Here is a 144179-nt window from a genome sequence, read left to right as displayed (position 1 = left end):
TTTTGTCACTTTTATAGATGATGCATCTAGGAGGGTTTGGGTTTATGCTTTGAAATCCAAGGATGAGGTCTTTGGTGTGCTTAAATTGTTTCATGCTATGGTCGAGAGAGAGACAGGTAGATCATTGAAGTGCATCCGTACTGACAATGGTGGTGAATACATTGACGACTTTCATGAGTATTATAAGTACCTGGGTATACGACATGAATAGACGGTTCCCAAGACCCCCCAGCATAATAGTGTGGCTGAGCGAATGAATCGCACGATTGTAGAGAGAATCAGATGCATGTTGTCCCATGTGAAATTGCCTCAGACGTTATAGGGAGAAGTAATGCACACGACGGTGTATCTGATAAATAGGTCTCCATCAGCCCCGTTGAATGGAGAAGTACCTGAGAAGGTGTGGACTGGACAGGATCCATCGTATAGTCATCTCAGGGAGTTTGGATGCAGGGCATCCGTTCGTGTACCAAAGGACGAGAGGTCCAAGCTTGATATGAAGATCAGACAGTATGTGTTCTTGGGTTACGGTGATGAAAAGTTCGGTTACAGATTGTGGGATCTGACCGAGATGAAGCTCGTTAGGAGCAGAGATGTGGTTTTCTTTGAAGATCAGTGTATAAAAGACATTGGTAAGCCAGAGAAGAACCAACCTAGTTCAGGTGAGCTAGAGGACATGGATCCGATTATTCCTCCCGTGGTGCCTGATGACGGGGGAGTACATCAAGGTGCAGAGGACGAGAGAGTTCCTTCAGAAGATGGACCAGGGGAGTAGCCCCCACTTATCTATCTATTGAGTCACAGGTGAGGAGGTCATTTAGGGACAAACAGCCATCCAAGAGGTACTCGCCGTATGAGTACATTATGCTTATTGATGGGGGAGAGCCAGAAGATTATTCTGAGGCCCTAGCCGACGAGCATAAGGATGAGTGGTTGAAAGCTATGCAAGAGGAGATGGAATCTTTGCATAAGACCCACACTTATGATATGATGAAATTGCATAAGGGCAAGAAAGCTTTGAGTAACAAGTGGGTGTTCAGAAAGAAGGTTGAGCAGAAGAATTCACAGACAAGGTTCAAGGCCAGACTTTTGGTGAAAGGGTTTGGTTAGAGGAAAGGCATAGACTTCAAGGAGATATTCTCACCAGTGGTGAAGATGGCATCCATACGGGTGTTGCTTGGGTTGACGGTAGTATGGATCTGGAGATAGAGCAGCTAGATGTTAAAACTGCTTTCCTCCATGGTGACCTGGAAGAAGAGATCTACATGTACAAACCAGAAGGGTTCGAAGTAAAAGGCAAAGAGCATATGGTGTATAGGCTGAGGAAGAGCTTGTATAGACTGAAACATGCTCCACGACAATGGTATAAGAAGTTCTACTCGTTTATGTTGAAGCATGGGTATGACAGAATGGAGTCGGACCACTGTGTGTTCATGCGCAAGTTTTCGGATGATGATTTCTTAGTTCTGCTGTCATACGTTGATGATATGCTCATCATGGAAAAAGACATCAAGAAGATCGACAGGCTGAAACAGGAGTTGGGCAAGTCATTTGCGATGAAAGACTTGAGCTCAGCTAAACAGATCCTATGAATGGAGATAACCCGTGATAGAAGCAGCAGGAGGCTTTGGCTGTCACAAGAGCGGTATATTGAGAAAGTCCTAGAGCGATTCAATATGAATGCAGTGAAGCCGGTCAGTACTCCACTGGATGATCACTTCAGATTGAGCGATAGACAGTGTCCCAAGATGAAGGCAGAGGTGGATGAGATACAGAAGATACCTTATGCGTTAGCTGTAGGAAGTGTATGCTATGATGTGTACATGCCCAGACATAGCATATGCGGTTGGTGTTGTCAGCCGGTATCTTGCCAATCCTGTCAAAGAGTATTGGACAACGGTGAAATGGATACTGCAGTATCTAAGAGGCTCATCCGCATTGAGCCTATACTATGGTGACGAAAAACCTGTGTTAGAGGGCTACACAGATGCAGATATGACAGGTGATATAGACTCCAGAAAGTCTACATCGGAGTTTATGTTCACGTTTGTAGGGGGAGCGGTCTTTTAGTAGAGCAAGCTACAGAAGGTCGTAGCATGGGCTGAGTACATTGCAGTCACAGAGGCATGTAAAGAGATGCTTTGGATGAAGAGGTTCCTACAAGAACTTATCCTAAAGAAGGAGCAACACGTGGTCTATTGCGATAGTCAAAGTACTATACACTTGAGTAAGAATCCAAGTCAGCACTCCAAGTCGAAGCACATAGAGATTCGGTATCACTGGATCGGGGATACTTTGGAACATAAGGTGTTATAGCCTGAGAAGGTCCACACGGACAATAATGGGTCAGACATGATGACTAAGGCTTTGCTCAAGGGCAAGTTTGAGGTTTGTAGAAATCAGGTTAGCTTGAAGAAGGTAAATTCCTCCTGAGTTGGAAAGGGGGAGATTTGATGGAATTTTTCTCCTCAGGTTAGATGAGATGTGGGGCGGTCCGGATGCCACAAACAGTGGAATCACCGCACTACTTGACCAGTCGAGAGCACTGCTTGACCAGTTGAGTGAACAGTGCTCGACCAGTCAAGGGTCACTCGACTCAAAGTCCAGTGAGCTCAGTGAACAGTGCTCAACCAGTCAAGGGCCGGCTCGATCAGTCGAGCTTACGTAGATTTGAGTTCGGATCTTGTGCAGACTGTGAAAATTGGAGGCGGTTTCGTAAGAGGTACAAAAGGGGGTTTCCAAATCAATAAATATGGGTGCCTAGGGCCTTTCTAGGCAATGCAAGAGGGTTTCTTAAAGCTTTGCAAGGGTTTGCTAAAGGGTGAGAGAGAGAGAAAGAGAGAGAGGAAGCTTGTAGAAGGGAGGTTATGCTCGTGGAAGTGATTTACTGTACAATTAACATCTTAGCGCTTCTACGTCCTCGTAATCGGTGAGATCTCTCTATTTTTCTTTTATTCTCTTATTGATTATCCACTCCTGCGTGAGTGAAGAAGGTTGTAACGTTCTACTTCATAGTGGATTGTTGATCTGGACAAGGTCCCTTGGTTTTTACCTCTTTAAGGGTTTTTCACGTAAAAATCTCTTGTGTGGTGTGGTTTATGCTTTGATTTATTTCATTGCTTTATTATCCCATAATTCTAGTTTGATTTGGGAGGCTAGATCCTAAGGTTTTGTGCAAGGCCCCCAACAGTAACTTGTAAGTTATAACTTCAAACTTAAAAGTTCAAAGTTTCATTATGAAAAAAATTTCTATTTCAAAAATTCTTCATGATTAACTAGCTTATAAATTGTATTTGTACATTAAATAACTTGTTAATTGTTTTGTTAAATAGATTATTGATGTACTTCATTGACTGTTTAGTTAATTTTATTTCTCTTAAACGAATTTGAAATATATAAAATATGTTATCTAATTACTTACAGAAGTTTTTCGTAACTTCTTATATATATATATTTTTACATTTTAAAAAAATGATCTATATATATATAAATATAAATTTTCAATAAATAAATAAATAATAAAAGTATATGCAGTCGCATATGCGATTGCACGATTGCATATGTGCATATGCATATGCAATCGAACACAATCACATATGCGATTTGATAACATTGTGTGATACAAATTTTAGTGGTAGACATGGTTGTGATAATCGACAGTGCACTCATTGTAGTCCCAATAACCACAAAATGGACACAGAGTAGACAAGGGATGAAGTTGGATTCCAAATTTAGGAAGTGCATATTTATTGGGTATGCAAAAGGTATGAAAGGTTACAAGCTTTGAAATACATACTCTCAAAAAGTGGTCATTAGTAAAGATGTCATCCTTGATGAGACATTAATATCGAAGGCCAACAAGGATGTTGTAGACATGTCAAAAAAACATGGTGAGATCGAGAACTTGTTGGTGTGGGTGGAGCTAGTTGAGCCAGTTACTGAAAGTGAAATTTAGCAGGAGCAAGAAACTGATCGAAATAATCAGTAGGATACTCGAGAAAGTATAGTTAGGAACATAGTGAAAAGAACCATTAGAGCCCCTGTTTGGTATGGGTTCAAGGACAAGGTTTCTTTTACATTGTTTACAAGGAGTGGAGATTCCTCAACCTTTTAAGAGTAAATCTGAAAAGGATGTGGCAAGTGGATGTCTGTTATGGTGGAAGAGATGAAATATCTACATAGGAATTAGACATGAGAGTTGGTGGAACTTCCAAAATGTCAGATGGTTATAGGGTGCAAGTGGGTATTCAGGAAGAAAGAAACATTAACAAAAAATGAGGGTGAAAAGTACAAAGCATGACTCGTAGCAAAGGGGTACTCGCAGAGGGAAGGAGTAGATTACAATGAAGTTTTCTTTCCAGTCATGAAACACACATTAATTAGGGTGCTACTGATGATGCTAACAAAATCCAATTTGAAATTGGAGCAACTCAATGTGAAGACGACATTCCTTTATGGGAATTTGAGGAAGTCATTTACATGAGGCAACCTAAAGGATTCGAGGAGCTTGATAAGGAAGGCCACATATGTAGGCTGAAGAAATCATTACATGGGCTGAAGCAGTCTTCGAGATAGTGGTACAAGTGGATCAATTCCTACATGGTGGAGATTGAGTTTATCAGATGTGAGTACGATTGTTGTGTATATTACAGGGTGCTTAAGGATGGGTCGTACATTCTTCTGATGCTTTATGTCAATAATATGTTGATTGCTACAAAGGACAAGAAGGGGAGATACTCTTGCTTAAGTCTCTATTAAGTAAGGAATTTGACATAAAGGATCTGGGTGCTGCGAAGAAGATCTTAGGCATATAGATACACAGAGACAGAGTCTGGGAAGCTGTGGATTTTTCAAAAGGGTTATGTGAAAAAGGTGCTAGAGAGGTTTCACATGGAAGATGCTAAGTCGGTTAGCACATTTCTAGCAGGTCACTTTAAGTTATCAACTAGGTCATGTCCAAATATAGAAGAGAATATTTTAGACATGTCATGAGTACCATATGCGAGTGTAGTGGAGTCTCATGTATGTAATGGTTTGCGTAAGATCTGATATCTCATAGGCAGTTAGTGTAGTTAGCAGATATATGACGAATTTAGGAAAGGAGTATTAGGATGTTGTTAAGTAGATTCTCAGGTATCTTAGGGACACAATCGACACTGAGATTATATTCAGGGGACATGGAGCTTTAGGTGGAGTTGTAGATTATGTGAATTTGAATTATGCAGGTGATCTGGACAATAGGAGGTCCACTGCGAGATATGTTTTCACATTAGTAGGTGGACCGGTATGTTGGAGATCTACATTATAGTCGACAATAATATTGTCTACAACCGAGGTGGAATATATGGCTGTGATGGAGGTGTCAAAGGAGGCATTACAGTTGAAAGGTCTAATAGGAAAGTTCGGGGTGAAGCAAGAGGCGAATTAGTTGCATTGTGATAGTCAGAGTATTATCCATCTAGTAATGAATCAGGTATATCATGTGAGAACTAATCATATCTATGTGAGGTTTCATAAAATATGAGAACTCATTGCTTCAGGAGAGTTCTGTTTCAGAAGATTCATATAGACAAGAATGCCTTAGACATGTTGACAAAGCTAGTGACCACAGAAAAGTTCAAGTACTACTTGGGCTTAATCAATCTCAGTAGAAATCGATGAGATTTGGGTATCCTTGAACATGGGTGTAGATGGAGCTGCATTCCAAGTGAAGAATGTAAGGAGTGGTCTACGCTCAAGGTGAAGGTTGCACGGAAGGTTTTCAGGGTGACTTGGCAGAATGCAAGTCAAGGTGGAGATTGTTGTGCATGACGCCTTGGATTCTACCAATCTGCTGTGTAGAGAAGCGTTGTCTTGGTTCAATCGGATTCATTTTTGGTTCCAACAAAAATTGAATGGATTCTCAAGTTGCACGCTGTGAAGATTTGCATGTTTTCAGTTCGATCGAAAAGTGTAGTCAGGTTGGTTCGGTCTGGCCGAATGTTACATCTGGTCCGATTGGACATGTTATGCAGATTAGCGCAAATCGGGGTATTTAAGTCCGATTACGATTAGGGCTTATTAATACGAGTGTTTTCTCTTTAAGGGCAATTTGTGAGGTGAGAAGGTTTTAAACGCCTGTAGGGGCTTTAGAAGGGATTTTCTTAGGGGTCCTAGGTGCGCATTGAAAGGAGAGATTCGAGTTTCGTCTGTAATCGAAGAAGATGAGTGGTGTAATATTTAAGGCTTTGATTATGGTGACTTTCTATCGCCTTGTGCTGTGATTTTTTTTTTTTTTTTTTATAGGAGTTTTCCACATAAATATCTGATGTTCTGTGCTTGCTTGCTTTATTATTTGGTTATTTGTCTTTATTTAATTGTTCTATCTTCATTGAACGTCCTTCCGCAAAGAGCATAGATTAACGGTGATATTAGATTCAAATTTCTAATACCTATGGTTGAACTGGGTTTGATAAGGGCTTAAAATTTCAAAACTCCACCTAATTAGAAAATACCAACTCATTATGATGGAGAGACGAGGGAGAGATTGCATGGAGAGCCCTTAAATAAGGGGATCACGTCCCTGCGCATGGAGACGCGAAAACCCCCAAGCGTGAGGAGAATAAGGAGAGAGAGTAGGCGTTTTAAGGATCCACTCCATCCATTACGTGGGGCCCGATCTCCTCGACCTATTTCAGCCTTTAATCAACCTCCAAGTAAGTGCAAATCACCATTTCTTTTGATTTTGTAGAAATAGTTAGAAAAGAAACTATAACCTTTAATTTTCTCTTTTACCACAATTGATCTACAGGCCGAACTATGAAAAATCATACACGTGATTATCTAAAGCATGATCCACACCATTGAAAGTGATCACGCTGAACTATGATAATCTAAAGCATGATCCAAACCATTGAAAGTGATTAGATGGTATTAGCCCAAGAAAATCAATTGCTCAAAATCACACCATAGGATTGAGTGATCGATTGAGGGCTGAAGTGGGACCCATCATCTTTGCAAGAAAGGTCAGGGACCACGGTCCTAAAGAGGACCGTGAGTGGGCTCCAGCGTGTGGAGGTCCCACACGGTTCCACTTTAGGACCGGTTTGGGTCTCAGTGCTGTGGGCGTCAAAAGGCCTTTGTGATCATAGTATTTAATGGGTGTGGGGCCCACTAAAGACCCCTTGTAATAATCAAATCAGTGGTCTATTTCTCTCTATATAAAATTCCTTATTTATGGCTATGATCTTGTATAAATCTCAAAATTGCTATCTTTGTGAAAAATCGAGTTTATGGGTATTTTTAGGATTAAGATGGAACCCACTTGCATAATGAAGATCGAGATTAGATCAGCCAACCGGGTCATAAAACTGTGATTTTGATAATGAGGGTGAAATTCTATTCAACATCACCTATGTATATAAATCAATGGATTCAGCCCAAGTACTATAAAAGTGATATTTGGGTCTAATCAAAAGAATCGTTGCATAAACCTAAATTGGGCCTATTAATAGTCGTAAAAAGCCTCATAGATTCAAATTTTGGACTAAGGAATTAATATTATCGTTTTGGGCCTATTGGAAAATTAGCCCATAAAATGATTAACTCAAGAAATTTATTTATTTTTCATTGTAATTGTTGTGATTGTGGGACACTAGAGTGGGCCCCATTGTGAGCTACACATCTGGTAATAAGTGAATCAATATATACATCAGCAAATGAAAGCCATGCCGATGCAAAAAATGGGCCTAGGTTAAGCCCACTATCTTATAAAGGCACATTTTGGGCTACTTTGGGCCTATTCTTGAAAATGGGCCTAATAGATTCTATGGGCCGGGATGGGACCCACTAGTATCTTAATAATCATAAGCATAAATTTTTGGTACACGTATGTGTACGATTTAGAGAAAATCCTTTATTTTGCCATACTTGGACAATTTAGTGTGGCCTAAAGATGTGATAATGAGAAATCCTCCGTTTGGAACATGTGAGCTGCCCACTTGAAGATTGATGTAGAGCGGGTTGCAGACAGTTTCACGGCCAAGATGGATTAGAAAAGGCCCGATCGACGATAGAAGTGATCTAGACCGTTAGACCTTAAATCCGGCATATCTCGCAATCAAGAATGAGTTATCGGACATAAACTATATGATTTTGGGGTAGGACAAGCTACTTTAGCCACCCAACCCGCTGTGCCGGGTTGTGCAAGCCGGATTTTCGAAATACCATCAAATCGACGACTGTTTCCCTATTTTAATTCCATTTTTACTATAAATAGTAAGTTTTAGTTTGATTATAACTCTTCATCCGTTGGGCTTTAGGAGTTGCGCCCGATGTGAAAAGTACTTAGAATATTTAGGAGAACAACATGGTGAAGCCAAATAGGACACTTATTATTTTTGGTTGAAAACCTTGTGCACTAGTGGAAATCACAACCATATTTATATATAAATAGTAAGTATACTATTTATAGTAAGTTGTGAATTCTAAGAGTTTTAGCTATAATTTGATTCTAAAATCTCTCTCATTGCTTAGTATCCCTATTTAAAGGGTTGTCAACTCGTTTATTTAATTCTTCAATCAATTTCAAATTTTGTAGAATTTATTTTCTATTTTCTTGTTCTTTTACTCGTGGATTTGAGGAGTCTCTGTGAGGAGTCCAGAGAAGTTCCGTGGATTCGGAACAATTATCCTCATGAGAAAGAACAGTTAGATCAACTCTATTGTGGTTTGGGGCCGACTGTTAGTGAAAGCTCACTAATGGCCCAATGCATCAACCGAGGACCAAGTGTGTAACTTATAACTATCTTGAAGGGATGGACCACTTATGTTAAAGTAATATGATGGACTTAGACCCTCATAGGCTATTGTTTGGACCCAATTGTCAATGACTTGGGTGAACTTAATGTAAGAGCGGTCCGTATGTGTAGTTTAACTAAATAAAAACCAATTTAAGGTAAGACCACTTTTAAGGTCACATTAATGGACTTTTTAGTACATTTAAGTGAGTCTAGCCTAGGTTAGACGATTATTGTGTGAACCAGAGAACATTTTTCCTCGTGAGGATAATTTATGAAAGAAATCCCAATTAGGAAAGTTTATTTATTGTAAGTTTCTTGAATTAGAATGAAAGGTCAAGATCGTTCCAAAGAGAACCCTAAGTCGATCGATAAGAAAAAAAAGGATAATAAAAAGAAAACCAAACAGAAAGTGTATTTAAAGGACCTCGATGGACATACATTGCATGTATGTAGAAACATTTTGGTAAGTGGTTCTAAATCCAAAATACTTGTGCTTTCTAAATGTGCATTTCTTGACAAATCTCTATATTTGGAAAGTTTTATTCATATGAAAGTTATTTTTGAAAAGTTCTATTTATGAAAAATTCTATATTTAAAGGGTTATTTATGAAAAGTTCTATTTTTGAAAAGTTATGCACTCATACATGTTTACAACACCAAAGAGAGTTACTTATATGAGTGTTGGTGAGTTTATTACATGAGTGACCGTGAGGCTATCTCAAGAGTGATGGTGACGTTGTTTCATGACTGACTGTGCGGCTATTTCATGAGTGATGGTGGGGTTATTTTCAAAAGTGAATTACTTGAGTGATGGTGAGGTGGAAACTCATGCATATTGATTTCATTTTCCAAATATTATTCTTTAAATGCTATTTTTGGAAATTCTTGATATTTGTTGTATTCAGAACTATTCACTAGGTATTTTGGCTCAAACCATTCATCGGTAAAAAAAAAAACTGCAAAGTATGGAGCAGGTTGAAATACTTCGGAGTTGGCCAGAAACTTACAGCATTGAGATTTGTTTTAGTTGAATTTAGACAAGTTGATAGTTGAACAATTTTCGTTTATTTGAGTTAGTGATGAATGATTTATATTTCAATTGTTAAGTTTGAATAAAGTTCCTTAGCTTTCTTCTTATTTGTGTGGATGAATGTGGAATGTGTGGTGAATGTCTTAAATTGATCTCTTAACCCAAGTCACATCTCTTAACCTGAGTCTAGGGTTAGCCTTAACCATGGTTTCAGATTTAGGAGCATGACATGTTCCTCTTGTGTATGCTTTGTGCATAAGCTTATCATGTTCATGATAAGTTTGAATCAAGAGCTATGAAGTTTAATTTCCTTTGGTATTCCTGTACCCAACGGTGATACAAATATTATAACCGTCTTTTGGAGAAGTTATGTGTTAAAGATGTCACATTCTTTGAACAAACTTCATATTTTTATGGGAAAGCAAAGTCTTTACAGTTTGAAAAGAGCTCCATAATTACTCTTCCCATTGTACCAAATATCACCGCTAGAGTTGGGGGATATCTATGTAACATGCAAATAGGCATTTGCAGGTTTACTCTAGAAGTTCCAAACGTAGAGATGGAGTACATATTATCATGACTTTTACCAATCCTCATGATCTGTTAGAAGATCATAATTCTTTTAAGCCCTTGCCTCCATCATCAGATGAAAGTAATTTACTCATTGTTCTTCGTATGGGTATTCGTTCATGTATGCAACATCTTATTTCCAACTTTATTTCGTTTAGTGTTTTATCTCCACCATTTCGACTATTTGCTTTGTCATTGTCATTTATTATGTCCATTTGTCACTCTTTTCAGAAGGCTTTGAGTTGTGATAAGTGAAAACAACTTATGTAAGAAGAATGATTATAATTGAATGTTATCTAAATTACCACCTGGAGAGCGATCAGTTGGGTGCGGATGGGTCTATATGGTAAAATACAACCTCGACGTTGTAAATGAATGTTTAAAAATCTTGGCTAGTTGCCAAATTAATGCAGGACAACTGACCACTTGCTCTAAAAGCTCGAACTGATAGAGTGTGGTGAATCAATCCCTTTATCTCATAGCCCAGGTTAGGCCCTCGGCCAAACCCCTCTTATTGGCCCCACTTCACATGAGTCCTGCCTCACACGAGCCACCACCCGAGTGTGTCCTTGTATTAATCATCCCTGGTGAGGAGACTCAAACATGAGACATCCCGCTTTGATATCACTTTTGACGCAAGACAACTAACTAGTTGCTTTAAACACTCGAACTGATAGAGTGTGGTGAATCAATCCCTTTATCTCAGAGTTTAGGTCAGGCCCTTGGCCAAACCCCCCTCACGGGCCACACTTCACATGGGTCCAGCCTCACACGAGTTGCCCATCCCGAATGTGCCCCTGCTTCATAGACCCTTGGAGTTGACTACTCAGAGACCTTCTCACATGTGGCAAAGCTTCAATCAATGTGAGTAGTTATTTTTATTGCTACAAATTTGGATTGACCATTATATCAGCTTAATGTGAAGACTGCTTTATTGCTACATGGGGCAATCACTTGGGTTTATTGCTCAGAGGGAGTCAAATAAGATATGTTGTTTCAAGAAATCAATTTATGAGTTTAAACAGTCTCCAAGAGCTTGGTTTTAAAAGTTCAGAAAAATAGTGTTTGAGTTTGGGATGAAACATAGCCAAGCCAATCATGCTGGTGCTTGGCTAAGTGAGACATGCAGTGTTATGTTGGTTGTATATGTAAATGACATCATTGTCATAGACAATAACAGTATATGTGAGTTGACAAGTTAAAGAAATTCCTACAATAACATTTCTATACGAAGGATTTGGCCCCTATTTGGTGTCTTGGGATTGAGGTGGTCAGGTCCAAGGCAAGCATCAACTTGTCACAACGAAAATATGTGATGGATTTACTAGATGAGATAGGACTTTTAGGAGCTAAGTCTGCTGAAACTCTCATGAATACATTCAAAAACTTGGAGTGGATTGGGGTGAATTAATTGATAATTCAAGGAGATATCATCAACTTAATGAGAAAATTAATTTATTTAACAATTATTTGACCTGATATTACATATCCTGTTAATGTGGTTAGTCAATCTTTGAGCGAAAGGATATTTTGATGTACATTTGGACTGGCTCTCCACCTAATAGGTGATCTACATCTAGCTATTATACTTTTGTAGATGGTAATATTGTTACATAGAAACAATGGCAATAAAAGAAGCCTCCATGGCTCGAGATAAACTTCCCAATGAGAAAAATTCTAGAAGATAATCAACTACGTCCTTTTCGATCACATCCCAGAAGATTTGGAAGGAAGTTCACAAAAACCCATCTAGACCAAGGGACTTATCTCTATCGGGGGAGAAGATGGCTTCTTTAATTTCTTCATAAGAGAGAGGAGCTTCGAGGGAAGTAGCATCCTCAACAACAAAGATATAAGAAAAGTCCAAATTGTCCAACCTAGGCTTCAACCAATCTTCAACAAAAAGAAAATTAAGAGTAGAAGGAAACCATGTGGTTGCATACATGTTGCTTGTCCTCTATTTTAGAACCATTAATTGAGAAGCTACTTGTTACATTGAGATCTCTCACTTGCAATGGCATGAAAGCAGCAAGTGTTCTCATCTCCAACTTTAAACCAAAGGCTCCACGACCTCTGCCTCCGCTTGATCTCTTCTTACCGAACTATACTTGCATAATCAGAACAGAAAGTCTCTCAAGGATATGTCCTCAACAGACAAGGGGCCCTATTCTTCCTATACATCCAAAATTTGAACAGTCGAAAGAAAGTTAGCAATAACAATCTCGAGATCATCTTGAGTCTCCCCTCTCCAATTAATCATATCACCCTGAAAGATTTTTGGCCTATTATTAGCCTTCTGGGTGAACCCTACAAAAATTTGGGAAGGTTTTGGCTACCAGACTTTGGATGCTCGTTTAACCTCAGTATTCACATCGTTCCTTATTTACCTAGGTGCATTGCATTTTTAAAAGCTTCCTATCAAACTGGCTCTTATTTCAATGCCGATTCTCTCAAATGTGATCTCTGAAGCTCAAAGGGCATTTTTGGCTAACAGGCAAATCTTTGACCTATGCTTGTTAGCCCATGAAAGCATAGACTCTCGTCACAAAGAAAGGATGATAAGGGCATTCGAGCACCTACATGAGTTTATCAGAGGAGGAGGAGAGCTGAGGCTCCAGCCCCAACTTCATTATGGTTGGATGATCATTACATGGGGCCCAATGGAACCAATTCGAGTTCTTAGCCACATTAAAGACTCCACATGCATGGTTGAACATCTTTGAAGACCCCACATTGGGAAGATGCATGTGAACTACTTATGTGAAACTAATTAATACATCTTTGGACTGTTTGGATGTTACCTAGCTTGACCTAGACCTCATCTGGACTTATAAATGTTAGCCCATGCAGTTGGATATCTTGGACATATCAGTTTGGTGATCTGGACCGTTCGATATATTTGGAGACTCAAATTTAGGTACATGGACACTCTAGTCTGCACATCAGAGCCATGGACACGTTGGACCACATTCACCAAGGCTGTTGATCATGTGCGGACGTACCTGTTGCACATTGGAGATTAGCCTTGCGTCGTGTGGCAAATCTTCATTTCTGCTTTATTTTTAGTTCCTTTTAGATTATTAGAGATTTATGTTTTGATCTTGACCGTTAATAGATTCAGAAGATCAAGAATGGTTCTAAAATTAGGGTTTCCTTAGGTTTTCTTATATATACTTGTTTGAGACTTGAGACTTGAGACTATTAATATTGAATAAAACTTCCCTACATTGCTTTTTTTGAGCAAGAAAACTTCCTGTGAATAGAATTTGATATGAAGCCATTAGTGTGATTCTAAGTTATCTTTCTTATCAAGGTATTTCTTTCTTCTCTCTTCTTTCTCAAACCCTCTTTTTTCCATTGAATATTTCTCTCTTCTTTCTCAAACCCCAACTCCACCATCATCAACCCAACTCATCATCGACCAAACCGACCCAACCGACCCAACCCCACTGCACCATCCCTACGACTGTACGAACGTGCCTGTATACTGTACAGACTCGTCCGTACAACCGAACTACCTCCCCCTCATTAATCTTTTCTTTTCTTCTCTATTTTATAAAACCCTAACTCTACCCTTTTATAAAACCCTAAATTCTTAATTTCTAAACCTAAACCCTAATACATTCAAATCCTAGCAAAAGCGCAAATGAATCCTTAAATCTAGAACGAATCCTATGCTAGATGGAAGTTCTACCTTCCATTAGCCCATATCTAATCAATAGCATTAAGGATCTATTTTATGGGATTGTGATGTGGTTTAGAACTTGGGCTTAATTGAATATTTGATTTCTCTAAAATTGTGGTAGATTGACTTTATTTTATGCTTTGATTTACTCTGTAATATTTTAATTAGTTAATTTGCATCATTCTAGTTTAGGCCATTTCGTCCTGCGTCATGGGATGAGTGGTTTGGTTTGTAAGCTCGATCACATGGATTGAGATTACTTGGATTATATTTTGGGTCATTTAGGCTTTTGTTTGAGATGGTGCAGTTGGATTTGGTCTTGTATTTCCTTCGTCTCCTTTGTGCCCGTCAACGATTCTCCTAAAGATTTTTTCCCTCCTCCAGGAGTCTTAGGCAGGGAGACCCGCTCTCCTACTTCCTCTTTGATCTTGATTTTAAAGGTCTTGGTAGGATGATGAGGAAAAGGGAATCGATTAGTCTTTTTAGTGGCTTTAAAGTGACTCATTCTAGCCCTTTTATCACCCATACCCAATTCGTTGACGACCGCTTCTCTTCTGTGAAGCCTCTCAGTTTGTTGTTGACAATTTGAGATAAGTTCTTTGTTGTTTTGAGGCCATCTCAGGCTTTAAGATTAATCTCTTCAAAAGCAAAATGCTTGGCATCAATCTCTCCTCTAATCGTCTCCCTTAGTTAGTTGAGGTGTTCAGTTATAGGGCTGGATCCTTTTAATCTATGTATCTTGGGCTCCCCCTTTGCATTGGCAAGCCTAAGAGAGTTAAGAGGAAGTTATCCCCTTGAAAAGTTGCTATTTGTCCCTTGGGGGACGATTGACCCTAATTAAAGTAGTTTTGTCTAATCTTCCCTCATACTTCCTCTCCTCGTATCGTTGCTCGAAGTCCATCTTACACAGTCATAAGTTTCATCTTCTCAATTGGTCTGAGGTTTGCAAGCCCTATTTATAAGTGGATGTCAGTATCTAAGTTTTGGCCGATATTAACTCTAATGGGTTTGGCGCTTTGATTTAAAGGAAAGTAAATTGGGTGGGGGGTGATTTTATCTTGCAAATGTGGCACTAAAGAGGAATGGTGGTTCACAAAGTCCCTCTCTGATGCAGGACAATTAATCACTTGCTCTAAAAGCTCAAACTGTTAGAGCATAACGAATTAATCCCTTTATCTCATAGAGCAGGCCCCACATCTCATGGGTTAGGACGTCGGCTGAACTCCCCTAGTGGGCCCTAAATCACACGCGCCGCCCACCTCAAGTGTGTCCCCACATCCCATGGGCTACCCCACTTGAGCCTGGTGTGAAATGCGCATTAATCACCCTCGGTGAGGAGTCTCGAACACGAGACCTCCACCGTGAGCCTCAAATCACATGGGTCACCTACCCCGAATGTGTCCCTGCATCCCATAGGCGACCCCACTCGAGCCCGGTGTGAAAATGCCCCTGCATTAATTACCCCCGGTGAGGAGTCTCGAACACGAGACCTCCTGCTCTGATACCAATTTGATGCAGGACAATTAGCCACTTGCTCTAAAAGCTCGAACTGTTAGAGTATGACGAATTAATCCCTTTATCTCATAGCCCAGGCTCCACATCTCATGGGTTAGGACCTCAGCTGAACCTCCCTCGTGGGCCCCAAATCACATGTGCCACCCACCTCGAGTGTGTCCTCGCATCTCATGGGCCACCCTACTTGAGCCTGGTGTGAAATGCACATTAATCACCTCCGGTGAGGAGTCTTAAACACGAGACCTACCTTGCGAGCCCCAAATCACATGGGTCACCCACCCGGAGTGTGTCCCTGCATCCCACAGGCGACCCCACTCGAGCCCGGTGTGAAAATGCCCCTGCATTACTCTCCCTCTATAGAGCTACGACGATGTGTAAAGCAATAGCTACCCTTAAGTCTCTCATGAAGGAAGGTTTTTCTTTTGCTCTTGGAGATGGGAGTCGAATCCGATTCTACCCGGACCTGTGAATTTCAAATAGGCCTCTTCATTCTCTTTTTCCCAATCTATCCAGGACGGTCTCCAATCTATCCTCGTCTATTATAGATTATTTTTCTAATGAAGGTTTTGGGGTTTGGTGCTTGCCTTGCAAGAGGCCTCTATCAGAGGTTAAGCTGGACGACTTTATGGATTTATTGAAGCTCTTTAAAGGAACTAGACCCTCCCAGAGGCGAAAAACTCCTTAGCCTGTTCTATTTCTCCTTCAGGTTGCTTTTCCTCTTAACTCACTCCTTTAGCTCATCAAAGGATCTGTCCCAACTCAGTATTCGGTCTTCCCGTCCTTCATTTGGTTGTATGGTGGTCTGTTGAAGGTCAACACTTTTGTTTGACTTCTTATGAGGGGGCAAAATCCTTATGATGGATAATCATATCATCATAACATGGTTCTTCCTAATGTTCGTCTCCTTTGTTTGGGCAATGCAGAATCGGCCACCTCTTTCTTTGACACCCCTTCGTGTGTGAAGTGTGGCTTCAATCTTGGGTAATGCCCAGTTCGGTCTCTAGCTTGCTATTTGCTTGGGTGGAGGTAGAGTTGGAAAAGACTTTCAAGTCTTTATAGTGTCTTGCAATGTTAATGACTCTCTGGGAATTTGGAGAAAAAGGAACAGTCAGTGTTTCCGGGATCATTCCTCTGTCTTCCAAGGTGTTAGATTTAATTCTTCAGGACATAGAAGAGTGGCTGATTTGTCTCAATCTTTTGAATCATTATCTCGTATCTTCCCTTCTTGGCTTGTAATCTTTTGACTTTCTATGTCAGTCAAGAGTGTCTTTTCTGTCCCGAAGTGTATAGTTGATTAGGTTTTGTGTATTATGTTTCTTTTGTTTTGCTTTGAGATGTATAGTTTGCTTTGTTTTGTTTTATTTTTGTATTGGCTTTGGCCCTATTTTTCTTTTTTGTTGGGTTGCCTTTGGCTCCTTTTATAATAAAGTTCAATCTTTAAAAAAAAAAAAATAATCTTGTTACATGGATGAGTAAGAAGCAAAGTATTGTGACCTGTTCAAAGTGCTGAGGCGGAATACAGAGCAGTGGCCCATGAAACATGCGAGCTTATTTGGCTAAAAACATTAATAAGTGAACTTAGGTTTATAGTGGAGATTCCCAAGAAGTAGTACTATGATAATCAAATAGCCTTTCATATTTCCAACAACCTTATTTTTCATGACGACCAGGCACATCAAAGTTGATTACTACTTCATCCGGGAGAGTTGCAGCTAAGGAAATTTGCATGCCACTTGTCAAGTCCCAAGGTCAACTGACAAATGTATTTACGAAAACTCTTATCTCATATGCTCAATTGGGTCATCTCTTTATCATGTTGGGCGTTCATGATATATTTGCTCCAACTTGAGGGGAAGTATTATCGAATGTGAATGTGGGTTGTTATATGGCCCATTCTTCGGTCCATATAGGTTTAGGGCGTATGTATATTTCTACTTTTGTTATTAATGACATTCTTGTCAATATTAAATACTATGTTAATAGAATTGAGAGAGGTGGGGATGAGGGAACCTTAATCCCCATTCTCTTTCTTTCATTCTTCCTCTCTTGCCTTTTTTCTTCTCTTTTGTCCTTTCTTAATTTGTCCACAAGATCCACTCCCCTTTGCCACAATTGATCAAGAAAGTCTAGCAATTCTTGTTTTCCTATTTGTTTCGTTGATCTTGGACCTAACACCTCATATTTCCCCATTTTAATGAGCTGATGTTTGAACCATTTCCTCTAGTTTTTATCCCCCCACATACCTTCCTCCTCTCCCAGGTCATCTCCATCATTGATGGTGTGCCAATCCCATGCTTGAAATCTTTTATCGTTTATGGTTCAACAAACCATCTAATTCACCTATCTTCCGTAACAGTTAGAATAGGGATCCACCCGCGAACTGCTCCCACTTGCAATTGTGCTAATCTCACTGGAAGAAATCTTAACAATATTATCAACACCTAATACAATGACTTAAGAGGATTACTTAGTGTCGACACCTAAACAATGTCACTTTGAAGATGATTTTGGCCTTCCGTATGTAAGGGAATTCCTAAAGACAATATTATCAACACCTAATACAATGACTTAAGAGGATTACTTAGTGTCAACACCTAAACAATGTCACTTTGAAGATGATTTTGGCCTTCCGTATGTAAGGGAATTCCTAAAGACATCCCATCACTCTCAATAATTCCATGCATTATAACCAACACCTTCTTCCTCACATTCTTCACATGCTAACTTATTCTATGGCAATCATTCCCCTTCAGATGTATGCAGAGATGGTTGACTTACAATGCATCAAATGGTTATCGGCTTGAAAATCAATTTTACACACCCTCTTTCCTAAGCACAAGATTTTCAAAGTCTTCGTTGCATGATGACATGACTAAACTCGCCATTGTTAGTGTCTCTTAAGTCTGCCCTACACCATCTGGTCATGTGTTAACGGCTCCCACGACTACCGTCCACTCCACTTTTTTTTTTTTTCCTTTTTTTTGAGAGAGTGATAACAACCACTTTATTAGAAAGCTTGCAAAAGAGAGAAGAAAAATACAACCAAACCAAAAGCTAAGACTGAAAAAGAAGGCCAACCGAAGCAGCTTTTACAAAAACAACCTACCTTGCAATAGGGCCTTCAACTTTTCTGCTAACATCCTCAACACCCATAGAAACATTCTTGAAGCAACGACCATTCCTAACCCCCCAACCATTGTTCGAAGTATCCCCAATATTATCTATATCTCCAGCTCGACGATACCGTTAACACTAGTAGTATCATGAACTTTAGGTATTGGCGATGTATTAGTAAGTATCACCAATATTTTCGATTATGTACGTTCCAGGTGTCGGTTGTATCGCCAGCGTATCGACGACATTTCAATAATATCACCAATGTATCGATATCACTAAAAATCTGTTTGTTAAAAAAATCCATTAAGAATTTTTTTATGGGCGCATGGTTTATGTAGTGTTCAAATTGTCGACGATAATATCGATGATATCACGATATTATCATTATCGCAACACGGGGTATTTTGAGAACACAATCTTCCATTTTCTTTCAAGTTATTGATGATTTCTTGGCAAAGTATCATGTGTTGTCGATATTCTGAAATATCGATAAATGTTTGGGTAGATGGTTGCATGGATAGATGGGATGGTTGAAGTACTGATTTCTTACAACAACACATGCTTTTAGGACCTCTATTAAATGGAAACTTATTATGAATGCATTATTTTTTTCAAAATTTTTATTCATAAATATGCAAATATGTATATTTTAACATCTCCTAAAGTTTCACTAAAAATTCATTTTTTCTCTATGGTTCCCCAACTTTCACTAAAAATTCATTGTTTTCCCTATGGTTCCCCACATTTCCAGTTATTAGTGATATTGATATTGTTTTTGTATCCTCAGCTAGTAAAACTTGTAGCGATACTGATACTTCGAACGCTGCCCCCAAATGACCTATAAAACAACCATGATGGTCAATCTCCAAAAGCTTTTCCTGATTTTCCTACACCTCCATGCCAAGCCCAAAGAATATACTCCATTGACTTCGGCATCACCTAATCGATATTGATACAGATAAGGGTGTACACGAACCGAGCTAGCTCGGTTAGCTCACTTGACTCGACTCGAAAAAGCTCGATTTGACTCGGTTCGAAGCTGAGTTCGAGCCGAGTCGAGCTGATTTTTTAAGCTCAAAAATGAGTTTGAGCTGGCCCCTGCTCGACTCGACTCGGATCGAACCAGTTCGGTAGCTCGGTTACTTTGATATTAATGTTGCTCACGAAGTGTTTGATGAAATGACTCAAAGAAGCGTGTCTGGTGGTGTTGATGTAAAAACTGGTTCACCCTCACCGAGCTCCGAGCACTCACTCCGATCCCTATAAGCTTGCACAAGAGAAGGATAAAGGAGACCCTGGCTAGAGTAGGGGACCCTCCGATGCCAAAGTCAGGCTAGGAATCTGGGTCTAAGTAGTGTGGGTAGGTTTCGGGTAAGAGATATTGCGTCCCTTCCAATGTAAATGGGACTTTTATTTATAGTGAAGATAGGACTGTGGTCCGTAATTTCAGGCACAGTTTCAGCCATTACACGAGATGTCAAGGAGTGATGGATGCCGGCAGTTATGCAAGAATCACGTCGTGGGCGGTTACTCCTGTTGTGTGTTACTGAGAGAGAATCTCGTACTTAATTGATCTGGCCGAGCTGACTTGCCGAGGTCGAGCTAACATGCTGAGGCCGAGCTAACCTGTCAAGGCTGAGCGGGCTTGTTGAGACCGAGTTGTTATGCCGAGGCCGAGCTAACCTGTCAAGGGCTGAGCGGGCCTGTTGAGGCCAAGCTGAGCTGATTGAGGTCGAACTGACCCGTTGAGGTCAAGCTGCTCTACTGAGGCTGAGCTGACCTGACATGTCAAGGTCGAACTAACATGTCGAGGCTGAGCTAACCTGTTAAGACTGAGCGGGCCTGTTGAAGCCAAGCTGAACTATCGAGGTCGAACTGACATGCCGAGGCCGAGCTAATCTGTCAAGGCTGAGTGTGCCTGTTGAGGCTGAGCTGAGTTGACTGAGGTCGAACTAACCTATTAAGACTGAGTGGGCTTGTTGAGGCCATGCTGAACTATCTAGGCCGAGCTGACCTGCTAAGGTCGAGCTAACATGTCGAGGCCGAGCTAACCTGTCAAGGTCGAGCGAGCCTGTTAAGGCAAACTAACCTGTCGAGGTCGAGCTGCTCTGTTGAAGCCGAGCTATCATGCCGAGGCTGCACTGACATGCCGAGGCCGAGCTAACCTGTCAAGGCTGAGCGGGCCTGCTGAGGCCGAGCTGAGCTGACCTGTTAAGACTGGGCGGGCCTGTTGAGGCCAAGCTGAACTGTCGAGGCCGAGCTGACCTGCTGAGGCCAAGCTGTCATGCCGAGGAATAACTCTGACTTGGCCGCAACAAATGCTTCAGAAAGAGCTCTGACGTAGCCGCAACAAATGTTTCAGGAAAAACTCTTGATTAGTTGGACCTTGTAGCGCAAAAAGAATGTTGATGTCAAAATCTGGACCACCCTCCACTCGATGTTGCAAACCTGTAATGAACCCTCGTCCTACACAAAAGGGTAAGCAAAGGAGACCCTGGCTTAGCCGGGAGACCCTCCGATGCCTAAGTCAGGGTAGGGAATCTGGGTCTAAGTCAGAGTTCCTTGGTATTTATACCTGTTGATCGGACGATCCATGTCCATTAATCTTGACAGGATTCGCTCAGTCAGTGAGATATTGTAATCGTGAGGATATTATCCGCAATTCATGGATTCGTATTGCGTATCGTTCCTTAAGGGCACGTATCCTTGGGTGAGATCTTCGGTCATGTCCGCATTTGGATAGTTCCCTAGTTCGGCACTCGGAGTAATCACATCTGGCCTCACCCTCGGCCTCATTTAAGCCAATGTTGAGTGTTAGCAATTTGGGCTGGTCGCTTAGCTTTTGCTTCGGGTCATGGCCTCACACTAAGATGGCCTCGGCAACATGTCTTGGACTAAGACTGGAATGTAGATTGATCATTGATCTGAAATGACGGTTGCTCATTACTCAGAGTCGGGATGGACTAAGAGAGGGCTCGGCCTTGCTTCTCATTAATACATTCCCAAGGTCTCCCCTCTGAGCTCCGAGGCTCGTGGTTGGCTTGACTTGTCAAGTTGGATTTCTCCACAATAGAAGCCCCCTACTCTTTTAGTCTGAGCCCGAACTTAGAGAGTAAACGCCTGAGGAAATGAAACGATGTCCCCATGCCTCTACTCATGATGACAATTGGTATGATCGGGGCATAATTAATGCGATTCGTATGCCTTAGTTCATGCGTACTATATAGCAGCTGCAACCATTCGGCTCCTATCCCATTGGCAAAGGACGCGACGTATAACACTCTTCCACGTGTCCCTTGGTGCCACCACTGAGTCGCCTCGGCTTCAGGAACGGCCGTTTGCAATGATGACACCGAGTGATGAGGTAATTATAAAAACCCCTCCCGCTCCCACCCTTCACACTTCTTGCGCACACACTCTTCATTTTCTCTATTCTTTCCTTCCGAATCGCCTTTTGCTGGAAATCGCCTTCTACTAGAAAAAGGGTTTTCATTGTCGGATAACGGGTTTCCGACCATCGGAGAAGAGATTCAGCTCAGCAGAAGTCGTCGGAGTTAGGAAAATATCTGTCGGAGGAGATCGCCTGCAACGCAGTGAGTCTTCCAACACTTTAACACCTTTTCCCTTCATGTCGAGCAATTCTGAAGAAATGGAAGAGGCTCGAGGAGGTAGTTCAGAGTCTGAACCAGAGACTACTACCTCGGGACCTGAAGAGTCTGAAGGCCCTTTTGAAGTCGTACCCCTTAGTGCTTCGACCCCAGCCCAAAGAACTACAAGTCAAAGGGCCAAAAGTTGAGATAAGAGGCCAAAGAGGACTCTTAGAGATCTCGTGGGGCAATCAAAGGCAGGTCCCTTGGGAGAAAGGTCAAAACCCTTAGTTCCTGGGGGCTCGATCCTTGTCGGTCTCAGATGGCTCCGCTCCGTGAAGCTTATCAAATCCCTGACTCGGTTCACATCTGAGCCCCTACCCCCACAAACCAAGCGGGCTCTCCGGCTGAGGGGGAGATCATCATCTTTATTTACGCCCTCTAGTGCGGGTTCTAATTTTCCATCCATCCATTCTTGCGTGAGCTGACAGTGCAGCTGAGAATCGCGCCGGGGGCAGCTGGTTCCGAACTCCTGGAGGATCCTCGTCTCCACTTTTGTCCTCTGGCATCGGGCGAGGAACCAGAGGCTGACGCCGGAAGAGTTCCTGTTTTTGTACCGGGTAAGTTCGATAGTTCGGACAAGGCCTGGTGGTACTTCTCGGCTAGGCCTCCATGCATCCCGGGTTTGGTAACCAAACTTCCTTCTTCCAAAAAGGACTGGAAGGGGAAGTGATTCTGGGCCTCGGGGGAATGGGAGGCCCCTGCCTCTGAATTGGGCAGACTGCGGGTTCGAGTCCCCACCAAGTTCGTCAACCCAAGTCGGGCACTTCTTGTAGTTGCACTGCATCCTTGATACATCCTTCTATGTTTTAACTCATACTTTGCTTCTGTTTGCAGCTCAGCCGAAGGGATCCCCCAACCTCTTTGCCTTTCACAAGCAGCAGGTTGACTGAGTCCGAATGTTCCCTATGGACCAGCGTGCCTGGTTTAACCTTATCAGCCAGGAGAATCTAGTGTCGTCTAGCTTTTACAGAATCTGGCCCACTCTCTTTGCCCTGGGTAAGCAGAGTTAGGGCCTTCGGAGATCGGTATGCCGACCTTCAATCATTCAGTCGATCTGACTTGGCTGATTTTCCCTTTTTTGAGCAGGAATGGATGCAGGCGGCTCAAAGAGGAGAAGGCCACCACGTCCTCCGATGGACATCGTCCTTTCCTCTGAACCGAGGACGAAGGTGATGCCGAAGAAAAGGAGGATTTCTGAGGTCGAAGCTCCCGAAGCTGTTCTATCTGCAGCCATGATCTCAGCCGAAGCCGCTCCCGTTGTGGCCCCAGCCGAAGCCATTCCCATCGCTGACTTAGCCCTTGCTCCCGAAGCATGAGCCCTCGAGGCCCCTATCGGAGTTGAGCCTATCACCATCTCAACGCCATCTGTAGAGGAACTGGCCCCTGAGGTTCCACCTTCAACGGTCATAGGACCTTTAGAGGCAGGGAGGGAGGTGATCAGGGAGACTCCTGGTCCTGCCATCCCAGCACGATCCGCAGCTCGCCAACCCGCCACTGAGGCCGAACTCTTAGCCGGCCGAACAGATGCCCTTGTTGTATATTCCACTACGCTCGATGCTGTTGTCCAAGCTTCCACGGCCAGTGAGGTTGAAGGAACTTTCGAGCCCAGCCCAGAGAGTCTGCCTCGCAGTTATCACATGACTTTGCGGAACCCATCGGTAGCCAAGCATGTACCAGAAGCGAAGATAGTCGACACGCTCTCCCGACGCCACGTCAACTTCATGAATGACTATGCAGCGGTCTGTTATCAGTCGCTGCCAATGATGGTGGAGGTGAAGGAGAAGTTGATGGAGATGGAACGGCTTGAAGCAGAGCGGGCCAAGTTTGTGGTCGAGAAGGCAGAACAAGGAGTAGAGCGGGCCAAGTTTGTAGTGGAGAAGGTAGAGCAAGAGGCGCGGAGGGCTGAGCTCGAGAAAATGTTGGAGGCTTCAGGTGCGGAGCGAGATGAACTAAGAAAGGCTGCTACAGAGAGTCGAGCAAGGGAGCTTGCACTCCAGGACGAGGTTAACCAACTCCAAGCTCGCTTAGATGTAGGTGAACCCGAAGTCATACGTCTACGGGAGGCTGTCAGGCTTTTAGAGGTCTCTGTCGAGGACGCAGAGGGTGACGCTTTACGACTGGAAAAAGACCTCGATTTGGTGAGGCATCAAGCTACCGAGGGGTTGGTTCAGCAGCGGGCTGTTCTTGAGGCCGTGGCTACTGTTGACTAAGAAAAGCTGTGAAGTGAGCTCGAGGCCCGAGTGGCTTCACAGGTCGTTACAGCAGTGGCAGCATGTAAGGAGTCGGCTGAGAGGGCCAAAGAGCTGGACAAACTGTATTACTTCGGTTATGATATCGGCTTCGATGCTTGCTCGGTTGAGGTCCGAAAGCTTCATCCAACCCTCGACCTTGACACTCTTGCAATAGACAATGCCGAGAATGTTGAACCGGTCGCAGCGGACGAGCTCGAGAATGTCCTCCTGTTGCTGAAGCCACCCCTGACGCTCAATCCCCTAGTTCAGTTGCTGGTCCCTCCACTCGGAGGGAATGAGACATTGTTGTTGTTGTTGTTTTTTTTTTTTTAATGTATAATTTTTTATGACAACTTTTTGATGAATGATGTTCATTGGGAGATGGCATGTTCGTATGTGTTGATTGTCGTAATGGTTCTTTAAAGTTAGTATTTAAGGATCGACCCCTTCAGAGGCCAACCCTCTTCCCCCCCCCCATCAAATGGCGCGTTCCTTAGTCGTTTTCATAGATTTGTCACTGTGTAACGAGCCGACCCTTTTTTTTGAAAATCGGATCATCTTTAGGCTTTTCCCTTGCGTACAAGGGGATCCCTTTATAGATTTTCATTGGTTTAATGTTCCGACCCCTTTTTTAATGGATCGGTCCGTTAAGTTAACCTCTGCTTCGAGGGGTAGCTTTTTCCATTTGTAGATTGCACAAGTAGACAATGTAGAAAAGGAGGAACTTTTATTAGAGGCCTTTAACGGGCTAGTAGCTTTGAGCAATACATTTATTTAGGGCCTTCAGTGGCTAGTAGATCCTCATGGATAGTAGATCTTTAAGTGCTTGGCATTCTAGGGGTGGGGGAGCTAGTGCCCTTCGAGGTCCTCCAAGTGGTAGGAGCCGGGCTGGGTCGATCTGACCACACGGCAAGGCCCCTCTCTGTTGGGCCCGAGTGTCCCAGCCCCCGGTTCTGCCGTATTTTGGAAGACGCGGTGGAGAACCAAGTCCCTTGGCCGAAACCGCCTTGTCTTGACCCTTGAGTTGTAGAATCATGCCACTTGATGATTCCTAGCAGCGACTCAGAGTCTGGCGATATCCCAACCTCCTCGAGTAAGTCGAGGCTTGTGATGATTTGCTTTGCGTTATGATCTTCCTGGTAATTTCTGGCCCGAGCCATTGGGAGACCGATCTCTACTGGGATGATCGCCTCTGAGCCATAGGATAACAAAAAGGGGGTCTCCCTAGTAGACGATTAGGCCGTGGTCCGGTAGGCCTAGAGGACAAATGGGAGCTCCTCAGCCCAGTTACCTTTTGCTTTCTCCAACTTCGTCTTAAGATGGTGCTTGATGACTTTGTTTACGGCTTCCACCTGCCTGTTGGACTGCAGATGCCGAGGTGAGGAATAAGCGTTCGAGATGCTGAGCCCCCTGCACATGCTTCGGAACTTGTCATTGTCGAACTGCTTGTCGTTGTCAGAAATGATGGTGCGCGGGATTCCAAACCGATAGATGACATTCTTTTAGACGAAGTCGATCACCTTCTGTTTGGTGATCTTAGCCACAGGCTCGGCCTCGACCCAGTTAGTGAAGTAATCGACTGCGACAATAGCAAACTTCACTTGTCCTTTCCCTATGGGCAGAGGTCCGATGATGTCGATTCCCCACTGAGCGAATGGCCACGGCCCACTCATGGAGGTCATTTCCTCTGTGGGCTGCCGCGGTATTACCGCGAACCTCTGACATTTATTGCACCTTCGGACATAATCTTTCAAGTCCTCTCGAATGGTTGGCCAGAAGTGTACCCCTAACAAAGTATCTTTAAAGTGATTACCGCAGATGCTTTCGTGGATCTCTTGTATCACGTAGTCTGTTTTCTCGGGTCGAAGGCATCTGAGGTAGGGCTGTGAGTGCCCCTTCTTATATGAGACCCCGTCCAAGATAATATATCGGGCGACTTTGATCTTCAAGTGTCGAGCTTCCAATTTGTCCTGGGGGACCTCACCAGATACAAGGTAGTTGTAGATCGAGTCCATCCAACTTTGGGTAGTCTCGACCGGGTTGGCTGCCTCCTGATCTGTTCGGTCGATGCTTGGGCTTTCCATGAATTCCACGGGAATGATTCAAGGAATCTTTGCTTCCGTGGCCGAAGCTAACCTTGCGAGGGCGTCGGCCCAAGAATTCTCTGCCCTTGGAATCTGGTTGATGGTGTAACTCTAAAACTTTTCTATCAATTTCCTTGCCTTGGCCAGATAGGCTACTATCCTGGTTTCCTTGACTTCATACTCGGTGGAGATATGGTTCACCATAAGTTGGGAATCACATCGTACTTCAAGGGACTGAACCCCCAAACTGGCTGCCAGTCTGAGTCCTGCTAATAGAGTCTCGTACTCTGCTTCGTTATTGGAGGCTCCGAAACCGAGCCTGATGGCATACTGAATAGTTGTAGAGGCGGCTGCGACCAGGACGATTCTATCCCCAGCTCGCTTGGCATTGGAAGACCGTCGACATAAAGGACCCACCTTTGCTCCGACTCCAGATCCTTGATAGGCGACGGAACAGGTGGGGTCGCTAGAGCTCTTTTGCTTCGGTATCAGCACTCGGAATAGTGAATTCAGCTATAAAATCAGTCATAGCTTGGCCCTTGATTGCAGTCCTCAGACGATATTGGATGTCGAACTCCCTGAGTTCTATCTCTCACTTCGTCAACCGTCCAAAGACGTCTGACTTCTAAAGGACTTGCTTGAGAGGGGAGTCGGTCAGGATGATGATAGTGTGTGCTTGAAAATACAGGCGCAGCCTCCTTGCTGAGAAAACCAAGACGAGTGCTAGTTTCTCCATGCTCAGGTACCTGGTCTCGGTGGGTACCATTGCTTTGCTTATGTAATAGACAGGATATTGCTTGCCTCCTACTTCCTTGATGAGTGTGGAACTTACAGCCGAGGTAGAGACCGCTAGGTACAAAAGTAGGGGCTCGCCCTCTTCTGGCTTCGACAGCAAGGGAGGCGAACCTAGGTATTGCTTCAACTGCTGGAATGCTTGCTCGCATTCAGAGGTCCACCCGACTTTCTTGTGACCTTTCAGTTGTGGAAAAAGGGGAGACACCTTTTTGTAGCTTTGAGATAAACCGACTGAGCGCTGCTACTCGGCCGGTCAGACATTGGATCTCCTTCGTTGTCTGAGGCGAGCTCATGTCGAGCAGCACTTTTATCTTCTCAGGATTCACCTCAATGCCTCTCTGGCTGACTTGAAACCCAAGAAACTTGCCTGAACCGACTCCGAAAACACACTTGGCCGGATTCAGATTCATGCGGTACTCCTGAAGGATCGAAAATGTTACCCTGAGGTCCGCAAGGTGGTCGGATGCTTTAACACTCTTGACGAGCATGTCATCGACGTAAACTTCCATTGTTTAACTGATCTGCTTGGCAAACATCTAGTTCACCAATCTCTAGTATGTCGCCCTAGCGTTCTTCAGGCCAAAAGGCATGACCCGGTAATAGTAGAGCCCTTTGTCGGCGACAAAGGTAGTCTTCTTCCTGTATGGGGGTGCATCCAGATCTAATTGTACTTGGAATAGGCATCCAGGAAGGAGAGTTGCTCGTGTCCAGCCGTGCTGTCCACCAGCTGGTCGATCCGAGGCAAGGAGAAGTTATCCTTAGGATAGGCCTTGTTCAGGTCCGAGTAATCGACGCAGACCTGCCATTTCTCGCTTGATTTCTTCACAGGGACCACGTTAGCGATCTAGTCTGGATAATGTATTTCCTTGATGAAGCCAACGCTGAGGAGCTTGGAGACTTCATCGGCTATAGCTGCTTACCTCTCGGCATCGAACGCTCTTCTCTTCTGTTTCACTGGTTTATGATCCAGATCCACGTTTAGTCTTTGGACCATGACATCGGGAGAGATGCCCGGCATATCCTCGTGCGACCATGCGAAGACTTCCCTGTGCTGTTGTAAGAAAGTAGGCATCTGAGATCTCTGCTCAAAGTTCAGCGAAGACCCGAGCTAAATAGTTTTGCTCGGGTCGGCTTCCTCAAGCGGGATGGTCTCCAAGTCCTCAGGGGGATCTTCCATGGCATCGAGGACGTTGATGGTGAGGGCTTGCTTCACCGACCCTTTTCTCACAGCTATCACATAGCATCTCCGAGCTTCATGCTGATCCCCTCGGAGGTATTTGACCCCACCCTCAGCGGGGAACTTCATCATCAGATGGTATGTGGATACAACCGCCCTCATTGCATTAAGGGAAGGTCGACCCAGAATGACGTTGTGCACCGATGGCACGTTGACAACAAGAAAGTCCACGAGAAGTGTGACTTGATGCTGCCTTTCTCCTGCCGTCATGGGGAGGGCGATGGCTCCCTCAGAGATCACCTTATCTTCGGCAAAGCCGTGCAGAGGGGTTTTCACGGGTCGGAGGCGTGACTTTTCGATCCCCATCTTCTCAAATGCTTCGGAATAAATGACATCGACTGAGCTCCCAGTGTCGACTAGAATACGGTAAACTTTGTGGTTGGCTATGGTCATAGTCACTACTAAGGCATTGTTGTGTGGATGCTGGATTCCACACGCGTCATCCTCCGTGAAAGTTAGGCTGCAAGGGCTGACTCGGAGTTCTTTCCTTGGCCTCTCGGCCAGATGGACGTAGTGCTCGGAGTCTGAACTTCGAGAGTGAGCTTTGCGAGCCCTGTTTGAGTCACCCCCACCAGATGAGCCTCCGTAATAGTGCGGATCTTGGCCGGTTCTTCCGCTAGCTTGCTCGGTTGCTCTTCTCTCCGGGCCGATCTCTCCTCCTTAGTATATCAGCGCAAATGACCTTACGAATGAGGGTCTCAATTTCATCTTTGAGGTCCACGCAGTCGCTCGTGTTGTGACCATGGTCACGATGGAACCAGAAGTACTTGTGCTTGTCTCTGTTATTTGTGTCAGTCTTCATGCAGACAGGCCAGTTCAGGAGTATTTGACCCCTGATGTCCAATAAGATCTGCTCCGTAGAGGTGTTGAGGGGAGTGTAGGAACGGAATTTGCCCTCGGGTCTCCGGCTTGGCCGGCGGTCACGAGGGGCTTGATCGTCGATTTTTTTGTTGGACGACTGAGGTTCTTCGTTCCTTGGCCTTTTCTCCTTGGACGACTGCTCAACTACTTGTACATTCCTGCGAGAGTTGGAGAATTCCTCGACATTGGTGTATTTCTGAGCTCTGCTAATGAGCTCCGCCAAGGTAGTTGGTGGATTTTTTTCGATCGAGAAGGTGAACTTTCCTTCTTTGAGCCCGCTGAACATGGCCGAGAGCGCCATTTTGTTGTCGTAGTCTGCTACTAACAATGCCTCCTCATTGAAACGGGCAATGAAGTCCTTCAGTGACTCCTTATTCCCCTGCTTGAGGGTAAATAGATGGGTAGTCGGCTTCCGACTCTTCTTACCAGAGATGAACTGGGTAAGGAACAATTTGCTAAGTTCGGCAAAAGAGCCAATCGATTTTGGTTTAAGTTGTCGATACCAACTCCGAGCAGATCTGAAGAGGGTTATGGAGAAGGCTCTGCACATCATTGCATCTGTGGCTAACTGGATCTGCATCCACCAATGGTACGATGCTCCGATGGGTCTCCAGACCCAAAGAATTGGATAGCGGGAGGCATCCGGAACCTCAGCGACATCACCTTGCTCATGATTTTTGAGGTGAAGGGAGGCTCGATCTCTTCCATCATTGCATGGACTGCAGTTGGGACGGATACAGATCTCTGATTTTTCTAAAACGTCTCAAACTGGTCACGGAGTTCCTTAAGTTGAGCTTCCCAAGGATTCTGGTTCTCTGCTATCGTCTCCTAGGGACCCTTCGTCATCGAGGGTGCTCGGCCCTGTCTTCTCCTCTCTAGCCGATGGTAGAGGTCGGAGGGCGCCAGAGTCGAAGTGACGGATACATAAGATGGCTCCACATTTCGAACCGGTTTCAGGGCTCGAGCGGATCGATTCTTGGACACTGCATTGTGTGCAGGGTTGGGAACTCGTGTAGACTGTGCATGGGATCCTCGACCTCGAGAACTATCTTGTTGCGGTCGTTCTTCGGGCACCAGGGTGGCCTCCACCAAGTTAAGAGGCGGTTGTTGATTTTGCTGCACCTTCATCCGACTGATTTCATCTTTTAACATCTGGACTTCACTTTGCAGCGCCTTATACTTTCCTCCTCGGCTCTGAGTTCGTTGGGACGGCCCGATTGGAGCCGACTCGGTATGCAACAACGAAGAAGATTGGTGTTGCCTGCTAGGTTCGGGCTCCACTGCTGTTGCCTTTTTCTTTCCTCTTGTCATTTCTGCTAAGCTTCTTAGCTTTTTGTTAGCGTTTCCCATAGACGGCGCTAAAAAATGTTGATGTCAAAATCTAGACCACCCTCCACTCAATGCTGTAAACCTGCAATGAACCCTCGTCCTACACAAAAGGGTCAGCAAAGGAGACCCTAGCTCAGCCGGGGGACCCTCTGATGCCTAAGTCAGGCTAGGGAATCTAGGTCTAAGTCGAATGTAGAGAGAGGGTGCGAGATCTTGCGTACCTGTAGTAGTGGGGTTCCTTGGTATTTATACTTGATTGGACGATCCACGTCCATTAATCTCGGCAGGATTCGCTCAATCAGCGAGATATTGTGTTCATGGGGATATTATCCGTAATCCATAGATTCGTACTGCATATCTTGCCTTAAGGGCACGTATCCTTGGGCGAGATCTTCGGTCACGTCCGCGTTTAGATAGTTCCCCGGTTCGACACTCGGAGTAATCACATCTGGCCTCACCCTCAGCCTCATCTAAGCCGAGGCCGAGTGTTACCAATCGAGGCTGATAGCTTAGCCTTTGCTTCGGCTCAGGGCCTCGGACTAAGATGGCCTCAGCAACATGCCTCAGACTAAGACTGGAATGTAGATTGATCATTGATTTGAAATGACGGTTGCTCATTGCTCGGAGTTGGGATGGACTGAGAGAGGGCTCGGCCCTGCTTCTCATTCATACATTCCCGAGGTCTCCCCTTCGAGCTCCAAGGCTTGTAGCTGGCTTGACTTGTCGAGTTGGATTTCCCCACAACAGGTGGCAAGGAAGGTATGTATATGAAACCAATACCCTTTTTTTCTTGATTTTTATGTTGCTTAGAAGGTGTTTGATAAAATACCTGTAAAACCATTGCTGCTATCTCAAATACAGTGAGATTTTGAAGGTGTAGTCCATGTGTTTGTGAAAATGCCTCAATGGTAAACTCGGCTCGATCTTGGCTCGAACTCAGCCCGAGCTGCTAACCGAACTGAGCCGAGCTGGCCAGTAAGGCTTGAGGACCGAGCCGAGCCGAGTTCGAGCTGAGGCCAGCTCAACTCGGTTCGACTCAATGTACACCCCTAGATACGGAGAAAGGAAATGGTGCCAAACCTTTCCAAAAAAAGGACAATGAATGAAGAGGTGATTGATCGTTTCCTCATTTGATATGCACATCAAACAAATAATAGGGAGGATCAAAGCTCACCTACGCAAATTATTAATCGTAAGAATCCTCTTACAACACACTAGCACGAACACTACAACCCGAGGGGGGGCACCATAGAACCATTGATGAAATGAGTGACAGAGAGAACAAAGAGGCGGTTTGGAAATCAAACTTAACTGAGAACTTTCCAGAATGGTTCCTTAACCAAATAACCTAATTTTCTTCTTGAATAAAAGGATTGATGTTCCTTGTAACATCCAAAAGCCCTTTTAAACTCATCAATCTTGTCTTTCAACAAATTCCCGCAGCAAGGAGCCCACACCACCTCTTCTATAATGGAGAAACAATATGCCATGAAGATGAAGCGATTGGAAGCGAGTCACTCAATCCTAGGGAAAAGGTCCTGAGGCGCATGATCACTACATTAAACATCCACCCAAAATCAGATGCGACGACCGTTACCAAGCACAAATGAAATCCCCGTCAGGACTATATATTTAGTTGTCGCCACCGCTTTCTAGATAGTTGAGGCTCTATATAGAGAAGAACCCTTCACAAACCAACCACCCTCCTGAGTGCCATACTTGGGAGCTATCAACTCCCTCCAAAGTCTACCCTCTTTTACGCAAAATCTCCAAATCCACTTATCGAGCAAAGCTAAATTCATAACCGCCCAAGTCTTTTGATACCGTCCCTTAATCGGCTTGCAAACCTCTTCCTATCAAAGGAGATGAAACTTCCTTCATTAGTACCCTTTCAAAGAAAAACTCTCTGCAACTTTTCAAGCCTTTCTAGCATCGATTTAGGGCATTTAAATAGAGACATAAATACACAAGCATATTGGAGAAAGCCGCCTTAATAAGAGTTAGGTGACCTCTTAAAGAAAAATAGCAGCACTTCTAAGAAGCTAGTTTCCTCAATATCCTCTCAATGACTTTATCCCAAAGGTGCTTAGCCGGCTTCCTGATACAAAGGTGCAGCTCTAAGTATGTCGAAGGAAACAATCCGGACTAGCATCCAAAAATACTTGCAAGGCTGTTGAAATCCTCTCCCCACACATGGATACCAAGCATTTCGGATTTAGCCACATTTACCTTTAAACCGAGGACTGCTTTGAAACACCATTAATTTCTGAAGACTATCGACTGAGCCCTCCTCTACCTCACAAAAAAGCAACATGTAATCCGCTTACTGAAGATGGCTAAATATGATCCCCAACACCTGAAGATTTGAACTCACTAAAAGCCCGTTTTCCACCTCTTTATGGAACACAAGGGTCTCACCAATAACAACAAATAAATAAGAGGATAAGGGGTCACCTTGCCTGAGACCTCTAGAAGCTTTGAAATAACCTTTAGAAGATCCGTTGACTAGAATTGAAAAGGATGAAGATTGCACACAAGATCTAATCCACCTCCTCCACTTCTGACCACAACCCACTCTTTTAACCACAACTCCCATTCCACAAGATCGTATGCATTCTCAATATCCAACTTACAAACTAGACCGCTTTTCTTTTCCTGTGCCTAAAATCAATGCATTCATAGGCCACTAACACACTATCTAGAATTTTTTTTCCTGCCACAAAAGCGCCTTGATTATTTGAAATAACTCTAAATAAAACCTCCCTAAATCGAGGCACAAGAATCTTGGCCGAAATCTCGTAAGCAATGTTTACCGTATCGGTGTCACTTTATGTATCACACCCTTAGGATACTGATACATATCGATTATCACGTGGGATGTATCAATTATGTTAGCAAATTTATCACACTTTTTGGGAAACATGGGGAAACATTGGAAATTGGTCTAATTCTTTAATGAAATTTTAGGAATTGTTAAAAAAGACATCAATACACACTTTTAAATTATAACATCACAAAAAACAAGTGAATATAATGGGTTTCCTTTGTGTAGGGTCCTATGTTGGTTGAACTGATACAACTATATTCAAATTGAATTCACAATATATATATATATATATATATATATATATATATATATATATATATATATATATATATATATATATATATATATGAATGATGTATGTTCACAACTCCAAGTATAGGGTCGCGATGTAGTAATAACTCGGTGAGACCGAGGTCGAATCTACAGGGACTAAACTTGTACGTATCTGAAAATAATTAAAATTATAACTAGAAAAAGATCTAAATTGAAATCTGGAATAGTTGAGAGTAATTGTGAATAAAGTATCAATAATCAAAAGGAAACTAGGGTGCCAAGGATCCATTTGTAGCTATCAAGATGCTACCTTACTTGATTCAAGAAATACAATTGGAATTGGAGTCCTATCCTATCCAATTGGAAGATGAAACAATTAAACCAAATATGAACTTTTCATTGACCTAGTCACACATGGAGTATTGTGATGATTGGAATGGATTTCATCATCCTACCATGCTTAGGAGACAATGGTGAACAACAAGATTTACCAATCTCAAAACCACAAAACAGGAAAAGAAGATATTCAAAGCCATCACAGCATCTATTGTAATTTGAGTCACAATAAATCATAGAAAACTGAAAATATTTCTTAAAATCAAATTAGAAATCAATGAGGTTCAACAAGAACAAGAATCAAAGCAATATAATCATCCCAACACGCTACAAGCTTCACCTCTTAGCCCTAGCTAAGAGGTTTAGCCAACCATAGACATGATTGAAACTAAATCTCCTAAAGAAAACATTGAAAATAAATAAGGAAGGAAGAAAAACTCTTAGGAGGCTGCTCCACCCTTTGCCTCCGCTTCTGAAAACCTAATTCATGTTTAGAGCTCCTCGAAGAATCCATATTTATAGCCTTTGTCTAACCGTCTTTGAAAACCGCCTCAAATTTATGCACTCTGCGTAACACCTTCGATGTTATCGAACGTAACTTGAATCCGTCACGCCTTTTCGCACTGCCAGTGCATTTCGCACTGTGTAACTCTTCATGTCATTGAACATACCTTCGATGTCATCGAACAGTCCTTCGATGTCATCAAAGGGTGTTCGAGTAATCGAGAATGTGTCTAGAGTGTTCCAGCTAGTTGCTCCAAAAATCTGCAAAAATCTCGATGTCATCGAACTGGTCTTCGAGTAATCGAACGGGGCTTCGATGTCATCGAGAAATGCATCCAATTTGCCCAGCGACCAAACTCGATTTTCATGTAATTCTTCGATGTCATCGACCGGCGGTTGATGACATAGACAGTGAAGTTCAGATTCTGTGAGTTTATGCATTTTGCACTTTTGACTTCCTTCCTTCTTCACTTGGTTTCCTTGAATCTTGGAGTCTTGAAATCTTCAATCTTGGTCTCCTAAGATCCATCCCTTGCCTTGGTGATTCTTGAGTATCAAATCCATACTTTTAACATTCTTTTCAATCTAAGCTCTTAGATTCACTTTGCAATACAAACATGTATAAAATATACCCATTAAGCATTATAATGTTCATAAAACCAAGATATAAACTGGGGGGAATATGTAATATTTGACACTCAACAATGTATTTGACTAATAGAAAAAAAAAATTGAAAAATGCTATTAAAATGTAGTCACTCAACCACTGATAGAAAAGAATTTTTTTATAAAAAAATTTATAAGTTTTTTTTTTCCTAAAAAATCTCCAAAACTACATGAATCAGTAGACTAGGCCTCATATATTTTATTTCGTATTTGAATAGTAAGATTGTAACCAATTTGGGAGAAATTGCAGAAATTTCAAAATTTCTCCAGTTCCCCCAAATTGGAACACCTACCACCCAAATTCTAAAATTAGAGAGTATGTGATGATGATTTCATCAAAAACTCCTACATACTCTGAAATTAGGCTCAATTGATTGCTGATAGAAGCAGAATTTCAAAAAAAAAATTATTTTTATATTTTTATTTTTCACTATTTTTTAATTAAAAATATGTTTTTTTTATAAAAATATTATTATAAAATTGTCTAAAACTACATGAATCGGTAGATCAGGCTTCATACATGTTTGATTTCATGTTTGGACTAAAAGATTGCAATCAATTTGGGAGAAATGGAAGAATTTTCGATTTTTCCCAATTTCCCTCAAATTGGACCACCTACCCTCAAATCTCGAAATTGAAGGTTTAAATTCTTAATTTTCCAAGTTAAACATAAAGAATCAACCATTTCTAACCTTTTGGTGCTGATTTTCTATGATTTTTTTTAAAAAAGGATCAAATACAAAAATCCGCTTGGATCTTAATTCCGACTTGAAAGCCTTATTTTTCTCCCAAAGATTGAAAATAATAGACCGAAATCCACCCGAGGTGTTTAGAACGGGGGAAAAATGAAGGAAAAATGTGAAAAATTGAGTATTTTGCAGTTTTTGTGAAGACGACGGTGATTTCCCTGATAACATCAATAGAAATCGTCGATGCATAAGAAAAATACATAGGAAACATTGACGATATTAGCAATATATCGCCATATCAATGATATTTCGCAATACATAGTGTGATATAAGGGATTTTAGATATTTTAGCAGGTTTTGTATAGTTGACTTGCGATACCGATGATATCCGCTGATATTATCGATATTGCAATCAATGCTTGTTACCACGAGCATAGGCACCAGCAATGCCATCCACTCCACTTGTGGTAGAAGACACTTTTGAAACTCAAATTTAGATGGGCGAGGTCTCAAGTCCAACCGATTGAACTACAAGTAACGGTCCACCCACTAGATAACTTCAAACCTCACGTGTTTGCCACATCCAACTCATCTTAATAGGTTGGCCTAATCATTGGGATCACCTTGTACAAAAATCACCCAACGCCACTCTCCAACTGGACCACACTTGTACTTTGTTATTTATCAATGCCTAAACTTTTTTTTTTTTCTTCTATGGTATGGCCCACCTAATGAGTGGATTAGGGCTAGTGTTTGCCCAAGGCAATCCTCATGGTAGGGCCAACCTATTCAAAGGGTTGGATGTTGCACGAACATGATAGGTTGGAAGTTACTTGCTGGGTGCACTGTCAATTATGGTCCAATAGGTTAGACTTGAAACCTTCTCCATATTTTAATTATCGTCCATCATTTTTCCCTTTGCAGAACCGCTGAATTAGCATCCATCATTTTTCCCTTTGCACAAACACTGTAAAAGTTTCCAAGAGCTCCGCTCTCAATCATTTCCTGCATAGCTCAATGGTCTGCACTCAATCATTTCCACACGAACATGATATGTTGGAAGTTGCTGGGCGGGTCCAATTGGTCAGACTCGAAACCTTCTACGGATGGGAATTAGCATCCATCATTTTGCCCTCTGCAGGAACACTACAGTTATTGAGTGTCCTGCACTCAATCAGTTCCTGATAGTGCTGGGCAACAAGTCGAGTCAGACTGAGTTAGGGCTGACCCGAACTCGATCAACTCAGTACTGAGTCCGGGTCTGGCCTGGGACTGATCTGGACTGAGTCCGACCCGGTCAGAAGTACCGAGTCGGGTCAAGTTGGAGAGAGAGAGAGAGAGAGAGAGAGAGAGAGAGAGAGAGAGAGAGGAGGGTGACTGCCGAGCTTGGAAGAGGTGGATGAGGGAGGGAGGGAGAATTTGGGATCGGGTCGGGGTTGTGTGCGGCGGGTAGGGTTAGAGATAGTTAGAAATTAGGTTACACACACACACACACACACACACACGAACCCAAGTCAAGTTTGATCGAATTGAGTTTCGGGTCTAGTCAAGTCGAGTTACTAGGTAACTTGGACTCGACACGGTTTGAGTTCGGATTGGATGAAGCCTATTCGGTTCGGACCGACTCACCCATTCGGTTCGGTTCGGGTCGGGTTTGAACGAGTCGGATGAGTCGAGTCAGCCGAGACGAGTCGAGTCGTCCTGTGCCCAGCTCTAGTTCCTGCAGAGCTCAATGGTCTGCAGGATACCAAAAACTGCGCTCCTTCCTTGCCATGACTCACTTGGCCTCTACTAATTCTACCATAGATCTCCGGGCTCTCGCACCTAGCTGAGATATTCTCCTGGCATCCACCACTCTCTTCCAACTCCTACATGATGTCTTCCTCGAGATATTGCTCTGAAGACACCAGAGCTCTTTCCCCCTCTTACTCAATACATGGATCTTGGAAAGGAGCTCTCTGAGGTTCCTCCCCGTTTACTCCGCTCTGCCTAAGTTGCCTTCATCTCATGACTTTGCCACACTGGATTTCTGCTTCAACAGCGAAGTTATGGATATCAATCCAAAGTCAAAAGCTTCTGCTACCTTCCCAAGCCTAAATGTTTAGCATCTTTACTTTGGCAAAAATTACCTCCTCCATAGAGATGCATTTCGTATCATCTCCTCACTTCACCAACACTTTCCTAACACCAAGATCATATCAACAGTCCAACTATTAAAGAAATCTCAGAAAGACAGATCACCTCACCTGGAAAGAAAGAAAGAAAGAAAAAGGCAGGGTGGGAATCTTTTATTAAAGTCACTAACTTTTCTGGACACAATGTACAAATCTTTGGTAATAATTCGAGTCTCTTACCTTTCCTATCATTTAAAATGAAAATTTGATGATACCTGAAATGTGACATTGTTGCTGAGGCAGAACATGTTCTCCGCTACCTGAATTTCATGACTAGTTATGGCTTAAAACAGCCTTTAACAGTGTTAATGACTAAAGTCTCAAAAAACCAATTTATGTTTCCAAGCCAGAATATTTTAAGATTGTCTAGGAGAAAGTGGAATCATTGAATACATCTGAGAAGAATTGTGATTAGGTAATTTATATGAGAGATGTAAGGGGCAATTTCTGATACATGTGATGTTGTAGCACACATGTAAGATCCATGCCAGTCATTAGGTCTCATGCTCAGACCCAAAAAACTGGCCCGGCCAGTCATCAGGTGTGTATGCTGGATACTGCATTGCATGCAGGTGTCTTGTATTCTAATTTTCCTGCATTGTCGGCGTACTGGACACACTATACAGTTCTCAAATTGGTATTTCCGGTTTAGAATAGGATTTGTTAAAGCAGATATAGAGACCTTATTTCTAGAGATGGCTTTAAACTGTACTGAGAACTTTCTTGCATAGTAAAAAAAATAATCTTCCATTGACTTCTCATGTTAGTTGACATCATGATGACCCACATAATTATTGCTTTCTTGTGCACTTTTTTGCCATTTATTGCTTCTCACTGTGCAGTCACAAGCTATACATATAGGCTGTAGATCATAGTTTCCTGACCATCCATTGTCACATGTGGCCCACCTAGATCTCCCATGCGCTTGCCGGACTGGCATGTGTGCCAGGAGAGTAGCCTCTTCAATGTCTCCTCATATTTATTGCCTTGCCATTTCTCTACAGCCGATCAGTCCGCCAACTCCTTGGTAATGGAGGATTTTAAAATAAGACACCTATTTATTTGAAATCTGTGCTGAAGAATGTTTCTGCACTTATTTTTAGACCTTTAGCACAATCCTAGTTCTAGCCTTCACCTGAAGATGTTATGGTGGTGTGCTTCCTTAAGCCTTCATTCATCCATCGTCACATGCAGCCCACCTAGATCTCACATGTGCTTGCCGGACTGGCAGGAGAGTAGACTCTTCAATGTCTCCTCTTATGAATTGCCTTACCATTTCTCTACAGCCGATCAATCTGCTAACTCCTTGGCAACGAAGGATTTTAAAATAAGATTACTATTTATTTGAAATCTGTGCTGAAGACTGTTTCTACTCCTTTACAAAAAAAAAATGAGACCTTTAGCAGAATCCTAGTTCTAGCCTTCACCTGAAGATGTTTTGGTGTGCTTCCTTGAGCCTTCACCAATGACATGTGAAATTTTGGCATACTGATACAAAGGCCAAAATAAATGGACAAATATATGCTGTTGAATGGAGATACTGAATTTCGCAAGGAAAATTAATCAAATTAGAACTCAAGTACTTTAAATGGATGATGCACAAATCAGCTTATCCCATCCCTTGTCTGTCTGATGTTGATATGAGCAACAATAAGGGGCTCAAGATTACCATCCAAAACAGAAGTTAAGTCGGGCAGTTGGACACCAGTTTTTACATCTCGTACTAACTTGTATGGGTGAAACACATACCTCCGCGCCTCTTGCTTCCACATATCGGCAATGGCCTCTCTATTGATTTGTTTTACATTGGACACTCCCTGCTCTGTTGCTATCACCAGTAGTCTGGCTTTCAACCGGTTAAGAGCCTTCATATTATTTGCAAAATGGCTCCTTTCACCTATAAGTAAAAGCACATGCTGTGAAAGGCTAAACTATGTGAAGTGAACTGAGAAGGAAACAGTGAGAAACTACAGAGGGAGACAAAACAGTGAGCAACTACAATTACCAAGGACTTCATGAATACCACAAAGTGAATTGGTGTTTCCAATTATAACGAGTTTCATCTGATTTTATCAAGGGGGTCTCAAGCTAGGTTCAACAAGTTAAAATCGGCCCTAATTCAACAAGGGTCACAATCCAAGTCGACTTGAAATTTTGTTCAGTGCTGTGTGTTTAAGAACCTTGTGTAGTCTGAATCTTTGAAGAATATTTGGAGTAAACAGTGGAGTTTCTGGATTAGCCTATTGAGTTTCTAAATATTTTTGAGGGCTCCATTAATTTGTCTAAGCTTAAAGCTAAAAGAATAATAAAACAAAAGGAATGAATTATCCATCTAACTCGACCTGCAGCTTTTCATGTACCCAGTCGATGTTTTCAAAATTGTTTTCTCGAGGGATGCCATGTTATTCTAATGTAGTTATTTGTATAGTATATCGTCTAACCATGCAAATAAGGTGTAAGATTGTATGGATCACCAAAAGCTCCAATAAAACACCATTTTGACATACTGCGAAGCATTTTTGGGATGTTACTTAGGATGCCCCATTTTCTGAACATCAAACACCTCTAATACAGATTTCTATTGTCACATTTCCCAATCCTTTTTCTTAACTTCCTTGAGAATCAAGTAGATGTGTAGGGCTGCTACAAGTCTGCCTATAAGGACAGGATACATTGGTGCCCCATGACACTTTATGGATATCGTTAAATGCTAGATGTCAAAAACTAGACAAGGAATTGCAATAAAAATGAAATTAGACAAGTATCTTTTTAAAACTTCAGTAACTCTATGGGCATAGTAGCCATTGACAATAAAATGATTTTTGTGTATGCGCCACAGTTGACCATGAATATGCTTGTTATGTGATTGGAAGTCCAAATGACTAGAATAAAGTTCATAGAAAAACAATTTCTAAGGTCTGCAAAATTTTCTACCTGAAATCAGGGGTATTTTTGTCATTTCACATGTAGTGGGTTCATGAATTCAAATTCGGATCATAGTTCCGAAAATGAAATTTGAATTTCATGTTAAAATGATATTTAAGTGGAAAATGCATCTTGAATTTTGAAAGCAATTTATTAACTATTTCAAACTTTATTCAAAGTGCATAGGACCCAAAGGAGGCAAGAGGAGGTAGTAAGAAAAGACTTGATGACCTATGGTTTGACTGAGGATATGGCCCTTCATAGAGTGAAATGGCATAACAGGATTCGTGTAGCCAATCCCAATTAGTTGGGATAAGGCTTAGATGGTGATGAAGGTTCAAAGTGCTTAGGAGGGTTGGTCTCATTAGATCATCACACTTTGCAGTTTGCACAGTAACTACACACGTGCAATGTTAATAGTTGCAATCAAGGTATTCTACAATGGTTAATGTGGTAATGTTATGCGTACGGTGCCACAACGGCTGTTATAGAAAAAATGGCCCGTAACAGCCCCGTAACGGTCCATTATAGGCCCCAAAACAGGTTTTTTTTCTTTAAAAAAAAAAAAGAGGATATAACAGCTGTTACGGCCACCATTACCATTATGGAATACCTTGGTTGCAATGGTGAGCACTAGACTATCTCACCATAACTCTTGCTCATGTGCACATTACACTAGTTGAAATGCATTTCACATGCATCTCTAATTGTAGCTAATGCATTAAGTTAACATCCTATGCATTAATTCGCATGCTCTAAATCTTCATGTATGCCAATCACCCATGTATTGAAATGGCATGCATTTCATTCAGTAAAGATCATATACATAACATACATTAGTGTACACATTAAATAACATGCATTAATTGGCATGCATTTCATTTAGTAAAGATCATATACATAACATAAATTAGTGTACACATTAAATAAGATGCATTAATTGGGATGCATTTCATTCAGTAAAGATCATATACATAACATACATTAGTGTACACATTAAATAACATGCATTAATTGGCATGCATCTCATGCATGCATATACATTTGGTTGATACATGAATTTCATGCACTTATGATTTTCCATGCGTGTCATATACTAAGAAAGCACACATGCATGTCATGCATTAGTAGACATACACCTCATGCATTTGTGACATGCATCTCACGTATTAGGATGATATGCATGATCTTTCTAACAAGTATTTCATGCATATATTTCAAATATTAAGATAATATGCATGCACTTTAAGAATACGTGCACACCTCACATAGGCATTTCATACATTCAATGCTTTTATTTCATGCATAAGCTAAAATGACACCCCATGCATGTGTCATTCGAGCATACTTGCATCAATTCACATGCATGTTGCATTGACGAAATTGACATACATGCATCCTTCCATGAAGATGCATGCATATGCCTCTAGATTAAGGTGAGATGCATATGCATCTATATTTCAAATTTGACATGCCATTAATTAGTATGCATCATTTGACATTCGTTTCATATAGAAGAGTATAGTGAACATGCAAAAAAAAAAAAAAAGGATGAAGAATTAGATCATAGGGACAAATTGGAAAATGATCCACTTCCAAAAGATTGAAAGATCCAATGATATTAGAGGCTGGACAGCTAGCAGTATTAAGCCGAGCCTCCACGAAACGTGTCGTGAAGACAACACCGAGGGTGACACGTGGTGCAAGATCGTGACGATTGTGGATGGGGGAAGGAACTCGGCCGCTACACGTGGAGAGAGGGGCGCCGATCTCAAGTGCCTTAGTGGTCTCTCTGGCAAGCGTACACAACAATTCGTGTGGAGAATGGATTCAATCCCGCACACTTCATTAGTCGTCGTACGTGGGAAACCACACCTTTTATATTTCGAGATCTCCAACAGCCCGTCTCTCTACAGGCTAGCAGCAGAATAGGGTCCAAGAAAAGCAACTGTGCTGCAGCCCTTGTTCTCATCCCCGATTGTCAGACTTTCAAATCCTCCCGATGGTCTCATTCGAGGAAAGAAGGGAGAATGATAGAGAGATTAGCTATGCATCAGAAGACTTTTCTGCTGACGAAGTGAATTCAGTCGAATCCCAGGAAGAGGGAGGCCAACAGAGTGAGCTACAGTCAGGGGGCCATGGTTCCGGGTACTTCACTGGAAGATGCAGTGATAGTTACACTGCTACGAGTCACAAAGTCATCTGCTAAAGAAGAGTTTAGTGGGCAACAGGGGGTGATGGTCTTAAAGAAGGAACAACAACATGTTCCAGGGGAGGGTGTGATTACAGAGGAACAATAGAGATGGACCAAAGACGTGCTTCAAAGGGTGGGGGGGCCTGATTGGAATGTCTTACGGACCTTGAGATGAGGATGTTGTCGACTTCTTCCATTATGTCAGGAGCAGAGCAATGCAGAACCAGCAAGAGATTCAACTAGCAAGCCTAAAAAATCCCCTAGGGGCTGGAGGGAACTCCTCAGCCTCAACTGTTCTATCAACTATGATTCAGCGAGTAAAGCTAGTAGCGGAGGTAAAAGGGGAGGAACGGGCAGAGCAGGTGTCCAATATTTATTCTATCCTTCAACGGTAGGGGGCTGGGCTGCAAGATCAAAAGGGCACAAATTAAGAAGATATGCAAAAAGTCCAAGGCAGAAATCATCGCTATCCAGGAAACCAAGCTGCATGCCATAGACAGAGGTACGATTGATTCTTTATGGGGGATTATGAACAAACAGTGGGAGGCTTTATATGCTGTTGGTTCTGCTGCGGGGTGGGGGTGGTGGTGGGACTTTAATGTAGTCCGCTTTGTGCATGAGAAATCTAGCAGGGGCCGTGTCAATCGCAGCATGAAGAACTTCTCTGACTGAGTAGCAAGACATGAAATGGTGGATCTTCCTCTATTAGGTGCTAAGTTTACCTGGTCCAATGGCCAGCAGAACGCCATTATGTCAAGATTGGACAGATTCTTACTGACATCAGAATGGATCGAGAAGTTCCCTCTGGTCTGTCAGCGCGGGATGATTAGAACCATCTTAGATCATCGTCCAATCATTCTAGAAGTTCCCGCAGATAATTGGGGCCCCAAACCTTTCAGATTTGAGTTGGCTTGGGTCAGTATAGAAGTGTTCAAAGACTTGATTGTTGATTGGTGGAACTTTTTCAGTGTCAAAGGTTATGCCGGGTTTTGGCTACGCAGAAAACTAAAAATGCTGAAACAGAAAATCAAAATTTGGAAAAAAGTAATTGGACTCGAGAGGTTGAATTCGATGAAATGGCTTCGAAAATAAATCAGCTGGAACTCCGGGAGGAATCTGGTGCCTTGACGGAGGAGGATAAAGACAAAAGGGCCTCATTGCTTCTCAAGTACGCTAAAGGAGGAAATTAAGTGGAGACAATGGTCAAGAGCAGTGTGGCTAAATGAAGGTGACAAAAACACTAAATTCTTTCACAACATTGCAAGTGCTCAAGCAAGAAGTAACCACATTACCACTTTGATTGTTGATGGTGAATGAACCTCATATGAAAGGAAAAATTGCAAACAATATCTTTCGATAAAATCTGCTATCCACCAATCATTGGAACAGGCCACCTGTAGATTTTTTATCTTTCAAAAGGCTATCGGAGGGCAAGGCTACTTCCCTTGAAGCTAACTTTTCAGTTGAAGAGGTTAAGGTTGCGATTGATTCGCTTTGTGGAGATAAAGCTCCAAGGCTTGAAGGTTTCCCTATCACTTTCTTTCAGATTTTTTGACCCATGCTAGAGAGGGACATCATGGAATTTAAGGTCGAATTCGCCAAGCGTGGCAGGCTCTCAGTGGACATTGGGCCTTCTTTCATAGCCCTTATCCCTAAGCTCGAAGGAGTAGAGCGATTGACTGATTTTCGCCCTATCAGCCTGATTGGGGGGCCGTACAAGATCCTTGTGAAGACGTTGGCTCTGCGTCTCCAGGGCGTGTTATCAAAAGTTATTGCTGAGAATTAGAGGGCCTTCATTTTGGGAGACAAATTCTAGACACGACGCCTATAGCTCATGAATGTATCTAATCTAGATATAGAGAGAAGAAAAGTGGATCGGTGTGCAAGCTAGACCTACAAAAGGCCTATGATCACGTAGAATGGGATTATTTAGACTATATGTTGGACAAGGTGGGGTGGGGTCAGAAATGGAGGGATTGGATGCGATCTTGTGTGCAGTCAGCTTCCTTCTCCATTTTGGTAAACGGTTCTCCAAAGGGGTTCTTTAAGGCATCTATGGGTTTAAGGCAAGGTGATCCCCTATGTCCCTACCTTTTTGTGATAATTGGCGAGGTTCTGAATGTCGCCAAAAGGAGCGGATGGCATAGCTTCTGGTTTTAAAGTTTCTACTGATAGCCTCTTGGTTAGTCATTTGCAATATGCAGATGACACAATCTTATTTTGTAATGCGGATAAGACCTCGGTGGATAACCTCCGTAAAATCATTGTTTGCTTTGAAGCGATATTCAGGCTTAAAGTTAATGTGGCAAAAAGTGAAATGTTGGGGATCCATGTTTCCGCGGAAGAGCTGGAAAGGCTTGATAAAGTTTTTGGTTGTAAGACGGGCTCTTTTCCTTCTATATATCTAGGCCTCCCACTTTGCTTAGGAAAGCCTGTTATTCACCTTTGGGACAGGGGCATTGAGAGAATTGAAAGGAAGATTATCAGTTGGAAATGTAGGTGCCTATCTCTGGGTGGGAGGTTAACTCCTCTCAAATCAGCATTCTCAAATATGCCAATTTACTATATGTCTCTTTTCAAATGCCCAACTTTAGTACTCAAGTGGTTAGAAAATATGAAGGATTTTCTGTGGAATGGATCTCAGGATAACAAGAAATTTCATCTCTTGAAATGGGAGGACGTCTGCAAGCTGAAGTCTGAGAGAAGCGCAAGGATAAAAGACTTGGGGTCCATGAATATGGCGCTTCTAAGGAAATGGCATTGGAATATCGATTATGAATCAGTAGGCCTTTAGATATGGGGTTCAAAGGAGAGGGTGGTTCATCAAATGATCATCTTTCTACTGTGCGTCTTTCACCTAGAAAGCTATTGCGACCACAAAGCACTTAGTAAGGATGGGAATTTCCTTCCTCATCAGCAAAGTGGACCGTACACGCTTTGGGTGGACACTTGGTGTGTGACAAGGCTCTTCAAGATTCAAGATTTATACCCTCGGCTAGCAAATCTAGCCACGGATTGCTTCATCCTAGTATCGCATTGTTACTCCTATTGTGGGGGATCTGTAGCTTGGTCCCCCCCGGAGGACTCGTTGATTTGGAAAGGACACAATTCTAGAAAGTTTTTAACCATCAATAATCTTCAATGACGATCACTAATTCTTCTGAATGTTTGTTTGATGTGTATGAAAGATGCAGAGACTATTAACCACCTATTCATACACTGTGTATTTGCACAGAAAGTTTGGGACTTCTTCCTCGCCGAGTTGCATGTGGCTTGGATTATACTGGTTTCGGTCGATGCTCTTCTTTGGGCTTGGCATGGAGGAAGCGGGAAATTCAGCAAGGTTATATGGAGGTTAATCGTTATAGAAATTTTGTGGGCAATTTGGAAAGAGAGGAACGATTGGTGTTTCAAAAACCAAAAATCCACAGAGAATGGGGTGATTAGAATAGTTATGGATTTCGTCAGGCTTTGGGCTCATGTAATTTCAGCCACGGTTGACTCTTCCATAAGGGTGGCTCTCTAATTTTTCTTTGTATTCCTTCCTTTTGGAAGGCTTTCTAATAATATTCTTTGTTATCTCTTTAAAAAAAACTAACTTTCAAGGTTAGGGTATTTTGGTCACTTCACATCTGAATTTTCAAATGTCAAATTGAAACTATATTTTTTAACATCTTAGTTAATATAAACCCATGGTTCAAGTTTCGAGTACATTCAATCAGCATTTTGGATAACAACATATTTTCGAATTTCAAAGGGTTTTTTTCATAGATAGCTAAATATGACACTGGGAACTCCTGGTAGTGTTGTGCTTGTGCTAGCCAATCTTAAGCCTGGGATAAGGAAGAGGGGTGCAGGTTGGATGGGCAACGAGTTTCCAAACTTCTGCCAAGTAATCACGAAAGCTGACCCAAGATAGAGAACTCTCCCTGGTAGCAATGCCCTAGCTAGGCCAAAGCCTATATGCTAATGGGCTTTGGCCCAGCTAGCGCATTGCTACCAAGCAAAGTTCTCTATTTTGGGTCGGTTTTTGTGATTACTTGGCAGGAAGTTTCGCCCAACTAGCACATTGCTACTAGGCAGAGTTCTCTATTTTGGGTCAGGCAGCCAATTGCCAAACTTTTCCCAAACAATCAAGAATGACAAGCCCAAACAGATGGAACAAGTCTAGGATGATGAGCCAAAGTGACACAGGATGGTCCAACTCTAATCATTCAATGCAGAATCCTAAATGTGACATGGCCACTATCCAAAATGACTGTTGACATTCTAGATACTTTTCCTGATAGTTCTTTATAATTTGACTAGAATTGGTAGTTAGGACCAATGTTTGAATTATCTCCAATATTATCTTTATCTCCGGCTTCGCGTTACCGATAACATTGGTAGTGATACCGATAACGTTAGTAGTATCAGAAATTCAAGGTATTAGCAATTTATTGCTAATGTAATCGTCAAAATTTTCAACTATGTAAATTCTAGGTGTCGCTTGTATTACCAATGCATCAACATCGTCAATGTATCGCCAATATTTTCGACTATGTAAATTCTAGGTAATGCTTGTATTATAAGTGTATCAACAATATTTCAATAATATCGCCAACGTATTGATATCATCAGAATTTTGTTTATTAGAATTTTTTTTTCATTTTTTTTTTCATGGGCACGTGGTTGTATGTAGTGTTCAATTTGTCATTGATAATATTAATAATATCATGATATTATTGATATCACAACATACGTGATATTGAGACCATAATCTTTCATTTATTTTCCAATTGTTGATTATTTCTTGGTGAAATATCATGTGTTGTTGATATTTTGCAATATCGATGGATGTTTGGATGAAAGGTTGGATGGTTAAATAGGCTGGATGGGATGGTTGGACTGATTTCTTAAATGGAAACTTGTTATGTATGCATTCTTTTTGCAATTTTTTTATTTTTAAATATGCAAATATGTATATATTAACGTCTCCTGAAGTTTCGCTGAAAATTCCACCGGTTTTCCCACGTTTCCCCGCATTTCTGGTTTTCAACGATATTATCAGCGATATCGATAATGTTTTTGTATCCTTGGCCAGCGAAACTTGTAGCAATACCGATACTTCAAACACTTGTTAGGACAATAGCTTTCCATGTTTTATGGCTCTTTTCACTATTTATTGCCTGATAATGTAATCATGCCCTTCATTAGGGGTATTATGGCATTTTCATATTATTGGTAAAGTAATAATTAGATTAGACTCCAAAAGTGGGAGACTAATCTCAAAAGTTTCACCCTAAACATTTCCTTCCTATCTCTATTTTCTTCATTTCACCACAAAATTTTATTCTGTTGCCAAATGTTTTTTTTCCTGGCTGGATCATGTGGCAGTTTTCGAAATGCCGAAAGTGGGAACATGTGGTTCCATTGTGTTTCGTGATAACCAAAAATCAGATCCAACTTTACTGCGCATGGGCCATTCGGCTAGTTGTCTTTCTTTCTTTCAGATATAAATTCATGTGGAACTTTTTTTTACAAGTTTGCAATCATCTCTTACCATAAGATTGATATTTGGAGCATATGTATCTATGGAATAGCCTGGAACAATGGCTAATGGCTAAGATTTGTTTTGTAGGTTAGAACTGACTGGTAACCATTCTTTTCTCTGTTGGAAGCTCCATACTTCCATTGGTAGGGCCCACGGTAATGTTTATAACCGGTCTTTTTGTTGGTGTGCAAGTAGTCACAAAGTGTGAAGGTAAGCAGGAACCGATTTGAGCATGGGAAAAGAGAAGCTTCAGCTTCAAAATGTTAGCAAGTATAAACAGCTAGGAGGCAGGAGCAGGAGCACAAATCCAAAACACAATTCAAAGTGACAGTGGCACCTGGGTAGAAAATTTTGCAACCGAGGTTGTGCAGTTCTTATGTTGTTGTGTTTTTGTTTGTCCAGCATGAAAATGCATATCCGACATCTTTCATTAGTGTTTTTTTTCTTAACCATGACCCTTCATCAGTTTTATCTTATTGAAACTTCCATTTGGAAATACTACATCCAACAGCAAAATATTATGGAAAAAAAAACTACGTTTCCTTTTACTTCTGAAGTTAAGTAGAGATTGAACCATTGAGATCAATATTATTACCCTTCATCATCTAAGCCTTACCCCAATTAATTGGGGTCAGTTACAAGAATCCTATTCCGCCATTCCACTCTATCGAGGGCCATACTTCAGTTAGACCATAAGTCATCAAATCTTTTCTTAGTACCTCCATCCATGTCCTTTTGAGTGTGTTAAAAATCATATCTTCCACTAGATCTATAGATGGCGGATCTTCATTGTGATTGATCTTGGCCCACATGATTGGATTTTTTTATTTTTTTTTTCTCATTTTGATTGGTAAGGTCCATCCATGCTTCTAATCATTGATAAGATGATTAGGATTGTCCAATGGAAGTGACTCTTGAGAGAGGTATGATTAACCTAAAGTGTCCCACATAATGGGTGATCTGGATCGATGGTTGAAACTTTTCAGTTGTGATTGGTCTAGACCATCCATTTTTCTTATAATTGACAGGATCTTTAGTATCATTAAATCAAAATGATTCATGCGAGGCATGGGTAATTTAAAGCAGTGCCAACCCTATAGATAGTGTGCATCTCTTATCTAGAACAGTTAAATTTGAACCACTCCAACTCTAACAAACTGTCCAAACCATATTGAACCAGTTCAAACTAATACAAACTAGCAGTTGAACCACCAGTTGGATTGGTTTGGACAGATTTTTGCAAGAAAAAAAATGCTAATTATTCTATGGCAATGATCTCATGGATCAAGCCACTTTGAAGTTAGTGTTCAACCAGTTCAATCAAATTTGACAGCTTCACCAGTTCAACCTCCAATTTGATTTTAAAATAATGGATATATGTATGATGATACCTGAACACTGGACATTTATGCCAGTTGGGATGTGGCGGATGTTAACTGCAAGTTCTGTTCTGCAACCAAGCCGCTCTTCTCCACAAGCCAATATAGAAGCGACCTCCAAATCTCCATCCTCCATTTGTAGATCGGGCGCCTTCTCAAGGAAGAGAGGAATAACATCCACTCCTGCCAAGATACTCTGCAATTTTTCATATTAGCATGGCTTTCACACCTCAAAATGGAAGAAGACAGGCATTTACACAAACATATCAACATAAAAGCAGTCTTTCAGAATTTGAGGTCTTTTGATGTCTGTAAAGTTGTAGACAGTTCAATGTTTTAGCCAGTAAAATCTTTATCATCTAACATGGATTCTGAGTGTAGCTATAAGAGAAATCAGTGAGGGTCATAGAACTTTTTCTTATAACCAAACTGAAAAACAATGGAAAGATGATCATATACAAAAAGTTATATACTGGAGAAGAGTACTCTCATAGCATGGCTTGCGAGATGAGTGTTACCAAGATAAAGAACAAAACTATTAGAAACATGCTCTATCCTGCAAGAAGCACCATCCAACCAAACAGGATACAATTGTTCCATTTTATTTTTAGTGCACATACATCTTCTATAAACTGTATTCAAGACTTAGCAAGACTTGGCTAAGAGACTTTTTCTTGTTCTATATTTTAATTTTTGAGAGAACAATTATTTCATTAAAGAAGGAAAAAAAATAAATCAAGAGATAGGACAAGAATTCCCAGCACAGAGAAAAGATCTAAGAATACCCTCTTTGGTCAACATGTTGGCAAGAATTCCCAATACAGAGAAAAGATCTAAGAATAATGGACCGATAACAGCCCATTATGACTCTGTAATGCACTAACGCCCTGTTACGGCCCCATAACAGGGCCGACACAGTATTTTAAAAAAAGAGAAAAAAAGAAAAGAAAAAGAAGAAGCCGTAACAGCCTGTATTGTAATAGTAACGATGGTGGCGGTTATAGCCACCATTACCGTTACGGAATACTATGCTTTGTACTGAGCTTGGACCTATTACCTTGGCCCAGGGACTGGGCTTGGGCCTTGCATGTGTGGCCCGATCAAATTTCAGGCTGAGTTTGGCCTGAATTCATTTTAGCCTGACTCAGCTCGATCCAACTTCATATGCTGATGTGTTATATTTTACAAAGATGCCATCCCAATCCTCAATAAGGCAACACATGCATCTTAAGTGTAGACCACTGTTTTTGTTCCTCTAAACGTCTATTTCTTCATGCATGTGTGGCCCAGTTGATCAATGGATTAGGAACATTCAAGTGGGAAATAGGGATATTATAATTTTTTTGGGCTTAGCAGGGCAGGGCCAAGGACCAACCATTTTTTTTTTCAGGCCCAAGTTTGGGCTTGCTATGCTAGTCCATGCCAGGCTCAGGCTAGCTTGGGCCTTGGGGCTTAACTCTTAAGTGTGGGTCAGGCTTATCATGGCCTGGTCCAAAACCAGCCCATTAGCACCCTATCTAGTTGAGTGGTAAGGAGGTATGTACTCCACAAAATAAGGGGAAAATGGGAATAAAGGATCTAAAATTGCAAATCAAGTGTTGCTAGGAAAGTGGCTTTGGAGGTTTCGCACAAAAGAAAACTGCTTGTGGAAACAAATTATCTCTTCTAAATATGGAGTGCAGGAAGGAGAGTGGCTCACTTCTGGCTCTTCTCCGTCTACCAAGCCTCGGGTCTTTGGAAGGCGATGATGAAGTGGTCCCAAGAGTTCATGAATGGTGTCCAATTTGATGTGGGGGATGGCTCCCCATCAAATTTTGGGAAGATTAATGGCTCTTTGAGACTCCACTTCATGCAAAGTTTGACGGACTATAATCTTTCTTTTTCTTTTTTTGAAGAATGAAAAATATATTAAAGGCAAGCAAAACAAACAGAAACAAAGCAAACAACTAGAGGGAAAAAAGACAAAAAAAACAAAAACAACAAGAAACCTTGGAAACTGCTATACAAGTCAAGACTCGAAACCAGAGGGCTCCTTGCAAGCGAAAAGGCCCCCGTGCAAATAAACTAACCCAGGATAGACGAAACGATATATCTGTCTATGAGGGCTAGACTGACATACCATTCCTTCAAATCCCTGAAAATATGAAGCGTAATAAAGGAGGATGGAAAATGTTCTAAAAGCAATGCAGATTTCTTTTGCACCAAATTGCCCAGAGAGATGCCATTCCCGTTAGCCACCACAACATTCTTATATCTTTGTCGAAGCAGGGATTGTGGCAAGCATGGAGAAAGCCATTGATGGAACTAGGCATCACCTAGGAGGCAGCTGACCAGATGTTCACAACATAATGTAAATGGAGGAAGAGGTGGGGGATGGCCTCAGCGTCATTGTGGCCAATGTTCGAAGTATTGGTATCGCTAGCCAGGGATATGGAAACAATGTCGATATCGCCAATAATATCGCCGATAACCTGACATGCGGGGAAACATGGGAAAAATGGCGGAATTTTCAGCAAAACTTCAGGAGATGTTAAAGTGTACATATTTGCATATTTAGAAATAAAAAAATTGCAAAAAGAATGCATACATAACAAGTTTCCATTTTAATGGGGCCTTAAAAGCATGTGTTGTTGTAAGAAATCAGTCCAACCATCCCATCCGGCTCATTTAACCATCCAACCTTCCATCCAAACATCCATCGATATTGGAAAATATCAACAACACATGATATTTCACCAAGAAATCATCAACAAGTGGAAAGGAAACGGAAGATTGTGATCTCAATATCGTGCATGTTGCGATATCGATAATATTGAGATATTATCAATATTATCAATGACAAATTGAACACTACATACAACCATGTGCCCATGAAAAAAAAAAAAATTTGAAAATTTTTTTTTATAATAAACAAAATTTTGATGATATCAATTCGTTGGCGATATTATTGAAATATTGTCGATACACTTATGATACAAGCATTACCTAGAATTTACATAGTCGAAAATATTGGTGATACATTGGTGATATTGATGCATTGGTAGTACAAGCGACACCTAGAATTTACATAGTTGAAAATATTGGCGATTACATTAGTGATATTGATACGTTGGCGATACTTAGCGATACATTGCTAATACCTAGAATTTCTAATACTACCAACGGTATCGGTATCGCTACCAGTGTTATCAGTATCGCTGAGCTGGAGATAAAGATAATATTGGAGATATTTCAATAATATCGGAGATAATTTGAACACTGGTTGTGGCCAAGGTGTCCCGTATCGGTATCGGTTGGTGTAACGGTGCCCTCCGAAACTGATACAGATACGGGGGCCTAACGGCCCTAACGGCTCAAATTTGTTTTTCCCAAAAAAAAATGGAAAAATATGGATTAAATCCGGAATATTCTAAGCATTCCAAATATGCATTCATTTATAAATTGGAACATGTTTATGGCAGTGTAATGGTCCACTCTTTGGTGAGAAGTTGTATCGGACTGTCTGATGAATTTATGAACCAGATATCCTGAATTTGACTACAAAATTCATATATTTAATTTTCTAACTATCTACTATCAATGATAGATATATTAGAATGAATGTAATATGAAAATATCTTACATTTAGGTGTTTGCAATTATTTTTGAGGGCCAAAATTCATGCGTAAATAGAAAAAAAATATTTTAAAAAATAAATAAAATGGCACCCCAAATATGTAAAATGCACATTAACCTGTTCTACTATGATTAACACATCATATGGCATCATTAAAACAGCAAAAGAATCATTAAAAAATGATTTTTCGAATTTTCAAAAAAAGGGCTAAAATAAATGCGTAAATAAAAAAATATTAAAAAAATATAAAATGGCACCCCAAATATATAAAATGCACATTAACATGTTCTATTATGATTAACACATCATATGACATCATTAAAACAGCAAAAGAATCATTAAAAAATGATTTTTTGAATTTTCAGAAAAAGGGCCGAAATAAATGTGTAAATAGAAACAAATATAAAATGGTACCCCAAATCTGTAAAATGCACATTAACATGTTCTACTATGATTAACACATCATATGGCATCATTAAAACAGCAAAAGAATCATTAAAAAATGATTTTTCGAATTTGCAAAAAAAGGGCCAAAATAAATGCGTAAATAGAAAAAAAAATATTTAAAAAAATATAAAATGGCACCCCAAATCTGTAAAATGCACATTAACATGTTCTACTATGATTAACACATCAAATGGCATGATTAAAACAGCAAAACAACCATTAAAAATTGATTTTTCGAATTTTAAAAAAAGGGGCCAAAATTCATGCGTAAATAGAAAAAAATATTAAAAAAATTATTAAATGGCACCCCAAATCTGTAAAATGCACATTAACATGTTCTACTATGATTAACACATCATATGGCATGATTAAAACAGCAAAACATATTAAAAAAAATATAAATACCTATTTTTGACGAATTTTTGAAAAATGGCCCACCGAGCTTTGATTCAAGAAAATCCGTAATATAATGTGTTTTTATTTCAAATACCTAGCCAAGGTTGGTCGAAATTAGTAGTAGGAGTAAGAAACAGTTTGGAAGCAAGATGTTTCAAAAAAACAGCAAAAACAGAGCTTAAAATGAAAAAAAAAGTTACCGTTATTCGGCCGATACGGGCCCGTAACGGCCCATAACGGCCGTTACGCCCCGTAATGGGCCCGTATCGGCCGATACAGGTACAAAATCGGGTAACGGCCGATACGACCCCGAAAACTGTTTTGGCACACCATGGTTGCGGCAAAGGAGGCAAACATTTGGAACAATCATCACTCGCCTCTGCAAGTTATCCACTATGAGAACTCTCCCTCTAGCTAGAAGCTAGACGAAAGTTGCAACCTTTGGAGGAGCTTTATAAGAATAGGTGCGGAAGGGAGAATCTTGATCTGAAGACGAACTGCTGATGAAGTTGAAGAAGGATTTGGTTGAGAAGATCCCAGAGGAGGAGAGCAACCAGGAGAAACAATCATCTGCCTCGAGGGATGGCAAAATCCCTTGCAGATGATGAATAAGTTTGAGAAAGGCTCTAGATTCTGATACAAAAAGGGCCATTATGCAAGGGAGACACCAAACTCCTATTCCAACAAGCAAGAAGCAATCAGCTACAAAAATAGAGGTTAGTGGAGAGACTAGCCAGGTTAGGATAGATAGCCGATAGGGGCTTGTCTAGAACCCATCTATCCAACCAGAATGTAATCCTAGAGCCATTCCCAAACTAAAAGAAATTCCTTTCAAGAAGGTATCCTTAAAGCCTGCAATGGCTCTTCAAATATTAGAGACTCTAGAGAGGGTGGAAGATTTTGTGAACCAGCTACCCTCCTCGACATCATATTTAGCAGTTATAGATTCCCTCTACGAATTGCCAGTCTCCATTCTGAAACACCAAAACCATTTTCCTAGATGGGTAGAATTGACATCCGACAAAGCCCTTATCTCTGCTCTTCCCTCGATGTAAGGTTTACAAACCTTAGACCAACTAAGAAGGTGAAATTTATGGTGAGGGGAACTGCCATTCCAAAAAAAATCTTTATGAAGTTTTTCTATCTTGAGGATGATTTAGGACAATGAATTATGGCCCCGAAGGTTCAACTGAGCTAATTTAATAAAAGAAAGATGGCCCCCAAGAGAACGATAGCGGCTCTTCTAGGGAGCAAGCTTCCTTCCCATTCTTTCGATAACAACAAAGATGACTAGCAGGCTTGCCAATACAGAGGGGGAGACCCAGGTATTTAGAGGGGAAGGAACCAGTATTACATCCAAAGACAGTTGCAAGAGAGGAGAGAATATCATTGGAAATGTTAATGCCCAACAATTCACTATTGTAAAGGTTATCTTAAGGTCATAAATGGCTTCAAAGCAACAAATAACCATCCTCAAAGTTCAAACTGCTGATAGAAGCTTCGTAGAATAAAAGCATGTCATCTGCAAATTGAATATGGGATATTGGAGGAGTGGAATTAGCGACTTTGAAGCCATTGAAGTAGCCAAACAATTCCCGTTTGGATAACATCCGGCTAAGGCCATTAGCCACAATAACAAATAGAAAAGAGGATAGGGGGTCTCCCTAAGGGGCCTAGAAGAGGAGAAAAAAACCTTTAGGGGATCCATTCACTAGAACTGAGAAGAAAGCAGAAGAGAGACAGACTCGAATCCAACCACGCAACTTCTGACTGACACCAAATCTTCCTAACATATAATTAAGATAATCCCAATCTACATGATCAAAAGCTTTTTCGATGTCTAATTTGCATACTAAACCCCCATACCAAATCTATTACGAGAGTCGATACATTCATGAGCTAAGAGTGTAGTCCAAAATTACTCTATTTGCATGAAAGGCTCCTTGAGCTTCCAAAATAATATTGGTGAGAACAAGTTGCAATTTGGAAGCTAGAAGTTTAGCTAAAATCTTGTATGGGGCCCTAGAAGGCTAGTTGGATGAAAATCCTCAAGATCAAAGCATAGTGTGCCATAAAGGCCATTATAGGAACGTAAATGCCATTACGTAAAGGTAACGGTGGCAACCGTTACACATTACGGGGTTGTAACGACCATAACATCCGTTATGGAAAAAATGACCCATAATTGCTGCAAATGACCCGTTACGTCCCCTGTAAATAGAGCTAGACACCGAATTGAACCGAGTCAAGCTTGGCCCAGCTCGACTCAGCCAGCAGCCAACCCCACCTCTAGTTCGGCTTGGCTCGGTCAACAGCTTGGGTGAGCTCGAGCCGAGTACAAGCTAGAACTTTCGAGCTGAGTTCGAGTTCGACGTCGAGCTTTCGAGTTCAAGGTTGTACATTACATAAAATTCAATTAATAACAGTGGAAATGAAAATCGAAAACAACTTACAAACCGAAAAGTATAAATATTACAATTACAAATTTATAACAACATTAGATGCGTTTCTTTTTTGTCGTTATTTATTACAGGAGACGAGATTCGTTTGTTGAGCTCGAGCTGCTATTCAATTCTTCATATACGTACATGTTCACCTCTCCCGAATTGAAAGGTGGAGAGTTTTTTACCGTGCTCTTGTATAGTTTGAATTAGATTGTTTATACTCTCTTTATGAGCAGATTTATACATAGTACCCAATGCCCTGTAAATTGCACAGAGACTGGAGAAAAACTTGGATGGTTTGTTACTCTTTTTCTTTTTGCTCGTATAGCTTGATCCTGCTTTGGCATCATATTGTTTTGGAGAACATCGTTGATGTATAAAAACCTCTTCCATACTACGTTTCACGGTAAGTTAGAATTGTTATTCTTCTAATGCTAATAAGTTGGCATCCTCATCTACCTTGAAATTATTATTATTACTATTTTATTTTTTTTTGGGATGAGGGGGGGGGGGGGGGGGTTTGCATCTCCAACCTGACAAGATAGGTGTACCTTGATCTGATTTGTTTTGTTAACAAACTTAGCCCCACACAAATGACACAAAATCTTCAATTTTCTGGACTTCGAAGAATGGACTAAGGAACCGTAGTCCCAAACGTCGAACGATGGTTCAGTTGACGACATATCTATACTGTTGGAGAAATTAGTATTTTGGCAATAATGAAATATGAAAAACAAAAGCAAAAATGAAATATGAAAAATAAAAGCAGTAATGAAATATGAATTATAAGATAAATAAAAGCATAATATGAAAATGAAATAAAAGTCATTGTTGCATTGCACTTACCACTTCCTTCAACGTTACATTCAAGTACACATTATATCAGTTTCAAGCAAGGTATCCCGTATCGGTATCGGTTGGCATAACGGTGCCCTCCGATACCGATACGGATACAGGGGTGTAATGGCGATACGAGGGTGTAACGTAACGGTGCAATTTTTTTTTTTTTTTGCCAAAAAAATGAAAAAATATAGATTAAATCTGGAATATTCTAAGCATTTCAAATATGCATTCATTTATAAACTGGAACATGTTTATAGTGGTGTAACGGTCTACTCTTTGGTGAGAAGTTGTATCAGATTGTCTGATGAACTTATGAACCAGATAACCCGGATTTGACTGCAAAACTCATATATTTAATTTTCTAACTATCTACTATCAATGATAGATATATTAGAATGAATGTAATATGAAAATATCTTACATGTGTAATATATTCGAATTTTAAAAATAAAGGCCGAAAATAGTGCGTAAATTAAAAAAAATTATAAAAAAATATAAAATGACAACAACAATTTGTAAAATGGACATTAACATGTTCTACTATGATTAACACATCATATTCTACTATTAAAATAGCAAAACATTCAATAAAAAATAATTTTTCAAATTTGTTTTTAAAAAAGGGCTGAAAATAGTGCGTAAATAGAAAAAAATTATTAAAAAATATAAAATGACAACAACAATCTGTAAAATACACATTAATATCTTTTACTATGATTAACACATCATATTCTACCATTAAAACAGCAAAACATTGAATAAAAAATGATTTTTCGAATTTTTTTAAAAAAAAAGGGGCCGAAAATAGTACGTAAATAGAAAAAAATTATAAAAAAATATAAAATGACAACAACCTGTAAAATGGACATTACCATGTTCTACAATGATTAACACATCATATTATACCATTAAAACAGTAAAACATTTAATAAAAAATAATTTTTCGAATTTAAAAAAAGGGCTGAAAATAGTGCGTAAATAGAAAAAATTATTTAAAAAAATATAAAATGACAACAACAATCTGTAAAATGGACATTAATATCTTCTATTATGATTAACACATCATATTCTACCATTCAAACAACAAAACATTGAATAAAAAATATAAATACCTATTTTTGAGGAATTTCTGGAAAATGGCCCACGGAGTTTCGAATAAGAAAATCCTTAATATAAGTTGTTTTTATTTGTAATATCAAGTTAAGAGTAGTCAAAAATAGTAATAGAATGATTTAGGAAGAGTTTGGAAGAAAAAAGTGAAAAAACAAACCTTAAAAAGAAAAAAAAAAAAACCATTTTTTGACCGTTACACCCTGACCGTTATAGGGCAGTAACGGTCGTTACAGGGCCGTTACGGCTACAGAATCGGGGGGTGCCCCATTACGGCCCCGTATCGCGTAACGGCCACTGCTGTTACCAATACGTATCGACTGCTATGGTCGTATCGTAACAGATACGGGACACCCTGGTTTCTAGTTTCAACAAATTAACAATAATTTTTAACCTAACCTCATTCACGTTACTATTGTTGCAGGTGTAGTCTCGTCTTGAGATTCGTTCTCCTCCTCGTCCTCCTTAATATCAAAACTATCATCTCCCCAAATCAGATGCAACCAATCTTGTGTACTAATTAATGCTTCGACTGGTTTTGGTGAAAGAGAGCTTCGATGCTTATTCACAACCCTATTCCCCGTGCTAAAAGCAAAGTCTGATGCCACTGTTGTAATTGGACTTAACAATACGTCCTGTGCCATCATCGATTAGTGTAGAGTATTTTACTTCACTAACTCTCATCTTCCACCACTCCAAAACATTGAAGTCTGAGTCCTGACGCCTTACGATTGACTCTTTGAGATACAAGTCTAGCTCTAATTCTTTCGTCTGATTATCTGTATCTTCGTGCTAAGAAAGATATGAATTCATCGTCGAGCATTTTGTCATTGCTTGTAAAAACGTTAGGAGCTCTAACTTCTTTATCACTCAATGTGGCTGTGTGTAAAGTAGAAACATACGAAGTGTACAATTCTTCGATTGCGTCACGAAACTTGGAGGTTTCGATTACAGCCCTTCGATCAGAATAAATCTTCATAAAAATGAACTTAATATAGCTCATTTTGCACTGAGGATCAAGAACAACTGCTAAGGCCATTAACAATTGACATTCGTCCTAGTGCTTATCGAACTTCATTTGCATACCAAGTGCTATCAGTTGTACAAAATCTGAACCCTTGTTGGCACTTTTTCTCAGGGCTTTCTTAATCTTCCAAACAGATTGAAGAAACATATTTGTTGTGGGATACTTATTTTCAGAAAAAAAATCTTAATACAATTATAAAAAAAACTTTCAGAAATTTGTTAACTTGTTTTGCTTTGCTCAAATCATCTTTAGAAGGCAACCAATAATATGTTCTATCACGCGTCGCATATTCAGGAAATGTAGGTTCCAATTTCACGGCCGAATCCAATATTTTAAATGTTGAATTCCAACGTGTGCATACATTTAACTCCAACATTTTTGTTTGAAATTGCGGTAATGACCAAGGTATCCCGTATCGGTATCGGTTGGCATAACAGTGCCTTCCGAAACCGATATGGATACAGGGGTGTAACGGCGATACGGGGGCATAACGCCCGTAACGATGCAATTTTTTTTTTGCCAAAAAAATATGAAAAAATATGGATTAAATCCAGAATATTCTAAGCATTCCAAATATGCATTCATTTATAAATTGGAACATGTTTATGGTGGTGTAACGGTCCACCCTTTGGTGAGAAGTTGTATCGAACTATCTGATTAATTTTTGAACCAGGCAACCTGAATTTGACTACAAAATTCATATATTTAATTTTCTAAATATTTAATTTATATACTTAACAATTTGATATCATTTCTCCCAATAGTTCTTTAAAAAAATGAAATTAAATTCAAGTAGATGGCGTTGCCAATTTGGGGCTGACTTGGAGGACCAATCTATGTCCCAAATTAGCCTCAAATTCATGCAATTTATTGCCATTATCCCACTTATGAATTGGTGGACATTTATTGGATAGTGAATCATGAAAAAAATCAAAAGGCCCTATTTTAAAAAATAAAAGTCCACAAATTAACAATTAAAACTATTCAAACAATTTGATTTTGGCATTGTGAGTTAGCAATTGCAGTCCATAATTTAATTGGTAAATTTTAAGTTAATATATGTCTCATGTACAATTTTTTAAGGGCCTGAATTAGGCGGGACTCGGATTGTGAAGTGTAGCACACGTGTCAAAGTTTTTTGGGCCCCACCCGTGATGAATGTGTTATATCCACACCGTCCATCCATTTTGCCAAATAATTTTAGGGCATGAGCCCAAAAATGAGTAACATCCAAAGCTTAGGTGGATTGCACCGTAAGAAACAACAATAATTAAAAGTTCACCATTAAAAATTTATTGGGGGCTACAAAAGTTTTAGATCAAGCTGACATGTGTTATATCTAAACCGTCCATTCATTTGACGAGCTCGTCTTAAGGCTTGAACAGATTGGATGGAAAATAAACGTTACGGTGGGCCCTACGAATTGTTTAACGGTGAAAATCATTATCTCCGCTGCTATTTTTGATGTGGTCCAGACGATCTTTGGATATAATTCATTTTTTTGGTGGTGCTCTAAAATGATCTCTGAAAATAGATGAACGGTGTAGATATAATAAATACATCACTGTGGAGCCCATGTAACTTTGATCTCCTTTGAACCGTTCGTACAACTCGGAGCGCGAGGACTGTCAGCGCTCGTCTTAGCATGACACGTACCTCCAGTTAGTGCGCGGTACACCTCCGAGAAAAAAAAAAAGAAGGGAGAGGGAAACCGAAAAGAAAAAAGAGGGAAAGAAGGGAGAAGAAAAAAGAGGGAAAGAAGAGAGAGAGAGAGAGAGAGGAAGAAGAAGAAGAAGAAGCAGCAGCAGCAGCAGCAGCTTCCCGAGAAGAAGAAGAAGAGGAAGAGGAAGAAGAAGAAGAAGAAGAAGAAGAAGAAAGAAGAAGAAAAAAAAAGGTAAGTATTTTTTTTCCTATTTTTTAAGGCCTGTAACAGTCGTTACGGGTCAGTAGCGGCCGTTTCGGGTCAGTCGTAAGGACCCCACCGTTACTGTTACGTATCGGCCGATACGTAACCGATATGGGACACCCTAGTAATGACCGCTTTAGTCGAAGTAGGAATGCCAAGATGTCCTAGAGGGGGGTGAATAAGACTTTTTAATATTTTGTGATAATTTAAAACCTATTAACCTTAACCTGAATAAATAACAAGTATCAGGATTTCTTCACAGTAGCTCTAATGGCTTCCAAGCCAAATAGAGGATCCAATCACAAAACTATTCAAAAGATAAACAAGATGCATAATATAGTTTATGATGGATGTGACTGTGTGTGAGATGTGATTCTACTTAGTTCCAAATGATCAAGTACGCATGGGATATGAGAACATTCAGAGAAATCACATAAGCAGCAGAAGTAAATAGCAATCTCAAACACAGTTGTTTTTATAGTGGTTCGACTACTTATCTACACTTCCGGCAGACACACTCAACCCCTGAGTGTACCAGATCTCACTAACGGAGGTTTCAAATCAGGTTCACCTCAAACCAGTACAACCTACACTAGGCTGACTCTAACGTGTCTAAACGACACAAGTTTATGCCTCACACAAGAGCAAGGGTCAACACACAGCACCCAACTTTTAGGCCACACAGGCCAAGGATCCACACAAGGAACCTACCAGTTTATGCTCCCATGAGCAAGGGTCAACACACAATACCCAGATTTTTGGTCACACAGGCCAAGGATCCACACACGGAACCTACCACTTTATGCTCTCCACAGAGCAAGGGTCAACACAAAGCACCCCCATGTACACTCCCGTCGGAGGCCTCCAATGAGGACTTGAAAGGAGTGAGAAGCACCTTGGACCCAATCCTACAAAAGGAATGATCATAAGGGTTCTCTGGACTCTAATGACTTACAAATAAGTAGATGAGCCCCATTAAGCACGTTGATGATGATCTCCTCCTTTGATGACGAAGAATCTTTAGCTTCCTTGAACTGCAACTCAGATGACGTTCCAATGTAAGGCAACGGGTTGGGTCAAGGTTACGATGGAATCCTAATCTATTAAATGTTTTCCTATAAAGGAAATAGAGCGATTCCAATCATCTATGCATTCAAGGTATCCCAGCTTAATGATTTGCCAATAAGATGGTAGTTGCAGGATCCTTGAATGCGGAAGTTCATTCTCCAATCCACTTTATTGAATATCAATGATGAGGGTGGATTGGAGGATGAACTCCCATGAGAGAAAAGGCTTAGGGTATATGATCTGGGTTTAAACACTCAAAAGCACCCTATGTTTTCTCTCAAAAACAACCAAAAGCAAGCTCTTATTCAATAGACAAAAAGTTCCAACGAATATAAAACAGTCATATTTTTGACAGTTCGATATCATCGAGCGCATACTCTCGATAGCATCGACTGGCTACTCGATGATACGAACTCAAACTGTCAAATGCTTTTAAACATTTTTTGCCAACTGGTCGAGGAGATCGAATATGTTTCGCTGTCATAGGATTTCGAACTCCGATTTCATCGAAACGAGGTTCGATTCCTCGACATGTGAAAATGAGAGGGCTCATGCCTTTGAAATTTATCAGGTATATGATATGATCGAGGATCCATCGATATCATCGGAATTTGAATATCGATGGTATCGATGATGGTGTCGATTCATCGATAATTGCAAGGAATTTTCCTATAAGCTTGCTGGACAGTTTGTCCTATTTCGATGACATCGACCACGTCTCGATATGATCGATATTTAAATATCGATTTTATCGAATGATCCTCGATATGTGAAATATTTTACCTGAAAACTTGCTGGGTAGTTTAGTGTCCCAATCCGATATCATCGAAGGTCTATCGATATCATCAAGATTTGAATTTCGAGGATATCGAGACTCTATTTGATATATCAAGAATCACATGATTTGCCTTAGCAGTATATTGGACACAATTGACCAGATGTCGATCTTATCAAGATGTCTCGATGGGCTCGAGATTCAAAATTCAATGATATCGAACAGTCCATCGATTCCTCGATAATTCAGTCCAAAGTTCTTTGTAGTTGTTGGACATCAGAAGTCCTCAATTCGATATTATCGAGTGAGTTTCGAGGACATCGATAATAGAGTTCGATTTCATCGAACCACGCGTCGATAAATCGACAAAGGCAAAAAACTTAAAGATTTTTCTGATTTTGCAAACTAGTTTTCTCACCTAAAACCCTAGGATGTTCTATCCAATTTTAAGGGTTTTATATACTTGGTGTTTTGGGACATGGGATGTGAGGCTAGGGTTTACCTTTGGCGAGTTCGGGCTCACATCCTGTTGAGGCAGACGTTTGAACAATCTTCCTATGGGGTCACTTGTCTTGCTGACTCAACACTTCACACTAATTGACAAACCAGGGCACTTTTATTGTTGACTTCACATTCAAACATTGAATTATATCACTCCATATACTCAATCTTGAAGGTAGCTCCCTTATGTATTTTACACTCTCTTATATTCTCTATAGTATGTGGGCATAACACCTAACTTAGAATATTTTCCCCTCAAAAAATAAATTTTTGGTTGCTTTGAACTGGTTACGTAAAAATTCTATTACATTGTCATTTGCTAAAGCATTATCTAAAGTGTGTGGTTAATGAAATGTATCACTTTCTTTGATTAGATGTCATCCACAAATTAGAATTCAAACTTATTCTTGAGACTGATGTCAAATTTGCTTTTAGTTTTATTCTCTCATTTGTGTACATTTTCATGCACTCCCTCTTCACAGTGACATGGGAGACTTACTTAACTTGCAGGTTAAGGAATTCACAGAAATACATAAAAACTTTGCTCTCTATCATTCTAAATGGTTTTTCTTCAACGATCACAAGTCTTGCATACCACTCTTTCAGCTTCTCTTTGTCAAACTTATAAGTAAAAATTTTACCTTGAGACTCGTCCCCTTCAAACTTGGTAAATGAAAGCAACAGTTGGCCTGAAATTGAGATTTTTGGTCTCTTTGGACAACTATACTTATGCCTATTTAAATGCGCAGTTGACCTGTAACGTCACGGAAAAATCCGTACAAGGACCCGAGTACCACCTCAGGCAGAAATCACCCAGGACCAAAACCTTTAGAAATTAGGTTAATGTTAACAAGTGCTAAACTAGAGTGCTTATGAAATTAGCACTAATCACTTTAAATATGATCTGTAAGACTCAAACCGTGCAGTATCATTGATGCTACATTACCCTGAAATCTAAAATCCATCCCTAAACCAGGTTGCTCTCGGGAGCACACCGAAACTCCGTATCGGACCTGGACCGCACGTCGAAAGTCCGATTACCCCGAAACTATACGGATATGACCGCGTTACTGGACTTGACCCCCTTGGAAATCAAGTCTTAATTGTGTCTAGAAATGCACAACTTGAGCCCAGAGTGAAGTGTGTGAGAAACGTGAAAATATTTAGATATAAAATCCGAATTTAAGTAATCTGAGTCGTGTCGCTTGCGGGCCAAATATAAGGATTCAGACCGTCAGAATCTGACCCAAATACACCCTCGGATCAGGAGAAATGTCTCACACATGTCGGTGTACTTGTGGCCCTGATCGAGTGCCGGTGACCGTTAAACTAAAAACTGGCCTGCCACGGTCGATCTGTAAATCCGATCGGAACAAAAACTCAGCTTGACCTAGATCCATGGTCAGGGAGCTTAAGTTCGACCGCACGTGGAAAAGGGGCCACCAGAAGTGCTCCGTTGGGCCGGAACAGTCCGTATTTGGATATAACCTAGGTATACCTTGGCCCTGGGGCCATTTCCATCAATCCTGGGCCTATATAAGGACCTTAAACCCTCTCTCTCTCACTCCATACGAATTTGAGAAACCCTAGGGGAGAGAAGAGAATAGAGAAGGGAAAAGAGAGAAAGTGAGAGTGAGAGTTGGAGATTCTTCCTGAGATTCGATCCCGCTACTCCACGCACTCTACTGTCATTCATGTATCGCTATACAGGCGATTCCGACTCCGTACTTAGGTAAGGAATCCTAACCCTAACTTGTTTTAGGGTTTCCAACTATTGTAATAGATGAAATAGCAGACCTATTCCCTGTTATAGGTGCCGTAGACAAGACTTAACTTTTAAAACTGAGTTCGCTACGAGTCTACCGGCGAAAGGTGCGGACTATAAATGTTTAGGTTATGGTTTTCAAGGCTTTCAATGTCAGTTAATGATTTATGCCTGACTTAAATTGCTATCACATGCTTAGACACGTTATTTCCCGCACTTTACACATATATATGAACTATGTTGAAAATAGTGTATTCTTGTGTTTGTTGAAATGTTTGTATGAGTATGGATCAAGGTATGCCAAATCGGTTACGTATCGGCCGTATTGGCCGATACGATATGGCTGATACGTAACGACAACGGTGGGAACCATTACCCGTTTCGGGGCCGTATCGGCCGTTACGATTTTTTGTGCCCGTATCGGACGGCCGTTACTGGCCCGTAACGGCTAGCCGTAACAGTCAAAAAACGGTATTTTTTTATTTTTATTTTTTGCATTTTAAGCTCCGTTTTTTCTGTTTTTTTTTTTTTACTTCTTGCATCCAAACTGTTTCTCACTCCTTCTACTGCTAATTTCGACCAACCTTGGCTAGATATTTGAGGAAAAAACACATTATATTGCGGATTTTGTTAAATCAAAGCTTGGTGGGCAATTTTTCAGAAATTTGTCAAAAATAGGTATTTATACTTTTTTTAATATGTTTTGCTGTTTTAATCATCTCATATGATGTGTTAATCATAGTAGAACATGTTAATATGCATTTTACAGATTTGGGGTGCCATTTAATATTTTTTTCTATTTACGCATGAATTTTGACCCTTTTTTTTAAAATTCGAAAAATCAATTTTTAATGGTTGTTTTGTTGTTTTAATCATGCCATATGATGTGTTAATCATATTAGAACATGTTAATGTGCATTTTACAGATTTGGGGTACCATTTTATATTTTTTAAATATTTTTTTCTATTTACGCATGAATTTTGCCCCTTTTTTTTTAAATTCAAAAAATCAATTTTTAATGATTGTTTTGTTGTTTTAATTATGTCATATGATGTGTTAATCATAGTAGAACATGTTAATGTGCATTTTACAGATTTGGGGTACCATTTTATATTTTTTAAATATTTTTTTCTATTTACGCATGAATTTTGCCCCCTTTTTTAAAATTCAAAAAATCAATTTTTAATAATTGTTTTGTTGTTTTAATCATGCCATATGATGTATTAATCATAGTGGAACATGTTAATGTGCATTTTACAGATTTGGGATACCATTTTATATTTTTTAAATATTTTTTTCTATTTATGCATGAATTTTGCTTCTTTTTTTTTTTTTTTTAAAATTCAAAAAAATCAATTTTTAATGATTGTTTTGCTGTTTTAATCATGCCGTATGATGTGTTAATCATAGTAGAACATGTTAATGTGCATTTTACAGAATTGGGGTGCCATTTTATTTTTTTTTTCTATTTACGCATGAATTTTGGCCATTTTTTTAAAAATTCGAAAAATCAATTTTTAATGGTTGTATTGCTGTTTTAATCATGCCATATGATGTGTTAATCATAGTAGAATATGTTAATGTACATTTTACAGATTTTGGGTGCCATTTTATATATTTTATATATTTTTTTCTATTTACGCATGAATTTTGGCCATTTTTTAAAATTCGAAAAATCAATTTTTAATGGTTGTTTTTCTGTTTTAATCATGCCATATGATGTGTTAATCATAGTAGAACATGTTAATGTGCATTTTACAGATTTGGGGTGCCATTTTATAATTTTTTAATTTTTTTTCTATTTACGCATTAATTATGGCCCTTTTTTTTAAAATTCAAAAAATAATTTTTTAACGATTGTTTTACTGTTTTAATCATGCCATGTGATGTGTTAATCATAGTAGAACATGTTAATGTGTATTTTACAGATTTGGGATGTCATTTTATAATTTTTTTCTATTTTCGAATTAGTGACTTTATGTTTTTATTTGCTTATATTGGACAGGTTTTGCCTTGGAGCTTTTTAGGGTTTAGTTAGAATATAAAATCATCTTTATTAACATAGGTCATACACTCATACTCATATCTAATTATCTAGTGTCTACCTAAACCTAAAGAAATGTCTGGGTCTAGCCAACAACAAGTGATGATATTGGATGGCAACATTGTGAGAGGGTTGGTGGTACTAGGCACCAAATGAAGTGCAAGTATTGTGACAGACTAGTGACTGGTAGAATTGCCCGTCTCAAACAACATTTGGCACATCGAAAGGGTCAAGTTGCGCCATGTAGTAGTACCGAAAGAGATAATGCTTTTAATGCAAGCTAGTCTGGATGAGTCGAAGGGTAAACGTGCTGCTGTACAAAAGAAAAAAGATGATATTTTGGATACAGCTCGACAGGAAGTGTTTGGTCCTGAATATATGGGCATTCGTGATGAAGATATTATTGATTCTGACAAAGATTCAGATCGAGAATTTACTATAGCTAGGAGAGAGCTTGCGTCTAGCTCGTGAAGAGGAAGAACGTCGCCGCATGTTTGGCACGCATGGGTCAGTGCGTGATACAGGGGGGGGAGTGGGAGTGGGAGTGCAACTGCTTCTGCAGGTGGGGGTGGGGGGGTAGGTTTGGTGGGTTATGACGTATGTTTGGGAGCCGACGACAGACATCTTCACGTGATGCCCCTATACGTTTAGATGAAGAAGTAAATGAGCCTAAGAGACCCTCAATTGATCCAATCCTATTTCGGAAAGAATCAACTAAACAAAAGAAGATAAAACAAATGTGGAGTAGAACTTCCGTTGAGAAATTGGGTAGAACAGCAGCAAAGTTATTTATACATGCCAACATACCTCCTAACGCAGCCAATTTTCCATATTGGTAGGTGGTAATTGATGCAGCAGCAGAAGCAGGTGAAGTAATAAAAGCTCCCACGGCTAAGGAGATTAGGGGGAAATGGACAGATGCAGAGTATGCGGATGTGAAAGCATATGTGGCTACCTTTAAACCTGTATGGCAAGCCAGAGGATGCACAATCATGTGTGATGGTTAGACTGGCCCAACCAGACGCAGCATGATCAACTTCATGGTATACTGCCACTTAGGAACTATATACCACAAGTCAATTGATGCCTCAGAGGCAACAAAAAATTCTACTTATATTAATGGACTAATGGATAAAGTTGTGGACGAGATTGGAGAGGAGAATATAGTGCAGATTTGTGATAGATAATGAAGCAACATATAAGCTTGCAGGACATATGTTGATGGATAAAAGAAAACATCTTTTTTGGTCACCATGTGCTGCCCATTGTATTGATCTTATATTGGAAGATATTGGGAAGAAGAAGAATGTTAAGGAAATGGTCGAAAGGGCAAGGGAAGTGACGACGTTTATTTACAACCATAATCAAGTAGTTGCAATAATGAGAAAGTTCACGAAAGGACGAGAGTTGTTGAGGCCTGCGGCGACTAGATTCGCAACAAACTTTATAGCATTAGAGAGTTTATTCCAGCATAGGGAAGAGTTGAGTGAGATGTTCGCTTTCCGAGAATGGCTCAACACAAAACATGGGAAGAAGACATCAAGGACACCGGTCAAAGTTGCGAACACTATACGGGACAACAAATATTGGAAGAAGGTCAAGGCGATCCTAAAGGTGATGGAGCCACTAATGAGGGTACTCCGTCTTGTTGAATCCGATGAGGCACCTACCATGGGCTTCCTATATGATGTCATGGATAAGGCAAAATTTGCAATTCAACGTGATTGTAGAAGTTGGGAGACTTATTGGAAGATGATCGACAAGAGATGGACAAAATAACTCCATCACGATCTTCATGCAGTAGGTTACTACCTAAATGCTAGGTATAGATATGCCCAATCATTTGTTGTGGATGATGAAGTTCGTGTCGGGCTAAAAAATGTGATAAAGAGATTAGAGTCTGACTTAGATCTACAAATAAAGGCATTAAATGAATTAGATACATTTGGAAATCGCCTTGGTAGCTTTGGAGATGCTCTTGCACAGCATGCAGTATCTAGATTGCAACCGGCCGAATGGTGGATTAATTTCGGAGAGAGTACGAAGGCTCTCCAAAAAATTGCAGTAAAAGTTTTGAGCCAGACAACATCTTCCTCTAGCTGCGAAAGGAATTGGAGTTGTTTTGCACTCATTCATTCAAAGAATAGGAATAGATTGCAGACTAGAACATTAGATAGACTTGTCTTCATGCACTACAATATAAAACTAAGAATGCGACGACATCATAGGAGCATTACAGCTGCTGATGACGGAGACTACTGTCCAATAAACTTGGACAATATTTATGATGAGGATGACCCACTTCTACCTTGGTTGGAAATAAGAGAAAAGCAAATTGAAGAGGATAGTGAAGAATTGGAAATTGATGACCCAGAAATACGCAGAGCGCAACAAGAGAGTCGTGCAGATGTGTTGGACCCAGTAAGAGGGGCAGCGTTTATGCCACGTACGGATATGGCTCAAGATCAACAAAAGAGTACGAGCAGTGGTAGCATGACCGTGTCAGATGATGACGATGACCCCCGCCCGGTGCCGGCACTGTTTGCTCGCGCCATACTGCTCTACAGATCACGATGTCGAAGAACATCGACGAGGTGGTACACGAGGTCGGACTTATGAGTGTACTGAGTCACAATACAGCCAGCAAGAGGTGGGTACATCTAGTGGTGCACCGGGTCCGGGAGGTTCGGAACATCAGCAGGCTCATGGTCTTGGTTATTATGATAGATATTCTTATGGTGAATTGAATTATGATGGTTATACTGAGCCTGTTCCATCACATTCATGTTGGAGTAGCCCTCCCGATCAATATCCATATGATTATAGATATTCAGATCCAAATCCCAGTTACTCATCACAGCAAACGCACTCTCAATCTCAAGATTCTCAACAGCCTGAGTATGGGCACCAGTATGGCTATTCGACGGGCACTGGTGGATATCCTTACTCCGGGTCAGAGTCGTTGCCTAGTCAGGATCAGTCATCCTCTAGTTTCGTTGATCTAGTATTTCCTTCTGGCACTGGATATTATGAATATGCAGCACCTACACCTATTGGACAGCCTCAGCCTGATGGTGACGATGACGATGATGTGGAGGTCGAGCAACCACAAAAAAGCAGATTTTCATTTTGGTGGTGACTTGCGATTGTGAGTATATATTTGTATTAAGGTAAGTATTTGCAGCAGACAACTCACAACAGTATTATTGCAAGAAGCCATGCACACACTTGACACTGCCGAACTTGTATTTAAAATAGCTCCCCTGACAACCAATCAAGTAATCCTTAATCAAGTTGCAGGGGAGTATATTAAACGCTACTAATTATTTTTTTTTAATATTCTTGACTTGAGGATGACAAGTCATAGATAGGAATAACACTATCACAGTCATGTGCACGGTGCACCACACTGCATAGGTATGTTCGAGAAATTCTTGAAAAATAATTGCAAACACCTAATGTAAGATATTTTCATTTTACATTCATTCTAATATATCTATCATTGATAGTAGATAGTTAGAAAATTAAATATATGAATTTTGTAGTCAAATTCAGGTTATCTGGTTCATAAATTCATCAGACAGTCCGATACAACTTCTCACCAAAGAGTGGACCGTTACACCACTATAAACATGTTCCAATTTATAAATGAATGCATATTTGGAATGCTTAGAATATTCTGGATTTAATCCATATTTTTTCATATTTTTTTGGCAAAAAAAAAAAATTTGCGCCATTACGGGCCGTTACGCCCCCGTATCACCGTTACGCCCCCGTATCCGTATCGGTTTTGGAGGACACTGTTACGCCAACCGATACCGATACGGGACACCTTAGTATGGATTCTAGATATGGATTTGCCATGATTAACTGTTGTAGACATATGGTTGAGGTATACGTGACAATTCCTTAGTGAAAGGATTTGCCCTAATACATGCTATCACCAACATACGTCATGTATGTTGGAATATGTAGTCTAAGTGTTTGTAGAAATGTCTGAATGAACAAGGGTGTGATAAATTGTACTTTATATGGGCATTGAGAAGAGATTCTCAACTACCTTAACGATGTGTATGATTTCCTCCATGTAACTTATATTCTTGTATGTTTTACTTAGGCACTGCATATGTGTGAATTCATGTTTAAGTTGATATCCATCAAATGCTCATATGCTAGTATGATTGGAATTCTTGATCCATTACTGTTTTGATTAGCTTGTATGATTATCTGTTATAATTGAATGTGTTTGGGACTACAGAATAGTCCAGGCAATCGGTAACAGGCACTGAATAGGTGGCTGAGGTTGATTTCGCCACTTAGGATGTTATTGATGAATCCGAGTCGTACTTGGGATGTCGACAGTGGTTAGGCCACACGGAGTGCTTACGCACTTCATGTCGGTCAACTCAACGTGCGCTCGTACTGGTTGAGCTCGTCAAGTAACCTGATTTGACCCAATGTATGTTCACCATGTATGGACGCTACTGCTTGAATCTAGGGTACCAAACTCACCAGTGAAAACCCTTTAAACCTTGGTACCTCGATCTGCTAAGACTCATGAGCCGGGCATGGTGGTATGGGACACCGTGGTCGAGTTGTCGGCCTACGCTGGGGTGATGAGCCTCCCCGTAGTGTCCAGTGAGCAACACAGTCTCGTGAGCCGAATACGATGGTATGGGACACTGTATTCAAGCTGTCGGCCTACACTAATAAGGTGACAAGCCCTTTGTAGTGATCTCGAGCATACGCTAAGACTGCATAGAGGCGACAAGCCCTTCTGCAGCAACAAGAGTACAAACTAGGCTTGCACTAATAAGGTGACGAGCCCTCTGCAGTGACCTAGAATCGTAACATCGTATGAGATTTACTAGGATTGACGACCCTAGAATGGATCACCGTTTGGGAATTGATATAAGGGAGGTACCTTAGCTTCCCAATCCTGCTGTATGAAAAGGACTAATAAGAACTTGGTAATCATATTCATGCACCACATTGCATGTGCCATTTGGCGATGTGTAGAGAGCACGAGGAAGTGACTGACATGCGCGACCGTTAGATGAAGATCGCTGAGGGAGTGCAGGCGAGGGCATACATCATTTATTCATACCATTCCTGCATTAATCAGAGTATCTAGGGATGTTCGAATGTATTACTTTATCATTACTGCTTGACTGAATTGATAACATGTTAACCTTTGCTTTATTATTCCACTAAGTTGATCACTCACTCCCACGTTACAGGACGGTGTTTTAAACACCAACCAGACCCTGTTATAGGTTCAGATGATGGCGTTGCCTGCGAGGCGGAGCCAGACTTTGAGGATGATGAGGAGGCATTCTCATATATGCAGTATTCAGGCGGGTTTTCATAGACCGTTCTGAATCGACGGGGCTTCAGGGTTATACTTATAGTGGACTATTACATTTTTGACGTTTTGTATGTTGAAACAATACATGTAATTATTAACCTGGCAATGCATACATACTTTGGGGACTTATACTGATTTGTAGGGTTATACTTATTTGAGTCAGTCTTCCGCTTGCGTATTACAACTGTCCATGGATTATGTTTTGCAGATTTGGCTTAATCTTATTCATGTTTTATGCACTAATACAGACAACATTTAATCATCATTAAATATGTTGCATAAGTGATGCGTTGGAACTCGGGAGTTGGACTTTTACTCGACTCCCGATTTTCAGGGCGTTACAAGACCCCCCAACATTTTTACTATATAATGATTTGTAGTGCATACATCTAATCTTCACCACACCATTAACTACAACTTCTTCAAAGCCATCCCATATTACTAATCTTTTCTTTTGTTTGGTTGCAACTGAAGACCCTTCTCCCTCCACAATAAGAGGAGATGTGGCCGATGCACCGTCACCGAGGGGAGTTAGGATTTCCTCACTAGTTATCTATAAATATAAAGATATGAAACTAACTTTTAAGCACTTATCAACAAAAAGTGGTGTTTACCTAAATGCTCCACTAAATTTTCTAGAATTGTCTAATTGTTTAAATCAGTCACTCATTCAAGGTTAAATAGATTGTAATGCTTTCATTTTTCAATTTAAATACTAAGCCAAAATCCCGGCAGCATTTCCCCTTATCTCTCCAAATATATCAATCATATACTTGATTCCCACGTCAAGTATCCACAAAGTGTGGATATTTAATGATGGAAACAAATACAATAAATACATCCACGGAGAAAATGAGAGATGAACCGAAACAGGCATATGCATTTAAATTAGAATAAATGAAAGCATTCCTACATATACAATCTTGAACTATAAAAAAAATGAGACAATTTGAGAATTTCTATGCCCCTAAAAACACACTGAATATATGACTGACAACATAGAAATTCTGAAATAAGTAACTGATTATCTTATATCTTATATTACAATAATAAAATAGAAAAAAATAATATAACTAATTGAACTATAACATCAATTTAACATTAATACACACACACACACACACACACACACACACACACACACACACATACACACACACACATTAGGGTTTAGGGTTTAGGCCCTTTAGGCTTTTTAATATTATATAATATGTAATATATATCATATTTATATATATAATATATATATTTAAATATTAATGGACAACAACACCTGGTCGAGCTGCAAGGGTTTAATGTTTTTATTTTTAAAATACATATATTATAGAATATATATAAATAATATAATATATTTTTAAATATTAATGGACAGTAGCACCCGAACAGGCTTCCATGGACAGTGCCCGACCGAGTTGCAAGGGTTTAATGTTTTCATTTAAAAATATATATATATATATTATAGAATATATAATATATTAATATATTATATAAATAATATAATATGTAAGAGAGGAGAGTGTTACCTGAGGGAGGCAGGGGCGAACGGGCACTCAGTGGCAGGGCAACGGGCTGAGCTCTTATGGTCGGACGGTCAAGGTCCGAGTCAATTTCAAACCCCGGTCCGAGTCGAGCTCGGGCCAGCTCGAACTCGGCTCGAAATTTTTTTCAAGCTACAAAAATCAACTTAACTCGACCTCAACCCAGTTTCGAGTCAAGTCGAGTCGACTTTTTTCAGGTCAAACCGATCGAATTAACCGAGTTAGCTCAGTTCGTGTCCAGCCTGTAAAGGCCTTAACTGCCCTGTAATGGTCTGTTACCGGGCAAATACAGGCATTTTGGATTTTTGTTTAACGTTATGGTGCATATATAGGTTTTTCGAATTTTTTTCCTTTTTAATAAAAAAAAGATTGTAACAGCTGTTACAAGTCGTATCGTAAAGGTAATGGTGGTGGCCATTATGGCCGTCGTTACCGTTACAGAATACCTTAGATCAGAGGCACCTTCCAATTTAAGAATTAGGGCTATAAATGAAGCTCCCATAACTCCAGAGATATAGCCAAAAAGAATGAAACTTAGAGATGAAAGATATAATATCCACTTTAATAATATCAAAAGAAAAAAAGAAAAAAAAGGCAAGAGATAAGCCTTCTGGACCAGGAGATTTGTCTCTGCCAAACGAGAAAACAGCAAGTTTAATTTCATCCTTCGAAAAAGGGGCTTTGAGGGCAGAAGGAAAATTTATATCTTAATGCTTTTGTAGGTCAGGGGATGTTACAACTTGGTCCCCTTTGGTTCACAAAAACCTGACAAATGAAGAGATAAGAGTACTTAGGCTTCAAAAATCAAATGCAAAATATAATAATCTCTCCCAATGTCTATGGCGGGTGGAGATGAAAGGGGGAAAAATCAAGCCTTTGCAACAAATTTGAATGCCGGTGCAAGGAAGCATCTGTTTGCAAAAGCTATCGAGTATAAATGGCTAGGAAGGAGTTGGAGCATGAGTCCGAAGAACGATTCAGCGGGACTGAATTAAGCAACAGCTAGTTAAAAGGATACTACAGCTAAAAGTTGTTTGTATTTCAATGGAACAGATGTGGGTAGCTTTGTCATATGTAACTGAAAATGCAGATATCATGCAATGGGAATGGTCTGTAATCTGTCCTATTTATCCTCCTCTTTTCTTTTTTCTTTTTTTTGAAGATTGAGAAATGCATTGAAAGCCTTGTTTATTCTTGTTATCCCCCTTCATCTACTATGGGACCATCATTGAATACCCACCACACCTTTAAAAGCCCCATATATCCAACATGTATTCCATTTACATCACTTAAATTGTAGATTTCCCAATGCTCATAGGATCACCTTCCCTTTGGGCCTCAAATCATATGAAAGGAGATCCTTCCATCTTTTCTTTCTCTTATGAGACTTAGGAGACAACTTAGTGCTTCGAGTCACAAGAGTCAGAACTATAAAATTCTTGTGGACCTAAGAATTTTTTAAGTCTCACTAAGTGAGCCTACTCATGAGATAGCAAGAAGCAAGTGGCGAGTGGGGCAGAGTCAAGTATTTATTGCTTTAGCCCAACATTGAATTGCCTACCATCAACATGTTGCAACCAAGGCCTGCCTAAGAAAATTATATGATCCAACACAATGGTGATCAATATAACAAAATAAACTGCATAGGAACATCCATCAGATCAAAATTCTGAAGTCTTTCATAATCCCCTCAAAAGGCAATGCCTCACTGATCAGCCATCGAGTTGATGGATCATTACCCCTCACTGTTGATTCATTGGTTTAGGGCAAGTTGCATCTGCCAATGGATCCTCGTTTTGCTCTCTTACTTGCTCCCATGCTACTTAATTGACTTCCTAGAAACACCACATTTTCCCTCTCTGATTCATTATTGAATGCTTTGTCGTTCTGCTCTCTCCAAAATGGACCACAAATCGGAGAGCCAAGCTAGATGCCATAGGATTTTCTTTCTTTTTCCTTGAACGCATCATTTCCATGCTAGTGTTCTTCAATTGGGCCAGGAATAACCCACTTCATATGAAATATGATGAAAATTGGTTCCATAGCTTTGAGGTGTACTCACAATGTATGAAGAGGTGATTCATTGATTCAACATCGTTGAGACAGAGAACTAATGTTTGCAATGATCATATTCCTATTTCCAAGGTGATTGACGATCATCACTTAATCTCTCACACCTAGCCATCCAAAAGCATCCACTCTCACACTTCATCTATTTACCCTCTAGATTTAAGCAAAGGTAGACGGATTTCACTATGAAAAGGTAGTAGCTAGCAACTACACCTGTGCCAGAAAAAATTTGCTTAGCACAATCACACAAATAGATTTTAAAAAATCATGTTGTGGATCTCAAGAAGCTTGTCCTAAATCAAGATTTTACTCCTGTCTCAGGTCGAATGATAGAAAACCTGATTTCATTGGGAGGTGAGAAGCAAATCATCACCGAACATTTTCTTGTTCTAGACAACATAATTTATCTAGATCTTGATTTTTTTATTCATCATGTAAACAATTTCTTCTCAAAACTGAATGTGGCTTACACTTAAAATTGCGTGGATTGTCTACCACAGCATGCAGAAGCTTAGTGGAGCTTAGAATTACGGCTAAGCCCGAGATGGGGGAAAATATGACCACTTAAAATTTTTTCCTAATTAAACTAATTTACCAATTAAATGCAATTAGGGCATAAGAGTCCAATTGCATGGACCATAAATGATTCAACTAATTGAGCTACTAGTCTATGAGGTGAGATGTGAAATATTGATTGTGTGTTACAAATTAAGTGCCTAGCATACATTCTAATCATGCAACCATATGAATTAAACACATTCAATCAAAAGCAACAATAGACATGCATCCACATAAGCAATCACAAACACAACGATGTGTGGTGGTTCAGCTACTTGCCTACTCCACCCCCGGCAGACGCACTCTCCACGAGTATACTGCATTTCACTATCTTGGAGGTTTTAAATCAGGTTTTCCTCTAACCTTTACAAGCATACACTCCCGCCAGAGGCCTACACAAGGACTTACACACGTACACACCTGTGTTGGTGGACCATGTACATACCCATGTCGGTAACGGTCTTACATAAAGACCTACACGTAATCACCCGTGTTAGTGGCAAACGTTTTCACCTGTGTTGATGGCTCCCGCGAAGACTTAGTTGATTTCTATCGGGTAACCAACAACCACTACGTTCATAATCCAATGACCTACGTTTACTCCTGCTAAAGGCTTCCACAGAGACTAACATGTACGCACCCATGCCCGGTGGCGGTCCTACACAAGAACCTACGTACACTCCCGTCGAGGATGATCCTACATAAGGACCTATCGAGTTTAGGTCACAAACTCCATACTCAGTCCTACATAAGGAAAGAGTATATGGACTCTAAATTGACAACCTTACTTGTCAGATCGAGCCCCGTTGATGCGTCTTGCTTGAGATGCTTGATCGATGATCTCTCGTGCTTCAATCAACTTCTCAATTGTTCCCACGATCGTTGATGCGGATGCTTCACCTCCTATGATCAATCGTCTTGCATTTGGTGCTCCAACGAGGCGACCAAGGCAATGGGAGGATGTGGTAGAATCTCCTACAACTAATGGTTTTAGTTGATTCGTAGTAGGAATTCACTTAGATGAGTATTCTAGAGGATATAAACAATGATATACTTATAAACTTAGTGTCTACTCTCTAGAAAATGTAGGAGGAGTTCATGTAAATATTCATGATGGAGCTTGAAATGCTCATTAGAGTGGTTAATCAAATGAAAGGATATGAAACTCTTTGGTTTGGAGTCTGGGAGAGGGATATTGAGTGGGGAATCACCTAGGCTCTACTTACACTAAAAACCCATCAAAATGCCCAAGGTCTGAATGCTCTTTATAAAGGAACCGATTTGCAACGGCTATAAAATAGGCAAAAAACTGTCAATCAAGACAACATATATTTAGCAGGGACAACATACATTTAGCTCAGGACAGCATTAACATATATTTAGCTATAATTAGGTCCTCTAATTATGGCATGATTGTGTCAATCTTGTACAGTTATTGTTTCCTTGTTTGTTAGCCTAGATTGATGTTAATGGCTGCAATTCAGCCTTATAATTAGCTTAGAGTTTCTATATAAACAGAGGAACCTCACAATGAGGGCATTCAATCCAAAATACTTTCATGGTATCAGAGCCTTCTATTACCTGTTCTGAGATTTCTGGGTTGGGTTGGGACTAATCTGTTGGTCTTCTTGGCTGTCGATACCTTCAAAGGAAGGTGTAGATAATTCCGGTGGGTTATAAACTGTTGTTTGGCAGTTTCTGTCTAGGGTAGGAAGTTTCTTTCTTGCTGGAAATTTTCATTTTGGGGTGATTAGTGCTGTCGGCGTGTCCAGTTCTTGCTGAAAATTCTCATTTTGGTCTCCTTTTATTTTGGATTTGCTGGTTGTAGGCTTGTTTTTGGACTAGGGGTGAGGTGGATTTAGTATTATCAGCACCATGTCTACTAGCAACTCGGATTCTTTTGGTGTGCGCTTCACGAACAAGAATTATTCTACTTGGGAATTTCAATTTCGCCTATTTGTCCTGGGGAAAGAGTTATGGGGTCACATAGATGGAAGTGATCAAGCTCCTATTGAACTGTCTAAATTGTCTCAGTGGAAAATGAAAGATGCTAGAGTCATGACATGGATTTTAGGATCTGTTGATCCTCTAATTGTCCTAAATCTGAGGCCATACAAGACTGCACGAGATATGTAGGAATATATCTCAGGTTCATACACAAATCCAGGTTTGAATCGCTCAGGAATAGGAGTCAAGTCATCAAAATGAGGAAGAACATTGATCTCAGGCAAGGATGCAACATGAGTAGAAAAGAAAGACTGATTTTCAAAGAGAACAACATGACGAGAAATATGAAATCTGTTAGATCATGGATCATAGCACACATAACCTTTGTGTGAATTACTATAACTCATAAAAGCGCACTTAACAGATTGCGCAAAAAGTTTGTGTCGTTCATGTGATGGCAAATGAACAAAACAAACACAACCAAAAGTATGCCTATCAAGCTGCGATGGGTACTTCTGCTTCCGCTAATTCCTCTACAGTTGGTGATCCTTTTGTTCTTACTCTTAAAACTGTTCAGCAAATGATTATTTCAGCCTTTTCAGCCTTAGGGCGACAAGGTAACAGTACACTACCATCTTTACCTTGGCTTGTTGATTCTGCTGCGTCTAATCATATGACTAGTTCCTCCAACACTCTAACCAATGTTCGGCAATATCATAGCTCATCGTACATTCAGATTGTTGATGGTAGTCAGTTAACTATTCATGTTGTTGGGGATATTAATTCATTAGTTAAAGAAGTTTTTGTATCTCCTGAGCTTTCTACTAGTCTCATTTCCGTCGGACAATTGGTTGATAACAACTATAATGTTGGGTTTTCTCGTGATGGTCGTATTGTGCAGGATCAGGTATCGGGGAAGTTACTCGCGAAGGGGCCTAAAGTTGGACGATTGTTTCCTCTACATTTTTCCATTCCTTCTTGCATTTCTTTGGCTTGTACCACTGTAAACAATAAGGGCGAAGTATGGCACAAACGTTTGGGTCATCCTAACTCTATTATTCTATCTCATTTAGTAAAATCTGGTTTGTTGGGTAATACAGATCAATTTTCCTCTCATCTCTCTTTTGATTGCTCAACATGTAAATTAGGTAAGAGTAAATCTCTTTCCTTTCCTGCTCATGGTAGTCGTGCTGAAAGCTGTTTTGATTTGATCCATAGTGATGTGTGGGGTATTATTCCTGTTATATCTCATGCAAATTATAAATATTTTGTCACGTTCATTGATGATTATAGTAGGTATACTTGGATTTATTTTCTTCGTTCTAAATCTGAGGTATTTTCTATGTTTCAACAATTTGTGGCTTATATTGAAAACTCAATTATCTTCGGGCATTAAAGTGTTAAGGTCCGATTCGGGTGGTGAATATGTCTCATGAATTTCATGCCTTTCTCAAGCTGAAAGGAATTGTTTCTGAGCGTTCTTGTCCTTATACACCTCAGCAGAATGGTGTTGCTGAATGTAAGAATCGCCACCTGTTGGAGGTTGTTCGAACGTTATTGCTTGAATCTTCAGTTCCTTCTAAATTTTGGGTGGAAGCCTTATCCACAACAGTTTATTTAATTAATAGATTGCCTTCAAGTGTCTTGCATTTTGAAACTCCCTATTATTGTCTTCATCATCAGCATCCCAACTATCTTGATATGCATACTTTTGGTTGTGTTTGTTTTGTTCATTTGTCATCATATGAACGACACAAACTTTCTGCCCAATCTGTTAAGTGCGCTTTTATGGGTTATAGTAATTCGCACAAATGTTATGTGTTATGATCCATGCTCTAACAGATTTCGTATTTCTCGTCATGTTGTTTTCTTTGAAAAACAGTCTTTCTTTTCTACTCATGTTGCATCCTTGCCTGAAATCAATGCTCTTCCTCATTTTGATGACTTGACTCCTATTCCTGAGCGATTCAAACCTGGATTTGTGTATGAACGTCGACGACCGACTTTGCCCCTTCCTGAGCCTGACCAGACATCTAAGCCTGTTCAACCTGTTCCTTCTGCGGCTGATCCGGGTTCTGACATTGTTCCTCGTCGGTCTACTAGAGTTTCTCGTCCTGCTGATTGGTATGGCTTTTCTCATACATCTCTTCATGCCACTTTGTCCTCTATTTCAATTCCATCATGTTATTCCAAGGCTGTTAAGCATGAATGTTAGCGTGAGGCGATGGCCGAAGAACTTCGGGCTCTTCAGGACAATCACACATGGGATGTTATTCCTTGTCCAGCAAATGTTAAAGCCATTGGTTGTAAATGGGTTTACTCGATTAAGCTGCGTTCTGATGGTACTCTGGATCACTATAAGGCCCGGTTGGTTGCACTTGGTAACAGACAGGAATATGGGGTGGACTATGAGGAGACCTTTGCTCCAGTCGCCAAGATGACTACGGTACAGATGGTTATTTCTATTGCAGCGTCCCAAGGCTGGCCACTTCATCAAATGGACGTTAAAAATGCATTTCTTCATGGTGATCTCAAAGAGGAAATTTACATGGCCCTACCGCCTGGCTTGACCTCCTCCTCTTCTTTTGATGTATGTAAACTGAAGCGATATTTGTATGGGTTGAAACAGGCTCCCCGGGCATGGTTTGATAAGTTCCGGTCTACCTTACTTTAGTTTTCCTTTGAGCAAAGTCAATATGACTCCTCTTTGTTTCTTCGTAAGACCTCTGTTGGTATTGTTCTTCTTCTTGTTTACGTTGATGATATTGTTATCACCGGGATGGATTCAGACTTGATCACTTGTCTACAGTAGCATCTTCGGGCCTCGTTTCATATGATCTTGGTCCTCTTACATACTTCTTGGGGTTGGAAGTTCACACGGATCCTTCTGGTATCATTTTGAATCAACATGAGTACACAGGATTTGATTGCTTTAGCTGGTCTTCAGGATACTTCTTCTGTGGATACTTCTCTAGAAGTAAACACGAAGTATCGCCGTGAGGAGGGTGATCTCCTATTTGATCCTACTCTGTTTCGACAGCTAGTAGGCAGTTTGAACTATTTAACTATTACTCAGCCTGATATTTCCTTCGCCGTCCAGCAGGTTAGCCAATTCATGCAGACTCCACGCCATCAACATTTCGTTGTTGTGCGTCGTATCATCTGATACCTTTGAGGATCCCCTAGCCGTGGGTTGTTCTTTCCAACCGGCTCTCCTCTTCGCCTTGTTGCATATAGTGATGCGGATTGGGCCGGATGTCCTGATACTCGACGGTCTGTCACAGGTTGGTGCATGTTTCTTGGTGATTCCTTGATCTCTTGGAAGAGTAAGAAACAACCTCATGTTTCTAAATCTTCTACTGAATCCGAATATCGTGCAATGTCTGCTGCTTGTTTTGAGATTGTTTGGCTTCGTGGGCTTCTGGCTGAGCTTGGTTTTTCCCAGTCTGATCCTACACCTCTCCATGTTGATAATACTAGTGCCATTCATATTGCTGCTAATCCCGTTTTCCATGAACGAACGAAGCACATTGAGGTGGACTGTCACTTTATTCGAGAAGCATTAGACTCTCGTATCATTTCTCTTCCTCATGTTTCCACTGACCTTCAGATAGCTAACGTGTTTACAAAGGCCATGACACGACCGCGCCATCAGTTCCTTGTGGGCAAATTGATGCTTCTTGATCGACCAGCATCAATTTGAGGGGGGATGTCAATCAGGACAGCATATATTTAGCAGGGACAGCATACATTTAGCCATAATTAGGACAGCATTAGCATATATTTAGCTATAATTAGGTCCTCTAATTATGGCATGATTGTGTCAATCTTGTACAGTTACTGCTTGTATATATCTTGTACAGTTATTGTTTCCTTGTTTGTTAGCCTAGATTGATGTTAATGGCCGCAATTCAGCCTTGTAATTAGCCTAGAGTTTCTATATAAATATAAGAACCTCACAATGAGGACATTCAATCCAAAATACTTTCAAAAATGAAACATTCGATCAATGAAAGTAATTCCAGATTTTCCCATTTAACTCGATGGACACTTCTAAGCGAGTTCAATCGATCGAGATATCGATTGAGGATTCGCTCAATCGATCGAGGATCGACCGAACTCACGCAGAGTTCTATTGTTTTTGGGCTATAAGATTTACAGCAGCTCTGAACCTCTATAGCCTATCTAAGCATGTTCCAATGAATCTCCTAAGGCTAAAGGATGATCAAACAAAAGTATGCCTATTTGGAAATGAATCATCTAGATGTTAGGTTGTTTTGGAATCTAAAGTGGTCTAGGGCTAGGTTTACCAGGGCACCTCATGATTTACAGCAGCTCCAAACCTCTATAGCCTATCTAAGCATGTTCCAATGAATCTCCTAAGGCTAAAGGATGATCAAACAAAGGTATGCCTATTTGGAAATGAATCATCTAGATGTTAGGTTGTTTTGGAATCTAAAGTGGTCTAGGGCTAGGTTTACCAGGGCACCTCATGATTTACCTGTTGTCTTCAACCTTGATGCTTCAAGTCTTCGAGTCTTCGGTCTTTAATTTTTTCCTATGGAGGCTCAACCGACTCAAGACACCCTAGCTCAAATCATTGACAAAACTGAGGCACTAACACTACCTCCCATTATACCGTTTTAGATACAGAGCCTACTTTGCACGAAATTCATTTACAATCTCTAAACGAGGTATCCCCAAATCAATTAATGGCTTTCCATATGTCAGACCCATTTTCCCATTGGAAATTTCTTGAATATTATTCCCTCTCATCATTGTTGCCATTATCATCAACAATAATAGCAACATCTTAGCCTTTCTCCCTCCATCTTTTTACCATCATCATCTTAGCCTCTTTCCCTGCAATTTGGGTGGCTTTTTAATAGAAGTTTGGCAAAAGTTCTATGATCCTGTGCAAACCGAAAATCAACCTCGCTCTTTCATTGAGAAAAGGTCCACACTAAAATACTCACATGCTGACACAAGGATGGACATGTTGAGGTTGAGCACCGTCTTCCTCATGGGGATAACTACTCCGAATCCACGGAGCTTCTTTGGACTCCTCACAGAGATACCTTGAATCCACAAGGAAAATAAGAAAATAGAAATAATTTTCTAGAAATTCGAAGATAAATTCATTGATGATGAAAAGTGAGTTTACAACCTCTTAAATAGTGATATGAACCCTAGGGAGAAGTTTCAGAATCAAACTACAACTCCATAAAATCGTGACTTGCTATAAATAGTAAACATACTATTTATAGACGGTATTGATTTCTACTAGACTTCATGGTTTTCGGCCAAAAATAGTAAGTGTCCTATTTGGTTTAACCATGTTATTCTCCTAATTTTTCTAAGCACTTTTCATGTTGAACACAACTCCTAAAACTTAATGGATCAAAAGTTATGATTGAACTAAAACTTACTATAATAGTAAAAACGGAGTTAAAAGGGACTTTCGACCGTTGATTTGATGGAATCTCGCAAATTTGGCGTGGGCAACCTAGCGTAGTGGGGTTGGTTGGTTAAAGTAGCTTCTCCTACCCCAAAATCACATATGGTACGTCGAATAACTCATTCCGGTTTGCGAAATATGCCTGTTTAAAGGTTCTGACAGTCTGGATCACTTCCACCTCCGATCGGGCCTTTTCTGGTCCATCTTGGCCATGAAGTTGTCCACGACCTGCTCTACATCACATGCAAACATGGTCCCACCCCATACTAAGCCCAGCCCACCTAGTACACGCACACCCCTAAGGGCAAGCTAGCAAAGGATTGACCTACAGAGGCAATTGTCAAATATACTACCAAGGATGAGGCCCGCCCACATGGAGTTCCCTCATAGGAAGTAAGAAACAAGACACCAAGTCAACACCATTGTGCCCAACATTGCACTTCAGCCTGACTATTGTGTGTTACCCAAAGAGGTCTGGTGCATGCAATGCCGAACAAGTTCGCCAAGCACGAAATACCATCCCTTCATATTTGCCACATGTTTTGCAATACCATCCCTCCATGATGTGTTTTTCTCTTCCCCAAACCTTTATCACCATTTCCTGAGCAGCACCTTACACGAATTCAACCTATAGATTTTTAGATTTTGTTCGAATCAAGAAGGTTGTATTTCTGGCCACTTTTCCTTCCTACATAGGATTGTAGCTTTCAATCCTCTTAACGACTTTTGCTGGAATTTTGAAGAGTGACTAAGGAAAAGCAAATGAACTGAGTGATTCAAGGGTGGATTTAGCAACTTGCGAGCATTATGCTGCCACAAACACAGAATCTTTTCCACATTGCAAGCTTTTTCTCCTTTCTTTCAATAAACATGCCCCAAATAGATTGAGAAGCATAATTACACCCCAATAGAATGCCAAAGTGAAACCCGTATTGTTGCCGAAGACTTTGAAGATGATCTTCTCCCAATTAACTCTTGCCAAAAAACTGTTAGCAGTTAACTCTAAGACCTGACACCGCTTCAAAACGCCGTAAAAACCCCTATCATTTCGTACATACTCAGTAGTCACCCTGCACAAGACAGCATGCACGTAGCTCAATGGTAGATAAAGTGCATTTCACCATTCAGGTCTCAGGTTTGAATGTAGCTTACCTATATATAAACAGAGAGAGATAAGAAAAGAAAAAAGAGCTCTGTCCTCAAAGTGGAGATGGGATGACAATCTATGAGCTCCTAAGTGAAAATCCTCTCAATCAATCCCCTTTACCACACCCTTTCAAGAAGAAACACAAGTCTGCTACCAAAAGAGGAACAACCAAGGGGGATAGACAATCTTCTTGAAAAAACCATGAATGCTTTGAAAATTGATGACCAATGAGCCATTAGAAATAAATGAGAATGATGCTGTGTATACACTTTTGTGAGAACCTAACATTGTCGTTCCTTGCAAAAAGTTATAGCATTTCATAGCAGGAAAATGAGAGAGTTTCATCATAAATGCAGAGGTTTCCTTTGAGGCTGGCACATATAATATATATATATATATAGATATATATATATATATATTTTTTAAAGCAGTTAAGAGTAACTATTTTCTGTAAAGAACGAAGAAAACAAGATATCAATACCTCGTGGAGAACAGAGGCATGAAGAGAACTTATGACCATTTGGTGAGTACCTCTCTCTCCGCAAAGATATCCATAAGCATATTTTGATTCAAACTCAATAGTTGCTGACTTGATACCGCCACCTTTGTTAAGATACTTCTCAATGACCCGTCCTCTATAACCTTGCTTTTCACCCCATTTGATATACATGGCCAGGAGCTTTTCTGCCCATATCTGAAAGTAAGCTTGTAAATTTGAAATACTAGAACTGAATCTGGAAAATTAAGTAAATTGAACCCAAAAAAAAAAAGAGACATTAGGAATAAGCGGAGGAGGTCAAGACATTTTTCAAACTCATATTTCGTCCACATTTCCTGAAAATATAGCGCAATTAACATATGGTCCAACTTTCATGAAAATCCAATTTAAAATGAGGGAGAGATTACATCTTGAATTCCAGGGGTTAAATTGTAATTTTTTAATGTTATAAAAGAGGGGGTAACATGCAAGGTATTCCGCTGTTTTGGCCTCGTTGCGGACCTGTTATAGGGCCATTACGAGGCATTTTTCTGTAACAGCTGTTTCAGCCCCATATCGTGTAACAGTTACTACCGTTGCCGTTATGTAACTGTTTTCGCTAACCATGGTGCCGGAGATGTGACATTCTATGTAAACATACCATATTTTCGTTCACCAGATAACTCTCACAACTTACAAACCTATCTGCCCCTTCCAATCATTGATCCTTCTCTTGATGTCTACCTCAATTCCTGCACCTAGTACAAAACACAAAATTTATTCCAGGAGGAAAAAAGAACCCATGGCGATGTCCAATCATCATCTAGCTTCCACTTCCGAGCTAGAACATCCAGATCTTCCTATCACCCTGTGCAAAGGAACTCAGACTTGCACCTCTTATCCTGTTGGTAATTACATATCAATATCATACAATTCTCTATCTCCTTCATATCAGTCCAACTTGTCCTTTCTTTCCTCTGTTCGTCTTCCCTCTAAAGTTGCATATGCCTTGGCCGATCCTTACTGAAAAGCTACCATGCTCGATGAAATGAATGCACTCGGAAAACAAAAGATATGGGACAAGTGTTACTGGGTGCAAATGGGTGTTTATACCTGGTTCCACTTGTTGCCAAAGGATTTACTCAACAATATGAGGTTGACTGTGAAGAAACTTTCGTACTAGCTTCTAGATTAAACAGTCCATACCCTCCTATTCGTTACAGCTCACTATAACTAGCCCCTTTATCAACTGGATGTGAAAAACATTTTCCTAATGGCGAAAGACCTGATTCCAGCAACCCACTGTCGTACCGCAGTCACCGTCACTCTTGCTAACAGTGGCATGGCTAGGCACAGTTGCTAACAGCAACCACGCAGTTAACAACTTCTCCATGAAGCCATGTATATTGCACTTTCACTGGGATTCAAGCCTAAGGGGGAGACTGGAAAAGTGTGCAAGCTTCAGAAATCTCTTTATAGTCTCAAACGGTCGCCTCGTACCTGATTTGAAAAACTCAGATATACAATCGCCAAGATTAGATTCCCGCACAACAGTTTTGACCATTCGTTATTTGTCAAATGAATGGATGGATACACCACTATACTCGTTTATGTTGACGACATCATCCTCAAAGGGAACAACATCTAAGAAATTAATTGGGTTAAAGATTGGCCTAATCATTTGAAATGAAGGATCTTGAACACCTTAAATATTTTTTGGGAATTGAAGTTGCATGATCGAATAAAGGAATATTCTTTTCCCAACGAAAATGTATTGGATCTTCTCTCTCAATTAGGTCTTCTCTCTGCCCATCCTATTGATACTCTTATTGAAGTCAATCACAAGCTTCATGAACAACAGCCTCCGAAACTATTGATAATCAGAGCATGTATCGTTGACTCATCTGCCTAACCATAACTCGTCTAGACATCAGCTATGCAGTCAAACTCATTAGCCAGTTTATGCAATCTTTGTGTCGTCATCATCTATAAGCAATATACCGCATGCTTCACTATCTGAAGAACGCCCCCAGTCATGGTCTTCTCTAATCTAATCATGGTCATTTATTAATTAGTGATTTTTTCCGTTCAATCAACTGACCTGAATTATTGTCATTTGTGATCCAGATCGCTACTTTCAATTACCTGAAAGTATTTCTATATATTATTATTATTGATTGAGTTAATGCAATTTTATATTAGCACTAGGGAGATTTAGGCTTTAAATTGTTTATAATATAACACTAAGCATGCAAGGTCTACAATAATGAGATTCACCAGTCCATGTGTAAATTGCAATATGACTTCATATATCAACTATATTGCATACACACTGTATCGAGTGAAGTGATGCACATGATCCTACCCCTAGCGTACCATGTATTTGAGGAAGTAGTGTACCACATACCCATCCCCGTACTATTTGCCAAAGCGATCCATGATCCAGGTAACCTCGGCTGTATCTACTTCTGATCGTTGGTCTACCGCCAGCTACTGTACGTTGTTGGTGGTAACCCGGTTACATGGAAAAGTCAGAAGCTAATCTACGCTAGCTCGTTCTTCCACTAAAGTTGAATATCGCGCCATTGCTCAAGCCGCATGCATGTTAATCTGGGTGAAGTCAATTCTTAAAGATATTCCTCTATACCTCTTCATTGTGATAATCAAGCCACCATATATATTCCATATTGTATCCAAACCCATTTTTCATGAATGGACAACACAGAAGTCAGCTGCCACTTTATTTGGGAAAAGGATGCAGCCAAGATTCTCCATATGCCTTCTGTTCGCTGAAAAAGACAATATGTTGATATTCTTACCAAGGCAACTCTATCTATTCGTCAAAACAATATTGTTGGCAAGCTTGGCACATAATACTCATGCTCCAACTTGAGGGGGAGTGTTAGAGAATACTAGATACTGTTATACACAAGGTATTCCATAATGGTAACAATAGCCATAACGGCCACCAGCATTACTGCCATGATACAGTGCCATTACGGCCCATTTTTATTTTTATTTTTTTGGTAACGGCCATTACAACCGTTTCGATGCCATAATGCATAACGCCTACCACCATTACCATTATGTAACCATTTTAGCATACCATGGTTATACATGATTATTACATTTCCAATCCTGGAGAGTGTAATACTACCTTGTGGTCCCTAGAAGAATCATATCATAAGAAGATGCTAGTGTATCTTACAAATTCTGTTGTTCTTAATTTGGTCTTATCTCTTCTAATCTTGAGTCCATTACAAATAAAGGGATGCTATGAGGATGAGGATATTGAATCCTCTCCTTTCGCTTCCTTCCCCAACATTTTCTCTTCTCTTCTCATTCTCGTTCTCACCGTTATTCAATAATCATAAGCAATCCATGATGGGGCCTAACACAGATGGATCAAATTGTTGATTGGATCTATTTGTGTATAAACAATCTCAATTGTCCATATCAAAGGCTCCAGATCAAATGGTTAAATTAATCAAATTGGTTCGATATTTGAACGGTAGTCCTTTCAATGTGCTTTGGACGTAATGAACAGTCTAGGTCAATTAATTGGACAGTCTAAGTGTCCCAATGGAACTAGGAGCACTAAAACTTATAATGCTATGAGAGAACTAGAGCATCTATATATATTTAATACATATAGGTATGTATGTATCTATTCTTTTCTTGATTCACATGACCAAGCCATTTGAGTGAGTGAGTACAAGTTGAAGGCTCTAAATGGGCAAGGGGAAGGCCCAAAAGGACATGGGTGGATACGGTAAGAAAAGAGACAGCCTATGGTCTAACTGAAGTTATGGCCCTAGATTGGGTGGATACAGAATAGGATTTGTGTAGTCGACTTGAATTGGTTGGGATGAGGCTTAGATGATGATGATGATGATGATGTATTCTTTTCTTAACATTTTCAGTTCTTTGATGGAGTGTTGCTTAGCAAATAGCTTCACCTAGTAAATTACCAAAATATCCTTTATTTTGTTTAAACCCCTTCCCATGACCTTTGATAATGCACTTTTTTGTTTAAAAGTTAAAACCCTTCCCATGACATTTGATAATGCATTATTTTAGCAATTTGAAAAACCAACTGCATACAATCCATAAACCTGGCTACTCTTGTTATATATACTAGAGATTATTGTGTTTTAGCAGAATTTATATGATATTCATATAGTCCACAATGTGTGTGTAGTTGCTCAAATGCATTTACTATATTCAATGCCTTAACAAGCTAAAAGTTTTACAACAATGCATATTTTTTTCAAAATTGCCATACAAGTAGGCGAATGTTGATGTGCCAAGTGCTTTTTTTTTTATATAACAGAAATAGCAACATTTTATTAAAAGACTCTTAGAAAGCAAGAAAAGAATACAAAAGACGCAACAAAAACAAAAGTAGAGAGACTATAAGCCAAATCCCCATTTACAGATCCAGCCCAACCTTGCAACAAGAAACTTGATTTTGTTGATAATGACCTCCACCTCAATGCTCCCATTCTGAAAGCACCGCCCATTTCGAGCTCTCCAAATAACCCAAAACACGGCCATTAAAATCAGCCTCCACTTAGCCTCTTCAACTTTTCCAACTCCTCCCATGCCAAGCCCAAAGGAGATCTTCCACAGATTTCAGCATTTTACCCACTGAAGAACTGCTCCACACTCTCCGCGAGAAAGAGCAATGGATGATCAAGTGATCTAGCAATTATGCGTCTTACATACACATGGTACAGAATATTGGAAAGAATTAGCGCTCTTCTCTGAAGATTATCAATGGTGAGAACCCTCTTCCGATCTACCAACTAAATGAAGATTGGGACTCGCGGGGGGGGGGGGGGGGGGAATTAAAAAATTAAAAAATGACCGAACAGAGAATCTCCCCGACCTATGCACCGACCCAACCAGTGAATCCCCTTCAAGAGAAGACGCATGTCTCTTCCAAGAGCTTGAGAAGATCGGTAAACTCAACAATTTCTTCATCTATTATATTTCTTTGGCAAGGATGACTCCAAACATCTCCATGCCAATTGAAACAATCTGCCACAGAAATGAACAATGAGGAGCAATGCAAGCCACTCTTAGAAAAAGATCTTGAAGCACCTTGTCACCGCACCAAATATTCACCCAAAACTGAATATAGAGACCATTCCCAAGCACAAAAGAGATCCCTCTATGAACCAAATAATCTATCAAAGCAATTGCCTTCCACATACTAGAAGCTCTATATAAAGATGACATCTTCATGAACCACTCCCCCACCTACATACCATACTTGCAAGTTATGATCTCCCGCCAATGTCTACCCACTTCTTTAGCAAACCTCCATTTTCCAAGGAGGGCTATCATTTCACCTCAATTATGAAGCCCGGCACCCACCTTTAACAATAAGCTTGCAAATCTCCTCCCATTTGAGGAGATGGAATTTTCTAGCATTTAAAGCTCCTTTCCAAAAGAAATCTCTTCTCAATCCTTCAAGCCGCTCCAAGACTAATTTTGGGCATTTGAAGAAAAACAAAGTAGACCGGCATATTAGAGAAAGCCAAGTGGAGGGCAAGTCTGCCACCCAGATAAGTACATGCATGTCCAACTTGCCAACCTTCTCTCAATTCTTTCAATAATCTTGTCCCAAAGATGAAGAGTCGGTTTCCCAATACATAGAGGAAGCCCTCAGTATGTCGAAGGAAAGGACCCCGACTTACAACCAAAGATGGTAGCAAACCTATACAACTCTTCAATACTAATATGGATACCCAACATTCCTGATTTAGAGACATTAATTATCAAACCGGAATCGGTGGATCATCTGTTTATCCATTGTCCTTTCATTAATCAAGTTTGGTTAGCAATTTTACCTTCTTTCGATATTTCCTGGTCCTTTCCAGATTCGACGGGTCGGCTGCTTAAAGCCTGGCATGGTGCTACCTTAGGTAAGCAAAGAACTACGGTCTGGAGAATGGCTTTTCTTGTTGTTTGGTGGACGGCTATTCTTGTTGTTTGGTGGTCGATGTGGGAAGAAAGGAATGGCAGGTGTTTTAATGGTGTATCCAATCCGGTGGGGTCCATAGTCAAAAGAGCACATCAATATATTATCAAGTGGGCCTCTAATGCGGTGAATTTAAAGGGTTGTTATATGCTTTTGTTTGGAGGGTAATCGATTCGCTATCTCAGCGGGTTGGTTCTCTTTGTCCTCTCTTTTTTAATAGAGCTTCTGTTATCTTTCAAAAAAAAAAAAAACTATCAAACCTAATATAGCTTTGAAACTAACGGGAACTTTGCGCAAATTATCTACCGAAACCACATCCACCTCACAAAACAAGAGTGTCATCTACATACTGAATGCAACTTATTTGAGTACTGTTGGCAGACGCTTTAAACCCGCTAAATAATCCATTTTCCTACCATTTACAAAGCATCATACTAATGGCTTCTCCTATTACAACAAGGGGACAAAGGATACTTTTGCCAAAGGCCTTTGGATGCTTTGAAGAACTCTTTCAGCTACCCGTTCGCCAAAATTGAAAAATATGCCGATTGCAGACATTCCTTGATCCATTGTCTCCACTTCTCTCCACATCCTAGTCTACGTAGCATGTAGTCTAGAAAATCCCAATCCACATGGTCATAAATCTTCTCAATATCCAGCTTACACACTAACCCCCTCTTCCCCTCCCTATGTCTCAAATCAATACATACATGTGCAATAAGCGCACAATCCAAAATCTGTCTTCTCGCAATGAACACACCCTAATTGTCAGAAATAACCTTCAATAAAACCTTTTTGAACCTGGTAGCAAGAATCTTGGCCAAACCCCACCCCCCCTAAAAGACTGATCGATGTGAAATCCTTAAGATGATTCACTCCCTCCACCTTAGGAATTAAAGCAATGAAAGTAGCCCCGAGCTCTCTAGATAGATGGCTCCATCGCGAAAATTCCACAATAAACTCCATAATGTCCATCTTAACCACTTGCCAAAATTTATGAAAGAACAACAACAGGAAACCATCGGGAGTCGAGACCCAGGGCCTTCTCCCTACGCAAAGAAAATAAAGTTTTTTTTTTTTTTTTTTTACCTCATCCTCCGAAATTGGACCTTCAAGAAACGAAGTGTCTTCACTTAAAAGCTTAGAGAACTTGAGAAGATCTAGCCAGTCTATTCCATCGGTTAGCAGATAATAGGCCGTCGTAAAATTTGACTATAAAATCACAAATCCGATTCTTATCATAAGACCTGGACCCATCCACAACCGTACTAGATATCTTATTTCCACACGCTCAGACACTCGCAATACTGTGAAAATATTTAATGTTCTTATCCCCTCTTTTAACGAAACTACTCTCAATCTCCGTCACCATTTAATCTCTTATGTTTTAAAATCAGCTCACCAAAGACGTTTGAAGATCAGCCCTCTATGCCCTATCTTTAAACGACAAACTTCCATCTTCCTCTAAAAGATCCAACTCATGGATTTCATCTACCAATTTGTCATATTCTGCTTCCCTAGCACCAAGAACCTCCTCCTTCCAATCCAAGCCGACCCCACTTCTCCCCTGCTTTCTGCGGAGGATGTCGCCTTGCTTGAAAGACCTTTTTTGGAGTAAGAAGTGAAAATAACTCTAGATTCTATGTGTGGGGATAAGGCTCCAAGTCCTGATGGCTTTTTGATGGCCTTCTTCCAGAAGTTTTGGCATATTGTGAAGAAAGATGTCATGGAATTCGTGGTGGAATTTTTTGAGTGAGGTTGATTATCCAAAGAGTTAGGGGGGGGGGGGGGCGGGCAGCTTGTTTATTTCCCTAGTCTCTAAAGTCGAAGGAGCAGAGCGGTTGCTAGACTTCAGACCGATTGGCCTCATTGGAGGTCCCTATAAGATTCTGGCTAAAATTCTTACATCGAGATTTAGGGAGGTCCTCTCGAAAGTGGTTTCGGAAAACTAAGGTGCTTTTGTAGCAGGCAGGCAGATTCCGGATAATGCTCTTTTAGCCCTTGAATGCATCAACACTAGGTACAAGGAGAAAAAGAGCAGGTTAGTATGTAAATTGGACATTGAGAAGGCATATGATCATGTTGATTGGGATTTTTTAGACTAAGCTAGATAGATTTGGGTGCTGCCAAAAATGGAGGGAGTGGATTGGTGCTTGTGTGCAATCCGCCTCCTTTTATTGTTATTGTCAATGGATCACCGAAAGGGTACTCGAGTGCATCTTGAGATCTTAGACAAGGCAAACCGATCTCTCCATAATTATTTGTGGTCATCAGTAAAGCCCTTAGCATGATGCTTTGGAAAGGGGAGGAAAACAGTTTGTTTCGTTGCTTCAAAGGATCTCGAGAAGGGGACCCAATCAATCATCTCCAATACGTAGTTGTTTTGTGAGGCGGAGGCAAAATCAGTGGACAACCTTCGGAAAATTCTAGTTTGTTTAGAAGTAGCTTCAGTATTGAAGATTAATCTGGCCAAGTTCAAGATGTTGGGAGTGCATGTCGATAGCAAGGACCTAAGTCTTTGGATACAAAGTAGGGGTTTTCCCTTCTTCCTATCTCAGTCTTCCTCTTTGTATCGAGAAACAGCCCAAGCACTTATGGGACCGTTATTGAGAGAATTGAACAGAAGTTGACATCTTGGAAATGCTAATACCTATCATTGGGGGGTTGCCTCACTCTTATCAAGACTGCTTTTCAAATATGCCCGTGTATTTCATGTCTCTTTTAGATGCCCCTTGACAGTGTTGCACAAACTTGGCCGTTACGCTTCGAAATTTCAGCCATGCCCCGTTTCAACCCTATATTGCGTAACGGTCATAGCTGTTACCAATACGAAACGGGCAATACGCCTATATCGTAATCGATTTGGTACACTGCAATGCAATGATATCTGCCTTTGCTTTCCTACAAAACTTTCTGACCAGAGCCCTCTTGACCTTGCAGCCAAAGCCTTGAACATTCCAAGAGAGAATAATCATTTGACACCAACTTTACCCGAACGCACTCTCTTCCCCCCACTTGCTTGGCCTGCTGCATCGTAGTTAATAAAACATTCGAGGCTGAGTAACTCTCTCCATCCCTTAGGATTCTTTTTAGCCCTAGGAACTTGCATTTCCAGTTGACGTATTGCACCTCTAGATTGAACAAAATGAAAAAATTCAACTACACCTTCGTCACTGACTCCAAAGGACAGGCCTAACAGCCCCCCAACTCTCTCACGGATGTCTTTGGCCAAGCAAAGTTGTTCACAGAAATGGCTTCTTTATAATTGTGGAGAGGGGAGGGACCATCTTCCGTACTGTTGTTAAGACAAGGTCTTTGTTCTGTCTCTTCAGACATTTTCTCAACGCAAAGAGGGGTAACCATCGTCGCTTCTTCCAGGCACTCCCCAAACAACACTGCTCCATCCATAAATAATCTCCTAGTCATTGGACTTTACAACAATCTGGATGTCTCTATTGGGGGCTTCTCCGTCAGCTGAATCTGTAACAACCCAATGAATATCATCTCATGGAGTCTGAAACTCGTCATCACCATGGACTATCATCGATCTCTCATGTAGTTCCAATGGAGAAACTCCCTCGCTGGAGTCAAAAGCTTGCTCCTCTTCGACGCATTAGACCCCATTCTCGATATTGTGGGGAAAGAAGACTTTGGAATATAAACAAGATACTGAGTCTCGATATTGTGGAGAGGGGATGGACCATCTTCCGTACCATTGTTAAGACAAGGTCTTTGTCTTGTATCTTCAGACATTTTCTCAACACAAGGAGGGGTAACCATCGTCGCTTCTTCCAAGCACACCCCAAACAACCCTGCTCCATCCATAAATAATCTCCTAGTCATTGGACCTACAACAATCTGGACGTCTCTATTGAGGGCTTCTCTTTCAGCCAAATCTATAACAACCCAATGAATATCATCTCATGGAGTCTGAAACTCGTCATCACCATGGACTATCATCGATCTCTCATGTAGTTCCAATGGAGAAACTCCCTCGCTGGAGTCAAAGGCTTGCTCCTCTTCAACGCATTAGACCCCGTTCTCGATATTGTGGGGAAAGAAGACTTTAGAATATAAACAAGATACTGAGTCTCCTACATGCAGTTGAGAAGCACGTGAGCTGAAGAAAAATTAAAAATCGCACGAGCCGAGGAGAAAACAATGGCCAAGCACATGTTCGGATCATCAATAACACGTGCGCCATCCCTCGCTCCCTCCTCGATCAAGCTCTCGTTCTCCTCTTGCCACGCGTTGACTTTTGACAAATCTCCAGCGTTCGATTCAAAATCTCGAGTTGGAGAGCAAGGTAAGGAAAAGTCCATCTCCCTCGTGATGACAAGTGGCCCGAACCAAAGCCCTGCCCTCCTGCTCTGATGAGAGAGATTGGCTCAGATTGGAAGGAAGCTCTGAACCTCCAACCAAAGCTAGGCTCGGGATGGAGTAAGCTTCACATCGAACTCCCGATGGACACCGAGCACCACCTGTCCCCACTACGGCCTCCCTGCTCCCACCATCTTTCCTTCAATTCATGCCTCATACGCAAACCCAAAATTCACTGGTACTCTTACAGAGGACCTGCAGAGTGCTCCATCTTGGAAGCCATAGTGACCGTCATTGACGTCCGCCTCAACGCCACCATCTCGCCTCTTCCAGATACTTCCCCCATCTTAATTAGGTCTCCCTTGGTCTCTCCATATGGACCTTAAGCTCAAAACACTCATTTCCAATCACAGCAGTGACCATCGTTTGAAGTATCCGCAATACTATCCTTATCTCCATCTTGGCGATGCCGATAACACCGGTAACAATACTGAAAGCACTGCTAGTATCAGAAATTCCAGGTACCAGCAATTTATCAATATTTCCAATGTATCGCCAATATTTTCAACTATGTAAATTCCATGTGTCGCCTGTATTGCCTATGAATCGATATCGCCTATGTATCACCAATATTTTCAATTGTATAAACTCTAGGTGTCACTTGTATCACAAGTGTATCAACGATATTTCAATAATATCACCAACGTATCGATATCACCAAAAAACTGTTTATTACAAAATTTCCACTTCATGTTTTTGATGAGCACATGGTTGTACGCAGTGTTCAATTTGTCGATCATAAAATTGATAATATCTCAATATTATCGTTATCACAATATGCTCCCTATTGAGACTACATCTTTCATTTCCTTTCCAGTTGTTGATAATATCTCAATATTATCGTTATCACAATATGCTCGCTATCGAGACTACATCTTTCGTTTCCTTTCCAGTTGTTGATGATTTCTTGGCGAAATATCTTGTGTTGTCGATGTTCTAAAATATCAATGGATGTTTGGATGGTTAGGTGGGATGGATGGGATGGTTGGATTGATTTCTTATGACCGCACATGCTTTTAGGCCCCCATTAAATGGAAACTTATTATGTATGAATTCTTTTTACAAATTTTTTTATTCCTAAATATGCAAATGTGTATTTTAACATCTCCTGAAGTTTCACTTAAAATTCTACCATTTTCCCCATGTTTCCCTGCATTTCTGGTTATCAGCAATATTATTGGCGGTATCGATATTGTTTCTGTATCCCCGATCAGCGAAACTTGTAATGATATTGATACTTCGAACATTGACAGTAACTAAGTTAGGAATCGAGGATGCTCTCTTCCTCCTTATCTGAGCCCTAATCAACCCATCTCCTCTCCACTAGCCAATGCTAGATCAGTTTCAACTACGTCCCCAAGGCAAAGAAGCAATGGATGTGAAGAAATCAAAGAACCGAAACTCCAAAGGCACTCCCCAAATCAAAACCCATATAACTTCCCACCCAAAATAAGAACATTCTTCCCATCCATGTAGACACCTTATCTGGCCTGCCTTGTTAGCAATACCATTAGTAAGAAGCCTCTCCACATCCTCCTCTGGTGTGAGACTAATCCAAACCTTAGAGAAACCAAGTGGCTGGAGCAAAAATGCTTTTGGAGGTAGCCCACAAGCTTCCACTAGCCCTAGAGTAATTGGGGTAGAGTGGCATTTGCATGTCTCTGCAACTAGAGAATGCTTCAAAGTCTCCCACGATTTCTCAATTATTATAAGATTTACCTTAACTACCTTTCCACCGTCCTCTTCTTCTAACAAAACACATTTTCCCTCCTCTTTTTTGTTTCATCCCTCCTCGATACGAGCCCTTGTTCCAAACCCTGCATTATCCATCCTCTCCTCCCATTACCTCTTCTTCGTTACCACCCTGCCCCTCTAATATCATATTTCCCTTCCGAACCGAATCGCCATATACAGTTATGAGGCTTCCCGCTGATGTTGAACTCCCCAATTGACCTCGACCTTCTTCCTTTCGTTTCCATACGCATTTCCTTGTGGCCTTCCCATTGTTCCCAATGTTTCATTCTACCATCTAATGCTCTATAAATTTCATTTCCATACGTGTTTCCATGTGCCAGGTGTTCTCACATTAAAATAAATAAATAAAAAGAAAAAGAAAGGGTGTTCTAATATTATAAGAAAAGATCCCACCATGTTTGAGACCATGTCTGCATCTGACACTGGCACACGCATCTACATCGAAGTTACATAAAATCGTAAAATTGTTAAAACATGTAATAATTATGTGATTTTCTGATAGCAAACTGATGTTTTTTTTTTTTTTATTCTGAATAAATAACAGAAATTATCTAACTTTATTTATCTGATTTTTGTATAGATAATCATATTATTCATCATCATCGTACCATTGCCCCAGATATCTAGGGTCAACAATATTAGACATTATCCCAGCTATCAATCAGATAGTCCTACTATCGTAACTAATCCAATTATTATTTCTCACATACTGCAAGTTCCAGCTAGAATAGTCCTACTATCGTAACTAATCCAATTATTATTTCTCACATACTACATGTTCCAGCTAGAAAGACCAGGAAAAATATCACCTGAGTTAACCACGAGGCCGTTAGGTCCTAGTAAATCTTAATAAAGGTTTTGGTGAATTTCAATGCAGGTCCAAGTGTTCATATGTAACATCTTAATTCATATAATTTATGTTGGGAGATAGGAATACTACTTGCCTCATGATTCATGCCGCCAGATCCAGCTTCGATAGTCACACAAGCCCCCTCCATGTCGTATGGTCCACAAAGATGCTTTGACATCTCGTAATGGTCCAGGAATTTGCTAACATATACAGACGCATTGTATGCCTGCTTAAAAAGACGATGATTTATGGCATCCATCTCTGCAAGCTGTGTGATCAACTTTGCCTCTTCAGTCTGCGAAAGGTGGTGGATATTCAAAGGGAAGATCCCAGTTAGCATTCATTATATTTACCTACAGAAAAAAAAAATGAAATGGGAACTTGTAGAAACATGAGTCTGACTGAGATCATTCACCTCCTAAAGAGCCCTACTCAGTTCAATCAAGCAGGCGCACTTGCCAAGGGACTCATGTCATGCATGTGCCTACATGGCATGCATCTCATATGTGCCAATGCTCTCAGCTAGGCCTACAATGTAGATGGCCTGCTAAAAAATCAGGCAGACCCATTGATCAGGTAGGCCAACAGATACAAAAGAAATGGGCTGTGAGAAAACAACACATTCAACATACTTGTGCAGGCAACCAGACATGCAGACAGGTTTAGCCAAGGGCATCTATCTACAAGGTGGAGCCTGCCTAATGTATGGCTTGGATTTTCAGCACATGTCACATCAACATGTGTGAAAAATGAGTCCCTTGTGAAGTGCACTCATGCAAGTGCATTTCCCATTTCTCTTTCCTAAATCTATAAGAGATTTGGTAAACAAGTGCTTCAAATACAAAAGAATTAAATGGCAAGTGAAGTGTTAATGATGTTATTAAGGAAATGCCTTCTCCTTAAACAAACTCACATGGGGCTAGTCTGTATAGAACAGCACCTTATATTTCAGGTCTTTGAGAGCATCGACCACTTTGGTGGTATCAGCTAAGGCAATAAGGGACTCATTTGATTTTGCTAGGTCATCCCACAGATTATATTTCCGAATAGTTTCTTCCTGCTCAATTTTTCTTGCTTCTTCTAATTCCAATGCCATCGGTGTCATCATCTCAGCACGAACAACTGCATCTTCAATCTTCCTTCGTAAAGAAAATAAACCTGAGCGAACCCAAGCAGCATTTTTTTTTTCATATTCTAGACATGAAATAGTAACAAATAATGCTACTTCAAAATTGTGATGTTAAATCAAGAAATGGAATGCAAGTTGCTAGGGCAAAAGTTTGCACACAATTAGCTTTTTAGAATAACTAAAGTATGCTATGAAAGGAATTGAGAAGGTTTTAAAAGAAAAGAAAGGGCACTTTGGAAGAAGAGAAAAGGAGAAAAAGAGAAAGAGAAGAAAAAGAGAAAAGAAGAGAAAAGCCCTAATTGAGTTGAACCTCTCCCCTCTCTCCCCTTTTATAACTAAACAAAGCCAATATGACAATTATATCCTTTAACATAAAAAAAAATTCCCGACATATCCTAACTAACATGAACAAAAGATAATAAACAAACAAGAGCTAGGTGGGCAGGCCATATCCACTTCCGTTAACACTTTCCCTCAAGTTGGAGCATAGATGTTGTCGATGCCAAGCTTGGAGAATGATATGTTGACTAAGTATGAGCAAGAGCCTTGGTGAATACATCAACAAGTTGATCTTGAGACCAAATATACGGCGTAGAGATTTCACCATTGGTGACCTTCTCATGTATGAAATGACAGTAACTTCAATATGTTTAGTTCTCTCATGATAGACTAGATTGTTTGCAATATGGAATGTTGCTTGATTATCACAAAACAATTGCATAGGTAGATCCACTGCAAACCCCATCTCTTGTAACAATTTCTTGATCCACATTAGCTCACACATGGTATGAGCCATTGCTCTATATTCTACTTCTAAACTTGATTGGGCCACAACACTTTGCTTTTTACTCTTCCATATAACTAGATTTCCCCCTACAAACGTGCAGTACCCAGTAGTAGATCACCTATCTGCTAAAGAACCTACCCAATCTACATTAGAGTATCCTATGATTTGAAGATGATTGTTTAGTTTGTATAGATTTCCTTGACCAGGTGCTTTTTTAAGATATTGCAAAATTTGAATAACTGCATCCATGTGAGGAACCCTCAGAGAGCTCATAAACTAGCTCACCACTAAAGCTGGGCATCGAGTTGAGTCGGACCGAGTTAGGGCTGATCCGACTCGATCCGGATTTGGAATATGCCTAACCCGACTCAGTACCAAGTCCAGCATGCCTGACCCAATTAGAGTCTGGTATGCCCTGGACTGATCTGGACTGAGTCCGAACCGGTCAAAAGTACCGAGTCAAGTCAAGTTGGCACCAAGTCGGAGGGAGGGAGGGAGGAAGGGGAGGGGAGGAGGATGAGGGTGGTGGGTGGCTGCCGGATTTGGAAGAGGAGGAGGATGAGGGAGGGAGAGAGAGTTTGGGTTTGGATCGGGGTCGGGTGAGGGTTCGACAGGTAGGTTTAGAGATACTTAAAAACTATGGTTTTATATATATATATATATATATACCCGAATCCAAGTCAAGTCGGGTTTCGGATCGAGTGGAGTCTAACAGATTGAGTTTCGGATTGAGTCAGGTCGAGTTACTGGGTTACTGGGTAACTTGGACTCGACTCGATTTGAGTTCGGATTGGGCAAAGCCTACTCGGTTCGGATCGAGTCGGACGAGTCGAGTTAGTCAAGACGTCCCATGCCCAGCTCTACTCACCACACTCACAGCACAAGATATGGTAATGGTTAAATAGATGAGTTTACCTAATGGTCTTTTATACCTCCATGGGTCTTTGAATATATCTCCTTGATCACCAACAAGTTTGTGATTCAAATCCATTGGCATATTAACCGGCTTAGTACCAAGAAGGCATGTCCCCATAAGCAAATCCAAAACGTGTTTCCGTTGAGACAGATTAATTCCTTCCTTGGATTTGACCACTTCTATAACAAGAAAATATCGAAGATAACCCAGATATTTGTAAGAAAATGCCTCTGAAGATACTTATTAAGCTCATTAATCCCCTTAACTGGTACCTCCTGTAATGACAATATCATCAACATATACTAGTAATACAAAAAGGTCTGAGGTACCCTTCCGTACAAAGAGGGAATGATTGGCATGGCTTCGAACAAAGCTATAGTTCAACACAACTTTATTGAACCTGTCAAACTATTCAGGTGGTGATTGCTTCAGCCCACAAGTCGCCTTCTTCAGTTTAAACACTTTGTTTGACTCCCCTTTAGCAACAAATCTAGGCAGTTGCTCCATATAAACCTCTCCTATGAGATCACCATGAAGAAGTGCATTTTTTACATACAATTGGAAGAGATCCATGGTTAACTGTCACAGAAAGTATAACATAGAATGGATTATGGAATTCATCTTGGCAACGGGAGAAAAAGTTTTCGTATAATCAACACCAAGGATTTGTGTATATCCCTCCAAGTGGGCCTTCACACGTTCAATCATTCCATTAGGATGAAACTTAATGGTAGACACCCACTGACAACCAACAGCTAGAGCTGTACACGAGTCGAGTCGAATCGAGTATCGCCCTACTTGTACTCGGCTCTTAACGCCCGAGTGCTGCTTGTACTCGGCTCTACTCGGCCAATGAGCATGGACTCCCTGCTCGTACGAGCATGGACTCCCTGCTCGTACTCTACTCGCCCGAGTACGAGCCGAGTACGAGTAGTAAACGAGTCGAGTCGAGTCCGAGTTTTCGAGGCGAGTTCGAGTATGAGCATACAATACCTTGCCTTCCCAAACTTGGAAGGAATAGAACTATGCAGTCTCTAGCACCACCAAATGTAAAAGCTTGCTATTTTATTATTATGACTTAGAAGGAATAGAACTATGCAGTCCCTATACCTGGGATTTGGGATTATTATTATTATTATTATTATTATTTTTTTTTTTTTTTTTTTTTTTTTTTTTTTTCCCACTGTCAGTTCACACTTCACTGTTAGCCACCCCCTCTAGGGAATCCATAGGACTATAGCAAAATGAATATTTAGGGAAAACACAAATATCCGGTTAATCCCAAAACTATATTAAACAATTTCTATATTAACATATATTAAACAATTTCTAAAAATAAAAAATTAAAAATAAAAAATCAAACCCACACATTACCGGGCGAGCTGGCAGGAACGACAGGCAGCTGCGTGCAGGGTAGGGCGATGACGGACGAGTGGCAGCCTGGCAGGGACGAGCTGCGGCACCGGACGAGTGGCAGGGACGAGCTCCGTCACTGGACAGGGGCACCGGACAGGCCGCAGGGACGAGCGACAGGGTCTAGCACCGCCGGACAGGGGATAGGGGCGAGTGAGAGAGAGAGAGAAAGGGAAGAAGAGGGACGACCGGAGTCCGGACAGGCGCTGGGAGAGGGAGGGGAGAGAGAGAGAGAGAGAGGTTTTTTTTTTCAAACGGGCTGGGGAGGGAAGAAGGGTTTGGGCGCTCGCTAGTTGAAAATGACGAGTGGGTGGGGTAGGGTTTTTTTTGGGGGCTCGGCTGCTCGCTAGTTGAAAATGACGGGTAGGTGGGGTAGGGTTTTTTTTGGGCAGGCTTATATATACGGGTACGAGTCGAGTACCGAGTCAAGCACCGAGTCGAGTACCGAGTCGAGTACCTCTAGACTTGTACTCTACTCGTAATGTAAACGAGTCGTGGAAACCCGCTCGTACTCGACCCTAACTCAGACGAGTCAAGTATCGAGTTGAGTTGATCGAGTACCCAAGCTTAGCTTGCTCGTGTACAGCTCTACCAACAACACATTTTCCGAAAGGTAGACTAGTGAGCTCCCAATTGTTATTTGATAAAGGGCATCCATTTTCTCTTCCATTGCTTGCTTCCACATCTTATGTAACAATGCTTCCTAATGTGACTTGAAAATAGAATGAGAGGAAGCATTGAAAGGGGACATATTTGTCACTAAGATGATCAGTACAAGCATGTTGATCTTTCCTCAAAGTAATAGGAACATCAGATGTATCTGGATCATTAGGCTCGAAAGAAGATACAGTGGATGGCGCACAATGGTTGGCCGTTTTACATTTTTGTCTTGAATAGACTTGCAGTGAAGGCACGGTGCAAATGGCGAAATCAATAGAGGGAGGAGATTGGATTATATCTTCTTCAACTGCAACAGGTATAGGCAAAGCTTCCACATCAAGAGATTTACTATCTTTTGAGAAGAACAGAGTGGACTCGAAAAATGTAATGTCTCACATGCATATTATCTTCGAAGAGGACTATAACAATGATAACCTCTTTGTGCCCTAGAGTACTCAAGAAAAAGATATATAATGACTCCAGGGTATAATTTATCATAGCTTGATTCCAATTATAATTTATCATAGCCTGATTCCAATTAATGAACAAAGTTTACAAATCCAAAAACTTTAAGGGGCAAGGAAAACAATGGAGTATTTCGAAGTAAATTTTGACGTGGTAATTAACCTATTAGAATGGTTGAGGGTATTTGATTTATCATAAAACATTTTATGCGCACTGCATCACTCCAAAAAAATTTGGGAATATTCATATAGAATAATAAAGCATGAGTAACCTCAAGTAGCTGGCAATTTTTCCGTTCTGTAACATCATTTTGTTGAGGATGAGCACACAATGTTTGATGAAGGATTCCTGTTTCAGAACAATACTAGCTAAAGGCTTGTGACATATATTCCTTGACATTATCGGAATGAAACAAAGACACTTTTGAATGAAATTGATTTCATACTTCCATGTGTGAAAAGTCTAAAAAATAGAAAATACTTTAGATTTGTCTTTCATTAAATAAATCTAAAGCATTAACGAGAAATCATCAAGAAAGGTAACAAAATACTTGTGCCACTGACCTACTGGAGATTTTAATGGGCCCCCAAAAATCCAAATGAACTAAATAAAAAGGAACTAAACTACAATTTTCCACACGTGGTGGAAAAGTAGTACGATGATGTTTACTCAATTCACACACTTCACACTCTAGACCTAACACAGACAACAAAGAAGGAATAACAATTTTAAGAATCTTTGAGGATGGATGACCAAGATGGTAATGTCACTAGTAAAGAAAAATGTTCTTCTATACTATTGCACCAACAATGTCACAATCAAGATAGTACAACCCATCAAGTTCATGTCCTCCACCAATCTTGTTCTTTGTCTTTAAATCCTAAAAAATTATAGAAGGTCACAAAGCAGTTAAGAGATTTTAGTGAGTTTGCTAATTGATTGGAGACTCAAGAAAATTTTAGGAACATAAAGGACAAATGATAATAAAAGGAAAGAACTGAAGGAGCTAGAGAGAAAAATACCAATTCCACATATTCTATACTAAGGACAATCTGTCAAAGTGATAAATGAACCCATTAACAATATATTAATGGAGGAAAACACACTGGACTGACATTACATATGGTCAGATACTCCAGAGTCAATGACCCATGGAGCGGGGAACTTGGAATCTAAACAGGCCATACCTAAAGTCATAAATGTAGTCGTAGGGGTGAAAGTAGTTCTAGAAGTAGCAAGAGTTGGCTGATTCCGCAGATTTTTCAGCAACTCGGAATACTCCTCTTGAGTGGCTGTGATCGTCTCTCATGACTATTGAGTAGTAGATGTAGAATTAGCCGGAGAAAGCCCATTGTTATCTCCGACATAAGACGCCTGATTAACCCATGCTGGCTTCCCATGAAGATCCCAACATTTTTCAACAAAGTGATTTGTGAGCCCATAATGCACACACTTTCTGGGTCCAAGACCTACTCATGGTATCCCAAATCGGTTACGTATCGGCCGTAACGGCCGATACATAACGGTAACGGTGGGACCCGTTACGCGATATGGGGTCGAAACGGCCGTTACGGAATTCTGTGACCGTAACAACCGTTACGGACCCGTAACGGCTGTGACGGGCCCTAAAAAAACAAAAAACAAAAAAACAAAAAAAAAAAAAACATACCTTTTTTTCCTTTCTTTTCTTCTTCTTCTTCTCTTTCTTCTTCTTCTTCTTCTTCTTCTCGAGCAGCTGCGGCTGCGGCTGCGGCTGCGCCCTGCTGAGTGCTGCGGCTTCTTCCTCTTCTTCTTCTTCTTCTTCCTCTCTCTCTCTCTCACTCTCTCTCTCTCTCTATCAATCTCTACTTTCCCCCTTTCCCTCTTTTTTTCTTTTCTCTTCTTTCACTCTTTTTTTCTTTTCGTTTCCCTCTCTCTCCATTTTTTTTTTAATTTGCAGCAGCTAGCTGCTACTGCTGTAGGTACGTGTCACGCAAAGACGAGCGCTGACAGTCCTCGAGCTCCGAGTTGTACGAACGGTTCAAAGGAGATCAAAGTTATTTGGGCTCCACAGTGATGTATTTGTTACATCTACACCGTTCATCTATTTTCAAAGATCATTTTAGAGCACCACCCAAAAAATGAATTATATCCAGAGATCATCTGGACCACACCAAAAATAGCAACAGAGATAATGATTTTCACGGTTAAATAATTTGTAGGGCGCACGGTAATGTTTATTTTCCATCCAATCTGATCAAACCCGAGTGGGCCCCACTATGATGTATATTTTTTATCTATATCGTCCATCCATTTTGCCACGTCATTTTAGGTCAGGATTCAAAAAATTAGTAATATCCAAATCTCAGGTGGACCACACCATAGGAAATAGTGGTTATAGAATGCTCACCATTAAAATTTTCTTAAAGTCCACTGTAATGTTTATTTTCAATCTAACCTATTAATTGGGTCACATTGACGTGGATGAAGGGAAAACACACATGTCAGCTTGATCTAAAACTTTTCTAGCCCCAATAAATTTTTAACGGTGAACATTTAATTATTGTTGTTTTTTATGGTGCAATCCTGATGCAGGACATGGAAAATTAAATATGATATGCTAGATTTCAGGCTTAGATCACACCAATTCAGAAACAATCACACAAATTCCACATCCCACATGAAAATCCAAACATTCAATTAAAGGGGAATTTATGCGGGTCCAAGCCGACACAGGCTAGGACTGGACCAATAAAAATTATAAACCAAACGATGTCAAAGGGAAATAAAATCAACTACTCATGCATAAAAATTAGTCCCTAATCCAAGGGATTCCCTAATTTCAATTCAAGGAACCCTGAGCCAAAAGATGATCCCGCATGTGGACAGCAACAATGGCCCAGATGGACGTGCGTGTGATCCCGGCCGCACGTGTGTGGGGCCCACTATTCAGAAAAATGCAACCTTGGCCCTGGTCGGCCAGGGATGGACTCCAAAACTCCCAAATCTCAGCTCGATCTGATGTACGGTTTGTGCGTGGTGCTCCACTGAAGTTTCAGCTCGCCTGCGGGCCGAAATCTGGAAACCTGCTGTAATGAAGAAATCTGATGCAACAAAAGGACAAATTCAAAGTACGGATGGTGAGGGAAGATGGAAAAAAAGGTGATGGAAGATGGGGGTGAATTGGGATCGATGTGGCTTCGCACCACGGTAGTTAGCCCTTCGAAAAGGGAGGGCTTCACACCCACTTTTGAATTCTTCCACAACTCACGAAGAGAGCAGAAAAATAAAGCAGGAATTTTTTTATTAACTTCAATGAATGAAAAGAACTACAAGGGGTGCCTATTTATAGGGAGAACCCTATACCCAAAAACTCGCACCATGTGCGACACCTATTACTTGGCGATGAAGTAGACTAAAATAAAAACCAAACGAGGAAATCTAAAGCGTTCATGATGTTCTAAATAATAACAATAAGCAAAACATAAAATATAAAACCAATCTGACGAGTGGGCCACGATCATGAGATCCCATGGTGGGCTTTTCTTGACTATCGGGCCACTTTTCTGAACCAAAACTTGACTTCTAGCTAGGAGGCCCTTCCTGGACGTCGTCATCGAGGCAGATCGATGGTGGGGTCCTCCATCTACGTACGTACGTGCATAGGGGGGGCGGCGTGAGTGCGCGTGATGTCCCCATCAATTCTCCCCGGCTGCAAAGATTTCGCCACTGGAGAAATAAAACTCCTGAACCGCTTCAGGATGTCAGGATCAAGTCTCTGAAGCTCCTCCTCAGTGAGCCACGTGTTGCCTGAAGCTGGGCGTAACTTCCATTTAACCATGTACTTCTGAAACCCGCCGTCCGACGTTGAAACTATCTGATGGTCCTGGATATTCTCTATTTCCTTTTTGGGTGTGTGAAGGTTAGGTATGGGAGATAGAGGCTGGGAAAATGAGTCGGGAATGATAGGTATGGGAGGTAGAGGCTGGGAAGATGGGTCGGGATGGGTAAGTATGGGAGGTAGAGGCTGGGAACATGGGTTGGGACGGGTAGGTATGGGACGTAGAGGCTGGAAAAATGGGTTGGGAAGGATAGATATGGGAGGTAGAGGCTGGGAAGAAAGGTTAGGAAAAGTAGATATGGGAGGTAGAGGTTGGGAAAATGGGTTGGGAAGGGGCCATGGTTCAAGGGATAAATATGAGGAATCAGGATGGGTGGGCGAAGGGCCGGACAAAGTATCAGTGGTCCTCTGAAAAGTAACTAAATCCTCCACATCGGATGTGAAACTAATTCCCATGAAAGGTGGAAGATCTATCTCATACACATTGAGACCGTTTCGTTTTATAATTTTGACGGGTCCAGCGCTACACGCGTGTAACTTACGAACGGCCCTCGAAGGATACCGCTCGGGCCTGATGCAGACCATCACAGAGTCCCCAATATTGAATCCTTTGAAACATTTATACTGGTCTGTATAAAATGTGCAATGTTCATTATTAGTCATGATCTTCTGCCTGATTTCTTGATGCCATGAATGAATGTGATGCGCAAAAGACTCTGCAGACTCTGACGGCCTATGGGACGGTGACATAGAGACAAGATTAATAAGTTTCCTAGGTTTATAATCAGTAACGACTTCACAAGGACTTAGACCTGTGGACCTATCGACAAACTTATTCAACGTGAACTCGGTTGTAGGTATTACGATGTCCCATATTCTGGTGTGCTCTATATCCTTCCTAGGGGACTCATCCGGTAGATCATCAGGAAAGATATCACGTAACTCATCCATTACCGGAATGGCCTCAGTGGGTAACTCTACACTAGCCGCTGGTGCACTCTCTCCAGCCACAAGGCCACACATGTTGTACCCCTCAAAATAGTGGTCTTTATGTCTCTCATGGGGTGGGTGTCCGGGTGCACACCCATAATTGATTCCTTGATCAACTCCATTCATTAGTGTATCCTCCAGGCCACCTGCTTGAGATTGGACATCTACCCTAATGGTGGGGTTTGTCCTAGCGATGGTCTTTAGTCGGGTAATGCGTACATCAAGCTGTTCACAGCATTGGTCCATTTCCAAGCGCTTAATCATAGACTCCAACGTCTGAGATATCTTGTTTAGTGACTCTTGCAATTGTTCCATGTTTAGTGTAGGGTGCAAACCGAAACTGCGACCCGTACGTGTGGGCATATAGTGACTTGCTCAACCTAAAGACCTTCTATGACAACTATATGCGTCTAATAACTAAATGACCCTACGAGACTCTATATGAAGGAGACTACACACTGTTACTAAAATTCAGCTATATATGATGGACTGAATGCATGAAGGACTCAAACTAAACCCTAAATATGTTGTGAATTCCCCTACAAGAACCCTAGGCTCTGATACCAAATTTGATGCAGGACATGGAAAATTAAATATGATATGCTAGATTTCAGGCTTAGATCACACCAATTCAGAAACAATCACACAAATTCCACATCCCACATGAAAATCCAAACATTCAATTAAAGGGGAATTTATGCGGGTCCAAGCCGACACAGGCTAGGACTGGACCAATAAAAATTATAAACCAAACGATGTCAAAGGGAAATAAAATCAACTACTCATGCATAAAAAAAAATGGCTATGAGAGGATACAAGAGGATAAAAACCTGAGCCAAAAGATGATCCCGCGTGTGGACAGCAACAATGGCCCAGATGGACGTGCGTGTGATCCCGGCCGCACGTGTGTGGGGCCCACTATTCAGAAAAAGGCCACCTTGGCCCTGGTCGGCCAGGGATGGACTCCAAAACTCCCAAATCTCAGCTCGATCTGATGTACGGTTTGTGCGTGGTGCTCCACTGAAGTTTCAGCTCGCCTGCGGGCCGAAATCTGGAAACCTGCTGTAATGAAGAAATCTGATGCAACAAAAGGACAAATTCAAAGTACGGATGGTGAGGGAAGATGTTAAAAAAGGTGATGGAAGATGGGGGTGAATTGGGATCGATGTGGCTTCGCACCACGGTAGTTAGCCCTTCGAAAAGGGAGGGCTTCACACCCACTTTTGAATTCTTCCACAACTCACGAAGAGAGCAGAAAAATAAAGCAGGAATTTTTTTATTAACTTCAATGAATGAAAAGAACTACAAGGGGTGCCTATTTATAGGGAGAACCCTATACCCAAAAACTCGCACCATGTGCAACACCTATTACTTGGCGATGAAGTAGACTAAAATAAAAACCAAACGAGGAAATCTAAAGCGTTCATGATGTTCTAAATAATAACAATAAGCAAAACATAAAATATAAAACCAATCTGACGAGTGGGCCACGATCATGAGATCCCATGGTGGGCTTTTCTTGACTATCGGGCCACTTTTCTGAACCAAAACTTGACTTTTAGCTAGGAGGCCCTCCCTGGACGTCGTCATCGAGGCAGATCGATGGTGGGGTCCTCCATCTACGTACGTACGTGCGTAGGAGTGGCGGCGTGAGTGCGCGTGTGCGCGTGATGTCCCCATCAAATCCACCTGAGCTTTGGATGTGCCTCATTTTTGCGCTCATGCCCTAAAATTATTCGGCAAAATGGATGGACGGTGTGGATATAACACATTCATCACGGGTGGGGCCCAAAAAACTTTAACACGTGTGCTGCACTTTACATCTGAGTCCCTCCTAATTCAAGCCTTAAAAAATTGTACACGAGACATATATTAACTTAAAATTTGACAATTAAATTATGGACTGCAATTGCTAACTCACAATGCCAAAATCAAATTATTTGAATAGTTTTAATTGTTAATTTGTGAGCTTTTATTTTTTAAAATAGGGCCTTTTGATTTATTTAATTTTTTTATGATTCATTATCTAATAAATGTCCACCAATTTATAAGTGGGATAATGACAATAAATGACATGAATTTGAGGCTGATTTGGAGAATAGATTGGTCCTCCAAGTCAGCCCCAAATTGGCAACGCCATCTACCTGAATTTAATTTCATTTTTTTTAAAGAACTATGGGGAGAAATGATATCAAGTTGTTAAGTATATAAATTACATATTTAAAAAAATTAAATATATGAATTTTGTAGTCAAATTCAAGTTACCTGGTTAAAAAATTAATCAGACAGTCCGATACAACTTCTCACCAAAGAGTGGACCGTTACACCATCATAAACATGTTCCAATTTATAAATGAATGCATATTTGGAATGCTTAGAATATTCCGGATTTAATCCATATTTTTTCATATTTTTTTGGCAAAAAAAAAAATTGCGCCGTTACGGGCCGTTACGCCCCCGTATCGCCGTTACGCCCCCGTATCCGTATCGGTTTCGGAGGGCACCGTTACGCCAACTGATATCGATACGGGACACCTTGGACCTACTCCCACTTCACCACAACTACCTTGATTACTTCTGCCACCGTGACCGCCGTTGCAGCCTCGACAAGTAAAAGATGCTAAAGTAGAGTTATCATTGGCCCCACTTGTAGAGCCAAAGATATACCCGTTGGAGGCGAGCATACACCAAATTTAGAGATAGTGCATCCTTGCCACCCAAGATCTATGCATGAACCAGTTCATTCTCACATTTCAAACCAAATAGGAACTTGGCTACACGAAATTCTCTCATTGCTGACGTAGCTTTTCCAAATCACACTCATCAAGAAATCCTAGCCATCCAATTGATAGTTATTGAATGGATGGTTGAAATAATGGATGGTTGAAATAGAATAGCGAGTGGTGAAAATTCCAAGGGCAAAATCAAAAGGTAACTATATGTTCTCAGTGTGATTTTTAGGCTATGCTCCATCAACAATTAGGTTAGTCATTTGGATGGCTTGGATTTTCGTACAACTATTTCATGTTTATAGTTGAAGAGTCACCAGCTTTTTTAAATGGTGCAGAACTGTCGAAGTCTAGTGCACCAAAAGAAAACTAGCTTTTAGAAAGGCTTCCCCTTCCCTTCCTTCCCATAACTTGCAAGGCGTCTCATCCAACCACATGCATTGCATGTGAATGCACGACGCCACCTCTTACTAGTATTTGATAGCATATATGATTATTGGTTTTACAAGGCAATCACTTTCAGTCATTTATTACGTTTGGACCTCATGCCTAAAAAGCACTCCAGTCTTTTCAAACATTTCATGTGCGTGATGTTGTTTGCATTCATCAACCAAAAGCACTCCACTTGCATATTCATATAGCACTCAAGCTCAAGCCTTACGTATGTCGCCATTAAATTTGTTGCTTTTTTCAAAGGTACTCGAAACTTCTATTATTATAACAAAAGGAAAAGACAAAAAAAAAAAAAAAAAAAAAAAGAGGGAGGGAGGGGAAAGCAACTCTCAATGGAACACGGTGATGTTCCACGCCCTTGGGAGGTTTCCTACGAAAATCATGAATAGATCTGTTAAATTGTCCGTTGTGACCCCCTTGTGCACTGACTTTGTCCCCACATGTGGGCTCTTGAAATTGTTGGGCTTAAAATATACATTTTAGGTAGAGTGTAGGCCCATGTGATTACTTTATGTAATACTTAAGTAAAGGAGGCTAATTATGTAATTTTATTTTTTAATGGACGTTTTAGGGTGATTAGTGCAGCCGTCCCTCTCTCATCTCTTCTTCCTTTTCTCCTCTCCCTTCTTTCCATTTATCTCAATGATTCACATGGTATCAGAGCTGATCCTCGAGTGATTCAAAACTAGATCCTCTCCTACTCAAAACCTACCAATAAATCAAGTCTTGGAGGATTCAAAACCCCTAACATGCTGATCGGAACTTAGAAAAGAGAATACATCTTTGTTTTTCACAGAAAACACAATGTTTTCTGTATTCATTCTCAAGTGAATGCAGCCATTTGCAAAGAAAGCATAGAAGTTTGGCCATGAAGATGAAAGCTTACTGATTTTCACATAAAGGTGGTGTGCAATTGAATTTCCTACATTATTTTGCAGTGAAAGCCAGTTTTTACTACATCCTTGGTACCCATGACATAGTAGTGAGACACATGGTTGATGTTTGGGGTGAACCCTAGGTGATGAAAGGCTAGAAAGTGATTTTGTCATTGTCATGGATGCAGTTGAGTGTGAATCTGATTATAGATCAGCACTTTTCAATACAAGTTGAATTAAATTCAATAAAAGTGGGTTATGGAGCCTAAAGGTGTGATTGTTGGTTCTTCATCACAGGGTGAGAATCCCAGTTCTTCCTTTAATGCATCAATTACATTTCTGAAACTGAATGGGAAAAATTATTTGCTCGGGGCTAAATCTGTTGAAGTGTTTCTTTTAGCCTGAAAGAAGAATCACTTCCTCAAGAATCCAAACCTGAGGAACCCAATCCTAAATATAGACAGTTTATGCGTAATCATGCTCAGATAAGATCTTGGTTGTGGAATAATATAGAACCCAAAGTTAGTTCAAGATTAGTGTTTTTTAACACTACTAAAGATGTATAGGATACAGTTAAAATCATTTTTTTTTAAGGATACAGTTAAAAGAATGTTCTTGGAATAGAATATCTCTCGAGTGTATTAGTTGTATGAGGATTTTTTTTCCCAAAAGGGAGATAAATCTCTTGGTGAGTATTTTGCCAAGTTTACTAGTATGTGGGAAGAACTTCCAACTATCATCCCATTACTTCAGATGTGACACTTATGCAGAAGCAAATGGAAGACATGCAAGTTGTGAAGCTCTTGTCCAATCTGCTAAAAGAGTATCAATCAACTAAGGATCAGAATTTCTGAGGAGTTTCTATTCCTTCAGTTGCAGAAGTTTACTCTAGACTTCAAAGAGTTTCCATTGGAAATGATTGTAACAGTGCTCATGTTAATAGTTCTGATAAGTCGGCCTTAGTTACTTCCTTTGGTTACACTGATATGCGTGGAGGTAGTAGGCAAGGTATTCCGTATCGGTATCGGTGGGCGTAACGGTGCCCACCGTTACCTATACGGATACGCCCCGTATCGGTCGATACCGGGCCGTAACGGTGCAAAAAAAAAAAACCGTCAAAAATTTATGGAAAAATGTCCATTAAATCCATAATATTCTAAATATTCCAAATATGCATTCATTTATAATTTGGAACATGTTTATGGTGGTGTAACGGTCCACTCTTTGGTGAGAAGTTGTATCAGACTGCCTAATGAATATATGAACCTCACAACCTAGTATTGGCTATAGATCTTTTATATTTAATTATCTGACTATATAAAATCAATATGAATTAATTAGAATGAATCTAATACCAAAATATCTCATATTTGTAGGTATTGGTGTATTACGAACCTTGTGACCTGTGTACATTTTATTTCAACATACAATCTAGGGACTTTTATGTCCAATTATATAAATCATATATCTAACAAATTAATATAATTTTTCCCAATAAATCTTAAGAAAAAATTTGAAATTATATTCAAGTAAATAGTGTTGTCGATTTAGAGCTGATTTGGTGGACCGTTTGATGCCCCAAATCAACGTTAAATTCATGCAATCTATTGACACTTATATCACTAATGGATTGGTGGATATTTATTGAACAATGAAGAATGAAAAATATCAAATGATCCTATTTCAGAAAAACAAGTGTTTGCAAATTAACGGTGAAAATTATTTAAATAATTTAATTTTGAAATTGTGACATGGCAACAATAGTGCCATAATTTAATTTATTAATTTTGAGTTAATGTATGCCTCATGGACAATTTTTACCGCCATGTACATAGGGCCCACCACGATGCATGTATTGTATATCAATGACATCCATCCGTTTTATCAAATCATTTTAAGGCATGGTCAAAAAATGAGGTAGATACATATCTAAGGTGGACCACTAGTGGGTCAGGCTTGAAATTGGGGCCCACCTTAATGTATTTGTATATCCATGTCGTCAATCTATTTTTCTAGCTCATTTTAAAGCATGATCCAAAAAAACAGGCAAATTTAAACCTTAGGTGGACCGCTAGTGAATGATGCCCTGAACATAGGTCCCACCTTGAATCCTTGATGCATTTGTTGTATATCCATGCTGTCCATCCTTTTTGCCAACTCATTTTAGGGCATGGTCCAAAAAATGAGGCAAATCCAAATCTTTGGTGGACCACACAGTAGGGATTGAATTCCCACAATTAAAACTTTTATTATTATTATTATTTTTTTTAAAGCTGCGACTTTTGTTTTCCTTGATCCAATTCCATGCCACCTTATCAGTAGTTTCGATGGTAAATAAACATTACAGTGGGCCATAATAAGTTTTTAACAGTGGGCATTCAATCCTACTGTGCGGTCCACTTGTGATCTAGATCTGCATCATTTTAGTGACCATGCCTTGAAATGATCAGGAAAAACTGATGGGTAGCATGGATACATAATACAACACATAAATCAAGGTGGGCCGCATACACTAAAATAATGCAAGTGCACAGTGGGCATTCAATCCTATTGTGCGGTCCACTTGAGATCTGGATTTGCTTCATCTTAGGGACCATGCCTTGAAATGATCAGGAAAAACTGATGGGTGGCATGGATATATAATACAACACATAAATCAAGGTGGGCCACATGCACTAAAACAATGCAAGTGCACAGTGGGCATTCAATCCTACTATGCGGTCCACTTGAGATCTGGATCTGCTTCATTTTATGGACCATACCTTGAAATGATTAGGAAAAACTAATGGGTGGCATGGATATATAATACAATACATAAATCAAGGTCGGCCGCATGCACTAAAACAATGCAAGTGCACTAAGCAGCGTGCGCCGCAGACCACTTAACCGAGAGGGAGGGAGAGAGGAATGAGAGGGAAAAAGAGAAAATGAGAGGGAAAGAAAGGGAAAATGAGAGAGAAGAAGAAAACGAGAGGGAAAGAATGGGAAAATGAGAGAGAAGGAGAAAACGAGGGGGGCAGCCGCAACAGGGTGCCCGAGAAGAAGAAGGAGAAGAAGAAAAAGGAAAGAATTTTATTTTTTTTCATTTTTCCTATTTTCTTTAGGCCCGTAACAGTTGTTACGATACCGTAACGGCCGTTACGGGTGGCCATTATGACCCCGTAACGCGTAACAATCACAGCCGTTACCGTTACGTATCGGCCGTTACAGCCGAAACGTAACCGTTTTCGAATACCCTGGTAGTGGGGGATGGACTAATTGTGGTTTCCTTGGTGGCAGAGGTGGTAGGGTTTTTGGGAGAAGGTAGAGGTGGTCGTGGTAGTAGAGGAGATCATTTAGGCACTCATTGTGGTCTAACCAATCATTTTGTGGATTTATGTTAGTATCTTCATGGGAAGCCTCCGAGGGTTAATCAAGCGCTCATTGTTGATGATTTTCCTCTAATGGTATATCCACTACTTCCACTTCGTCTAATGCCAGAGGTGATCATGTTAATGTTATTATCAAAAAAAGAAAATGTGTGGTCCTCTCCTCCAGTGGCTCTACATCCCATAATGTACCTTTCACCTCCACAATTACTTTTACTCATTCAGGTAAAATGTGTCTCTTATCATCTCATTCCTATTCCCGAATAATAGATTACAAGGCTTCTAATCATATTTTTTGTAATCACAATTCCTTTTTTTTCATTTGTTATTTGTTGAGTGTGAAATATTGCAAATTTTCCCCTATTTATACCTTGATTTTATAAACATGATAGTGCTTAATCGATTTAATTGTGCATGCTTTCATGTGCGAAGTGATTTCGAGAGCTTAAAGGTGAAATTGATGCCAAAAGGAAGATTTATGCTCAAATGATTACTAAATGAAGATTGGAGATTTGAAAGTCACTAATAAAGAATTCACATGCCAAAGATCCAAGAATACCAAGTGAGAAATGAAGAAAATCAAAGATTTGAAGTAAAGAAAAGAAATCATGAAATTGTCCTGAAAATAAACATATTCCTGAAATTGTCCTGAAAAAGCATATTCTGAAACTCTAAGTCTATTTTGGGAAACTTCGCAGAGTGCGTAAATTTGAGGCGGTTTAAACTCTGAGCATATTTTGAGAAACTGCATAGAGTGCGTAAATTTGATGCGGTTTCTAGATTTTTCCAACTCAGTGCGAAAGTTAGAGTTCTACAACTATAAATAGGACTCCCTAGGATGCTCGAAAGCATCTCCTAGGATTTTGAAAGGTCTCATGGAGCATACACAAGAGTAGAGAAGTAGCCAAAGAATTTTTCTTCTTCCCTAGTTTATTTTTCATGCTTTATTTAAGAGATTTGGTTTCAATCATGTCTATGGTTGGCTAAACCTCTTAGCTAGGGCTAAGAGGCGAAGCTTGTAGCGTGTTTAGATGTTTATTTTGCTTTGATTCTTGTTCTTATTGAACTTCATTGATTTCTAGTTTGATATTAAGAGAATATTTTCAGTTTTCTATGATTTATTATGACTCAAATTACAATAGATGTTGTGATAGCTTTGGATATCTTCTTTTCCTATTTTGAGATAGTGAGATTGGTAAATTCCGTTGTTCACCATCGTCTCCTGGGCATGGTAGGGTGATGGAATCCCTTTCAATCATCACAATTCTTCTCCATTGAGAATTAGGTCAATGAAAAGTTCAGATTTAATTTAAATTGTTTTATCTTCTAATTGGATAAGATAGGACTCCAATTCCAATTGTATTCTTTGAATCAAGTAAAGTAATATCTAGATAGCTACAGGTGGATCCTTGGCACCCTAGTTCCCACTTTTAATTGATAGTTTAAACATTATTCACAATTACTCTCTTTTATTCCAAAATTCAGATTTAGATCTTCTTCTAGTTCTAGTTCTTTTCAGAATACGTACAAGTTTAGTCCTTGTGGATTCGACCTCGTTCTCACGAGTTATTACTACATCGCGACCCTACACTTGGTGTTGTGAACATTATTCCTCCTCCAACACTATTAAACCTGGTACTTATTAACCTAACGCATTTGCGTCATTAGAAATCTTATATGCTCCCAAATTTTTCTTCAGCCTTTTATCTTTGAGTAAGCTAACAAAGTCTCTAAATTGCCAGGTCACCTTCTTTCTTTCTTATCGTGTTTTTCAAGACCACGAGACAAACAAAATGATTGGCAAAGGACGTGAGAGAAATGGTCTATGCTACTTGGAGAAAGAATTAGTAGGTATTGCGGTAAAACCTGAGCGTCATGTAATCTAGTGGTATTGTCATCTGGGTCATCCGTCTCTCCATAAACAACAGACCCTTGTTCCATTCCTTCAAAATATGTCAAGTTTAGATTACAAAGGGGCAAGACCACACTCCATGGGTGAAAGGGCAATGGACGAAGAGGTGTTTTATTGATTCCGTGTTTTCCATGCAAAGCATGCAAATGTTGGGAAGAGACATCCCTCTTCTCTCCAGGTTGTCGACAGTGAGAATTATCCTCCTAATGAGAAGCCAGAGGAAAGCAGCGACATTTGGAGGAACTCCATAGGACCAAGTGGGGGAAGGAAAACAATGCCGCCTTCCTTAAAGGGAGCCGCTAACCCGCAAGAAGAGCAAGCTAACCAAAAACATGCCTAAATTGTTCAAAGACCACGATGACGAGTCTTTAACTCCCGAGGAAGGGCGAATGCCTATCAAGAGCTCCAAAAGCCTAAGGAAATCTTCTAACTCCATGTCTAAAAGGTTTCTCCTACAAGGGGGGAGACCAAATCCCAGACCCAATGTTAGAGAAGCAGCTAGCTACAAAAAAGGACCAGTTTGAGGCAATGTGGGCCAGACTGGGGAAGAGAGAATGGAGGGGCCTATTTGAAATCCATCTATCCGCCCAGAAGCATATGCGCGACCCGTTGTCAAGAGAGACAGAGAAGCTTTCTTGCATTTAAGGGGGGCCCATTTTGGTAATGGCCTTCCAAATTTTGCTGGTTGTATGTATGGCTAAGAGAGAAGGAGAGTACATACATATGCATTGATGGATGTATGGATTTATCATGTGTGCGTGGATGGATTATGTGTGTGTGTGTGTGTGTGTGCATACATGGATGGATGTATAGATGGATCTACGCATGGATAGAAGCATGGATGGTTGGATATATATATATATATATATATAGGGAAATGCTCACTTGTGCACCAGTTCGCACGGAACTAGTGCGAACTTTTTTGAGAACCCATCACACGTGATGTGGATCCAAAATCTAAACCGTTCATGTGAAGAAGCACCTCGTGAAACCTCCCGGGCCTAAGTTTTACTTTGATCTAAAACTTTGATGAGCCATGAAAAATGAAAACAATTTCCTCCCTTGATTTGTATTTCTCTTTGCTATGGCCCACCAGAATTTTAGATTAGGGTGAAAATTTTTCACATAGGGTTTCATGGGATTCCGCATCACATGGACCGTTCAGATTAGACACTCATGACACGTGTGCAAAGGTGCGCACGTGCGTAGGTGCGCAGGTGAGCATGACTCTCCCCTGCGCACCTACGCACGTGCACACCTTTGCACACGTGCCATGGGTGTCTAATCTAAACTGTCCATGTGATGCGGAATCCCATGAAACCATATGTGACAAATTTTCACCCCGATCTAAAACTATGGTGGACCATAGCAAAGAGAAATGCAAATCAAGGGAGGAAACTATTTTCATTTTCCATGGCCCATCAAAGTTTTAGATCAAAGTAGAACTTGGGTCTGGGGGGTTTCACGAGGTGCTGCTTCACATGAACGGTTCAGATTTTGGATCCACATCACGTATGATGGGTTCTCAAAAAAGTTCGTACGTAGTACGTACGAACTGGTTCGCAGGTGAGCGTTTCCGATATATATATATATATATATATATATATATATATATATATATATATATATATCATATAGCACAAAAATGACAACTTCGAGCTGCATTGTAACTCCATATGGATTTGAGGCAATGGTATTATTTTCACCTTCTTTAGTTTCTAAATGTATTCTTTACACTTTATTATTTGCATTGTACGGTATTTGAATGATATGAGTTCATTTTAGATATAATTGCATCGCTTTTTTCCAACATCACATGATTTAGGCCCCTGTAAAATGAAAACTTATTATGTATAGTTGTTTTTCACAATATTTTGATTCTTAAATGTGTAAGCATGTATCTTTCAACATCTCTTGAAGTTCTACTAAAAAATCCTACCTATTTCCCAAATTTTTCCTCACCAGCAATATGGATACATGTTTCCACATCCCCAGTCATATACATATAACAATACTGATACTCTGAACGCTAGCTACAACCATTCGAGACAACAACTATTAGAAGAAAGTCAAAGAGGAACTCAAGGCCATGGAGCCATTGATGTGAGTTCTCCACCTTGTATAGAGCATTGATATACCTACGATGAGCTTCCTTTATGAAGATATGCAGAAAGAAAAAGAAGGTTATTATCCGTCATGATTGTCAGAACCACAAAGATTACTAGAAGATGGTCAACAAATGTGGGACAAAGCAGCTTCGTCATGAACTTCATGCAATAGGTAATAAATAATTGATGCACTTTGAGCAACTGTTTTTTTAATTATGATGCTTAATTTATTTATGCTATAAGTTTATGATAAGATAATTGATTTCCTTTTTTTTTCCATCATTATAGGCTCATATCTAAATCCAAGGTTCCAATATGTTGAATCATACGTTGAGGATGATGAGGTTCATGTTGCCCTTTAAAATGTGATAATGAGGTTAGAGCCTGACATAGATGAGGTTCATGTTGCCCTTTAAAATGTGATAATGAGGTTAGAGCCTGACATAGATATGCAATTAGGGGCCTTAAACAAAGTATGTTCAACTTTTTATTGGACTAGTTAGATTCGTAGCAAACACATGTGGTTATTTCACTTGAAGCCTTAAACATTATCCACTTGGTGTATTGAACATGGTTGGATATATGTGGACTTAGCATGGCCAACTTCTCAACAGCACTTGCAAATAGGAGGATTCCTGAGACTAACTCCAAGTAGGAATTGTGAAATTGTTTTATTGGTGGTTTGTTGTATTATGTATATGTGTATACTAAACTGTAGTTTTACTCTCTCTTTTTCTATCTAGTTGATTGGTGGATTGATTTTGGCAAAAATGCGGAGGCCCTCGAAACAATTGCTGTGGAAGTTCTAAGCCAGAAAACTTCTTCTAACTATGAACGGTACAGGAGCTGTTGCGCACTTATTCAAAGCAAAAGAATGGATTGAATACTCAAAAAGTCAGAGAGGCTGGCAAGCCTGGCGTCACACACTGCAATGTGAAGTTTAAGATTACAAAATATAATGAGGGTGGCAAATCATATTGAAGAAGGGGCCATGGTCCATCCATGATGATGGCTATCAAGACAATAACTTGGTAACCCAACCATAGGCTCCACACGAACAGTGCGCAGTAGGGAATCAGTATCGGTTACGAGGGGTTTCAATGGGCCGGGTACATGGGTCCAATACCTGCTAGTGGGTACTGCACCCATGCATACGCATACCTGGCCCATTAATCAATCAGGCTCAGAAATACATAAACCCATAGCTACACCCATACCTGGCTCATGTCTAGCCGGGCTCGGATACCCCTGCCGGGCCTACTTGGCCCATTGAAACCCTATTAATCACCAACAGGAAACTCAGCCTATGATTGTATGACATTAATAGTAGATATTAACAGGCCAACCAATAACTGACCAGACCCAATTTTTTAAACGGGTCTAAAAAAACAGAGGACCCGAACCTAACCCGATATTTGAACAAGTCGGATTTCAGGAACCAGCCATTGACAGCCCTTATTGGTGGTTGTTGTAGAGGTGAACTCAGTGAAACTCTCAGATTTTTAACATCGAGTCCGAACCTTGGAAAGAAGAAAGCAAGCAAGAAACAGAAAAGAAGAAGAAGAGAAATGAATATGAGCAGAGAAGAGGTACGGACCTAGCTCTTTGTAGACCTTGTCATCGTCGGCGTTGGATTGAGAAGAGGATGATGCTCGAATTGTAGCAGCAGCAGAAGAAGAAGAAGAGAAGAGAAAGTGAAGATGATTAGGAGGGAGAGAATGGGTTTTGCTGGAAATACCCCATTTCATCCGCCCAAATGGACGAGTTACCGTAACAGATTCCGCCTTCATTTTTTCGCCCTTCTCCTCACACACCGGCAACGGTAGGAGAGGGAATTGCATTCATTGGCTCGGATGCATGGATAGAAATAGAGACCCTTTTGCTTTCCCTGCACTCACTATCTATGCTTTTGTGCTCCTAGTTGCATCAGTACACTTCTTCTACAGCCCAATCAATTGATCCTGACCGTCCAGCTAGGTCCCGGATATTTCATGGGCGACCGACCGTTCGAAAGATACTTCCGTCTGTTCATTTTTTCTAAATGTCCTCTCAACAATTTGGGACGCGGATTAGCTGCGACCAGAAGCCAGCCACGTGGGTGCAAGCCTGACCTTGGGCCATCTGAATGTTTGCATTGTATATCCACGCCGTCCATCTATTTTGCCAGCTTATTTTGAGGGCATGGTCCCGAAAATGAAACTGATACAAATCTCATGTGTACCACACCACGGGAAACAGAAGTCATTGAAAGCCCACCCTTAAAAACTTCATAGGGTCCACCCCTAATGTTTATTTGACATCCAACCAGTTGATAAGAACAGGCAGAGCTGGAAGAAGGGAAAACACAGATAAGCCGCTTGATCCGGACGCGGATTAGATACTGACAATGTTAGTAGCAATTTCCCTACTGAAGCGACGTCGTCAAGTTCCGTGGTCATGTGTAATATCTACACCGTTCATCCATTTGAAAGAGACCGTTCTCTTCATTTTAGGGCGCGAGCCAGAGCTCAAGTGGATCCCACCGTAGAAAACAAGGGGGATAGAGACAATCACCGTTCAGAACTTCTCAGGGGCCACGGAAGTTTTTGATCAAGATGGTATTTGTTTTTTCCCTAAAATCTATCCATATATTAGGGCGTGTTTGATTTTCCAAACATTCGGTAAATACACTGCAAGTGAGCAGTAATTATTTCACCGTTGTTATCCATGTTTCATTTTACTCTTACATTTTTTTAGCTCTAAACTTGAGGAAACCTCGGAATATATGTGGAGCCCACCATGATGTTTATGTCTTATCCATGCCATCCATCTGTTATGCTAGCTGAATTTAGGGCCAAAAACATGAGGCTGATACATAATGCAAGTGGACCACACCACAAGATTTAGGGAATCAAATATTTATCGTTAAAAATGTATCAGTGCCACTGTTTCCTTTAGTGTGGGCCACTTAAGTGTTGGATCAGGCTCAATTTTTGTCCCATGCCTTAAAATGTTATGCTAAAACTGATGGACAGCTCAGATATATAAATATATATATATATATATATATATTTCATGGTGGGGCTCAGAAATTTAAACCAGCCTTTATTTTAACATGATTTTCAAGACATAAATGCAAATGCTTTTTCAAACAAGTGAAGTAGTAATAATTACCATTTTCCATTGCAATCACATAAAAATCAAACAGGCCTATTGGAGCTTTAGATCTGCCTTATTCTTTGGATCATGCCATAAAATTATCTCTCTGAATGGATGGACGCTATGGATACAACACAAACATCATCGTGGGCCATAGAGGTTGGTGATGTAACTTCAGTAGCCATTTCGCTACTGAAATTGTCAGTATGTAATACGCTTAACTTTTGTAGCCCCGAGACGTTTTTAATGGTAGAAATTCAATCCTAATGCGTGGTTCACCTGAGATTTGCATTGCTTCGTTTTTGGCAAAATAGAAGGACGGCGGCTATACAATGCATATAGAGATGTGAGGCCCATAGCCAGTGTCACATCGACCTGGTTAGATATGAGGTTGAGGGGTTGCAGCTCATCTGCCTTCAAGAATTTGAGCCATTGCCACGGCGGATCTCCAAGGGCCTGGCCTGTTTGGCCGGGCGAATCCTATAGGATTAGGAGGGATGGGATGGATTTTAAGGTAATGATGGTGGTGCTATATCCGGGGACAAGTTCATGGGTTTGTTTGGCATGCCTGGCATATCCCGGGATTTTACCTTCCAATCCATCCAACCAATGGATGGGATCAAATTTAAGATAATGATGGTGATGTAAGTGGATTGTTTTGAGATCCATGGGATTGCTTATATATCGGGACAAGTTTACCGGGTCTGTTTGGCTGGTCATGCATATCCTGGGATATCACGATACCATCCCTCCTAATTCCGTGGAATCGGTCTGGCCAAATAGGCCTTAATGATTTTAGGGCCTGTTTGGCCGGGCAGATTAGATGGGATTGGAAGATAGATCCCGGGATTGCCCAGGCGTGCCAAACAGACAAGGGATCCTGATCCCGGGATATAGCAATCCCATGGATCTTAAGACATTCCACTGACATCACCATCATTACATTTAAATCCCATCCAATACACCATAATCCCTTTAAAATTGCCTGGGACGTGTTTGGTTGGAGCGATTGGAAGGTTTAATCCCGAAATTGGTCGGGCGTGCCAAACAGACCGGATATAGCAATCCCAGAGATCTTGCACCAATCCACGGACGCAGCTATCATTACCTTGAAATCCGCGCAATCCACTTTAATACCATCCAATCCCATCTAATCTGCCTGGCCAAACAAGCCCTTAAAGGATCACCTTCTTATTAAACAATTCTAACTATCCCATTCACTTCTGAAAAATGGACGGCTATGGAAAACAAAGCCACCGTAGGGATGATTCAATCTTCTTCTTTTTCTTTTTCTTTTTTTCCTTTTCATGGTAGCTCAGGAAATGTGACTGGACGTATTTGGACCGTCCAGATAGATTTACTGCAACGCCTGTTGGTTTTGGTTTTAAATAAATAATAGTTTTGAAGAGATACCTTTAAATGCCCCTTTTGAATAATATCACATGAGAACTTTAAGAAAAATTTTACTCTTTTATACAGAGTTTCATATTATGTGATTTTGTATTTACAGACTTGGATATGATATGTAAAACACCTCATGTGCAAGTGCGTCTGCCTGCCGTGCATGCCAGGCTCAAGATTATTTACATTATTCATTTTGTTTTTCTTCTTTTTGTTTTTTGTTTTTTATTTTTTTAGCTTGATCGAGTCCCATGCGAGAAGTTTGGATCCTTATCACGCATTACAACAACATTGTTGTGACCATTGTTACACAATGATAGCTACCTCAATGCCATATCGTTGTTGTTTGTTGCCTCTCGTTTTCAAATTCGATCACATGGTTTGTGCAGGCATGCCATAATTGAAAATGCAGCTAAATTCAAACCAAACAACTATAACAGATAGGCAAATACGTTGAAATCGACTATATGTGACCAACATCGAATAAGATTGGTTGCCCATTCAACCACTTGCGCAGCATTGTTTATGATGATCATGCAATTATCAGATGATGGGGTTTGTCTTCTGAAGATAGATTGCACATTTTCCTTCCATATGAAAGGAGTTTTTCAATATAGATTAAAAAAAAAAGAAAATTTTTACTATCGACTTAGGAGAACAACTGCAGTTCACATTTCTGAATGAAGAATTTGTTTGATATTCAAACTGAATCTAACGTATGAGCGTAGACACGAATTACGACTAAAGTTAACAACTACTTGATTACTGTTACTGGTTACACTAAGCAATGTAAATGACTAATAATACTAAGGAACATAAAGTAATTGAAAGGTAGATTTGATTTGATTTGGTTTGTATGAGGCCCCTTCTTTTGTTGAATTTACTTGTTATTTATAGCTTTAAAACAACCATCTGGATGCTTCCTATGTTTTGACGCTTACCATAATCGTTTCAGTATTATTGACCTTTTAGAGTCACATGTATTGTAACCGTTCTAGGCTTTCTTATCAACTCGACCACATTCCCTCGGTCACTCTTACTTTGTGGAAGATGTAGCATCGCTCGATGGATGTCATTTGTATTACCGTTTAATTCTCTTAGGGTATCTTCGTAGATCTTGAATACACCTTGCAACTCTCGTAAAATTACAAGTGTCTCTTTTTTATTGGCTCTCGTAGGAACAGACAGAAATAGGGTACAACATACCCCCCCCCCCCCTCTCTCACGTTTCACCTTTGGATAAAAAGTGAAAGCAACGTGTGACCCCTTATAAATGCAGTCGTCCTTTAGGACATGTAGCAACGCTTCATTTACCACGCCTAACTGAGACAATTCCGAATCAGTCGTGTTTTCCTTTTTCTTTTCTTTTTTTTTTTTTAAATAAAGAGATACTCCTTTGTTGTTGTGCGTATAAGTGTCATACCATATGAGATCATGATTACATCCTAATTAATGCACCTGATTTCAGCAGATATAAACCCCATTTCAATACGTTTCCCAATTTCTTAAGCTCTCTTTCATGTGTCTTTGTTTTTAAAACCCTAACCTTCTCATACCTACGATGGTTGCTTCCTCATCTTCTATCTCCTAAACCTTTTAGCAAAATAATCTAATATGTACATTAGATGGCATTTTCAAAAAGTTCACCAATGAAATCATCTTCAAATTGCTTATCAAAGATTATTACAGCCTTTGACCAGCTTTCTTCACTGAAATCCAAGCTGATGAAATCTGTTCATTGGATCATTTCTTTCCAAACTGTCCTAGCAAGAACATGCTAATCCAATCTAGTCAATTTTGAATTCTTCCAATGGCCCTTAAAACTCCACGATCTTAGTCGAAACCCTTACCAGGACGACACGATTGGTTTGACCGCATCACTGCACAATTTAAAGCTTCTTAGAGAGAGATTGACATCTACATATGCATCAAACTGTCACTGTATGATTACGCATCAGATCCCCTTCTTCTCACTGTAGCATTAACATTCTGAAATCTGTCGATAAACACTTTATTTTTTGGATGCGACCCCATAAGTCTAACAATTTTGGATGTTCGTGCCCTTACCCAGTTTCTTCCTTTTAGCGAGGCAGTTTTTCCAAGCTTTGCTCATGATGAAGAAAGACATTTCAATAATAAAGCCGACAAGGCCTATTCTCATTTCATGCTCGCTTATCATAAATATGAAGGCCAAGTCAAGTATGAAAACACACGACCTTCCTACTGCTATAGATCTGTCGTCACTTGCTTTGTGTGAACACTCTCTAGATTACCAACGAGTACATTCAACTGGCCAAGACACTCGTACAGGGTCAAAAATTATCCCTTGCACCCTTTGTACTCGACCACTTATACGGAGGCATGTACGAGCTAACCACCAAGGGTCTATTTCACAGCGGATGACCATTATGACTTTTCTAAATGTGGCTCTATGAATACTTTCATTCTTTTCTTGTACATTCTCATCCTCCCTTGGATATTGTCTATACCTCTTATGGACATCACAACATTCATTTTTCCCAAGAAGTCTATATAATTTTTTTACATATATGAATTTCATTTTCTTTACTCTTGACGTTAGTAAGCGTTATCACACATTTACTCATTTCTACTTGAAAAGGTCTAGTCCGTCCTGGTTCATAGGCGATTTTGAAGAAAATGATGAACATATAGCCTCATTAATGCTTAATGCTTGGGAAAGTTACCTCATATGTAGGGACCTTCCTCACGGCGACACAATAGAAATTGGCAAAAATGCCAAGGTTGGAATTAAGAAATACAATATGAATTTACTTGCTCGATAATTCGGCCTCATCAAATGTATCCTTTGTCCATTCACCCAAAAAACTTGCAACCAACCCCCTTACTCTCGGCCGATCGTTGATCGGGTTGAACTCTACCGTTCTCTTCATTATAGTTTCCAATTGGGTAGTATTTCTTTTGAGCTTCTTGTATTTCCAAACCGTCCTCAGATAATGGACACTTTTTTTGAATGGTCGAGGGCATGGTTCACAATCCCATGTGTAGGGTCGTGATGTAGTAATAACTCGGTGAAAACGAGGTCGAATGCATAGGGAATGGGGAACACAGTCTATAACTAATCTAAGTCTAATTTGGTTGGTCTGAGTTTTTAATCTAGCAATTTAGAAAAAAAGTTTTGAAATAATAAAGATAAAAAGCTTAAGGATCCAAGAATCCACCTATAGCAACAATCTCAATATTCAATATACATGATTCAATGATAACTCAATTGGAATCGAAGTCCTATCCTATCTAATCGGATGATGGAGCTGTTAAAACAGAATTTGAATCTTCCATTAATTTGGTCCCCAAATATCCATCTAATGTAATGATAGTATGAGAATTCAATCATCCTACCATGCCCAGGAGACGATGGTGAACAATGACTTCTACACATCACACAATTCTAAAGTCAATAAGATCATATCAAAAGCCTTCACAACACCTACTATGATTTCAGTCACAATAAATCATAGAAGACTGGAAATATATATTAATTCAAACCAAAACTTAATAGAAGTTCAACATACTCTTGAATCAAAGCAAACTGAATATTAAAATAAACTATAGGTTTCATCCCTTAGCCTTAGCTAAAAGATTAGCCTAAGAAGACTAACATCCTAAAAGAAAAACAAAAGAAAAACTAGAAAGATCTACTATAACCATGAAGAAATCGAAATGGAAGAATGTTGTCGACGCTCCACCTAGGCCTTTTCTCCATTTCCAAACCCTACAAGATGCTTTGGAGCATCCTAGGAACTCCTATTTATAGTTGGGGAACTCCGACTTTAGCACCGAGTTGGAAAAATCTAGAAACCACCTCAAATTTACGCAGTCCGTACATAATTTGCGTAACCTTAAGCTATTTGAACCAGAGCTTGGGCTAGCCAAAATTATACTTTGACTGGCTGAATTCCTACAATTTTCAAAAGAAAATGTTGCTGGATTTTCACCTGAACTTTCTCAGGCTGGCCGAATTTTAAGCTTGGACTAGCTGAACCAAAACTTGGGCTAGCTGAATTTTCGCTTTAAATCTTCGATTCTCTTTATTTCTCACTTGATTTTCTTGGATCTTTGGCATGCGAATTCTTCAATCTTGTCTCTTAAGATCCATCCCTTGCCTTGGTGATTCTTGAGCATTAAATCCATATTTTTAACATTCTTTTCAATCCAAGCTCTCAGATTTATCTCGCAATACAAATATATATAAAATCTACCCATAAGCATTATCATGTTCATAAAACCAAGATATAAATAGGGGAAATATGTAATATTTAACACTCAACACCCCCCCCCCCAAACCAGCATTTTTCTAGTCCTGAGCAAAACATGCGTAACATAATCTTCAATTCTCAATATTCAAACCTCTTCTAGAAAACAATCTTTTGTGTAAACAAGCATGACTAAGTATAATCCAAAGATGCGAGAGTAAAAATTTTAAAAACCTAGAGCCGAATCAAATGAGCAATCAATCAAATAGGTTCTTCATTAACCACTTAAGAGCATAAGTTCATATATCAAGTTTTTCCAAGTGCTCAGTGAATTCTAACTTACTTTCTATAAAAACACTATCATTTCATAATGTTAGTCATGCTCATCACCTCAAGATTAATTGAATAATCAAGTGCTAATTCCGAACTTATCCTCTTTTTCTTCTTTTTCCAGTTTTTGATTTTATATTGATGGTCTCTTTTTATTTATTCTTTTCAGACTTTACAATCTTTACATTCTTTTCATTCTTTTTCATTATACATGACTTTTTTTTGTCGATCTCATTGTTTTTTAACTGGTTCTTTTCATCTTTTAAGGTGGATAAAATTCTCTAGACTCAATTATCAACATCTATCAATGATTTACATACTAACAATAAAAAATTCTAGCACAATTCACAGAAAACTAATTGAATGTGTCCTGTGATTTAGATCAATATGATATTCAAACTTCCTCTTAATCAATTAAATGAAAGAACTTAAGTGATAAGTTACTCAATTAATCAAACTCCAATGATTCAAAATTTAATATTCATCTTATCATACTCAAAGCATTCTTAAGTAGACAAACTTTTGTTTTCCAAATAGGTTTTTACTTGAAAATTCAGAAATTTTCAACAATTTTTACTCAAAGACTAAGAAAACACTGATTAGTTTACCTAATCCATACCCCCAACCTAAAATTTACATTGTCCTCAACGTAAAAAACATATGTAATAAGAGTAAAATTTAGAGCAATGAAAATAAAGGGGAGTACATGAAGAGTACTTGTGAGGTGAATATGAACTTCCAACCAAATTTTGGTCTAGTGACTAACTAAACTGCGAAAAACAAACTAATCCTAAGAAAGCAAAAGAAATTTAATCCTCATATAATAATTATTCAAAGGTGACGATTCTTCCTCCAACAAGTATCTCAATAGATTTCTCAACAAAGTTTTCAACAAGATCATCCAAAAACCTACTTTGAAGCAAGTTTGGATGTCCTGGACCGTCATTATCTAGAGAAATCTAAGCACCTCATCAAAGAATTTATTCTTTAGATCTTGGGTGTATGTTTCACTTGCAGCAGAAAAATGTTTAATGTTAGTGGGTTGCGGTGAATAAGAGACCATAAACAATTGAATAACTGAAAATTTGTTCGTCGTGGTCTCTTGAAAATCCAGGGTCTTAGACTTTAATTCAGAAAGCATCTCCTCCACCTGTAATGGTAAGAATTTCGTGTTAGTGGAAGGAGCATTATCAACTTCCTGGCCAATAGGATTGTTTAAATCCACAAAGTGTGCCAGGAAGACTTATAGAGATTTAGGAGTTTCAATTAAAAGAGATTCATCATCTTCAAATGTATCCATCAAGTTTATCTCATGGGTCAGGTCCTCGTCCTCTTGTGGTTTGTGCGAATGAAATACATTGAATTTTACTATCATATTTCCAAAAGATACTTTCATTATTCCATTCTGGCAATTTATGATGACATTTGCGGTGGTCAGGAATGGCCAGCCTAATATGATAGGAATTTGAGCGCCCACATTTGAAATTGAGCGTGTGTCCAAGACGATGAAATCTACTAGGTAGTAGAATCTATCGACTTGGACCAACACATCTTCGATCATACCTCTCGGTATTCTAGTCGAGCGATCGGCTAGTTGTAATGTTGTTTTGGTGGGTTTGAACTCACCGAGGCCTAACTGGTCATATATCGAGTATGGTATCAGATTAACACTTGCCCCGAGGTCTAAAAGTACTCTATCAATCTTAAAGTTTCCAATCACACATGAGACCGTAGGACTTCCAGGATCCTTTTATTTTGGGGGATTGTTTTAATTGATTATGGTGCTCACCTATTCAATAGAAAAATGCTTTCTTATGTACGTTCAGCTTCCGCTTTACCACATTTGAAGCATTGCTAGATTCACCACCATCCTTTGAATTTTTAGACTCCTTAGGTCTCTCAACTTTCCTTGGAATCTCTTTGTCTATTTCGTTTCCACTTCTCAGGGTAGTGATGGTTTTAACATGTTCCACATGTTGAGTTGAAAAGTTAAGATCACTTATCTCAAATTGCTCTTTTGGGTTAGGTTGAGGCTGGGCCGGAAAGATCCTTGTTTCCCTAACATTCAGTTGTGTTTCAAGTCTTGCAACCAAAGTTCTAAGCTCATTCATAGCTTGCAGTTGCTCCTGCCTAAATGCATTTCATGTATCTTCAAGTGTTCTCCTTGGTGGAAGTCTACTAGATGGCCCTTGTAGAAAATTGGTTACATTTGCAGTTAGTTCATTTCTCCTAAGGTTCCGCTCATTAGGAGTGTGCATGTCAGAATTTGGTGCACTAAGTAGCCATTAATATGTGTTTGTAGTATCTGCTTGAACGTGAAACACTTCTTGAAAAGCTGGGATTGTAGGACAATTTTTGGTTAGGTGTACAACGCTATCATAATTTCGACATACGGTTTCAGCGAGAGTTGATTCCTTCATAGATTTTAAGTCCTCAAATTTTCAGGTGAGAATTGCCAACCGTACATTAATATCATCTTCCTCCTTAAGTACATGTACTCCTATCTCTCTTGACACTTCCTTGGGATTACTAGCTTAGTTTGCAATGTTCCATGATTGAGAGTTTTCAGCTAGCATGTCAAAGTAATCCCAGGCATCTTTGGTTTTTTATCCATGAACTCGTTATTACACATCATCTGTATGAATTGGTGCATGTTCGGACTAAGTCCGTCATAAAAAAGATCAATTGTTCACCAAGTTTCATAACCATGGTGCGAGTAAGCGAGAAGTAAGTCTTTGAACCATTCCCAATATTCAAAGAATGTCTCATTATTTTTCTGGGAGAAGTTCATTATTTCCCGTCTAAGAGCATTGGTTTTATGAGTTGGGAAGAATGTTTTAAGGAACTCCTGGCTCATCTTTGCCCATGTGCCAACGGCTTTAGGCCTTAATGAATGAAACTATGATTTGGCCTTTTCTTTTAGAGAGAATGAAAATCATTTAAGGATAATTGTATCAGAAGGAACATCATTAAAATGTATGGTTGTAACGATCTCTTCGAATTCTTTAATATGCATATATGGATTTTCTGAATTAAGTCCATGGAACTTAAGAAGTAATTAAATTATCTTAGGTTTGAAGTTTATGTTTACTGCATTGATTAGGAGAATTATGCAAGAAGGTGAACTTGTTCTCACCGATTGTAAATAATTTTGTAGAGTTTGAACCGGTGGAACCCGATGCACTTCATTCTCATCACGCACCGTCCTAAAAGGTGGTGTGTGATGCACAGGATCTTCATCAACATGATGTTCTTGAGCCATGCTCTCAGATGATATTTCAAAAATATTTGGGAGTTTTCTAACTTGTCAATGGATTTTTCAACCAAACCTCTTTCTCTCAAAGGTCTCAGAGTATGGTCCCTTACCCACGTGGGTAGAAGTTTCAGGTGGTCCCTCTGGATCCACAGGGACCAATATAGTTTTCTGGTTGTCCTTGATGAAGATATACACATTATCACGCCCTTTATGAGTGGCGTCACAGTCGAATTACCGGGGTTGAGCGAGTAGTATGTGACATGCTTCCATGTTAACCACATCACATACCACTTCATCTTTGTAATGTTTGCCAATAGAAAAGGATATGGTGCACGGTTCAGTTACCTTGGTTTCACTAACCTTCTTGATCCAGCCGATCGTATATGGGGAGGGATAATGCTTCGTTTTCAATTATAATTTTTCTAACATTACCCTGGAAATGATGTTCTCACTGCTCCCACTATCGATGATCACATCACAAACTTTTCAATTCACCATACACATAGTTCGGAAGATGTTGTGTTGTTGTGGGTGTACTTCTTTTCTTGGCGCATATAATAGTTGCCTCACGATGAGCGATTCGCAATGATTCTGCTGAACCCAACCTGATTCGTCCATTTCGTCTTATGTGGCGTGCTCTGGTTCCTCAATAGTTGTATCCTCGTCAGCGTATTTAGCACTACCATCATTAATGACGAGGTTCGCCACTTGTTGCTGGGGACAAGTATTTGATAGGTGACTTGGCTGTCTATAATGAAAGCAATGGTCCCCCCTTGGCCGAGCATAGGGGTTCGGGATTCTGCTTAGGTCAGCAGTAGTCAATACGCCCCTTTGGGGCCTAGTTTGAATGTTTCCTTGATCTCGGTTCACGGGTGCATGAGGTTGAGTGCATGCTCCTACGGGCTCCTTCCCCTTAAGCTATGGAGCTCCCTAGGGCAGTCCTGTCACAGCAACCCTAGTGGTAGGATAGGTCCGTGTGTTGGAACATTCAAGTTGTACTTCCGCTCGAGTGGCCAACTTGATTGCATCATTCATCATCCAAACGGACTGTATCTGGACTCGATCCTGGATCGCCATACATAATCCACCATTGAATCGAGCGACTTGTTGCGATTCAGTTTCGGGCAAATTGTTATGCGTCACTAAGTTGTAGAATTCTTCTACGTAATCTCTCACCGTCCGACTACCCTGCCGACAATTTTAGTATTGTTGGAATAGTACCTGATCATAGTCGCTAGGAAGGAATCGTGCGTGTAGAAGTTGCTTCATCCACTGTTATGTGCGAATTGGTGCTTTTGTCTGTCTCGCCCATGAGAGTTGTAGTTGCTCCCACCAAGCTGAAACTCTATCTTTCAACTTATATGCTACAAGCTTGACCTTTTTTGCTTCGGGGATGTCTATATAGTCGAAGAATCACTCAACCTCAGAAAGCCAATCGAGAAAATCCTTAATGTATAGTTGGCCATTGAAGCTAGGAAGATCGACCCTCATCTTTAATTCCCAATCTATCCGATCACCACCTGGTCTGGGATATTGGAGGACTATGTCGTCGACCTCTTCATCGTTGGATCCTCCTTCCTCAGGAGTGATTGTTTAGTTTGTTGATGGCATTATTCTGCGATCAGGGTGAACATGAATTCCAGCAATAGGTGGTGGTGGTGGTAGGTGATCATGAGTTCCAACAATAGGTGGTGGTGGATTACTACCATGAACACAGAGCTGCCCTAGGGCTTTTGCTTGACGATCTGCCAAGCGATCAATGGAAGCTTGCATCCCTTGCATGGCTTGCCGATTCTCTCGTTGCGCCTCTTTGAAAGCTGCCACCATTAAAGGTAAATTCTTTGGAGCATCGTCCATGGGATTGTTGCCTGACCCATCATTGGAAGCCATCAATCCGAGGGAAAACCTCACTTTGATACCAAACTGACGCAGGGGAGGACATGAGGTCGAGCGTCGTCTTCCTCAAGAGGATAAATATTCCGAATCCATGAAATTTCTCTGAACTCCTCACAGAGACTTCTCGAATCCACGAGGAAAGAAAGCAGGAAAATAAAAATAAATTCTAAAAAATTCAAAATTGATTGAAGAATGAAAAAAATGAGTTCACAACCCTTTAAATAGAGATACTAAGTAATGAGAGAGAAATTAGAATCAAACTACGACTAAAACTCCTAGAATTCGTGACTTACTATAAATAGTAAACTTACTATTTATAGATGGTCGTGATGCCTATTAGTGCACAAGGTTTTCAGCTAAAAATAGTAAGTGTCCGATTTGGCTTCACCAAGCTATTCTCCTAATTATTCTAAGCTCTTTTTGTGTTGGGCACAATTCCACCCGGACAAGGCTTTTCAGTACCACCCGAGCAAGGCAAATGTGGTGGCGAACGAGCTCAGCCGTCAGCCACAAGGCCTGGTGGCACATGTGATGGTTCGACAGTGGCAGATGCTCGAGGATGTTTCAGAGTATGACTTTGAGTTTGGTCTGCAGTCTTCCATTGTTCATCTTTCGAGCTTGTCGATTCAACCCTCTTTGGTTGCTAGGGTGATCGAAGTTCAGCAGACGTCAGAGGCTATTAATGTTATCAGGCAGAGGATGCGCACAGCTCAGAGCCGGCAGAAGAGTTTTGTTGATCGTCGGTGTCGACCCCTCGAGTTTGCAGTTGGGGACATGGTATATCTCAAGGTCTCGCCTATGAAGGGCGTGGTTCACTTTGGTGTGAAGGGTAAGCTCGCTCCGATATTTATTGGACCTTTTAAGATTACCGAGCGCGTGGGCGCGGTGGCCTATAAGCTTGCCTTACCTCCTGAGTTGTCCGCGATCCACGACATGTTCCATGTTTTTATGTTGCGGAAGTGTGCGTCGGACACTATTCCTGTGATTGATTGACAACCACTTAAGGTCCGTGAGAATGCTTCTTATATTGAGCAGCTGATTCGTATTCTTGATCGGAAGGAGCAGGTCCTCAGGACCAAGGTCATTCCCTTGGTGAAGATGCAATGAAGTCATCATTCGGAGGCTGAGGCATCTTGGGAGCGTGAGGCCGAGATTAGAGAGCGTTATCCCCATTTATTCAATGATTGATTGCTTATATTACTTGCATTGCCTTCTCTTGTGTTTAATGATTGAGGTATATATATGATGATGTTTATGCATTTTGTTGTTCCGGTCTTGTCAATTTCGAGGATGAAATTTCTTTGTTGGTGGGGAGGATTATGAGACTCGACCCAAGTTCGCATGTGTGCATGTGTGTGTGTGTGAGTATTCATCCATTTTGGTGCCGTGGTCCTACCGGTCAAATTTCGGCGACCCGTGACCCTCAGATTGTGTTTGCGGTCATCCTTGAGTCCGGTCACGTAAGCTCGACTCGGATCGACCTAGACCTATGCCATCTCGATCGTATTGTCGCCGCGGTTCCAACGCCGTATCTCGTACATAAATCTGACATGTTCATCAAAAGTTATAAGCCACACATTATTTGGGCCATCAATCATGATGTAGGGCCCACTTTACCCATGTGCATGTTTTTCCATGTGGGCCCACCCTAGGTTCCATGTGCCTAGCCTAGTCTAGTGCCTAACCTACCCTACACATCCCTATAGCTAGCAATGATAGAAGTTCTCTAACCTAGGCAAGGATAACCTCTTTTCTAGAAACTCATGATGTGTTCTCTAACCCAAGTCCTCTTTTCTAGCAAAAATCTGGATTTTTCTCTTTTCAAGAGAGAAAACTCATCATTCTCCTCTTTCTAGAAATCTCATCATTTCTTTGCTATACCTCTCCCATTCCTCATCTTTTTCTCTCTTATTCTCTCATTCTCCTCTCCTCCTAGCAAAAACTTCCAGCCCCTTCTCCCATCTTTTCCAGCCCTTTCTTCCCTCATTTGCTCTCTATCTAGCCATTTGCAACTCATCTACAACCTTTAATCATCTTCCTCTTGAAGCCTATTACCTAGATCTTGGAGTTTGAAGGCATATTTCTAGGTGGGTGCTCTCCTTAGCTTCTTCTCTCTTTCTTCTCTCTTTCTTTCTTTTCCTTGCATGTATGAAAGCATGTAGGACCCACCAATCCATGGTGGGGGTCCTACATGGTTCCTAGGATAAGGCCATGGGCATAGATCCTCTATATTTCTATCCATGGTGGGCCATTCTCTATGGACCCACCATGATGCTTTCTCCTTCTCATTTCTTGCACCCCATGGGCCATCTAGGCCTTGCATGCATGTGGGAAAAATGATCCCTACCCTCCAGCAAGTTCCTTTGATGTATTATAGCATGCATATATCATAACATAGTGGATAGTATGGATTTGGGTGTGGGAGGTCTATTAGTGGCGGGACCTTCCACCAATGGCCGATTGCTTCTTCCTTCTCCCTTTATTTCTATTTTTCTCTTGTGTATTCTGATGATGTGTGGCCCACCAAGGAGAGGTCAACAACATCTTAGACCCTTAGTTAGATGGGAAGTCTAAGCCCACCATGCATGCATGGCTTGGGTGACCTCCAAAATGGCTTTTTTATGGAGGTTTGAGTGAGCTCATGGGTGTGGAATTTTGTTAACCTATTAAGGTGGACCCCACCTGTTGAATCAGGCCAAAACCCTTTGATTAATTTGTATGGGCTGAAATATGGACAACATATGTTGCTGTCCAGATTTCAGGCCCAGTTTGTGCATGACTTTTGAGGTAATGTTTGGATCTGTTTGGATGCCCTTTTCTCCCAAATTTCTTTGGAAATTTTTTGAGGTGTGGACCCCACCTTGATGTAGGATAGGCCCCACATCATTTAACCCTTGATTGAGGCCTATGGGATGGACCAAAGTAGGCCGGACGTCCAGAAATTTCTAGATAATCCAGCAATGTTGCATGTTGGAGAGGAGCCTATTGTACCTTAAATTTTGGGGAAGTGGGCCACTCCAGTGGACCCCACCTACTATCCATACATGGGAGTACCAAACCCACTTATTTTTCCAGTGAATTGAGAGACCTATGCCCACCCCATGAGGTGCCAATCATGGGGACAACAACATTGTGCAGTAGCAGATTTTTTTTGGAAAACATTGTTATCCAGAATTTGTATCAATTAAATAAAATACTTCTACCACTTCAAAAATTCTAAAATTTTCAGGGGGATGGACCATATATAGTAGGATACACCTATAAAATTTCAGGGCCAATGGATACCTGTACTCACCATGTCAATAGTTCAACCGGCCTACTGTATTGTGGTGTCCAGATTAGGCAGAATCTTAGGACAGATTATTTTCTTAAAATGAATTAAAATATTTATAGTTGTCCAAAAATCCTGAAATTTTGCAGAGAGGTGGTCCACTCATGATAGGACTCATATATAAATTTTTGGGTCCAATGGACCCCTGTGCACACCGTGGCAAGGGCTTGACCGGCCCACCACGTTGGGACATCCAGGTCAGTCCGATTTTTTGGACAGACTGACTTCTATAAATTAATTAAAATACTTCTAGTTATCCAAAAATCACAAAATTTTTTGGAGGTGAGGCCCACCCATGTAAGTATCACTCTGTAAAATTTTAGATCCAACGGACGTTTGAGCTGACCGTGGTGAGGCCGGGAGTGGCCCACAGGCAGGGACGCCTAGGCTGAGGCGTCCAGCCTGCTTCATGGGCCCACCTTGATGTGTTGTATATCCCACCATCCATCTATGTGAGGTCCTTAGGGGATTGACCATCCTCTCCTTTTTTTTTTTTTGGTATTCAATTGGGGGCCATTGGGTGGATTTTTTTGGCCAGACACCCCGGGGCCATAGAGCTGCCTACACATGGGACATACTTGCCTTAGGCTACTGCTGGGCCTGCATTCTAACGGCCTGACCCACTTGATATATGTGTCGCATATCCTCTCTCATTTGGTGGGACCCCACAGTGATTGTGTGGGTCATCAAGGGTTAAATACATTAAGAAATACTTTTATTGTTGGACTCCAACCAACTCAGAAATTTGGGTGGGCTGGAATTTGGCAATAAGCCTAATAATTGTTGCCTGTAAGTGTTTGTTTTGGGGCAATATGGCTCACTAGATTTGAGGAGGATTTAAGTCAGTTATCTTACCCTTTTAATTTTATTTTGGGCTTAATTAGTGCATGGCGAACGTGGTGGTGGACGAGGGGTTATAATCAAACTAAAACTTATTATTTATAGTAAAAACGGAATTAAAATAGGGAAACGACCATCGATCTGGTGTTATTTCACAAATTCAGGTTGGGTAACCCGACATAGCGGGGTTGGGTGGCTAAAGTAGCTCGTTCTACTCCAAAACCATATATTTTATGTCCGATAACTTATTTCGGATTGCGAGATATGCCTGATTTAAGGTCTGGTGGTCCGGATCACTTCTGTCATCGACCAGACCTTTTCTGATCCATCTTAGCCATGTAACTGTCCGCGACCCTCTCTACATCAGACAAGCATCCAACCGTAGATTTGTAAATAATTTTGTAAAATATCTTTTTATACTTGTGCTTTCTATATTGTAAAATGTTCTCCATATTGTGATTTTCCATACTAGTAAATCATGCTTCATACTTATGATTTTTCTACTTGAAAAGCATTATTCATACATGTGATTCTTATAGAGTATGATGGTAATGGAGAGTTATAAGGTATTTTATAATGATTGTGATTCATGAATTTTGATGTTACCAATCAATATTAGGATTGGATCGTAAATTATTTTGGTAATGATAATTTAATCATGCATTAGATTATGGAAGCTATGAACTGTGGGGAATGCTAGAAATGGGTGGGGCCAGATGGATGAACATGTTCGGATTGCAACATGCCACCTATGTAGGCCGAGTGGGTTTTGGGAGAGTGTTAGCCAATTGATGTAAAATGACCCTGGTGTTAAAAAGATCAATCGTACTGATTAATGCGGTTATCCTTCTTTGCATCCATCTACTCATGACATTTCCGTTTATATATAAATATATTAGATTCATAAACTGCTAAAAGTTTTACCTTAGGCACGTCACTTTCATGTTGTTGTTGCCAAAAGAGACTTTCTCAGAATGGATATGTTTTCATTTCAAAAACTTGCATATGTTTTATGTCATGAGCGAGTATTTTTTTTAGTGATTTTTATTAAAGATAATTTATTCAGAATGAGCATATTTTAATTTCTAAAACTTAAGTTGAAATATACTCATTAAGCTTTTGAGCTCATTAAGTTGTGATTATTGACTTTCACAAACATGACCTCATAGGAGAAATTAAGGATTGGACTGCTTGCTGAGTGCTTTATGATTGATTTAATTGTAATAGACTTGGTGATGAAGTTTGTACTTAAATTGGATGGTGATGTTTTAAGATGTAATGGAGTTAGATATATTTTCTTTTAATAAAATATTAGTAATGTTTATTTTATGGCATTATGGGTTGTAAGCATTAGAAATTTCGAGTCGTGCCCTGGGCATGGAATCGGGGTCGAGCATACTTGGGTGCCGGGCTCGGGACGTGGCATGACAATTAGTACAAAATGGACTGAAGGAGTGCCGAACTATGTGTGGTATTGCCTCTTCTTCTTCTTCTTCTTCTTCTTTTTATTTATTATTATTATTATTATTATTTTTACACACATTACACCCACACACACTACAATGGGCACTGAACCCATGACCTCTGTGTTGAAACTCTTGAGAATCTACCACCAAGCCATGAGTTGAGACTCTGGTATTGTGTGTAATTCAGCTCATAAAGACAGGCCTGAGTTTCTGGCATGGGTCGCTGATCATTAGCATCCATCACTCGTCCGACCGTTATGTTCTATTGTGGAGTGGTGACCATACATTGATCCGGCACATTGAATCGATCAGAACCATTGGTCTAAGCCAAAATAGCTGGTGTTCTCTTGATCTGAATGATCGATGTGGTTTGGCTATGGGATGAAGGTCTAGACATACTCTAGGCTGACACCGATGTCCTCATCAATGTCTCCAAATATGTATATACTTGCACTTGGAAGATAGTTTTGATATTTTTCAAAAAACATTAGTGGAATCCTTTATAAGCTGTTGCGTCCACTTTTTATAAACTTCCCATGTGAGACTAAACTTTCGGTAAGAAATGCAAAAATGCAATTCAGGGGTAGATGTTTCAATTAAAGAAATAAATGAAAATACCAAACCAAGATTTATGTAAAGAGCTTTATTGAATAACAAAATGCAATAGCACTTAAACAGGGGATGTACAAAAAAATAAAGAAGATGCAATCACTAAATGCACTCAATACCCACGAATCATATAAATAACAAAACCCCACAACCAAAAACATAGAATTCTTCAAGTACTTAGAAGTACTTCAAGACGACAATTCCTAGAACAAACACCAGAAGAGATGGCGAATTCATGTTATAGAGCTTAGAAGCTGAATTTGGAGTCAGAACTGGCCGGAGACCTGGCACTCCCGGAGTCACAGAGCTTGTTGGTGGAGCCACTGGCGGTAGATCGCTTGCATCAGGAAATGGTGATGGCGATGGTGATGATGAATCTGGTGACGCTGAATAAGACCCAAAAAAAAAAAAACAGATATTAGTGAAAAAGAAATGTTAGCTAAGTAAGAGTTCCATGTTTGAATTGCTAAACATTCTTTAAAAAAAAACATGAATGGGTGTTTTACATCTTGGGGGAAGAGGCAGAGGTGGCCCAAATTGGAAAGGACCTGAAAATGAAATGTACAAGGTTAGTGTAGTCATAAAGCTCAATGATATGTATCACTGCTACTTTTAAGCTAAGATAATGCAGTGTTAAAGCCGATATATATAGTTACTTTAACAAGAATTTCACCCTTAAAACATGTAAACAATCACGATAAGCTATATACGTGCATTGGTATTTTAAGACACAACAAAGACAGTCCGAGAACGTGGGGAATTCAGTGTGAAAGGTTACCTGGAGCTGGAAGAGGAGAGGCGGAGGCTGCAACAAAAGATAATTCATAGCGTTAGTAATTTTAATTAGCTTATTCAATATATTAATTAAGATCCTGTTTGGTTGACGGCTTAAAATGAGTTAAAATGAATTCATTATGCATTAGAGATCTTGAGATCTTTAATATATAATTAAAATAAGATTAACTCATTTTTAGGCATGCCTATAAATGTTTAAGGGTGTGTTTGGTTGTACCAAATTTCATAAGATGTGAGGAAAATTTTCACCAAATTCCAAATTAGACTGATTAATCATGAAATATTACAATATTTGGTGCAACCAAACACACCCTAAACAAGGCTTGTAAAATACCTTTCAAGCATTTTTTATTTTTATTTTTGGTTTACTTTTGAATGATAGTGGCATGGAACAGTCATTCCTTGTTTGTAAGATTAGCGGGCGAGCCAGGACAGGTCATCCCTGGTGCTGGCCTGACCTGCTTCTGGGCTAGTCTGGTCCGCTACTGGCTGGGTTTTGGTAACATTTTCATGCGGGAAGGTGGTGGCCGTCCCTAAATTTTAGGCCATGAGTGTGTGTGTGTGTCTATATATATATATATATACACCGACTGTATTGAGTGAGGCCCGCAGTCTTTGACAGGTAAGAAGAGCTTGTCATGATTGAATGGTTGTGGATTGTCGATGAATGCTGTACAAAAAAAAAATAAAAAAAATGATGAAATTCACCTTTGCATGCAAGGGGCACAGGGGCCATGTTACAGGCACGTGGGAGCGAGATGGCGAGTGTACGGTTGATCGGGAGTTGGAATGGGACGTTCCCTGTCAAAATGAGACAGGCGCAGTCGGAGCCACTACCAACGAGCGAACCGAGAGAAGAGCAACAGCCTGTGGTGGGAGACCCGTTGCCGTTGCCTGTACTTCCCGTTATGAAATTTAAGCAAGGAGTAAAGCTACTGATCATGGAAGCTGTGCATGCGGAATTGATCTGACCAGAGACGGACCACATTGGAATTGCCAAGATCATCACCACTAGTAGACCCTTGATCACTTCCATGTTTCTTGTTGCCTGTTGAGAGAGAGAGAGAGAGAGAGAGAGAGAGAGAGAGAGAGAGAGAGAGGAATGGAATGGATTAAGAGGGATAGGGGAAGAGGGTTTTTTATATATATAGAGGATATGAAAATAAGGAGAAATTGGAGGGGAAATGGGGTAGATTTGAAGTGGGTTTTGGAGCTCAACAACCTTTAACCAACTTGGCTTCTTTTATTTGCTTGTTTTTGAAATGGGCTAAGCTAGCATAGAGTAGAGTAGGTAGGGTTGGCATGTTGCTTCTATTTCTCTACTTTTGACTTCTTACAAATGCATACGTACATATCTACTCCTATGACTCAGTTCCGTCTAGGGCCCACCAACCT

At 40.3% G+C, this 144179-nt stretch overlaps 3 protein-coding genes across 3 annotated transcripts; all 3 read right to left on the bottom strand.

Moving 5' to 3' along the window:
• Window positions 1–29310: 29310 nt before the first annotated feature.
• Window positions 29311–30108, bottom strand: LOC131226913 (uncharacterized). Its single transcript, XM_058222617.1, has one exon. The coding sequence runs from the start codon at window positions 30106–30108 to the stop codon at window positions 29311–29313; it is 798 nt and encodes a 265-aa protein (XP_058078600.1).
• A 9765-nt stretch (window positions 30109–39873) lies between these two features.
• On the bottom strand, window positions 39874–123389 carry LOC131228201 (peptide chain release factor PrfB3, chloroplastic). The gene is made up of 6 exons (XM_058224078.1): window positions 123088–123389; window positions 100806–101023; window positions 99960–100160; window positions 86895–87107; window positions 50397–50580; window positions 39874–40250 (listed from the first exon to the last, which is right to left on the bottom strand). The coding sequence occupies exons 1-6, from the start codon at window positions 123329–123331 to the stop codon at window positions 39958–39960; spliced, it is 1353 nt and encodes a 450-aa protein (XP_058080061.1). The 5' UTR covers window positions 123332–123389; the 3' UTR covers window positions 39874–39957.
• An 18587-nt stretch (window positions 123390–141976) lies between these two features.
• Window positions 141977–143886, bottom strand: LOC131227056 (non-specific lipid transfer protein GPI-anchored 16-like). The gene is made up of 4 exons (XM_058222758.1): window positions 143493–143886; window positions 142768–142794; window positions 142496–142537; window positions 141977–142375 (listed from the first exon to the last, which is right to left on the bottom strand). Exons 1-4 carry the CDS (start codon window positions 143818–143820, stop codon window positions 142167–142169), a joined length of 606 nt encoding a protein of 201 aa, XP_058078741.1. The 5' UTR covers window positions 143821–143886; the 3' UTR covers window positions 141977–142166.
• Between the last annotated feature and the right edge of the window lie 293 nt (window positions 143887–144179).

Source organism: Magnolia sinica, chromosome 15, assembly GCF_029962835.1.
Source record: "Magnolia sinica isolate HGM2019 chromosome 15, MsV1, whole genome shotgun sequence".
NCBI classification, from domain to species: Eukaryota; Viridiplantae; Streptophyta; class Magnoliopsida; order Magnoliales; family Magnoliaceae; genus Magnolia; species Magnolia sinica.
Note: the sequence above shows the minus strand (reverse complement) of the source record. Positions and strands in the feature narration are given on the sequence as shown.

What these genes read in the sequence shown, in the direction of transcription:
- LOC131227056 (XM_058222758.1), bottom strand. Translation starts at nt 143,820, where the DNA reads ATGGAAGTGATCAAGGGTCTACTAGTGGTGATGATCTTGGCAATTCCA. An exon ending in TGTGCCCCTTGCATGCAAAG is followed by an intron (nt 142,795 to 143,492) that starts GTGAATTTCATC and finishes CTTTTGTTGCAG; the next exon opens with CCTCCGCCTCTCCTCTTCCA. An exon ending in CTCTCCTCTTCCAGCTCCAG is followed by an intron (nt 142,538 to 142,767) that starts GTAACCTTTCAC and finishes TTTCATTTTCAG; the next exon opens with GTCCTTTCCAATTTGGGCCA.
- LOC131226913 (XM_058222617.1), bottom strand. Translation starts at nt 30,108, where the DNA reads ATGATGTGCAGAGCCTTCTCCATAACCCTCTTCAGATCTGCTCGGAGT.
- LOC131228201 (XM_058224078.1), bottom strand. Translation starts at nt 123,331, where the DNA reads ATGCAATTCCCTCTCCTACCGTTGCCGGTGTGTGAGGAGAAGGGCGAA. An exon ending in CTGGCGGCATGAATCATGAG is followed by an intron (nt 87,108 to 99,959) that starts GCAAGTAGTATT and finishes GCTTACTTTCAG; the next exon opens with ATATGGGCAGAAAAGCTCCT. An exon ending in CATAAATGTCCAGTGTTCAG is followed by an intron (nt 40,251 to 50,396) that starts GTATCATCATAC and finishes TTTTACTTATAG; the next exon opens with GTGAAAGGAGCCATTTTGCA.